The following is a 116,831-nucleotide window of genomic DNA, read 5'->3' on the forward strand; positions in this document are numbered from 1 at the left end:
ATTGCTCAAATTATCTTTGAAGGACCAAAGAATGAAATATAAAATAATGCCTGGATAATAAATAGTAGTACATTTGCAGACAAATCTTGCGTCTGGCAAACAAACCGCAAAGTCACAATACAGTTGATGTTAGTGTTCTGGACCATCTCTCAATTTTATATGGAAAAACATTAATTCATACCAACTTAAATGCACAGTTCCACCTTTTGTACAACAGAGATACAGAGTAAGAACGTTTGAACTTTGTTTGACTGCATTTGCAAATAAATTGTATAGGTTTATAAGGGCTAAGGATATAGCTTCTGTTCTCTCAGACTGATCATATATAGACTGATTCCACTGACCAGCTGCCATATCGGTAGAACTGTTTATAGGTAAACAATTTATTTTTTTATTTTAAGAGGGTACAATTAGGACCCAGTGTGAAAAGATCGAAACTTAGTAGTTGCAGAGTGGTCTTTGGCAAACTGGAAAGCAACATTTAATAGAAGAGGTGTGTGCATAAGTTTACTTTCAAGCACTGAAACTTATTTATATATAATTAGTTTTCTATAATGTGACGTTTTATTTTAGAAAGAAAATTTTAATTTAAAAATACATACTGTTTCCATTGACTCTCTGCACTTTTGTAAAGTCACCTTTTGCTGTAATCACACCCTAAAAGAGGAAGAAACCCATCGTATAAAGCCCTTGTAGGGGTGGCAGATGGCCCTGCAGAGAGGCTTTTGGCATGCTGCATTTGCGAGGGTCTCCCAAGCCTTGTAGTGGCGCGGGGGTTGCTTCAGTTTTTCCAACCTTAGTTTTCCATGTATGCAGAAGGTTTCAAACTACAAATATTTGGATATTATATATTGCATAGTATAATATAAATAACTGCTAGAATGTAACATTGCTGAAATTTTAGCTAAATGTACACTGTAAGAATAAATATTAACACCTTCTTTTTCACTGGAGTTCACAGAAAGGCAACTCTAAGATAAATCCATCACTCTTTTACACTTTAACATGACTTGTAATCGTGTTAATAAACATATATTCTTACTATTAATAGAGCAATACTCCATATAATCCATTTCAGCTCCAGATTTATTAAAAATGCAGATGGAATGTACATACAACAAATATAAAAAGAAGACAATGGTGTCTTTTTACTCTCTTAGCAGACGTTTTCAGAAATTCAAGCAATATCAGCATTAATAAGTCATTCAAGACATATAATTGCCACATGACAGTGCAGGTCACAATGATGTCAGAATCACAGAGTTATAAATAATGTGCACTTGTATTGGTATTGTATTCTATTAAAGCAAACTGCTATCAAACGCTTCCCACTGGACATATGTTGCAGGTCGATAGCAACTCTGGGTGGCAAGACCAGATAGTCACTGCAAGTACTAGCAGACAGCCATTTTACAAAGTAGTGATATGGCAACCTGACAAAAGTTTATGTTAAAGAGCCCTTAAACTACATATTCCAGTCAACCAAATCTGAACTTTTTAAGTCACTGTACATACATATATACAAGAAGACTTTTACAAACAAGGTTATATAAAGTTCTGCTACCTCGCTGCAAATCAAAGTTGGACAATGACAGCTTTACTTTAGCTACACCTGGAGAGTCTGGCACTGTTATGTATTTGGTTCAAATCCAGTGCCAACTACCATGCCAGATCCCTGTGGCCTTGGGTGTTTAATCTCGGTGTGCCTTACTTTACTAGCATGGTTTGTAAGCAATAAAGGGTAGGACCTTGACAAAGGTAGTGTCTGACACCTACCTGGCATGCTATAGAGACACAAGTAACACAACCTAAATAAAAACTAGGACCAGTTGCAACTCTTCTAGATAATACACTACCTACATTATACTAAGGGTTAAATGCATTTCTTCTTTTTAAAAGGTAGGCCATTACTACATTTACCATTTTCAGAACTAATATCTGTTTTCCTGGCTAAGTACAGGCTAATTTGATTTTCTATACCTACTGCTTTGGGAAATCCTGCCAACCCATGCCTTACATGATGTATACTGCATAATTTGCCACTTCTGTGTCAGTGTCAGTCAGTGCACCTTCCACATAACACCAGGTCAATGCCATTGAGGAGATATATAAATATTATTAGAATCATTCCAACAGCAAACCCCATATGAAGCATTATCTGCTCTGGCTTTGTGTAAAAATGCTGGGTGTAAATGTGTAAGCACCTTATTGCAACTTTGATTTTCTCTGTGACCTCCCACAACTTGAGGATTAGTTAGAAAAATCCTTCATTCCTGGGGTCCAAGTCTGCACAGCTCTCTCCCCTCTCCTGCTCCCCCTACCATCAGAATCTGTGATCTGAGCTACCAGCGGCTAGAGCTACAGCATGGAAGCTACTAAGGCCCAGCTAAAATGGCAGCTGCAATCTTAAGCAAACAGATAGAGCTTCTAGGGGTCTTTATTCAGGTATGGTAAAGCTTTCTGCAGATTAAAAATATAGCGTTCTAGCTTGCATTAATGTGGCTAATCTGTTGCCTTTCTGTTACATTTAACTGTAACTTGCAGGGTCAGACTGGGCCGGCGGGGCACGGGAAAAAACCCAGAACCAATCCCTGCTGTATGTGCGCTCAGGGGAGGGGTGCGGGAGGCCACAGCGGGGGTCGGCGGGGCCCCTGCGGTGGCAGCCCCAGTGGACCCTGCAGCCCCCCAGTCTGATCCTGTTAACCTGCTATTAAAAAAGAATTGTCCCAATTGAAACACAGCTGAATTCTGAAGCATGGCAAATAACTTAAGTTATACATAAACTATTTCCCACCAAATCTAAAAAAATCTCATGAAAGTTTTATAGTTTTTAAGTGCCAGAAAACTGAAATCCTGTCTTCAGAGATTCAGTTATTTATGTGTGGACATTTTCGAAAGCTTTTGTAAGCATTCTCTAGACAATTCCCATTATACAGGTAGGGGACCCATTATCCAGAATGCTCGGGACCTGTGCTTTCTGTAATTTGGATCTCCTACCTTAAGTCTACTAAGAAAATAATTTAAACATTATTTAAACCCAATAGTATTGTTTTGGCTCTAATAAAGATTAATTATAGCTTAGTTGGGATTAAGTACAAGGTACTGTTTTATTATTACAGAGAAAAAGGAAACCATTTTTAAAAATGTGAATTATATGATTAAAATGGAGCCTATGTGATATGGGCTTTCCGTAATTAGGAACTTTCTGGATAATGGGTTTCCGGATAAGCGGTCCGATACATGTCACTTTCCACATAGAATATTCATTCAAACAAAACAATAAAGCATTATTCTGAATCATTTTTTTTTAATAATCACTCCCTTAATGTATAGCTTCGTTATTAATACTTAAAACACATTTAGATGTCGGCTACTTTCAAAGTCAGAGACAGTAGAGAGAATAACTTCTGCATAACTGTTGAAAGAGAATTGTGGGCTGTTTTCACAGAAACCAGTAAAAAAGGCATCCCTATCGAGAAAACATTTGTTTTAATAGAAATAAGATATTGGTGGATTTTTGCCCTATCCCGGAGCTCCCCTTTAAATAGTTGTCTTTCTATTCAGTGAACTAAGATATCATTAATCTTTATTGAAAGCAAAACAATCATATTGGGTTTATTTATGGTTTACATTTTTTGTAGCAGCCTTTAAGGAATGGAGATCTAAATCAAGGAAAAATCCCTAATCTGGAAATCCTTAGGTCCAAGCCTTCTGGATAACAGATCCCATACCTGTACAAATTAAAACCTAAAATGAATCCAATAAAATCATTTTTCAGAATATAAAAGAATTTAGTTTTTGTTTATTTTTTTATATTAATTTATAGCTTCAGAGTTAATACTCAAACACATGTAATGCCCTGTTAAAATATACCATGCCATAGATTATTATGAAAACCAAAGCAAAACCTATATTTTCACAATACAAAATTAATGGCAAGAGGATAAAAGCTACACCCAGTAAATAAATATTTTGCTTTTTCTGAGAGTTCCCAATTGCTTGCTGATGATGTTGGTAGTGGAAATCTTAACAGTAAACCTACAGAGTTAGTTCATTTTTAAATTGCTAGTATCATGTAAACAGCTATATGCTATGACAGTTTGCAACTTGTCTGTTCTTTGTGCTATTTGAATTATTTTGTTTTTTGCAGATGCTTTTAAGTAAGCCATTTCCCTAGTGCCCAATTTACCCTAAAAACCAGGGAGAGGTTTGCATGAAAGACTGGAAGGGAATAGGATTGGGTCTGAACAGAAAGTAATAAAAAGCAACAATGAATTAAATTGTAGCCTCACTGAGCAATAGTCGCATAGGCGATGGGTGACATTTTTGTTTGGGGAGGCTAAAGATGGCCCATACATAGACTGACCTAAAGCTAATGTGAGACTTAGGGGCTGATTTACTTACCCACGAACGGGTCGAATGGAGTCCGATTGCGTTTTTTTCGTAATGATCGGTACTTTGCGATTTTTTCGTATGTTTTGCGATTTTTTCGGATTCTTTACGAATTTTTCGTTACCAATACGATTTTTGCGTAAAAACGCGAGTTTTCCTATCCTTTACGAAAGTTGCGTAAAAAGTTGCGCATTTTGCGTAGCGTTAAAACTTACGCGAAAAGTTGCGCATTTTTCGTAGCGTTAAGTTTTAACGCTACGAAAAATGCGCAACTTTTCGCGTAAGTTTTAACGCTACGCAAAATGCGCAACTTTTTACGCAACTTTCGTAATGGATACGAAAAACTCGCGTTTTTACGCAAAAATCGTATTGGTAACGAAAAATTCGTACAGAATCCGAAAAAATCGCAAAACATACGAAAAAGTCGCAAAATGTTCGTTTTCAAGTCGGAACTTTTCCAATTCGGGTCGGATTCGTGGGTTAGTAAATCAGCCCCATAGTGGATTCGCTGCTGACATAAAAATAAACCTCTTGCGGTTCCCACTGACTTCCAGGGATACTGTGCAAAAGTGCTGTTTTCATCCTAAAATGGTTAGAATGTAAAAATATCCATACATGCACTTCTGTGAGGGGTTCTCCATCCATTTTGTGTTTGTGATCAGTTAGCTTATATGTGCTTTAGCTTTATAGCGATAAAGGCATTGGGTACTGACATCCCAGGCACATTATATACAGTCAAATTCAGTCTATATTTACAAAACCTGCAGTGAGATGCCCTCTGATGGCAGATATTAGGGCCCTCGAACTATAACACTGGACTGGCACTGATACACAACATTGTGTTGTTTGTTTCCCAGCTATGCAGTGTCATGAAGGTTCTACTCTAACTAACTAGAATTGGACTAAACAATGACAAAAGTAAGAAAAAAAGTGCAAAGAAATAACAACATATAATATATGAAAGCACAATTGGCTTTTTTTCCGGGGAAAGAGTTACAGTAATTTAGGACTGAGCAAGGGTGATAGGGATATTATAGATGCCAGGCAACAAAAAATTATTTAATTTCAGCTCGTAAGTCAGCCTTATACACAGAACACATACAGTATAGTACCTGTGAGAGTTGATGAATTCTGCAGCAGTTGGTGAGGATCTTAAAGTTTACAGCCTGTAGATCCTTCTTATCAGTCTTTGTTTCTGCAGTGCCTTCAGTTTGTAAATAGTTCCAGAGCAGTGCAGAAATGGAGCTGTTTTGTTTTGTTTTTTTAAGGTGCCAAGAAGGTTTGAGCCTCCCCTAGCCTTATTGAAAATCTGCCTATGGTTGTTTGGTTGCTGGTAAAACAATACCATTCTAAACTAAAAGCTGAAAAAAGGCAGAAATGGAAGGCAAATAATGCTAAATCTGTAAGAAATTAAATATGAAAAGTGGCTAAGAACAGACCTTAAAGGTGAACTATTGCATTAAGGATGTGTGTCCTAGATGTTATTGAATGACCTAAAAGAAGGAAAGGAAAAGTTGCTCCTGTATAGCTTAACATATTGGACTTTTTGGTACCAAATGCACTTAACAATATATGGAGTCTGAAACCTAAATCTCTGAACCAACCCTTTTGCTATTTCAGCATGAAACAGATAGGCAAACCATAATGGTCAGGTTAAAACACTAATGGCTTAGATATAGTGTATTCCCTTTGATTGCTAAATAGAACATAGTGGGTGGAGACCATTTATGAACACTCAGCACATTAACACATTACAGTAACCAATAGCAACCTAAGTGATTTGCATTGTTCAGCCAGCTGCAGGTAGACAATAAAAAAAGGAAATCTTTAATTGGCTGCTATGGGATACTGTCCACATGCAAAAAATTTTACGCCAAACAGGAAAATTGAAGAAATCCATTATGCTGGGGAACTATCCACGCACTAGTAATCTAATTATCTGCCTCCCAAGTATCTTTAATCTACTGGTTGGCTCTGTTTAGCTAACAAAAATAATTTTTTGTAATTAAAACAATAGGCAGAAGCCCTATTCATTTAACGTATGTTAATCAAGGGTTATACTGCCACTTAAATAGTATTTAAATAGGCTAAGGGGGGCATTTACTAACTTTTTGAGGTCAGGGTTTTTGACACAGAAAAAGTCAGAAACCGTGAAGAAGTTGCAACTTTTTTTGAGATTTATTATGTGTTTTTTCAGTGACAATTCCAAATCCAAAAACTCTCCACCTAAATCCTGTCGAGATCATGTAGAGGTCAATGGCAGATATCCCTTCCCTTGCCTGGAAAATTTGTCTTTGCTTTGAACTTTTTCAGATTTTTGATGTTGGTTTTTGAGCAACAATTCTGTGACCGGTGAAAAAAAACGGCTAGCATGTAACAAGTCCAAAAAGTTGTGCTTTTTGCAACTTTTTCCCACACATGCTTTTTTCACAAGTTTATTCACGGTTTTAGTAAATTTGCCCCTTAATGACGAATATGTGATTGTCATGGCTAAGATATATCAATTGTTTTTAGCTGCAGACTTTGAACAATTTTCTATTACAATCAGGCATTTATAATTATTTGATTGTCACAACATGACACATTAAAGGGATATTAAAAGCTAAATATTCTTTGATTCATTCTGCTTATTATTGGGTAATGAATATTGTAAAGCTATCTTTAATGTTATTTCTCTATACACTCTATAAACAAACAGAGTAGATGTTCACCTCTGTGAATGAGGACACACCACAGAAAATGAAAATGCAGAGTCTGCTAGCAGTTAGAAACACTTTTCAAGACACAAGGAAGCCAGGAACAGCAATATCTGTATTATTAAGTTCTTATATTACCTTTAGACAAATACAAAGAGACAATAAATAAAATGGTTTGGTGGACCTTTAAAAGAGAATGACAATACTGTTGAGTAAACATCAAAACATGAAGCAGAATCAAACATACAATAAAGACTATTGGTACATTATAATGGATATTTTTCTAAATCTGATTATTTATATTGTAAGCTCTTTGGAGCAGGAAGCTTCTTTATCCTGCATCTCCTAATGTATGTACTTAATCTTTGTAACTGTATATATTTATTGAACTGTTTGTTCCCTACCTGTACTATTAATGTATTGTAAAAATGTACAACACTGCATATACAGTGGTGCTGTATAAGTAAAGATATACATACATACAAAAACAAATAAGTTAATTTTTGACGACAGTCCAACCTAGGCACCGCCTGACCATTACATTTAATTTCTGCAAGCAAACAGTTACTAGACGTTTAAAAGTTTTTAATTCCCAAGAACAAAAGGAATATATGGAGTAGTTGTTATGGTTTCTTTTTGGGTAACACAGTATTTCATTTTGGGCTTCAGTACACACAGAACGATCACAGAATCAAGTTAAAGCAAGATCTGAAGAAAGGTCATGCAATATAAACAAAGAAAATAATTGGTAACCTCTCTTATGGGTCTATAACTTACAAATTAAGTAGCAAATGACAAGTTTGTAAAGCCATCAAAAGCCTGCTACGCATTTATTGATTTACAGTACTTAAATAAGCTTTTGGTATTTTCCTTATGAAGGCAGAAAAGAAGCCAATGTCCAACAAGTATACGCAGCTGCACAACCAACACATCACACACTCCTGCAATGGTGGTTCAGACCCCCTAGATGAAGAGCATAAGTCATAGACTGTAACATACAGTATTGAAGGAGCCAGAAACACTTTATATAACATGCAAGCAGTGAGCTTACCACATTTATTGTAAAAATAGGTTGTCACATTAAATGGGGTAAGCTTCCAGCCTGCACGGTGTATAGAGTGGGTGCAGCTTATTTAATATTTAATACAGCAGCAAAGATGCTTTAAATGATGCTTTCAAATCTAAAATATATATATCCTTTAAAGGTTATGTGGATTGTCCGCTTGTGTGAGTCCTTGTGATCTCCGAATCCGAAAATCCTTCTTCCTCCAATGCAGTGTTTTCAAAATCACCAATAGTATCTGGTAAGTCAGGATCCGCATCATCATTGCTTTCTGCACTGTAGTCAACTTCCTCGAGGAACCGAGGTTCGTCATCCTCTAAGACATAAGTGGTGGGACTAAAAAGGAGAGAAAAACAAAAACGGAGTTAGTGTGTATCTGCAGTTCTTTAGCTACTCCTAAGAAGAACATCCGTCTGTGCTCTGGTGACATTGCAAGTAGAACAGCATATCTCTTCACTAGAAAAATGGCAGATAATTGAGCTCCTTCAGTCCCATGCCTTCATTTAAGTCACATGACTTCATTTAGCCCTATTCAAAGAGTACCCTAGTCAGAGAGCAGATGTTCTCGAACATTATTAGAGCAGCTTAGAGTAGTATTACGTTCTAACACATGTCTGATACTGTTTCACACCAGGCTATGGCAACGTTTCCAAGCCTTTTGCATGGCAGATTTCCAATAATAGATCCTATGTAGGTCTATTGCATTGCATAAACAAGCTCATATGTAAAATCCTGCTTCATCTAAATAAACCATTTTCATAGAAATATACTTTTTAGTAGTCAGTGCTATTGGGTAATCCTAAATAGAAAATTGCCATTTTAATAATTAAGGGACGATCCCATGGATCATAGGATTCACAGTGCACACAAACAAGCCAAGGCACATATGCATGCTAGGTCACATCAGCCTATGAATGGACAGAGTTCTGCCCTTTGATCCCACACTACTTCCTGTTACAGTTAGAGCTGCATTATTTCCTGTCAGGTGATCTCTGAGGGAACACACAGCCCATCACCAAATGGTGGATCAAGAGAAAGGATGTAATAGGGCAATATTTACTGGTATAAATTCCAGTTTGGTGAGATTCTTTAATAGGTCATGTAACAAAATCTAATATATCTGTTGGTTAAGTATTTGTTCTGGGGGTACAGATTTCCTTTTAAAATTAGAATAAACTCATTTTCATGAATGTCCAACATTTACTAAAAAGTCTGAACTGAAAAAGTGTGTGTGGGAAAAAGTTTTGAAGCAAAGATCCTCCAGGGAAGGGACACCTGCCATTTTACATGATCTTTAGTTGGTGAATTGTCAGATTTGGATTCTTAGCTGTTTTGTCACATAGTAAATTTTGAAAAAAGTTGCACCTTTTTTTCCTGCGACTTTTAGAGCTAAAACATTTGAATCTGAAAAAAAATGCGACCGTTGGTAGATGGTCCTCTAAATGTTCATTTTAAGGTGAATGTACATTTGTACACTGAGTGGTTCCAGTTCCAAGTTACTATTAGAATAAATTTATTAGCACTTTAACACTCATTACAAAATCAATAAAACTTTTTGAGGGGGCGATTTTTTAATAGTGAGGTTGACCGTCTGATTTTGCAAGATATCAGGTTTGGGATCCATTTGGAGAAACTGATGGACAAACTAACATTACTGAACACTACTAAACATAATACCGCTCTTCTCATTAGGGATATTTTCTTGTTATATAGTATTTCACTTAGAGAGACAGGAAAAAAAAAACAAGCAACCTCCACCCAGTTTTATTGCTCTCCTATGGGGCTGGAAAAACATATTTGCAGGGAAACTTTAAGTGCTTCTAAATATTTCATCAGTGAAATGTTATAGACGAGCTTGCTACATCTTCATTGTTATTCCTAATCATATAATACACATTATATTGCTATAAAATCTTGTGCATATCCAAGTTTTATTCAACATTAAAAACATTGGCGTAAATTCAAATAAATAATTGAATGTAACTGTCTAGGCGAAAAGGACTTAAAAGGGATCTATTATTTGCTTTATGCAGCCTGATTACAAAAGTAGGCATTGAAATTTAGTCAGAGGCAGCCTGATGGTGCCCATCCTGGCAAACATCTGACTGAGTGGTATGAAATAGGTCTTCTGAGCAAGAGCAGAGAGCAGCTACCCGACAGTACTTAGAAACAAGCACAGTTGGGTTTGAAAAATGTTTGGGATGAAATGAGTTTGGGCTGAAAAATTGGCTGCCACTTGGGGTCATTGCCTAGCCACACATGCCTTTTTATTTTTGCACTGCAGCCAGGCTCCAGAAACCTAGCCTTATTCATTGATGGTATAGTGTTTCTAGAGCCCAGTGTCAACTAAGGGGGCAGGGTAGTCTAGATCCAATACGTGTTGGGCTAGATTGTGGCTAGAGTGGGGAAAATAGGAGTTATGCATTGCTACATGGGACATTACCCTGGGACCAAGGACAGACATTAATTACACAGCAAACATTTGCAGAAGGTGCTACTAACTACAGTAACACTACTTGCCATGTGAGGGTGAAAACAATGGTTAAACATAATATTCCACATGGTACATTATGTATTAGGTAACTATTAATGCATACTGTTCACTAAAAGGGCTGGTTCGCCTCGTTAACTTTCAGTATGTTATACAATGGCCTATTCCTAAGAACTTTTTTTTTATTCTTGAATAATTTTCCTTCTTTCTTTGCCTCTTTCCAGCTTTCTGTTGGGAGTCACTGACCCGGCAGCCAAATACTTTTGCTCTCTGAGGCTTAAGTTTTATTGTTATTGTTACTATTTCTTATTTCTCTATGCAGATCCTCTTCTATTCATAGTCCTGTCTCTCATACCCTAACAATCAGCCAGCTGCTGAAATAAAATAGAGAGCTGCTTAACACATAATGGAAACCTATAAAAAATATAACATGAAAACAAATTGCAAATTGTCTCAGAATATCAATGTTTACATCATACTAAAAGTTAAAGATAAATTACCACTTTAAAGTCATGGAATATTAGGGCTTGGGTAGCCCAAATAATATAGCCTGGTCAATAATTTGGCACAACCCGCACATTGTGCTGCTCCAAAAATACACCTGGATGGAAGCAAACTGACTACACTAAAAAAAACCAGCCTATCATGTACCATACTATAGAGAGGTCTCTGTCTGAACAGCCAAAATGTTCACATACTCTTTGCACAGCAAGAACCTAGAAAGTTGGACAATACACTACACCCATAACTGTTCTCCTAAATCCAAATAAACTGCTAGGTATTTAATAGCATATTAAAAAGTATTACAGGTATGGGATCTATTATTTGGAAACCCCATTATCTTCTTTTTTTCTTCTTCAGAAAACCTCAAGTCTCAAACATTTCAAAACCTGGATCCCATATCTGTAATTATATTACTATATATGAATGTGTCTGTGCATCTGCCTGGTAACGTATTGTGTTTAACTTCCCTTTAATAAATATATCTGCATTAAAGTTTAAGAGAGTTTTTGCTGAAATTCCCTAAGGATAGATAGACCAGCATAAAATACATTAGTACTCTGGTTGCAACATTAAAAAAGAGATCTCATACTATGATTAATGAACAGTTCTCTAAGACAGTATAAAACTGTACAAGATCCAGTAATTCAATCTTTACAGTATAGTGTATGTTTGAAAATCCTTTTATATTAAGGATTAATGCATTTAGCACATGTTGCTTTTATTGTAAATCATAACTCTCCACTGAATACAAACTGGATGTTCATTAAAAAAAATATATTGTTTCATTTCTGGCAATATATGCAGATAAACATTATCCCGTCAGGAAATTTCTGAAAATATGTAGGTGAGAAAACTAGGCGTATGCTCCACCTCCGCATGGAATAAAAGTTGATGGTAGATACTCACTGCATAAGCTGCCATTTAGCATGTGTGTAACTGTCACATATGGACTTAAAGGTGGAATTGCAAAAAGTAGATTCATCACATTGAGTAAAGTGTCAGTGTTATATAAATATACAGGTATAGGTATTATATAAAATACTTGGGACTTGGGATTTTTCTGGATAAGGTATCTTTCTTTAAAGGAGACATTTTATATAAAGTTCATATTCAGTTATAATATTCATCCTCCCTCAAAATGTGAAATGATGCAGAAAGAAAGATGTTTTGAAAGCATTCTACCTCCTAAAACTGCCATTATATGAGAGCTGCAGAGACAACCACTCAAGTCTAAAGCCAGAGCAAAATGAGACATGGGAGTGTCGCTTCAGTCTCCCACAGGAAGTGGTCACAGCACTGACTGAAAGGCTTTACTCAACAGCAGCAGGGAAAACCCCTCCCTACTTCTGTGTCTCTCTGCTTGTGCTGCTGCAGGGGGGGGGGGGGAAGAGGAGCAAGTAGAGCAGGACATCACTAATCCCTGCCCACTCTATGAATATTCACTTCACTTTAAGTAGGTGAGGTGGTGTCATTGAAGTCTATCTGGTCTGGCAGCTCTGAGCTCTATACTGAAAAGTCTAAACCGGAAGCTGGCATAAGGTCTGGGTAGAGCACAGTTTTCAAGCTGTTATGGACATATTTGAACCCAAAGGTATTAAATTAAAAGCACTTACTTCTATTTTAAAGTTTTTTACACGGTTTAGTGCATTGTAAAAATGTATGGTATATATCCCCTTTAATTTGCATTACAATACCTCGTCTGCTAAAAATCATTGAAACATTTCACACAGCCTAGTTAGGATCAAGTACAAGGTACTGTTTATTACTACAAAAAAAAAATAATTTATATATATATATATATATATATATACTTATTTGCTTAAAATAGACTATTTTAAACGGCCTTCCCGTAAGTTATAGCTTTCTGCATATTGGGTTTCCAAACACCTGTATAATATTTTGCATATATTAACCAGAAGTATATATTTTATACTGTTTATGCATCATAAAGGGATTCATGTACACAGGTCAAAACTAATACCGCCATGGGATCTGTTATCCAGAATGCTTGGGCCTGGAGTTTTCTGGTAAGGATCTCCATACCTTAAGTTTACTAAAAAATCATGTAAACATTCATTAAACCCAATAGGATTGTTTTGCCTCCATTAAAAATTAATTACATTTTAGGGCGAAAATGCCCCAAAAAGACAATTCACAGCGCATTTGCTGATTTACCAAAAGGCGAAAGAGACATTTCTCTAGCGAAAAACCTCAGCACCATAGAATTTTCGCTCATATGAAGAATCAAAAATTTGGTAATTTATCAAAGGACAAAATTATCTCTTCATTCCTCTTTTTGCCAAAGTCTATTTTGTCTGCTTGATGAAGCTAGAGCCTCAGATCTTCTAGTGCTGTATCAGTGATATAAAGTCCTGCATAACAAACGTCACATCCGGCATCAAATTGCATGTTGTTTTTTTTATACACATAATATAAGTTGTAAATGTAAAACATATTTGACTATATCTCCTGTATTGTTAATGTGCATTTCACACATGCTGACTGCTATTTTCCTTTTTTAATTGCTCAAATGATTATAAATAAATAATATTATCTTAACCTGCTAATTGTTTGTTGAACTGTAACAACAATATTTTTTTTCTGTGTCTGACTCTGGTCTTACTGCATCTGAGAGAGAGAGAGTTAGTCTTCCTTTTGGTTCCAAGGACATTTAGAAAAATAATTTGGCATTTTCACCAAGTTCAGGGACACCATTAATAAATACACACACCATGTCCTGTCCTGACACTGATTCTAATTAACACGAGCTCATATGTAAGCGAATATTCTCTGAAAGATAGTGCCGCTACAGAAAATTCGCTAGGAAAAGTAGACTAGTGAAAAATTTCTAGCAAAAATTTGCCCGCGTTCTCTTGTTGTGCCGAAAATTTGCGTTTTTGCGAATAAGCGTATTCGTCACAAATTACCATCTGACATAGTTGCATGAAGTGTGGCAAAGCTTCCCGAGGCAAAAATTTGCACCTTAGTAAATTTGCCCCTACATTAGGATCTAGTACAAGGTACAGTTTTATTATAACAGAGAAAAAAGGAAATGATTTTTAAAATTTTAGAATTATTTGCTTATAATTAAGTCTATGGGAGATGGCCTTCCCGTAATTTGGAAATTTTGGATAATGGGTTTTTACAGATAAAGGATCCCATACCTGTAAAAATAAAACTGAAAATAATTATGCAGGTCATATATATAGAAGTGGTGTTTAGTGACATGATCATCTTGAATTGATTGATTATAAAACTCCTCTTTTAATATTCTTATATACGACAACACTTTGTACAAAATTCCTTAAATACCGAACAAGTATTAAAGATTTATGCAAGATATGTGACATCAACAAGTGGCAATTACAATTTATGACATCCGTGAGCGCCATTTATAAAGATATATTTTATAGCAGTATCGTGTATGATAAAGTGCTTTGACTGTAAACTGTTTATAATCTTGGGTTAACGAAACACCACACAATACTAATTTGCCAATTAACAATACAGTTAGTACACATTCTTTAGCTCTATAAGTTCATTAAGGGGATAGCCGTACATTTTTGCTTAAACAATGCCATGCACTTTTTAGTTAAAGTGTGCATTATTTTAATAGTACTAATGGCATAAATTAAAAGCATAAACATCTGCAAGCGGTTTTTATTAACACGGCGATTTAAAAGACTACGACAGAGTGCTATAAGAATAAATTAGAGTTCTAATTACTCAGGCACTAGTCTCCGTGTTTAAGCTAAGATACCATTAGACCTTCTAAACAAAATTATATGGCTAAGTGACAGAAGAGCAATCAGTGCATTAATTATTTGCATGTTATCCAATACTTACCAGAGTAAAGCTAAATGGGGACTTGGCATAGATACTAACAGCCCAGCTGTTTTATACTTGTGGTGTTTCAAAAGGGACAGAATACACATAAATTCATTCTCTGCTAAGGGTTGCAGAAGGCTGCTAAGGATATCAATTCCCGCAAGCATCCCGTTAAGTCATAATTTCCCAGTGATAGCTGGCTTCTTTTCATAACACAATATTATTCATGTGTGTCAATGAAAGAGAACAGGCAATAAGGGAAGTCTGGATTCTTCCATGGACTTCTTTAGGTATAATAAAACTAAAAGGTTTATGTATAATAAAAGAAAGGATGTTTTTTTTAAGCTGTATAATTTAGTGCTGGCATGCACTACTAAAAGACTGCTTATGAAGCTGTCCAGGATCTTGCTACTTAAATGGATTTGAAGGGTGTTACACTACCCTAATAAATCCAAACTCCCAGCATTCTTTTTAGGTGCAGCTAAACATCTGCTACAGGCTGGACATTCAGTTGGACAACTAAATTGCACCACCCTCTACAGAGTCAGGGGCCTTTAGTATGTCCTCCTCTCGCTGTTAAAGGGTAAATTATCTTGCTGCATTTGCCTGTGAGGAAGCAGAGTAAATTTTGTGTTCTGATGGTATAGTATACTGTCTTATGAACTGAAGGATTTAACTGGAGTTCATTCATAAAGCAAATTATTTATTGAGTGGGGGCAGCATACAAATGTATGCCTACATTCCCTATGTTTTATCAGTAAATAAAGAGAAACATACGCTTACATTTAATTTATATCACATTAGTGGCCCAAGGGACTGCACCATCCTACTGTGCTGATAAACCAGAATAAAACTACATGCTATGCCAACAATGGTGTATTACCCAGTCTTTAGTTTCAAGCAATATAGCTAGGTAGCTCTTATTACACTTTCCAAAAGCTTTCCTATCACTGATGTCAGACTAACAGGCCTATAGTTTTCAGGCTGAGAACGAAATCATATTTTGAATAATGGAACCACAGCAAGTCGCCATCCTCTTGGCACCATGCCAGACCTCAAAGAATCCTGATAAATTAAGTGATGAGGTTTGGCAATCATAGAGCTAAGCTTGTTTACTACACAGGGATGATTACCATATGGTCCTGGACCTTTGTTTAACATTACATGTTAAATTCTCTTTTGAATGTCCTCCCGAGTGACCCATGCATCAGTAGTTATATTATTAGAGTCTATTAAAAAAGAAAGCCTTCATTAGCTGGCTCCTCAGTTGTATGGACAGATGAAAACTAAGAGTTCCGAATTTCTGCTTTTTCCCTGTTCTCATTAACAGTAAAGTAAATCTTGTCTTTTCTTAAAATGCTTAAGGGCAGTGACACACAGGAAGATTAGTCGCTGTGTGACAAATCTTTGTTGTCGCGGGCGACTAATCTTCCCACAATGCCATCCCACCGGCTAGAATGTAAATCACCGGTGGGATGGCATACGCGCGCCGCGATTTGCCAAAGTTGCCTTGAGAGGAAACTTCGGGCAACTTTGGCAAATCGCCACGATTGGCCAAAGTTGCCTTGAGAGCAAACTCTGGGCGAATTCTGTAAATCGCGGTGCAGCGCATGCCATCGGTGGGATGGCATTGTGGGGAGATTAGTCGCCCGCCAAAACGAAGACAACTAAGTTGCGTGGCGACTAATCTACCCATGTGTCACTTCCCTAAAAAAAACTTTTTTATGAAAGAAGATCTGATAAAATGTAATACAAAGGCACATTATCTAATCATTTCACATCTTTTCAAGTAGTCACCTGATTTCAAGTAACAAAATAAGAAGAAGATATCAATAATTCAAGCACAATGTTTAGTACTGCCTCACTCAATTATACTGATCTAAATAGGGAATCAATGCAAACATTGGCTAGATCAGGCTCAACAAATAAAAAGTTTGTAAACTGAAACCAAATGAAACATAATATAATAATGCAACATATTACAGACCATTACATAAACAGCTCAAATTAGGCAAAATGCCATTCATTATTGTTAAAGGTATTAAATTAGACCACAAATTAACATTCAATCTAGAACATGATATTAACGTTTTAATTGCTTGACTATATTTAGAATAGTTTCTGTTAGTACTGTGTGGTTCAGGAAAACCTTAACCCGCAAAATGCTGTCATTGTAGGGGGCCACACCCAACCCGTAGCCATGTCTTTCCACTCTGTATGCTACTTCTGCGCGTGCCTTAGGTTCCAAGACAGGGAAACTTCGAGACCAGTGGAAGAGCAGTGTACTTTACCAGTCTTACCCGCACCCAATCCCAATCCGCAATGGTCGCCCAAATTTCAACCTTAACCCACCAGACCAAATGGTAAACCCACACATTACTAGTTACTTTGAAATCTGCACAGCTTTATTATCACAAACCTAGCTGTTGCTGGAGTGCTATTATTTATTATGCAGGTATTATGAAAATAAAATCAGTTACAAATTATTATATACAAAAACTTACATGAAGACTGCACTGATAAAATATATAGTATGGGGTTATATATATTAAAAGCCAAGAACCTACTGTAGGTTTTTTTTTTATTTTTAAAGCTAAAACTGGGGTAATTTTAGTTTAATTTGATTTCCTGATTAAGAAAAAGAAAATTATTCACTGATTTCTTGATAAATGATAAGTATGGTTACATCGTTTTGTCCATGCTGATGAAAAGCAGTGCTCCCCCACCTTAATACTTAACTGTAAGAATGGGATATGGATATTAAAAGTTTTGCATAATACTGTCTTGTATAAAAGGGAGGTAACAAAAAAGCCATTATTTATAAAGAACCATATCTGCAGTGTGCCAAAAAAGTGCCTGTCACCCAAAGTTAAGAAGCAATATGTGTGGCTTTGGTAGCATTTTGGGTCTGTTTTTCATTAACAAGGATTGCTCATCCTTTTAAACCAGAGGATAAACTGATGACAAATACTGCAAGAGAACATGTTTTAGTCAGCTAAAAAAATGAACACTGGCAAAAGTAATCTTGGTTATAGGAAATGTCAACAGTTATGCACAGACTGCTATATTTTCCTTACCACTGCCAAACCCATGTGAAATAACACACATTAATAATATCAACAACCCTATACCTAAAATATTTTTCTACATACCTAAGAAAAAATGTAAATGAACTAAAATAGAAGTTAAGGGCTATGGCACAAGGGGTGGATGCCAGCACTCTGCTGCCCAGGAAGATATCAGTAGAGCAAATGGCCATGTTTTTCTTTTCTTTCTGCCCATGGGCCTAGATCCGAAGGCTCCAGGAAACAGGAGTGTCTACAGCTATGGGCAGTTCGGTGCCCTTGAATTTACTTATTATGAATTTATTATTTTACACAACGTTTTACACTGTTTTTCTGGCATTGATCATTTTACACAGTATGATAAATAGGCCCCCTAAGTGTAAGTCACAAGCACAGGACCTAGAAAGCAACAATTGCTATCTACCCCCTTATTTATTACGTTTCTGAGTGCAGAAATTCAAGCACATCAAAGAACTGCTGGGATTAGCAGAAAATGTTACATAAACTAATAAACAATGGAGCTTAGTGAGCATGGGTCACAGCCTAAACTGAATTTAGCACCAATATGAAGTAGGAAATATGAAGGTAACTAAGACATTAATTGTTAAATGACCGGTAACACCTAAAAACAATGTTTTTATGCATTTAAATATAAAGCATTGTTATTCTGCACTGGTACAAATTGTGCATTTGCTTTAGAGACTTAACTTCACAATTACAAAATAGAAAACATTTTTAGTTCTTATATAGAGTTAAACATAATTCATGGCTGTTTAAAGAACAACAACAACCTCTCTCATATAAAATAGGACATTTATTGCCGAGGCATGGTTTATTTGTAGGTACTCAATAACAAATACAACGTGTACAATGTGTACATCTTCTAAAGATGCTTTTGACGCAGAATTAAAATAATTTCCAACCAAGAATTAATATTGATTGAAAGCTCAAGGCTTGATGTCTGCACTGCAAGGAGTGAAATCCAAAGACCACAGCAATACTTTTTATATATTGAATGCCTTGTAATCATTTTAAAGTCAGGTTTTAAAATAATTGGCCAACGATTACTTGCTGAATCACTGAGAATGCAATTTTATATGTGTGTTTAAATGGAAATGATCTGATAGTGCTAGATGTGACCTTTTGGCCTTCCTTGTTATACCTCTCCATCAATCCTGTCAGGAACCACCCCCAGCACAAATCTCCAATTATATTCGTTGTGCCACAGAATTAATGGGTGTGTTCTAGTTAAGCAGTATAATTTATTTACAAATTTCCACTAAACAGATAGCTCTTGGCATTTTAAAAGCTTCATTGCATTTGGAACCACTTTGCTGGGAAAGCATTTTGTAGTGTGAGCGGAGTCTGGTTAGCCACTCTATTTCTACACTCCTGGCAATTAAAGGCAAAGCAATAAGGACATTCCTGCAACTGCATTTTTAAGTAATTAAAGAAAATTTCTCTTCTATTTAATACTACTATTTCCAAGAACTTTACAGCCTAGATTTACTGTGCTTCTTCTAACTAGATTATCCATTTTACAGTTACCCTGTAGATTAGAACTAATTTGTCAAGAGCTTTAATTTTAGTTGCTTCTATAATAATTAAAATTAAGTTCCTCGGTATGCTATAAATTTATTACAGGTAAAGGAACTGATCCAGAATGCTTGGGACCTGGTTCTTTTTTCTGAAAAGAGGGCTGTCTGTAATTTGGATCTCCATAACTTATGGCTACTGAAAAATCATTTAAACAATAATTAAACCAAATAGGATTGTTTTGCCTCCAATAATGATCTTGGAGTTGGAGTCAAGTACAAGGTACTTGTACTGTTTTATTATGTTAGAGAAAAGGGAAATTATTTTTTAAACATTTTTGCTTATAAGAAGTCTCTGGGAGATGGCCTTCCCATAATTCAGAACTCTCTGGGTTTTTGGATAACGGATCCTATAAATGTACAAATTATTAAATTTTGTACCATTTGTGGTATGTGTATGCTGGCCTGTGCCATTTCCATGTTAAATAACCAAGAACATATTGCAGGATACAATGAAGACCACATTTAATGCCTCAAGGGCACTTAAGGGATCACAGACAAACACCACTTGCACAAGTGTTGGGGGCTAAGTGGAGCAAAAACACAGGATCATAGTAAGGATATATGCAGAACCATCGGGAAAGGTGCATCAATGGCTCCAATGCAGTCTTCACAAATTGAATTTTTTACCGTCTGCAAGGACCCCCAGCAGACTGTGTCAGACTGGCAATTGCATTGGCCTCATACACAGCCAAAAAATTACACTACACATGAGAAAGTTGTAAAATCTCACATAAAAATAAGGTTACCTTGCTACTTTGCAACTCGACTCAATCAGTTCATTTTCTATGTCAATAAGGCTTGGAGGCAGAGTGAGTTCCATAGGTGAGGTTAGTCGCTTTAAACGAAGTAGTCCTACACAGAACTTGGCACCCATCTCTTCCAATTCCTTAGTTCCAATTTGCAAATCCTATAGGCAGAATAAAGAGATATATACAGACATCTTAATAACTTCTGAAGCATTTGAATAAATAAGACATTTAATGAGGACTGTTTTTGTTTATTTAAAGGGAATGCTACCTTTAAAAACATGATTAAAAATAAATCATCTCCCTATATAAAAATTCCCCCTCCTGCCCTTAGTATATACGTTTCCAAATGCACAGCCACAGGTACTAAAAGCATCTGTCCTCCTCACAGGAGAGGCGGTCGACAATAAGCTTTGCGTTGCTCTCGTTACTGTAAGGTCACTACATCATAGCAAAGAAGGCAGCCTTGGTTTTATGTGTAAGTGCTCATGCTCTACTCTTGCAGATTCATTAATTTCCCCTGCAGTGATCTGATAGGCTGGATATCAGCTATATCTTGCTTCATTGCCTTCTATTTGTATGTTTTCCTGTACCTTGCTGGGTCCTTGCCTGAAAGGACTGCCCTTCTTGCTGCCCACTATTATGGCAGTTTATTCATTTGCTGTCTTCTTGCTTCACTGCTTTGCGTGCTGACAGCTGCCATTTTTGTATCTCCTTTCAGAAAGTCCTTCAAAGCTGTGGTCAAGGGCTCCAACAAGGCTAGGGTCCCTGACTGATACAAAAGTTGCAGCTTCAGCGGGTTGGAGGTGGAGTTACAGCAGGCTGGGGGCGGAGTTACAACAGGGTTAGGTGGTTGTGATGTGGACCATTGGTTGCAGGAAAGATTGTTTGTTTCCCCCAAGATCGTTCATTCAGGGCAGAATCATCAGATAAGGAGGTAGAAACAATAGAAATTCAACCACCACGTGCCGATTCAGCCCTAAATGTAGATTTTGCTCAGGCACCTTCAACGGAGCCCCATCAAAATCTTGTAACCTGCCCGATCGACGAGACGATATCCGCAGCCTTTGCAATATCAGTCGTCTCGTCAAGCCGCCATACACACCACGGGCCGCCAGTTGGACAGCACTGCCATAGGCAGTCACTATTTATTGGGATGGTTGGGAGGGGGGGTTGAGCCTCAGTGTACTTGAAATGCCAGGCCTATTTTGAATCTCAGTTACAAAACATATGTACATATGGAATTATCTATCCTCACTTCAGCCAAAGCATAGTGGTTAGGTTCAGCGCCACCTTTGGTAATTTTAACCCAGTTTCACTATCCTCAGCCTTTTTTATTATACATCACTCCCTCCACCAGCAAAAAGGATACAAACTCACTTGTACTTTACCATACCCAATACGAGGCTTGTGACTCTGACACAGTGTCACATGTGTCAGAGTGTTTACAGTTGAGTATTCTGGTTTACTCTCAAGAAAATTGCAGAAATAACAGTACCCTTTCCATATATATTCAACTACAAAAAGAATTAAAAAAAAATATATATATTTTTTTTTTTTTACAATTTGCTTCTAATTTATCACTGCACACCCTTTGGTTCCATTACGTACCTAGGGTTTGATGGCTCACTCTTTATCGGTTTCATGATAGCATGACTGCCTATACACCAATATTACAGCTAAAAACAAATTTTTTTGTTCAAACATATAACTTTAAATGGTAGGCTGAATTATTTACAATGTGAACAGTGTACTATAGTAATAAAAACTATACCAAAAAATTCACGACAGAAGTATTTTAGAATGAAAATACATTATTTAGTAGACTGCAAGTTCTTTGGGACCGTGACCTCATACGAATGGTATACTGAAATCACCCAAGCACTTAAGCAGTGATTTATTTATTCTTATTACCTCATTTATAATAACTTTGCCCCTGTGTTGTGTTTATGCCTTGTAAAACAATGTGTACATTCTATATAAATAAATACATATATACTTTTTTTTTATTTAAACCAAAACAAAAAATTTGTATGAGAGAATGGCTGCCATTATTTCCTAATAGCTACACAATGATACAGTTAGTCAAGTTACAGTGCCAGTGAGTAATATGCCATATGATCTTCCTTTGAGAAGAAACCTACTCTTCAATTGACTTGTAACACTTGCCTGCCAAAAGCATGTCTCCCAACCCCAATGAGTACACAGTAAACTGTCCCTATAAACACTGCTCAAATAAAATCCTTCAGATTCTGCCACAATAAGATGAAACAGTACTTTGTCTTTTCACTTTAAAATGTATGCAAAGAACATATTTATTTGAAGAAAAGAAATTAAATGTAATTTTTGGAGACCTTGCAAAATACTGCACAAAAGGGTTGCTGTGCATAAATATGTAAGGATATCTCTTTATAGGTTATATTAGAGGGAATAAAACAAAATACCACATAGGTGAACAAAAAAAAATAACGAGGAGTTTAAATCAGGAAAAGTAAAATCATTAGTCTATGACTTCATACTGATCTTTCATCAGAATCTATTTCTGGTTTTGCAATCGTACCAAATTCTTAACAGAAAAAAACACAATTACTGACTGTCCCTATTATTTTTATTTCCTGTTATTTATATAGTGCTGACACATTTCTGCAGCACTTCACAGAGATTATTCATTTTTTACATTAGTCCCTGCCCAAGAGGAGCTTACAGTCTAAGGTTCCTATTACATTGACACACATTTTGGTAAATTTATTCAGAAGCCAGTTAACTTGCTTGTATGTTTTTGGAGTGTGGGAGGAAACCCACACAGATATGGGGAAAACATACAAACTCCTTGCAGATAAACCCTGGTGGTATTGACACTAGTGTGGCAAGGCAGAAATAATAATTCATGTATTGTAGGTGAATAAATAAGAATAATACACTAACCCCCAAATGTAATAAAAGGCACAAAAGTTTGTTCATGAGCAGTAACCGATGACAACCAACAAGATGCTTCAATTTAATCAGGTGGCCAGTAAATGCTACCTGCTGATTGGTGGCTTTAGGTGCTAAGAAGTGTAGTAAACTATGCTCCTGACATTACATGACGCCCTAAGTACGTTTTTTATTTTTCTTCTCAATTCTTTACTGTTGTCTAAATTGCTCTGGCACCTTTAGGCTTACTGTTTAATTAAAATTATTTTGAATCTGAATAATGCATCCGATAAGCAGCACGGTGCAGAAGGCAAAGAAAACAAGCACAGTTAAAATGCCAAAAAAAACAAAGCATAACCTACTTTGTCATACTTATAACATTGGGTATTTTACAACTGTAAAACATGTGTTATGGCAAACTATGGCATGTGCACAAGGCTTGATTAAAACTGACCTAAAGATTTCACATCTTCACACTGTCCATAATAAGAACAGGCAATGATAAAATCATTGTTTTGCTTTGGTTCAGGCTGATGGATCCAGGTGCTTTAACAAAATAATTAAAATTTATGAGACTTCATTTCAGAAATGTATGATGGTTCATCAATCACATGGCTGCATCAAGAATTACCAAGAAATCAATTTGCCAGCAGGATAATAATTTGTCTCTGTCAAATATAAAACCACTTAGTGATCAGAGGGATATACAGTGCCAATATAATACAAAATGTAATAGAATCCAGGGTGTGTCCGAATGGCTTGCTACACTATTAGATGAATACTGTCATTAAGGGGCTTGTAATAGTTCTATAAAAAGCGTTAAGATGATCTGCAGATCAATAAACAAACCCTGGGGAAAACAACTTAGCCTCCCATAAAAAACACCTGCCTGGGTAAAATTATAGGGAATGCTCTTCTAGGATTTCTTAAAGCACAGATTTAACGTAGTTCAGTATATAGAACAAACAATCTGAACTGAGAGTGTTTTCAGATTATGCCTGTGCCACTATAGTACTGTATTATTGATTCTGTGTGATTAGATTATGGTTTCTAGAAGGTCTCTTTGCCATAGCAAGTGGCTGTAAAGTTGGCGTTTTTATACAGTTAACTAGGTATTACGAAAGTGTAAACACTTACATATTACATGCGAATATCAAAAATAGTAGTAAAATAGTATTTATTCTCAACATTCTGACATTCTCCCTTTTAATACTTTTTCAATGTTGCAATAAATTATTTATCATTATTTGTATCAAATACTGGATTAAACTGAACAGGCACCGTATTCGGCAGGATTCAGCCAAATCCAAGTGCCTGGGCAAAGCAAATCCAAACCCTTGGCTGAATCCTTCATGGTGGATTTAGTATTCAGTCCAATAAATTTGGTTAATCCCTAAATAAAAATGAGATTGTTAGTCATGCACATGCCTATGGAGTATTCAATCTTACCAGCTACATCAAGGTAAATCTCTTTGGTAATGCAGTATATGTTAGTTAGGAAGTAGGGATGCACTGAATCCAGGATTAGGGATTCTGCCTTTTTAAGCAGGAATCCAAATCCTTAAAATCACTTGACTTTTCGTCACATAAACACATAAGCTGAAGATTTTTCACTGCGTGCTGCTAACATGGTTCTCTTTAACGCTTCCATTCTGATTCAGTTCAGTATTTGGCAAAATCTTTCACAAAGGATTCGGGGTTCGGCTGAATCCCAAAATAGTGGATTTAGTGCATCCCTACTAGGAAGACAAACATCTTATTGTGGCAACAAGAATCCCACCATATACTTGATTGATTAATTAGGGTATTTTATCTGCTCTATAACATGAGGTTTTATTGTACCAATCAGACTTGACTTAATTAAATTGATAAACAGAGGACAGCTAGATGTCACTAGGTCCCAGCAACAAAATCATTTTGGGTTCTCTTAATCTTTAGGAAAAATACATTTATATAAACAGATGCTAGTGTGCTGCTTCAGTCAGTGCCCCACTGAGCCCACTTTACCTCCAAGGTTGCCCAGCATTGGCAGAATCTGCTTCCTCTATAGTTATGCCTTTGCTGGTAAGGCTACATACGGTAGATATTAATTAAACCCAAGAGAATTGTTTTGCATCCAATACGGATAAATTATATCTTAATTGGGATCAAATATATTATATTCGGATCGGCTTATACTCGAGTATATACGGTACTCTATGGCCATATGGTATTACTAAACGTTTTTGATTTTTGAATTGATAGCAGGCAATAATTGCAGCAAGCATTATTATTATTATTTTCAAATAAAAAATGACTGTTTGGGCCAACTACAGTACAATGAAGCTGTGAATGACTGAGGTTCCTGACACCTCCGAGTCATCCATGCCCTCCAGCATGAGCCAACAGAGGTCTTCATGATTTACAGGTGTAAGCAAAGAATTCACATCTGAATGGATGGGCATTGCTTAGATTTTAAAATAAACCACAATTCTCGGTTTGTTTCACACCAATCATATCTGTAATTAATAACAAAAATGTAATTCTGCATACTAATGTACTGCCCTTATATCTCACTGAGCAAACGTATTAGCCAAAAACCAAAGTGGACCACAATCTGGCACAATATTAAATAAATATTATACACTATATATATATAAATTATTATTCCTTATTTATAATCCCATAATATACTACTGTGCTGTACAGAGTTATACATCATTCAGTCCCTACCCAAAAGGAGGCTTACAATCTAAGGTCCTGACCACATACCACAGTCCATGAAGTGGGCGGTTTCGAAGTAGAGACCCCAGGGACCAATAAAATGACAAATAATACGTATGCTTACACAGTTAAGTCAGTGCCCTTTGCAACTATTCAACACTTAAGTACCCTATCACAGTATACAGCCCAACAGCTCCTGTAACACTGTACTCCCCTGTACCAGTCACACAGCACATTTTTAAAGTCTCCCACAATCGACACTGCATAGCCCCTAGTGCCTCTGCAACTTGCTGCAGTGTCAGTGATTCTAAACTAACAATGCACAAACCTCAGCAGCTCTGCAGTTACACCTTGATAATCCTCTGTTTTCTATCAATCATTCTGCATAACCCCAACCAGTGTCACTACAGCAAGACTTCACCAACCACCAGTTTTGAGTTGGACGGATTCAAAAGTTCCATGGCCACCAATTGATACCATTCCTGATAAACAACGTTTTTTTCATAGGGTACCACCGAAACAGCTTCACTAGCTGCAAAAGGTAGTACCCTCATTATAGCTGCCTTTATGCTTTAATATAACACAAGCATTTCTCAAATATTGTCCTGTATAACCACAAGCCATCTGCTATTCAGTTGTGTAAGTGAGAATAAACACACCCTAAATTACTTATATGAAGATATTTATCTAGGTTATCCACAGTTCCACAGTCATAGGAATTATGAACGGCACAAATCATAAACACACATGAGGACTTTATGGGTATTATTTAAGTGGTTTCCTTAAGGCTGAAAGTAGACCAAATCCAAGAGAAATAAACTAAAGATAAATGTACTTTATCAGAGATTTGGCAGAGGATACTGGGATACTAGATAAGGATGAATTTAATTTCCTGTGGAAGGAAATTTAGTCCACTGCGTAAACAATTTAAATTCTGTCATGAAGGTGAAGCACAAATCGTAAAATTCCTTGCATTTACAGAGCCAAGATACACTCTAGGGGTAAGATATTCCAAATCTTTTTATTATTTACACCAATCGGTTTTTCTTTTTCTGTGACCTTAGGTCAAACTGCAGAGGATATCGAATTATACACAGTGTGTAGTAAATTTACAGCAATACATGAAAGAACACATTTAAAAAATGTCCAAATTGAAATTAAATGTTATATATGGATTTTATTAAAGATGCCTAATATGACTAAAGCCAGGATAAAATATAACATCTATGCTAAGCTTCCTACATCAGCTGGTATATATATCTGTGTGTTGTAATACTGAAGAGTCATAAATGTAGTGTCCAATAAAAATGGAAGTCCTGCTGTTTCCTATTGATAGTACTCACTAGGCACTCCCATGATATTGAGACAATCACCTAACACCAGTGTAATTACAATCTAATAAACAAAGCTGACATGGCTTGCGGGGACTGAACAAGATGAGGCAAATCATACATATGTAAATGTTCTCACACAAATTCATTTTTATTAAAATATATGTTACATATATAGACACAGGAACAAACAATTCCTAATAACACCCACCCCGTTTCCCTTATCTTCAATGTCCTAAAGGGCCTTGTTGTACCCATCATATACAATTATCATCTATAGCTTTGGTTATGTGCTCATTGTGACCCTGTAAATGTCACAATGGCTCACTTATATACTTCAGGCCTTTTTGTAGTCTGAGCACTTTTCTTTTACTTGACTTTATATTTTTGCCCCTGTTCCTTTCCACAAGGGTAGCAGATAAACAAAACCTAGTTGATATTCTTCTTCTATTTCCTTCTGCTTTTAATAAAGATAAGGATGTTTCTCCTACTCCAAAATGTTTTTCTGGTGGATCCACTTCCCTACATATTTTCAATGGAAAACTTTGCATTGCATTGATTAGCCCCAATAATGTTGTAAGTGGTCTGCATCTGGGCATCCAATCAGCACACTACCTTGGCTGTGCTTTCACACCCAGTGGGTGAGGCTCAGTCTCAAGTGCATTCCATGTAAATGGATCCTGGGCTTCATTCCCAGAAATCCTTCTGCCATATATTTTGTTACAAACAGATATTTTCCATCTACTTACCTTATAAAATATATGGTCATAAGATACATATTACACAAAACCTTTATTCTTTATTTTTATTGACAGTTTTGAGTGGGGAGTTAAGTATTAAAAGTCTACATATACATTAGAACTAAACACATAGGGTAATTGTAAACTCGGGGAGACTTGCTTGCATCATATCTCTATTAAATAGAATATGTGTGTATTTTATATATACATTGTGACTTTAAGGATGTTGTATAATTTACATATTAGATACAATCAGGTTACAACAGATGCAAGCTTCAAACACATCCTATTTAGAACACAGTTGCTAAGTCTCCTTTGACCAAGGATAAGTTGGATATTCAATCCCTTTTGTCCTCAATAGTATTTTCCCAAATTCCATTGTCCAACCTGCCTCAGGAATCCATGGCCAACTCCCTAAAATTAACCTAATGGTCATTGACCAATCAGAACATGAACCTATGGTCAATCTCTAGGTTAATAGCATGGGTTAAGGTTTGGTAGTGTGTTCCTGGAGTGAGGACACAGATGCCTGACTCAGTGGAAGGATGAGTATAAGGGAGGCAGTAGGATTAAAAGTATACTTTTGATTAAACTATCTCTTTTATTAAAGAACCAGGAATATTCATGTTACATGTTTATATAAGAATAAATATACATATTTACATGAATATATCCCTGGGCAACAGTAATAAGCATTAAGTAATATTGTAGCTACCTTTCCTATGTATAACAGCAAGCACAGAGAGAAAATAGGAGTAGTACACACAATATTTTTATGGTCCACCCCTTATTTAAAGGGAACAAGCCCCATAAAAATCAGTGTTCATTTTGTTGTCTAAATAGAAATTGCTTCCATACCATTTCCCTCATAGTGCACATAAAATATGGCCCTCTCTATTACTCTCAGGGCTGTAAGATGGGCCAATACAGTGACATATACATTTTTTTGAGCTGGACGCTATTCCCAAGTGTGTGATCTATTTTATGTTGGACCAAATTTTCAGTATGGTGCAAATCTTTTGCAGCCTGGAAAAATTAAATGTTGCTTAATCATTTGCTAATTTGCTCTATAGAAAGACAGTTGCAACAGGACCACAGTCTGTAGTGTAAATAAGTCCTTTGGGTGTTGGCTTATCAAGTAATACAAGTCAGTATCACCATTTGCACTTGTATACCACTTTGCCTTAGAGAATGTCTAGGCATACAGAATATCAGATGGGTGATAGGGGTTAGTCATTTTTCTAACTGAAAACATCAGCATTTTGCTTGGAAAAAAATCTGTTCCCCCACCTTGCAGCCTATGAGATTAGTGCTAATCTACTTGAATATTACCTTGTTATTTCCACTTAATTCACAATGAAAGAAAGGGGTCATCCACAGGTTATAGCTAGGACATTTGACTGCATAATTCAGTACTATTTACCTTATACTTTCCTTGATCACAACCACACAACGTGCTTTCCATTGTGTAACTTCGCTGGACTCCAATTTCTCTCCAGACGACAACTCGGGCAGTCGACTCCTTGGATTTTTCCACCACAAAACTACAGCTGCTCATTGAAAATGCTGGAGCTAGCTGGTTTAAAACCTTGGGAAGTGTCTAAATAGGTCAGAAAAAGAGATATTAAAATAGTATTTTATCCACACCACAAGATGGCAGTATTGTAAAATATTTTTACACAACAGAAAAGCATTTACTAATGTGGAAATTTATTCCTATGCACATCAAAATTTTATCAATTTAGGGAACATGTTCCTAGACTGTTGGATTAAGTGTCAAGCAAAGTGCCAGGGATTCTAAAGTGCAGTAATAATGAGTACTGTGATACTAGTACTCTCCTGAAAGCCCAAGTTGAAACATATATTACGAATAAGTTTGGAATAAACACATATTTGCTTTGCAAATATTCTTGTAACTACAGTAGGATGACTGATATGTCATTGCTTTATATACATATTATAGTAGGGGTTAGTAGCACTGGGCTTTGAATGGCATGGGACAGTCTGGCTAAGACAGAACATTGCTGTAATTCATTATAACTAATATTGACACAAAATGTTGTTTAAAATATATATCTGAGGCAGGGATCCCCAACCTTTTATACCCCTGAGCCACATTCAAATGGAAAAAGTTTTGGAGAGCAACACAAGCATGAAAAAAGTTCCTGGAGGTGCCAATAAGAGCTATAATTGGCTATTTGATAGCCCCTATTTTGACTGGAAGCCTACAGAACGCTCTGTTTGGCAATGGGGTTTTATACACTGAAAGCTTGCCTCCTAACCAGAAATTCAAAAATAAGCACCTGCTTTAAGGCCACTAAGAGCAACATAAAAGGGGCTGGAGAGCAACTGGTTGTGGATCATTGATCTAAGGTTTTCTCCCAGCCAGTACTCCCGTATGGAGAAAATTGCACCAGCCTATGGAAAAACTATAAGCTCTGCACTGAAATTTTCTTATTTTTTAGTCTTTAGCACTTTGGCTTTTGGCAGACTTGCCAGATTTTATAAGATTTTTTTTCTACAAACACTTGGGACGCTGGGAAAAAGGCAGAATGCTGGAGTGTCACAGAGTTTTCTTTATGGGACAGATCACTGGTCCATGGAAAAACCTTAGATATTTATTTCACTGGGGACTTTTTTGCCACCCCCAGTGAAATACCCTTTGATACATGTTGCTAATATTCATATATCATAAAATAAAAATAGGATACTTTTATACAATTCATGTAGCTGCTTCTCACCCTGTATCCACTATCTTCCACCATATCACATGAGGCAGCATTAGCATTAGTGTGCCATACCGTTTCTTTAATGCTGCAACCATACATAAACACATTTTTCTTGCGAGAATGGCCATGGTAATCACAATAAACCTAAAAAAAAAGGTAAAGAAACAGAGACTTAAAAGTAAAGAATAAAATCCTGAGTGTAAACACAAAGAAGACATTAAAGGGGTTATTTTAATTTATGTTTTATCGGGTTCTATTCAAAGATTATGCCTTGTGCACAAAATCCAGCTTGGCACCTCAGCCTTCTACTTCAAGGAGCTCTTCCCATTTCAATGAACATTTAGCATATTGTAAACAATGATACTCTAAGAATGAACAACTGGTCCTCCTTTATACCTAGGATTATTAGTCTATAATGCCAGTCATCATTTATAATGCACTGGTATGGCCTCATCTAGAATATGCAGTGCAGTTTTGATCTCTCATCAACAAAAGGGATATTACTGGAAAAAAGACTAGAGAAGAGGGTTGAAAAAGAGTGGAAAATGTCAGTTATGAAGAAAGGTGGTCAATTTGGGATTGCTTAAACTGGGGATGAGGTTCTTAAGGAAGGGATAAAAATCAATATTTATCATTATACAAAGGGTCCATACATTTAGGGCAATGAAACATAGAAAAATTTGTAGCCAACAGTATCGATTTTTTTAATGCTGGCTACAAATCTCTCCATGTGTCATTGCCCTAAAACCTCTGGTGCCTTTTTCAGAAGCAGGTCATACTGGTTAACAAGGTAAATCTAGTTTTTAATATATGGAAAAGGTATGTATACAGTAAGAGCTGTGAAACAGTGGAATAATCTCCATAAGCAAGTGGCACTGCACATACATTAAAAATTTCAGGAAATTTCTGGATAGATTTTTAGCACTTAACTTCTATTTTGCCCGATTTGTAACTTAAGCTGTAAATTGCCTGGTTTGTGTGAGATATCTAAAACTGTAGCTTTACTCATTTAAGCAGTGTGGGGTTAGTAATAATAATGAATATTAGTAGTAATTACAACTTACCAAAGGTGTGCGTCTTATAGCTGCCAAGTACTGTAACAGTCCCTTGGTATGGTATATTGTAGGATGCAGATCGACATTCGGATTTTGCCACTGTCTGTTTAGATCTTCCCCACTTAATGAACAACGGTGGCTAGGGATATAAGATAATGCAATGCCTTAATTTCCTTTTATTTCATTTCGTTAAGTCTCTCTTTCTATGTTACATGAAAAATATTGGTGTTCTGCCAATAAACATACAAACCATTTCTGACTCTTATCCAACACAATGTAACATAACCACTTGAACACAAAATTTGTAAGCAAAACCAGTAAAAAATTAAATATTAAAAGATAACAAAAAGGATCACCACATTCACCAAGGAACCACGACAAACTTATATGTAGCACACTTCTCAATCCAAATAAAAAAAAAAACTTTTAGCTACAATAACAAGAAATGCAGTTTTGTGCCAAAACCTGTTGTGTGTGCCTGCACCTGGGCAGATGCAATTTTTTTTTTTTTTTTTTTTTTTTTAGAGTGTAGGGCGCATTCCCAGCCTTCATTTATTCGCAGGCCCAGAATCCAACCAGTATGGGAGTGCCCTTATAGTTAAATTACATCAGGTCAAATTTTACTCAACCAGACCACGAAAGACCAAATTATTACCAACATTATTACATGAGCCTTAGAGGCATTAACACTACATAGTAACATAGTTAGTTAGGCTGAAAAAAGACATACAGCCATCAAGTTCAACCTTTATCCCTATATATAACCTGCCTAACTGTTAGTTGATCCAGAGGAAGGCAAAATGGAAAAAAAAAAAAAAAAACTTCTGAAGCCTCTTTAATTTGCTGCAGAGGGGAAAAATTCCTTCCTGACTCCAAGATAGCAAACAAACCAGTCCCTGGATCAACTTGTACTAAGAACTAAAAATCCAGCCAACCCCTTCTTGAAACTATCTGATGTATCTGACAGTACAAGTGATTCAGGGAGAGAATTCAGTCATTGAAATCTACTGTACAGAATTCCTGACTCCCACTGAAAGTCAATATTCCACTTAGATTTCTCCCCAAGAACATCATCTCTTAACTGTATAAACCCCTCCTTCACAGCATCTGACCACTATCTTATATAAATGAATCTTAGGGGCTGATTTACTTACCCACGAACGGGTCGAATGGAGTCCGATTGCGTTTTTTTCGTAATGATCGGTACTTTGCGATTTTTTCGTATGTTTTGCGGATTCTTTACGAATTTTTCGGATCCAATACGATTTTTGCGTAAAAACGCGAGTTTTCCTATCCATTACGAAAGTTGCGTAAAAAGTTGCGCATTTTGCGTAGCGTTAAAACTTACGCGAAAAGTTGCGCATTTTTCGCGTAAGTTTTAACGCTACGCAAAATGCGCAACTTTTTACGCAACTTTCGTAATGGATACGAAAAACTCGCGTTTTTACGCAAAAATCGTATTGGATCCGAAAAATTCGTACAGAATCCGAAAAAATCGCAAAACATACGAAAAAGTCGCAAAATATTCGTTTTCAAGTCGGAACTTTTCCAATTCGGGTCGGATTCGTGGGTTAGTAAATCAGCCCCTTAGTCTAGAGATTTGGAGGTTATCTTAAATGAGGTACAGGTTTATAACAGCTCTTGTTGCTGCCACAAACAAGAGATGAATGACAAGCTAGTTTCAAGGTGGAAATGCAGTAGAGATCTGGGAACACTCCATCACATCTTCTGAGAATGCCCTCCAACCAGGCCTTTTTAGGAGAAGGTTTGCAAAATTGCTGGCTAGATATAAGGCCCAGACATCCATAGAGGACCTGCCTCTATTTTATTATTTCTTGTTACTAATTTAACACCTTATTTTCTGCACAGTGTTGAACCCATTTTATTGAACGCTGGGTGGAGGAAGTCACCCAACCTGCCCACAACTAAAGGCTGGTTCAAGAATCTGGGCAAGCTAAGTAGGTTCAAGAACTATCTGCTAACACTCTAAAACTATAACTAATCATAATAGAAACAATCACACACAAACAATACTTATAAAATCCTCAGTAATTTTAATGCAATTTGCAACTAGACTTCACTTTTATTTTTCATTTTTAAATGATTTATTTCTTGTTCTGAAGCTCTATAGTTTGGAATTTTACTAGCTATCATGTTGCTAGGGTCCAAAAGTGTCCCTATGATTGTAGCTCAACGGAGCTCACAGATGCCACCTTCTGGATTTTCATATTCTCTTCTTTCACTTTGCCGATGGACTAGCTCATACTGTGCATGCGCCAGAAAGCTCAGTGTTGATGAACAAAATCAGAAGACTTCTAGCGCCTGGGAAGTACACTGTGCTACTCTGCATCTATAAAAGGTCAGCTTTGCAGGGAGGAACACTTGCATGTAATAGTCTCTGCGGAAAGGGAGCGGGGGGAGGGGCAATGCAAGGCAGTTTATAGGGGTTTTTGCTACAGCTACTACTGACTGTAAGCAACCTGAAATTACTTGCACTTGCAGCAAAAACAGTAAGCTCAAATATACAAGTAAAATTTAGGTTGCACAGCCAGTTGTACCAATTACTTTGCAAATCAAGACTCAGTAAAAGGCAGAAGCACTGAATTTTGCAGTCTAGTCCTATTCCCATTGGCTTTGCAATCTAACCCTATTCCTGCTGGTTTTGTAACCTAGTCCTATTCCCACTGACTTTGCAATCTAGTCCTATTCCTGCTGGCTTTGCAATCTAGCCCTATTTCCATTGGCTTTGCAATCTATCCCTTTTCTGATTGGTTTTGCAATCTAGCCCTATTCCCTTTGTCTTTGCTACCTAACACAATTTCCATTGGCTTTGCAATTAAGCCCTATTCCTACTGGCTTTGCAACTTAGCCCTATTCCCACTGGCTTTGAAATCTAGTCCTATTTCCAAGAGGGTTTGTACTGGCATGAGCAACTTGCGAAAAATACAAATTTATTTTGTATTTATAAGTAGCATACCTAAAAAAGAAATAAAAGCAATATACTCACTTTCCATTGATCACACCATCCGGATTTAGCATAGGAACTATTTTGAAAATATAAGACTCGCGCAGGCTCTGTGCACTGGTACTACTACCCATTAAGAATTCTAAAGTGCCTTTCATAACCCAACTTGCATTAGTCTCTCCAGGATGAACACGGGATGAAAGGAAAATATAAGGGCGGTTACCTAGCAGAAGCAAAAATGACATTATATATGTAACAAAACAAGGCATAGTAATATTAAAAAGTTATTATTAACAATATTGAAATGTAAATAATATAATTTTTTACTGAAAAAACTTTTAAATACGATTTATAACAATAAGTACTGAATAATTGCTAAATACAGAGGCTTATTAGTATTAGAGACTACACATAAGTTCCTCTTGACTTGTCACCTTTTTAAAAAGGTTGGATCCCTTTTTCTCTTTTTGTTCACCTATAATTAAAAGCACTGCCACTTAAAGCAACTGCATTGCGATCAAATGGGTACCGGATACAAGGAATTTAAAGGCCTTGCCTAATGAGGGAATTAAATACATTTTTAATAGTAGTAAAAATAGCCATTTACAGGTGATATGACATGGAATCGAACCTAGATCTACTTTAAAACTGTATGCAAGTAATAGCTTGCTTTGCTGCACAGAATTGCTTAATTTAAGTAGGACCATAGAGCTAACAATGAACCTTTATAGCTGAACTTTGCTTTTTCAAACAGTAGAGGGCACTTTTGCTTCATCATACTAATACAAGCTGCTGTGTAATGTGAAATAAAACTAATATGCCACTTGCCTTATGAATTGTGGACATTGATGAACACAACATGTAATCCAAATTCCCTTAACTTAAGTGGTAAATCAACCCCTTTAATTCTTTTCACATATAGAGACAATATCTTAATAAAAAGTTGACACACATAACTTAATAGAAGGAAAGCACTGGATATTAACAGATATAAACCTTAGCATAGCATATATATTCTGTCAACTAAACAGTCAAAAAAAAAGAAGTTAATATGGCGAATTAGAAAACAAAAGGAAACCTGATTGAAAAGCAGACAGGCTGCTGTAAAATACTTACGGAACTGATAAACATGCTCATAATAGTTAGACTCTGGCATAGCAGTTATGGTGATTACAGGACATCCATTTCCACCTAGTGTTTCACATAATACTTCTTGGCGGAAATAGACTTGCTGGGGGTTGTGCAAAGACTCCAGTTTTTTAAGGTGCATCTGTAAACAAGCAAATTCCACCATAAAATTAACTACAAAGTAGAGGATTATATTAATGTTCAATTTAAGTCTTGAGCTACAATTGAAACATACTTTGAAGGCTCCATGCAAAATAGCGCATATAAAGGTATGGGACCCCTTATTTTGAAACCCACTATCCAGAAAGCCCTGAATTAAGTGAAGGCCATCTCACAGAGTGCAATTTAAGCAAACAATGCAAATTTTTAAAATGATTTCCTTTTCTTTGAAAAGGATCCCATCTAAGCTGCACGAATCTATATCAGTGGCAAAACAATTATATTGGGTTTATTTTATGGAGATCCAGGTTACAAAATAACGCCTTATCCAGAAAACCTCAGGTTCCAAGCATTTTGAATAATAGATTCTATACCTGTATATACTGGCTTCATAAAAGTTTTTAACTCACTAAAGGCAAGGCAGACTGCAGAAATGTGGATATTTCCTGTAAAAAATCCTGGGCAGTAATCAAATTAACAAATGAATCAGTTTAATTGTTCATCCAGCATGGGACAACCAACTTACCTTTAATGTGGAATAAGTATAGGGGTAATGGTAGGCAAAATAACAGACGTCGTCTCTGTGTGGAAATGTTACTGTAAATGTGATAGTATAATATGATTTTCCCTTTTGACCTCCAGTGGCTATTGAACTTCTGGAAAAGTGATTCCTAGGATACAAAAAGGCATAAATGCATGTACATCTTTTTATGTATACACACACACGCAGCAGAAATGATGATATTTCTCCATATAATTACCTGTAAAATCCCTAAGGCCTTATGCACATTTGTAACTGAAAAACTTAAATGAGTTTAAGTTTGTTTTAAACAAGAAAAATCTGATTTTTGTTATTCACATTTGTGTATAATGCCACTTTAGACAAACTACAGAGTAGAGTTTAAGCTAATTAAGTAATATAGAAATCCTTGAGTTTTTCCACCAAAGCATTATCATTTTAAAATGCTGAACTTGGATAATTTTTTTAAAAAAAGTAAGTGTTTTGAAGTGAGCATGCCATTTATAGGTCACCTGAAGATGATATAACCCCTATCCAGAGGACTGCAAATGCCCACTTACTTGTAATAACAGATATCCATGCCAACACGATACCACCAAGGCCTGGATGCTAATGCTTCCTGCACAGAGTACATTAGAGGCTGCATACCTTAAAAGATATGGAATGTAAATATGCTTGTTTTAGTTATAAGTCCAAAACAAATGCCCTACACAAGGTAATGATTATGTAAAAAATATTTGCATCAAAAAAGTTGGGCACAGGGCATATTTGCCACTGTGTTTCACTACCTCTTCTTTTAACAACACTCTGTAACTGTTTGGGAACTGAGGAGGAAAGTGAAATGTTGTCCCATTCATGCCCATTAAGTGCTGCTGTTTGTGAAGTGAACGGGTTTTTGCTGTTTTGTTTTGAACTATATTCTCCAAGTACCAATATAATTTGGAGTGTATAATTACCATAAGTACTCCATTCTCTATAGCAGCCTTGGAATCTATTGTGCGAAATATGGCCTTTTCTTTGCTGTTCTTGTTATGGAATTTCAACAATGTAACAGGTCCACAGCTTTAGCATATTAAATGCTGCATTTTCACTCAAATAAAATTTAGCTCAGCAAGCAGATGTCCCAACACAGACCTCTTTGTTATATATGTGATGAATGAAACTGGAAACATCACGTTCTACTTGAAGTAGGAAATTAAAGGGACTGTGAAATGATGCCATTTTGCCTCCAAATATACAATGCATAAATCTTTCAGTGTATTTCATATTTATGTGAGGATTCTAAACGGCTTATTTACATCTGAAAGCACAGTGAGCAATTTGCGCTTTTTCCCACAGTTAGTTGCATATAACACCACTTGCAGTAAAGGTACTTATGTCAAAATGCTCCTCTTGCACTTCCATATTGTTGCGCTCAGCAAAGCAGTCCTTCCTGCCTTCAATTCTGAATGTGGCACTGCTGCACCTACTGAAGCATGGGAACCCTGGAGCTACCGCCACCTCCTGCCCCAGCAGTAGCTCCAGGGTTCCCTTGTGCCGAAAGAATCGGGAGGAGACACCATTCGCGCATCAAACACCAACTGCGTAACTGTGCCCAATTTGCGATGAAATGCACGCACAGTCACATCCATTTTGCCAATTCAGATGCAGTTGTGCAGGACACATCGTAACTGTGTCAAACAAAGCACAGTTATATTTGATTCAATTCCTGCATTGTGCCTGAAAAAACGCATGCATTCTGGGAAAAACTGATGCATTGTGAGAAAAAATGGCAATTGCACTGGAAATTGCACTTTGCTCACTGCATCTGGGTAAGTGAATGCACCTTTAGTCTGATATTCACTTATAAGGAAATAATTATAGACAGAGCACAACAGTTTCGGTTATCATAAGGGGGTACTAATTCTTTTTTTCTAGTCTAGTAGCACAAATAATATGTTTTCAAAAAGCATGATATTTTAGAACTTAACAAGAAGAAGGTATTTTTTAATTTAAAAAACACACATGCATTTAGCATTGTCTTGCAAATATTTTAAAGTTTGAAAACACTGGCTTAACAGATTGCTCCCAGAGTAATACACTATTATATAAAATAGTACCCTACTAAACTGCACTCTTCCTTCTGCAGTGCAGAAAGCAATCTGGATAACAGGGCCAACACTTGTATGATGGTTTAAGTGAATACATCTTTAACAATAGCTGAAATAACAAATAAAGCACCAGCTATACATGGACTCATTGCTTCAGCTATACACAGGGAATTATGTATTACTCTAAAATGATGACTGTAGCTTTTCTTTAACATAAACATGGCATAAATAAACTCAGACAAAAGATTCCCTTCATCAAATTGATATTCTCTCATAGAAGTGAAAATATAGTAAACATTTTCTATGCACAACTTTTGTGCATTATTTTAAAGGTTCTGCACTGCTGAAAACTGTTAAAACATTTAATTCAAAGTAAATATTTATTAAAGATTTTGATCAATCTTGTTCAGAACCTACCATAGTTAAATTGGCTATTGGACTTCTCACAATTGATTATGTTGAATCGATAAGCAACGCCTGTCCTCATGCCACTTACTTCAAAGTAAAACCACTGATGGTAATGGTTGCTGTTTATATCCGAATTCAGGATAAGATCATATTCATTTCTGGAAAATAAACCATATGTGCAGTTTGTGTATTTCTAATAGAGTTTTCATAGGTGTGAAGGTTGGAGGGTGTTCTTACTTTCTTATTTGAATGACTTTCCGTAAGTTTCCAGATTCAAATTTGGAGTTAAACTTAAGAACTTCACTCTCATCCTGTGCAGAGCAACTAAGAAGCAAAAAGGGAAACAAGGCAGAATATTTAATGCTATCAATTTAGGACAGAGGAGAATGCAATGGATGCAGACTGCCTGCACACAAATTATACAATCTTAACATAGCTAATTATCATGTCCATACCACCACATCTCAAGCAACTGTCTCTGCTTTGTATACAAGTCTTAACTATTTGTAACTGGTTTAGCAGCAAACTTGGTTTCAAATCCAGCAAACCCCTAGACCCCATCTAGATCTAGGCCCCTTATTAGATTTCTAACTATGAGTGATTCTAGGGATACATAATGATTAAAGACAAATAGCAAATAACCATGTTTTTAACCAAGAGAACTACATAGCACATAAGAACTGAATTCATTTCTACACTGTTAGCTGGCCTCACGATATGTAGGATTCTCAATACAGGAAGAGCTGAAAACATAATACTAATTTAAAAATCCGCAATAATGAATGTAAAGAAATAAAAGTTGCCTTGAATATTATTACTTACAATTAAAACCAGTAATCTTGACACTTACCTTGAATTATCCAGGTCATATACCACCCTGTCTATAATATCATTTGGATGAATCATCCTTTCTATATCCTGGAATATTTTTGACCTATGGATAAAAGAAAACATTTTTCAACATAAGCTTAAAAATAGTCTAATCAACAACAAAGCAAAAATGGCAATATGACCTAACACTGCATATCTCATTATGTTTCAAATGAAGAGCTGTCCATCTACCATCCAATGGTTTTTAGGTCTCAGTTCCACGATGAAAGCAATGCAGTTAGGATTGAAAAGGAATATTCCCCTTCAAATCCTTTTACCTCCCCTCAAAAAACAAAAAATATACACTGTATCGTCACATTTTAGAATTAGTTACAAAAAAACCCTGAATCTTACAAAGCATTATATTATTATGTATTTAGTTCCTAAACAAAAGAAAGAACTTCAAGGAAAGGGAAGGGACCTCTGCCTCTGACTTCTACATGAATCCGGCTTTCTCTGCGACTTTTTAAAAAAAAAAAAAAAATCAAGTTTAAAATTCAATGGTTAGTAAACGAGCCCCTAAATGCTGAGATTAGAATTATTAAATTATTAAAATGTAGTTTCTTTCTCTTTTTAACCATTTATTATTTATAATAAGTGCATTGCTTTTTTTCTTTTCTATTTTATTACACTTGCATGAGTTTCACCATGTATTTACCTGCACTGTGTGCCAGGGTATGTTTTTCTGGCATTATTGAGGAAGTTGCAGATTTTAAAATTCTAAGCACTGGACCTATGTTTTTTAAAGGAAGTCAATTATGTGATGAAGTGTTTTTAATTGTTTGCATACACAAAGTAAGTGGCAGATACTCAGACAAAACTATCCACTAACCTTTGAACACCATATGGTCTTTCCAAAAGGCGCTCTTTAAAAAATGGAGGCACATGGCCAAAATAGTCTGGATATGCCACTTCTGAGTATTCTGGAACTGATTTAGTATTTTTCACAATCTCAATATAAAGGTCAGGGTCATGAAGAGGTAGTAAGTTGTCAAAGTCTGTTATTTCCCTCATGGCTAGTTCATCCAGTGGACTTGATTCATCATCATCAGGTGTAATTCCAGAGCAACACAATGGGCTGAGGTGCATAGAATGTTTCTCAAACAAGTTGTTACTACAGGAACCAGAATTAGATGTTGACTTATTACATGGGTGAGGCAAAAAAATAGGCTTATCTTTAGCTGAAACACATCCATTTCTGCAAGGGTGGTTTCCTGAAGGTTTGCGCAGTGAAAGTTTTTCAAGATCTTTTACAATATCACTACTGAAGTAGTAACAAGATCTGTCAATGTCCCCATGAACCTGTTGACCTAGACCGTCGTTCCCTTTGTTCGTTACATTTTTTGGCATATCCAGAAATGTTGGTCTTTTATTACATTCATCTTCCAAGGAGATATTACAACTTCTTTTCTCCAAATCCTTCATGAAGTTATTTGGCACCTCTGGCTGTTCCTCTCCAGCAGTCGGTACAATAATAGGCCCAAGCTTTGCTCCAGGTTTTGGTTCATTTGAAACCAGATCAAATTCCTTAACAAAGCACATAAGATTGATTTATAGGATGTACAGCTAATGTTCTAATGCTTTCTTAAACATTCTAAAAGTGTAACACATAATTATGTGTATTACTGGTACATTAAATATAAAACATAAAGATGGCTTATTGCAATATTAGGACAAGCTCATAAAAACACTCTCTTCCAATGTCTGATTGTGGTATAGTTTTCCATATTAAGTCAGCTCACATGGATTGCCTTGATACTGTGCAATTTGCATCTTGTTTTCTTTACAAACAACAAATGTCAAACCTAATTCTAATTGTTAGTGTGGAGGGGGGGGGGGGATGGAAGGAATATCATGATCTGTGATTTGTTTAGTTTCAGTCACAGATAGAGTAGGGAAGTTCAAGTAATATTTAAATGTGTAGAATGTTTGTGCATGATGCTCAATTAACATATTTTCATTAAATTAAGCGACAATTTGTGCAACAAAATCGTATTTGTCGCAATGAGTACGAGAGTTTCGGAATTCATTCAAGCTATGGGAGGCTTCCAAAATCATGAACTGAAGGTTCAAAGTCAGAAAGGTTTTTGCGCCATTTACTATCGTTCGGATATGAAAATTTTCGGATCATACCACAATATTTTTGTATGACCACGATACAACATTTTTGTACAATTAACGCACATCAGAAATTATTGTATTTAATCCAAATTTTTACAAATTGTTCTTCTAAAAGTCAGAAATTCAGACTTTGATAAATCTCCCCCGCAGTCTAGTAATAATATTCCAGTAGTCTAGCAATATATTATGATGACAATAGATGTAGACATTCATATTCTAATAATATTTGTAATCGGTTTGCATTTTCTATTTTTTTGCGTTTTTTAATAATTTAGCTTTTTGTTCAACAGCTCTTCATTGTAGAATTAAGCAGCTATCTGTTGCTATGGCTCAGTGTATCCTAGCAACCAGGCAGTGGTTTGAATGAGAAACTGTAGAATAATTAGGGAAGGCCTGAGTAACAGATAATTAATAAAAGGTAAACATAGCAATAAAACTGTTGCTTCATAGAGAAATAGTTTTTGGCTGCTGGGGTCACTGACCCCAATCTGACAGCTGGACCAGGCAGAGTAAAAAGACTAATAGTTTAAAATCTATAAAAAATGAAGATCAACTGAAAAAGGTGTTAAGAATAGAACATTATATACAATACTAAAAGTTAACTTAACGGTGAACAAACCCTTTAAAACACAAAGATAATTTTCAGTCAATTGAAAATATGATCTGGCTACTTTGGACATTAGTTACATTTAGTAAATATTTAAATTAGTATCAAGAGACATTTGTACACCTGACACAGGTGACTATTTCTGAGACTTTGCATTAAGTTTGCAGTACTGCAGGGCTATAGCACTCAAGTAGCAACATGTGTTTCCAGTATAAGCCCAATAAACAATGGGTATTTAGGGAAGGTTTTGCCCTGTCTATATACAGTATATTGATAAAGGTTCCTAAGTGGATAGAAACATTGATTTTCGCAAATTCTTAAATACTAATACTACTATAGATGATTTCAAATAAACAGGCTACTTACAATTTTTTTTGGACTTAAAGGGCCAGATTCACTAAGGTATGAATCCGAATCACAAAATCCAATCATTTCTGATGATCACAAAGGTCAAGAAAATTCTTTCCATTTGAATATGAAAATTTCGTACTTACAATCCGAAATTTTCATATTGAAACGATCGTTTGCAATAGTCACGAAATTTTTGCATCCGAACGATCGTAAATGGCGTGAACACCTTTCTGACTTTGAAACTTCAGTGCATGATTTTCAAAGCCTCCCATTTTGTCACGCAAATTGTCGCAAAGTACGAAAAAGTTGCAAAATTACTGAAAAAATTGCAAAAAACACGCACAATTCTTAAACTTAGAAAAAATAACATTTTTTTGTATTCGGACTCAATCGTACTTCAAAACATCTCATTTTGAAATATGATAAAATAATATATATTAAAAGTATATTTTGTGTATTTAATAATTAAAAGACATGACATTCACCAGTTTGTATGTCACGTCTTTCAATTATTAAGAGGAAAATTACTTAGAGGAAAATGTAAAAGTGAATTGTTTATGGATAAGAATTATGCTGACAACCCTACCTTGGAAACAGTGGGAAACAATTATTTTAGTGTGGACTTAAATCCTTGATTGTTACCTGGAAATCTTCTGTCAACTCTGGGAAAAAGCGCTCGTACATTTTTAAATCCTCCAACGTCCGTCCCAATTCTTGTCCAGGTATAAGCTTAGTAATATCTGTTTCTATATCATCATTCTAAAAGAATAAGAACCATGAATCTCTTTGACAAACAGTTGTACCCATTACACACTGTTAGAAATATTAATAGAAAACACAATATTAATTCAGATTATCATTCCCATTTTCCATTAGAAAATGTGCAACTAATCATTCTGAACCACAGTCCTCAAGTATCCCTTGCAAAAGAAGGTTATATTTACATTTATAACATATTGGTATAGTAACACTTCATAGTGTATGCCATTACTAAGGCAGGGCTAGTCTTCAAGCCTACAGTGGCGGAATTACTTGAGGACTGGTGTCAAACAGTAAGTTAATACAAGTGTGAATTAGTGCATATTCCAGGGTATTTATATGATCACTGACCTTACAGAGCTGGTCACTTTCTTCATTTTCTGCCTCAGCTTCTGTCTCTGCTTCAGTGTCGTCATTGTCATCACTCTCATCTACCACATCATCCACTATGTAAAAGTCTTGGTTAGATAAGCATACGTTCAAACATTTAAAAGGTGCATTTCCCCTAAAATTAACTTTTAGTTTGATGTAGACATTGGTATCGTAAGACATTATCTGAAGGGTCTGTGTACAGTTTTCTCAAGTTACAGAATTTTAAATTAGATGGCTGCATGATTTGCTTATTCTAGCAACCAGGCATTACATTCAGTGATAGAAAGATGAAAGATGTTGAAATGCTTCCTGCCACTGAACAAAAAAAATAAATAAATAAGAATCAGTCAAGTGACTGCTGAGATTATTTCTGTCTACAACAATGTAAAAGTTACTTAATGTTTAGGGCAACTTTACCTTTATATACATCCAGATATGTTCCCAAACTTAAATATATCAGATGTTTATCGTGTTAATCCATATTATAAGTTATAGTATTGCCCCTCCACTTCTATATGTAGAATAGTGTACTTTACACTTTTACTGTTCACTAGTGTATTTTAGCAGGTCCAGTTGATTGACATGCATATTTTTGAGAAAATGCATTACGGTACACTTTTTTTTCCCATTGGTTAGTGTTGTGTTATAAATGAAAGCAGTTTTAGTTTAGATACATGCTGCCAAGGCAGCGAGTTTAAGAGGCTGAATTTACTACATGCATTTACTTTTTAAATAAAAAAAATATTAAAGGACCACTAAACCTTTGAAACAATTACTGGAAACATTTACTGATATATGTCAAATATATGTATATTTGCACAATAAAAAATGCTTTATTAGAAGTACAGTTCTAAACACTGCAGGGTTCTTACATCACATTTTCTGTGAATCAACTGTTAATCTGGATTTAGCGGTCCTTTAGGCAAATAAAAATAAAGTGGTTTTATAAGGGTGGTCAAAGTGTTCAAATCCAGCCAACAAAGTGTTACCTTCTGGGGGCATACTGTAAAGAAGAGCAACAGGTCCACTTGTAGGCATGATGGGGAGTTGAAACTGGAAAGCACTTTTGATTGTAGGCAATGGAAGACGGTTTTTTGGAAAACATTTTCTCATAATTAAGCTTGAAGTGTTGACAAGTGGATCTAATGTTCTAACAGCCTGGCATTCCTAAAGAATAAAAGAAAACAAATTTGCTATGCCAGGTAAGTTCTGTTCTTTCTGTAGAAGATTAAAAACGACAGAAAATTTTACATTTCATTGTCTGAAAAAAATCTTACTTGCCTAAGTGTGCTTTAAATGTACAATGAAGGACTTTCCTGTAACTTCAATGTAATCATTAATCATGGTAGAAGAAATATTTAATTACACCCTGTTTTTTTTTAATAAAATAAGAATCAGACTGTTTTTTAATACAATAAGAAACAAAAGTAATGCACATCAAACAGACAGGTGCATTTACAGGACTAATTTGTACTTAACCAATCATATTTGTCATTGTTGGTATAAGCTACTGCACCTCTGCACACCTGGCCCTATATTACTGAGTTTGAACATGGTGGTGAAAAGACAATTAAATAAATTATAGTTATTTAAAAAACTTGTTTTTTTTTTTTTTAGAATTTAGAGTGCAGGTTTTGTGTGTGACTTGGTACTTCAACAACATCACATATTGGAGGCTTATTTATAGCACACCAAGGTACAATTTATACCAACAGCTATGGGAGGGCAATACCAACCTGGGATGTGTTGTACAGAGTTTTCATGCCGTTAGCATCAATAAAAGCTTTTCTACCTATTTTGATATTTGTAATGCTTTTAAGGCACTGTAATATTCCTTTCCTGATCAGCATGTGTCTGTGCCTGGTGTCATGGCGATGCCAGTCTGTATATATGGATAACAGTGCCTGGACATATCCCCGGTCAACAGCTTTCCTGGCATTTGTTTCTTTATCAATGAAATGAAAAAAATATGGTTTAGTTTGTTCCTAAATTTGATGTTAATACTATAGCTAAAGGGTAATATAGCTAACAAAATCCAAGCAGTGAGAATAAATGTAAATTAAAAATTACTTTGGCATCCAAAGAATATAGACAGGAGGTTTAAGGGAAAATCAAATAGAACATAACTTTTGTCTGAGCCAAATGGACTAATCGCTGGTTATTAGATATTACATTTCTATGTTCCCTTTACATCCTTATGACAATGACAGTCTGAAAATTCCTTACTATAGAGGTAGTGTAAATAGGCGGAGGGGAAAACACAAATTGTTCAATCTGCATTTTCACGCAATTATGCAACTTAAAGGAAATGTAACACTAAATTTTTTAAGCAAAAAAGCTATTCTACCGATGATCAATTGATCAAGCCTTCTTTCTGTATAGGAAGGAGTCAGGCTAGGCTCGATCAATTGATCATCGCATAGTGGATGCAGCTCCTTCCTTTGCCGTATCGCTGTAGTTCAATTGAGAGAAAGCCAAGTTTTAGCAGGTATTTTCTATTAAAGCATTTAAAATACTAAGTGGTTTGCAGGATAGGGCAGTTATTGGGGCAGGGTAGAATAGCTTTTTTACTTAAAAAATTGTAGTGTTACTTTTCCTTTAAGCCAATTTACGATACCTGCTATGAGAAGGAACTTTCAGGTGCAACAAAACGCCCTGTCTCGTTCCAGGTTTGTAGAAATGGCTGCGAGTGCTCCTGGAAAACAAAGTATACCTAGAAATGCAGAATTTTGCTGCTGAAAACAACAAAATGGTTTTGTATGTGCCAGGAATTCATTGCATTCTGCTAAATGATGCATAATATATCAGTGCTATCTAAATATAGCAAAATAAATATACCTAGTTCTTTAAAGGACATGTAAAGCCTACATTTGCCTACAATGTATATCAGTTGGGCATGTCTCCCCCACCCAAATGGCATTATTTGTACTGCATATATCCCCTTCACTTGCCAGCACATCACATTTTCCTAAAGCAAATAGCAGCTTTCACCCGGTGGCCATTTTTCCTCTGATACATAATCAGTTGCATTTAAATCTGCAAACAGCATACACACACACACACAGACCCTTATTCAGCATACATTTCATCAAGAATACAGGCTCACACAGGCAGAACTGTCTCTGATAAAAGTTCTGCTTTGTTTGAGCACTGTAAGGGTAAAGCTGAGCTCAGGAGAAAAACATTGAAGCAGACAGCTAGAGCTGAGTTTCTATGGGAACCAGCAATGCCATCTCTTTACTGGCTGCTAGACTGGAGGGCGTGTTTAGTAATCTGAGCTTAGAACAACTGAGCATGTATGGCAAGCCAGGAATCAAAGCAAATTCCCGAGGGATGGAGGCCAAGTGGGTTACAGGAGGAGAAGGAAATCTAAGTGATTAAGGAGATGTTGCAGCCTTACTGTTAACCTCTGGACAACCAGAGTGGCAGGTATTGAAAGATTTCAAAAGGGGCTGTTCACTGATTGCATTTTTGTGTGTGGGATTTACATGTCCTTTAAGTATAATGCAGAGAGTGCTATTCTGAGACAATTTGCAATTGGTCTTCATTTTTATTATATGCTGTTTTTTTAATTAATTAGTTTTTTTTTGAGATTTCAGTAGCTATCTGGTTGCTAGGGTCTAATTTAACCTAGAAACCAGGCAGTGGTTAGAAACAGAGATAGAAATATGAATAGAGGCGAGAATGGCATGAATAGAAAAATAAGCAATAAAAAGTAACACTGACAATAAAATTGTAGCCTCACAGAGGAATAGTTTTTTGGTTTTTTTGTTTTTTTTTGTTTTTTGGCTGCTGGGGTCAGTGACCTCCATTTGAAAGCTGGAAAGAGTCATAAAGAAAATAATTCAAAAACTATAAAAGATAAAAAGTTGAAAAGCTGCTAAGAATAGGCCATTCTATAACATACTTAACCTAAAGGTGAACAACCCTATTAATATAAGGGAGTCCTGTATTTGAATAAATACAACAAAACATTATGTTACACAAACAATTAAAATATACAAAAAGGTCTTTCAATTATACAAACAGTGTAGTGAATGCTAAAACATACAATTTTGTATGAAACTACTGACATAACCAATAATAATAATAGCAACGGTGTTGCTTGTTTTTATATATTACTAACTGTGCATGGCAAAATAACATTTCACGAAGCAGGTGACAATACACTTACTTGATTTTAACAAAGCAGCAAAAGTATCTAAAGATACCCTAAAAAACAAGAGAAAATAGTATATTAAACAACCTGTTTAGAAATCTGCATAGTTTGATACCTGAGAAATGGGACATAGCCAAAGTAGAATGGATAAGTGTGTGAGAAAGGCCACGTCTAAGTCAGCACTGTCTCACATTTGTGAATGGTCGTTGCTGTGTTTTAACATTTTTGAAGATCTGTTTGTACTAACATACAGTATGACTAAACTGCATTGTTGGACTTCAGATAAAGTTCAGCAGTGGAGTGAAATAGATCTAACATGGCAGCTTACAGAAAGAGTGGCAGTGACTAGTAACAGCTACAAAAAAAAGGTACAATTCTAAATTATGCAAGTAGCAATTAAGTTGCATAAATCGATATTGGCTACAAAACAATCCTACTGGGTTTATTTTTAATTATTAGCAGACTTAAGGTAAGGAGATCCAAATTACAAACAGATCCCTTGTCCGTAATTCCCCAGGTACCAAGCATTTCAGATAATAAATCCCATACTTGTACAGGTATGGGATCCCTTATCCAGAAACCCATTATCCAGAAAGTTCCGAATTAAGGAAAGGCCATCACCCATAGACTCCATTATAAGCAAATAATTCAAATTTTTCAAATGTTTTCCTTTTTCTCTTTAATAACAAAACAGTACCTTGTACTTGATCCCAACTAAGATATGATGAATGCTTATTGGAGGCACAACAATCCTATTGGTTCAATTCAATATTTAAATGATTTTTAGCAGACTTAAGTTATGCAGATCCAAATTACGGAAAGATCCCTTATCCGGGAAAGCCCAGGTCCTGAACATTATGGATAATAGGTCCCATACCTGTATATAAACCAGCTAAACTAGACAATCTGTAAAGTACTTAGCAAAGTATAGGAATATATAGTTTGTGAGAAGAATTTCCTGTATTTAGGCACTTTTCTCATTAAAACCTCTACAAAATGACTGTGTAATAGAACATTAATAATTTACAGCCTTATAATGTTATCTAATATAACACTCTAACAACCAGTAACACGATATGCTGATCCTATTACACTTACATGTTCGCCGGTGGGGTGGCAGGGGTAGGAAACTCGGGGAGATTAGTCGCCCGCGAACAGGGAGTTTTGCTGCGGGCGACTAATCTCCCCGTGTGCCAGAGCCCTTAGAATGTTACAGAATGAGAGATTCTTAGCAATTTGTCTTACATCATACTAAAAGTTAATTAAATTGAACATCCCCTTTACTGGTAGAGTGTTCAATTACATAAAACTGGTATGGTTTTACTCTAAGCATGGATGCTCAAATAAGTGTAGATGTAGCAGTTTTAGAGAGAGAAAGCATTGTGACAACTCTACAGTTCTGATGTACAGTATAAAGAACAAGTTTAAAGGACAATGAAAGGTTTATATAAATTAAAAGTAAGTCTAAAGGCATTCTTTTTAAGTACTTACTGCATATCTAAATTCCCAGATCCCTGCTTGCTTCTCTGAGATATGGTGCTGGCAGCCTACAGCAGTGTGAAGACTACAGTGACATCACTGAAATCTCTCTCCCCTTCCTGTAGGCTGCCAGCGGCAGCCTTCCTATTCTCTGAGCATGTGTGTAACTTGATCCTGTCTCCTGTTCTGAGCTACACATGCCCACCAGCCAATCAGATGCGGATCTGGCAGAGGGGAGGGGGGGGAGGGAATGAAACACATGTGCAGTATGAAGCAAGGAGGGAAAGGAAGGGAGAATACCTTTTTAGAGATGGCTGCCTGTTCTAGAAAATGTGAAGTAAGTGTGACTGAGTAAATATTTGATTAGGTGAGCCAAAAGTGTGGCGTTTTTACTAAATAATAGGAGGACTATTGGGCAGTATGCTTTTTAAATTTTGACTTGCAGTGAACTTTGAGAAGACCATACCAGTGGCTGCCGCCTTTTTTGGAAAACCAGAGAATCTCAACTAGTTCCCCAATTTCAGTATCATTGCATATAAAGAGATGCCAGAACAAAGGAATTTAAATGCATTAAGAATATTTATGCCATTCAGCAATGTCACAAGATAAAAGATGTACTCACTTTATGAGGCCTGTGTTCCTCCTTGTAAATGGTCCAATTAACTTAAAGAGGATTTCCACAGCTCCATTTTTCCCCAGGTATACAGAGTTCACAGCTAAGAAATAATTTTTAAAACAAACACAAATATGTTGCTCATTTTCTTTGGTAAGCATTCTTAATAAGTTTTTCAAGCAAATGGGCACTGTATTGAAGAACAATGTGCATTTTGGCAAAATGTATGTAAAAGGATTAATTATAATATTATTGTATCACAGTTATATGGCATCACGTGACAACACCAGAGTGAGACACAATATGCAGAGTGAAACAAAGTAAAATAAAAAAAAATAGAATGTATCAAAGCACACTTGTTATATGTGACATCATCCAAAAGGAAAGAAAAAATGTACAAAATAATAATTACATTTGTCCTTGCATTATATTAAGCAGTTCTTGTTGCTGAGTGCTTGCAGCCATAGTAACCAAAAGGAAAGGAAGAGAAGATATGCAAAAAATAAAATCCAGTGTGTTTTTACCTTAGGTAGAAGTGTCAAGCCAATGTGAGCATACATTCAATTACAAGACTTTCTTGTGCACACAGCAGATCGCTAACTGGAATACACACACTGGTTACTATGGCTGCAAGCACTGAGCAATAAGGACTGCTTACTATAATAGAAAGGACAAATGTATTTATCAGTCTAATTTTAATTTTTGCATTTCCTCTTTTACTTTCTTTTTGGTTACTATGGCTGCAAGCAATGAGCAACGAGAACTGCTTACTATTATTCTTCCACCCTCTTATGTATATATAATGGTTTTACACTTTGACTTGATTGACAGACTATTGTGTAAGCCAAAACGTTAGTGTGCTCCACAATGAACAACAGTTCTGCTCTACTATAAGTCCTAAGAATGCGGATTCCTTTACATCGTGGGAACTATCTTCATCATTTTTTTTTGGGGGGGGGGGGGGGAGGGGGGCATGTACAATTTAATTGAAACCTAAGGCAGGATGTGTTAGAAGGAACAGACCTCCTAGCTTACTCTAGGAAGGGGAGATAAGGATAATTTGTTAAGCTGAAAATGGTGCCAGAAAAGATTAGTACACTGAGCATCATCTGCCAGCCTGCTGTTGGCAGGGTTTGTATTTAGGTCTGGTGCTGTCTTTCACCTTCCCACTGATGATTACCACATGTACAGGCCAGTCTGGTAGCCATTCTGATAGCCAAGTCATAAATGATCTGTAAAGCTTGTGTGAAAAGTCAGTATAGAAAACCTTCCTTTAGTACTACAACAAAGGCCCACTTGACAAAAGAAGTTGCATGTAAGGCATGCTGTACAAGGAGTTGTAACTTGATAGACTCCTGACAAGTCAGAGTGCTGGTAAAGCGTTATAACCAGAAGTAAGTGTACCTTTTAAAAAATATTCTACAGCTTAATCATTATACTTGGCAGCTGGGCATTTCAAGTCTATGCCATTTGCTGGAATCCAATTGTTAAATCAAGAAAGCCACTAACTGACACAGGCAACTATCAGTTCATCCAATTGCTTTTGTTAGTCTGGGATTTAAATCACGGCTGAGCTTTTTACAGCAGAAAATAAAATGTGGGGTTGAGAAACTAATATAGGCGCAAATGAAAAATGCTCCCCGCAACATAATCACAGTTCCAATCGTACATATTTATTCCATATTGACTTTCTATTACAATTCCCCCAAAAGATGCAATATAGTGACCATGATGCATAACATTTTCCCCTCTCCTGTTTCTCTTGCATATACAGTATATGGGAAGACTACCAGGAATCTAATCTAAGAGACTTCAATAATTTTCACATTATAAAGCCCACTTAAAATTAAAGAAGCAAAAATTCCCATCCAGTTACTTACAATTCATACAACAGACACGTAGCACTTGCAGACAGGGAAGGATTAGCCTTGGATTTTGCAAATTCTGTTTGACCAAATTCAAGGATATGTTTAATGCTCCACTAACACGTGCTTTTATTCCAAACTTCTTATCTGTAAAAATATAAACAAAGCAGTCTTTTTACAACTTCTTATCTGTAAAAATATAAACAAAGCAGTCTTTTTACAACTATTTTCTTAACAATAGCTAAGAAGGACTGTAAGATCAGAACATATACCTCCCAACATTTGAAAAACTTAGAGGGACAAAAAGAAGTGTTTTGACCATGACCCTTTTTTGGCCACACCCTAAATACCACTCCCATTTTAACAAATTTGCCAGGTTATTTAAAGTTTGAACACATTTCTGGGGTTGTGGGGTCATGTTTTATTTTGAAAGCTGAAAAAGTCATAAAAAGATGACAATCAAAAAATTGCTTAGAATTGTCCACTGCAAAAAGTTAATCAGTGTTATAAAACACAATTCTGTATTCCACAGCTTACATGTCTTAAATTTATCAAATCAGACATTACACAAACAATCCATTTTACAGTTAGTTTAAAACAATAAAAACAAATACAGTTTTTGTGTGTCACACAATGTTCCAATACCCTTGGACCCACAAAACAGCTTTATATTTCACTCTTGTAAACCAATTAGTCATTAGATTATAATCTCTTCCCAAAAATAGTTGGGACACTGTACATGCAACGAGAAAAGAATGCTATGATTTGCAAATCATGTTAACCCTATATTTAACTGCTAATAGTAGAAAGACAACATATCAAATCAACATTCAGAGATTTTAAAAAATATATGCTTGTTTTGAATTTGATGACAGCAAGCTGCCCATGTCATGTGCACTAATGAACCCCCATACCACCACAGATGTTGGTTTTTCACTGTGGGCTGATAACGTGGCATCCGCATCCATAATTTCCAAAAATAGAACTCATTCAGTTAAAAGAATAGGTCTGCAATTTTTTGGCAAAGCTTCATTCAAATATTACAATATTAATAACTTTATCAACTATAGTTATATTTCTCTCCTATCTCACCCAGAGCCAAATCTTTGTCATTAGCTGCAACAAAAAAGCACTATTTCTATTAAAAGGAATGCACAAAAACAGCTAGTGCTAAATCTGCTAATTTTTGAAGTATGACACAAAAATGGCAAACTCATATTTTAATTACTTATTTTCAAAAAAAGAGTATACTTTCCAGATGTCATTTGGACACATATGATGCCCTATACTGCCTCTATATTTTATTCTGGTCTGTCCATGGGAGGGGTTTTCACCTGTACTTATGTATGCATACCGTATATACTTGAGTATAAGCAAAGTTTTTCAGCACCCAAATTGTGCTGAAAAATTAACCCTCAGCTTATACGCGAGTCCCTCCAACTAGCACCCTCTGCTACCTGATTCCCTGTGTGCTCTTCTGTGCTCCGCTCCTTCCAGTTTTTTCCAGTTTTCTAAGGTAAAATTAGGTACCTCGGCTTATAGTCGGATCGGCTTATACTCGAGTATATAGGGTAACTTTATTTATAAAGCGCTACAAGGACACACAGCACTGTACAATCTTATAATATACAAAATTACACACAGGGAAGACAAGTGTTATAATAAATACAATAAATATGTATAAATACACAGGGAGTAAGTGCCATGTGGAATGAGACACAGTAGGAAGGAGGTCCCACCCCCGTGGAGCTTACAATTCACTTAGAGGAGACCATGTTTTAATTTAAACACAATAACAATACCAACCTTTTGGTCCAACCTTAGCAAGTAAGCTATGAAGAACCATCATTAGCTCTTCATTTGAAGAGGACTCCTTGCTGGCACTTAGAAGAAGTTGTAACAGTATCCGGGAGCCACCCTTTGATATCAAGGCATTGATTCGACGGCCACCAGCTTTTCAAAAGAAGACATGAAGACATTAGTAAAATGTTTATGTAAGTGGCTCTATATCCCCTAATATTCTGAGTGCGGAGTCATTAGAGGTATGTTTATGCATACAAAATTGCAAACGGTGGTAGTGGTAAAACAAAAAAATACTTACAGCTAGGAATCAGAAACAGGCTGATGTGTTTAAAATGGAGGGGAAGCATGTGTTAAGCATGAGCTAGATGATTGGCTTCAACTTTCAAGATTATCTATACTTATATATTTGCACTAAAAAAAAAACAACACCTGGCAGAACTACTATTGGTTGCATCAGTGTGGCTTCAACCACCTTAATAAATAAACACAAATGAGTTTATGTTGAGTAAACAGGTAACAAATCTGCTTCTGGATATAGATGAGACAGAATTACCTACTGTATGATTTATAAACTGATTCAGTTATGTTTGCTTGGTAATTGCAAAGAATGCATGTACTACAGGTGGTTTATGTACAATCTATTATTTATCTGAAGGAAGAAATCATTCAATCAAAAGTAGAAGATAATCAGCATTCACTGAATTTTCATGTTCTTAATCTTTCAGAACAGATTGTTTTAATATTGTTATCTTGTATAAATAATTCATACGTGACTGCTAGGACACCACCCAATCCCATAACTTACTCATGGACTACAGACGCAAAGAGCTAAAACACCGTAACTGTAACAAGGTAGCCCTATATAAAAATACTGAGCCAGTTAAAGGTGACTTTTCCGGCAACTCAGGTCCTTCCTCAGGCAAGATAGTCCAGGCTGAATATGTATGTCGAAAATGTCATAAACTGAATAATGGCTTTTTTGTATGGACTTTAGTATATGAAAGTATATTATATTCAACTGAACAGTCTCTGGTGACCCATTTATTAATCATTAATGATTCATAGGGTCCTTATTTTTGATATGCCTAAGTTGTCAGTATGACTTTAACCTAGCCTGTAAATCCTGGTAAAAATAATTCTAATTTATTTACAAGGCCCTGCCATATTGCACAAAATTGCAAGACTAAAAGGATTAACTAATGCAGCCCAAGAGGAATTATTAAGCAACATAAGAAAAATCTGTATTTAGATTAGATATGCAATAATCTTAATATAATAATGTTAAATATGAAAAACTCTCTGAAACATTTTCATGACTTTCATATTTTTGCACAAATTTCTTACCAGTTGATGCCAGTTCATTCAGAATATTTAAAATATTCAGTATAGTTTGTAGATCCCTGGTGTTCTATAAAAGAAAAAAATATATATTATATAAATATTATTTTAAAAAATGGTGATGCACACCAGGAAATTTTTATCAAAGTTGGATCAACGTTTCGGTCCTTACCCAGGATCTTTAGCAAAATATATAAATATTAAATATATAGTATGTGAGTATATAAGCTATTTGCCTACATATTTCCAGAATGATTACATTTTCCTTCTAAAGCTGGTATCTTAAACAGCTGTGAATATGAAGTAAGTTGTATTTTGCTAACTTTTGAAGAGGAAAAGTGTATGGCTTTTATAAAACTACAGCCTATCTGCTTGAGACTGCTTACTTCCAGCTCTGAAAAATAAAAAGTCCCATATAACTTTGCTGCAAAAAGCCTTAATAACATGTGTTAATTCCAAATACAGAAACAAAAGACTTTAAACCACAAGCAGCATTATCTACACAAGTCTTTGCAGTTACAACTCTTCGGCCGATGACTAACAAGGAGCTTGGTCACCCCATGATTAATCTCCTCTAGTGGTGGAGACTAATCTAGTCAAATGCTTTCCTAATGGTGAGAATGTAAATTGCCAGTATGAAAACATATATGTCACTTTGAGGTTTCCTCGTGAGGCGACTAATCTCCAAGTGTGTCATCGGCCTTATCCTTAGGTCCCCTAAGGGACGTGGCAGATGGGGAGATTAGTCGCCGTGCGACATATCTCCCTTGTCACGGGTGACTAATCTCCCCAAAATGCCATCCCACCGGCTAGAATGTATATTGCCGGTGGGATGGCATACACGGTGCAAAGATCTCCAAAGTTTCCTCCTCCTTTTAATTTTAAGGGGCTAACATAATAATGTTATTTTCTCACCTCAAGCGTACAAAGTATCACTTCCATACCAGTTGAACCTTTGGCTGCGATTTCTTTTCGGGTTTTTTCTAAAGAAAAGAAAGAATTGTCATTTAGAAAATCTAATTGCATGTATACACAGACACACTATATATATATATATATATCGGTATACACTATATATATATATATATATATATATATATATATATATAATCGGTAACTGGGAAGTGATGTTCAACTTCTGCGGTTGCCATGGACGCCAGTCTTAACAACGAGTGGTGGAAAGACACCACTGTTGTTTAATGAGGGGCACTTCTTACTTCACACGTAATTAAATACTGCGCTTTAATAGACCATAAGTTATTTGACTACTATTAAGTAAATTATGGAGTGTAAAATGTCTACACAGTTAAAATGAGTTTTTATTGTTCACATACGAATGTTGTCTTTGTGTATTGTCACGTCACTTGTGTTCCCGCCATATCTTGTATTTAGGTTTGTCTCACAATGCTGTTTGTAACTTTGAGAAAGGCTGGTATTCCAGCCGAAACGTCAGTCTTTGTTATTTGCCTTAATATATTCTTTCAGTGATTATAAGTCCTGTGTGAAGCGGTTCAACTCTCTGCGAATATATATATATATATATATATATATATATATATATATATATATATATATATATATTGATTAACAACTTAAACAAAATTACACTAGGCTTCCAACAAAGCAAGCAAAGAGCAACATTTGGCTGTGTGCAAATAGCAACAGGCCTCTGCACTCCATTTCACAGTGCAGAGACCTGCAGCTCCCCCTCTCTAATACAGTGCTGACTACATTAGTCAGCATTGTATTGGTGAGAGCCAGGTAAGGGGAAGCACATAGGAATTCCCATACCTCCCTGTACCTTGTGTGTCATTCATCCATTCAAGGTAGGGAAAAACAGCCCGCATCGGGTCTCTGTCCTTACCACCTTCCTTGAGGCAATGGATTCATGCAGTTTAGTTACCATCAATTACAAGCTATTTTTTATTATTACAGAGAAAAAGGAAATTATTTTTTAAAATAAAGATTATTTGCATAAACTAGACTGTGTCTTTCTAGAAAAGGGATCCTATACCTTTATTAATAAGAAGTTAGGAAGTAATTTACAGGACTGAAGCTTTTAATATCCAACCTGTCTTTGCTTGTGGCCTGCACAAAGGGAAGCAGTTCACTGTTTAAACTGAAGTTAGACTAGTCTGATTGGGGGATTCTTCACTTTACACGTTAAAGAACATAAAGAAACTGTAAAAAACTTTGAAAAAAAACTTAAACTACAGAAAGACGTAAAAAAGGGGACGTGAAATTGTAGTTGAATTCAACTGTATTTGAATTTTGGTGTTAACAATAAACAGATCAATAATTTCATGCATTTAAAATGCCATTATTGTGTGAATATGTTACCATATAAATCTGTGAATATTTAAAGTATTTCTTATTCATAATGCATGTTGTTTGATAGAGGGTGGTTTCCTTTATACTGTGAGTGACAGGCACAATTCTGACCATTTTCCCACCTGATTGTCAAGATGGAATTCCCCAGCGCTTTAAGTGTAAATCAATTTTCCTCAAACAGTAACTAGGTCATATTAAAATTCGACAGGAATGGAATTGTTCATAGTTACATAGTTAAGTTACATTGTTAAATTGGGTGAAAAAAATACCAAAGTCCGTAAAGTTTAACCCTTCCAAGTGAACCCCAGAACACACATAAACCTATCCTGACTTATGCATATACTCATATACATAAACTATATATACCAACATCAGTACTAACTGTAGATTTTAGTATCACAATAGCCTTGGATGCTTGTTCAAGAACCTATCCAGGCCCCTCTTAAAGGCATTAACAGAATCTGCCATTACAACATCACTAGGAAAGGCATTGCCCAACCTCTTTGCCCTCAACATAAAAAAACCCACCTACGCTGCTTCAAATGAAAGTTCTTCTAATCTAAATGGGTGGCCTCTGGTGCGCTGATCATTTTTATGGGAAAAAACATTCCCTATCTGCCTATAATTCCCTCTAATGTACTTGTACAGAGTAATCATGTCCCCTCGCAAGCACCTTTTTTCCAGAGAAAACAACCCCAACCTTAACAGTCTAACCTCATAGTTTAAATCTTCCATCCCCTTTACCAGTTTAGTTTCACATCTCTGCACTCTCTCCAGCTCATTAATACCCTTCTTAAGGATTGGAGCCCAAAGTTTCAATGCAAACTCAAGGTGAGGCCTTACCAGAGACTAATAAAGAGGCAAAATTACGTTTTCAATCCTTGAATTAATACCCTTTTTATGCAAGGCAAAACTTTATTAGTTGCCTTGTAATGACACTGCCTGGAATAAGACAACTTGTTATCTACAAAATCCCCACATCTTTCTCAATTAAGGATTCCCCCCAACACACTACCATTTAGTGTATAACTCACATTTATGTTATTATTACACAACTTTGCACTTTTCAACATTGAACCTCATTTTCTATTTTACTGCCCAGTTTACCAATTGTGCCAAATCGCTCTGCAAAGTGGCAGCATCTTGCATGGAACTAGTTTTGCACAATTTAGTATCGTCAGCAAAAACAGAAAAAGTACTTTCAGTGCCCACCTCCAGGTCATTAATAAACAAGTTAAAAAACAAAGGACCAAGGACTGACCCCTGTAGTACTTCACTAACAACACTGCTTCATTTAGAAAATATTCCATTTACAACCACACTCTGTAACCTATCCTTTAGCCACTCTATCCAAGAACAAATATCATGTTCCAGGTCAATATCCCTTAATTTTTACATTAACTTTCTGTGCTATACTGTATCAAATGCTTTAGCAAAGTCCAAGTACATGACATCCACTGCCATCGAAGTTCCTGCTCACCTTCTCATAAAAGTAATATAAAGCAAAAGAAAAAATTTACCAAGAAAAAATTAAATATTGGTCCCCTTAGCCATAAGCTTGTCACAACTGGCACACAATTGTAGGCCAATTTATTTTTCATTTACCATAAACCCTGTTTGGAGCATCTGTAGAACTATTCTGAGCAACATTATCATGTGACCTGATCTGGATTTGGGTTTATCAGATCTAAAGATCTGTCACGCTGATAAACACTATCCATGTTTAAAGCTGGATTCTTGCGATTTAAAAGCCAAAATCACTTTAAAAATAAAAAAGTGACAAACAAGCAAGCGCTCAAACAGTATCTGCATTAAAATAAATGCTTTTTTAAGTGTTTATATCTGTGGCGTTCTGTTTCACATATAACTGACTATTATCAAACAGAAATCGTAGTGCAGGCTCCAGGATAAATGCTCCCCTTCTTACTTACCTCTAAGATACATAGGAAAATGGATATCAGGCTTAAAAGAAGTCATTACTATCAGCCAGGAAAGGTGCTGGACTGCATACAGCTTTCTGCACACCAGATATGACATCCTGATATGTTCTGACAAATGCCAGCATTCAAGCCACACCTACCTATAATGGCACATAGCTAAAAATAATTTCACTTGAGATAGACAGCTAACAGTTCATGTGATCTTTACAGTAAGTTGTAATGTATATCAGAATATGTGTTCCCTATAAACTTTTTTATCTTTTGTTTACTCTTCTTTTAAGTCTTTGTGGAACAATTTTATCCTGAGAAATTCCTGCACTAGGAGGCAATTCCATATAAATAAACTTACTATTTTGAGAACTAAAATGGGGGTATGTATATATATATATACATACAAAGGATGGCACACCGCTACATAAGATACCCGGGTGCTCGGTAAAGGGTTCCAATAGTATAAAAAAGACCAGCAACTCCGGGATTTCTTGTGAAAAATCAAAACATATATTCAAAGTAGCATAAACAGCCAACGTAACGCTTCGGTCCCCGAGAAAGGTCCCGATGGGGACCGAAATGTTACGTTGGCTGTTTATGCTACTTTGAATATATGAAGTAGCATAAATAAATATGAGGCTTTATTCAGTCTGACGTTTCAGTTCCTGAATGGAACTTTCATCAGCTTATAAACATTTGAACTGCACTGTGGTGTTGTTGTCCCTGATGAAAGTTCCATTCAGGAACTGAAACGTCGGACTGAATAAACCCTCATATTTATTTATGTAAAATTGCGAGACTCCTGTGTGAAAATTCCTGAGTGTGCTGTCACTCTACCTCTGTATACCTACACTCTCTGCACTGGCACCCAGGTATTATCTACTCTCATGGTGTGCAGCTTATTGGCAATATATATATATATATATATACATATATATACACACTAGTTAATCCACAATGCCACCACCATTTCAGTACAGGGAGAGAAATATTATTTTCTTTTCTAATGGAACATGCAACAGATGGAAGAGTGGAAGAGAAGGATACTCATTTGTGAAATACGATTAGACTTTAAAGGAGAGATCTACCCAAACCCTGAATTTTTTCATAATAGGAGAAAATGCATTTCTATGTAGCTTTCCAGTATAAATTAAACATTTATAAATGTATTTGCAACTAAAAGCAGTTTCAGAGTCTGAAAATGTCCTGCTTTTATTTCCCTGTCTACTCATAGAGAGTCAGCTCTCACTCAGCAAGACTCCAATTGAATCTTGGCTGGAGGAGAATTGATTTATGAAAAAATGTTTCTGTAGTCTGGCAAACTAAGAACGAAATAGCAAACAAAAGACAGAAACTGCTTTCAAATGAGATTTAATTACAAAAAAACTTTAAAATCATTGAAAATGTTTAAATGATATATGATATATAAGGGGTTGTGCATTTAAATTATGAATATTTTTATGATGCAAGGCAATAAAAAAATCTTTTTTGGGTGGACACCACTTTTAAGAAAAAAAGGAATACTTAAAGGAAACGTGTTATCATGTGGAGTTCACAGCTGAAATGCTGTTGTACCAAGTAATGCCCAAAAGCAAATATATGTTTTACTTATATTCCGGCACATACCCAATTACTTCCTAAATGAAATAAACACCAAACTTTCCATCAAGGTAAACAAAATAGTCAATTATCGCAGTATTGCAAAGACCATAAAAAATACAAATTTATAATATTTTTTTACCTTGAGTTTGTGCCAAGTGAAGAATCTTTGCAGTAACATATCTTGTGTTATCGGAGTCAAATAATAGAGGTTCTGCATTGACCTTTTCCAGCTGGGATAAAAGACTCTGAATCCGGGAATTGTTTGACAGGCTGAAAACAGAACACAATCAAAAACTGCAAATGTTAAAAATTTCAGCATCTTTGCCCCAGTGTCTTTGTCTTGTGTAGATTTGTAATATAAAAAGGCTTTATGTTAATATTACCAGATGTTTAACTATCATGCTTATTGCTTAATCCAGCAATTTTTTTTAGATTACATAGTAAAATTTTTAAACAAAAAGCAGAGCATAGTTTGATTTTGCCATCTTCGATTTCATGACAACTAACCCAGAATAAGTTTACTGAGAATGCATTGTACAGGTATGGGGTCCGTTATCCGGAAATCCGTTATCCAGAAAGCTCTGATTTACGGAAAGCCTGTCTCCCATACACTCCATTTTAATCAAATAATTCAGATTTTTAAAATGTATTTCCGTTTTCTCTGTAATAATAAATCCTTATTGGATGCTAATCAGTCCTAGTGGGTTTAATTAATGTTTTAATGTGTTTTTAGTAGACTTGGTATGGAGTTCCAAATTACGGAAAGACCCCTTATCCGGAATACCCTTGGTCCCGAGCATTCTGGATAATGGGTCCTATACCTGTATTGTGTATTCAGCAGATTTTAGGCATACCTGAATGTATTTGCATGAATATACACATACACAGGGCTGCCATCAAAAATCATGGAGCCCCGCCAAACAAAATTACCAGGCCCGCGACCGGGGCTTTGTGGTGTAAAACCAAAACACATAATTGTGGCCAGAGGCCCTAATGGTTTTAGGTTCTCCATTAAAAAAAGAAACATTTCCGATATACATTCATTAATAAATGCATACTGTTTTTATAAATAACACAATTCCTTTACTGCAATTTTCCCCCATCTTAACAATGCAAAAAGTTCCAGGATCCAGCCAAAGGAACTACCTAAGGCGTTGATGATTTGGAGAATGATAACAGTGTAAACTAGATAAAAGTATGAAGCCTAGAGCCTAATTTATTTATTAGGTCTTACTCTTTTAAATATGAAAAAAAGGTTTCCCCATTAGCATTTATTATTATTTGTTTATATATTGCACTGTTACACAGTAACACAATGTACACAGCACAGAAATTATTTTTTACTATTATCAGTTCCAGCCCCAACAGAGCTTACTATCTGTGCACACAAAATGGTTAATTTTCAAATAGCCTGTATTTTTATGGAGGGTGTGTGTACACTAAAGCACCTGGAAGAAATCACGAACCACGGGTAAAACATACAAACTCCCTGCAAATAGTGCCATTTGAATGAACAAGAGTAAATTATTAATACAGATATAGACCCCGTTATCCAGAATGCTTGGGACCAAGGATATTCTGGATAAGGGGTCTTTCCGTAATTCGGATCTCCATACCTTAAGTCTGCTAAAAAATCAATAAAACATTAATTTAACCCCAATAGGATTGGTTTGAATCCAATAAGGATTAACTATATCTTAGTTGGGACCAATTACAAGGTACTGTTTTATTACTACAGAGAAAAAGGAAATCAGTTTTAAAATTCTGACTTATTTGATTAAAATGGAGGCTGTGGGAGACGGGCTTTCCGTAATTCGGAGCTTTCTGGATAACGGGTTTCAGGATAAGGGGTCCAATTCCTGTACACTGTAATGTTTACATTTTAGTCATTGGCCAAGGTAAAAACTTAAAAATAACGCACACAAAGAGATCTTCTGATACTTTCATTTAAATATATGTCAGAAAATAGAACACATTGACCACCTTTGTTTTAATTAACGTTTATTATGTTGCAGATGAAATCATTTTAGTTTACCTTTTTTATAGATTCTTATTTATGTGTATTTCTATTGTGCCTCTCTCCAAATTGCTTTTAAAAATTGTATCTGGTCACTAATACTGGCATTTATAATTCGACTAAGTGTAAGGTATAGATTTACATTGCATATTAATAGCATTCATATTTATTGCTGGCAACCAGGTGGGAAGAAGTATGCTAAAAATAAGTGCCCGGAACCAAAAAAATGACGATCATTAACTTGTATTTTTATTTTAATACATGGGAATATTTTTCTTTTATTTATTTGTGTGTACTTTATTCATTCCTTTACAAGAACATCATGGAACATTCACTTGTGCAAAACATGTCCTTAGTGACAGAAAAAAATCAGTAAAGGCCCTGAGAATGGAACACAGCACACAAATGTAATACAAATTATTCTAAGTCTAACTAAAAAAATAAGAGTATTCTTCTCAGGAACATATTAACTTTGCAGTATTGGCAAAGAAAGTTCATTCTTTAGTTAACAGTAGCAAGACATGAACCTTGCACATGAGAATAATGCCAGGACCGAGGTAGATGCCAAACATTTATTAAAACAGAATATTTTTCTTGTCATGAGTAAAGTACTGCTGTTCAGACATTTTCTTCATATTTATTTTTGTACTAAGGCAGCCATTGTTACAAAAATGTATGTACATTGGAGGATTTGTTTTTGACAGTAATCTAGGTAAAACATCAAAAAGTACAGATCACTACAGATCCCTGGAACAAAAATTGATTGGGCAGACACTACAAAGAGTGGTATATAAGAGAGTCCCCCTGGTGACCAATCCCACCTATCTGGCCGCTGTGACTGTTACCTTTGTGTAAGCTTTAAATGGTATCAGTACTTAGATTAACTGGCCCCCTGCATGATTCACACCTCAGATTCAGACTTTAAACCCCTGTATTTTTAAAAATGCAATCCCCTGTGTTGTTCACACCTTTTAATCCCTGCATTGTTCATCCCCTGCATTGTTCACACCTCAGGCTCAGACTGTAAGCAGTGCCAGCATTGTGTCACTGAGTATGGCACACACAGGCAGCACAGGGCAGGCAAAATATGGCAAACACAGGCAGGAAAGGGCAGGCAGAGTATGGCACACACAGGCAGCATAGAGCAGGCAGTGTGGCAGACACAGGCAGTACACATAGGCTGTACTCTGCCTGCCCTATGCTGCCTGTGTGTGCCATACTTTGCCTGCCCTATGCTGCCTGTGTGTGCCATACCCTGCCTGCCCTAAGCTGCCTATGTGCCTTTCTCTGCCTGCTCTATTCTGCCCGTGGGAGGTGAACCTGGCAGGGGTTAGTTTTGGAAGTTTTTTAGCATTTGAAAACAGTCATTATATGGTCCCTAAGGTGTGTAATTTGTGCTGGGATTGCTGTGCTATCCAGAGGAGATGAGGAGGCATATGGATTTAAGGGTGTGTCTTAGTAGGACACAATATAAGTCTTTCACATATGAATGAAGGGGGATATCCCTACACCAACCATTTGTGTTTTTTCTGCTGCCACCATTTATGTGAGTATGTTATTAAAAGCTCCTGTCCTTACTTCAGCTCTTACTCATATATTCAATTCCTCTCTGGCTTCTGGTACTTTTCCCTCTCTATTCAAACAAGCATGTGTAAAACCCATTCTAAAAAAAGGCTACACTGGACCTGTCCTGTCTATCTAACTATCGTCCGGTCTCTCTCCTGCCCGTAGCCTCTAAAGTCCTGGAACGTCTTGTCTTTTCTTGTGTCACTAACTTCCTCTGCTCCCATAATCTGCTGGACCCTATGCAGTCTGGCTTTCGGCCTGCGCACTCCATTGAGACGGCCTTATGTAGAGTGGAAAATGATCTCCAGACTGCCAAGGCCAAAGGAAACTACTCATTTCTCATTCTCCTTGACCTTTCTTCTGCTTTTGATACGGTTGACCATTCTGTCCTTATGCAAATTCTCTATTCTCTGGGTATCCGGGATCAGGCTGCATCCTGGTTCTCTTTCTATCTCTCTAACCGCTCCTTCTCTGTTGCTCTTGCTAACAAATCCTCTACCCCGGTTCAGCTTGGTGTGGGGGTGCCTCAGGGCTCTGTGCTTGGTCCTTTGCTGTTCTCCCTGTACACTCTCTCTAGGAGACCTTATTTCTTCTTTTGGTCTTAAATATCACTTATATGCAGATGACATCCAGATATATTTAAACCAATCCACACTCACCAGCACACCCTGGCCTTTCCACTCTGTTCTGCTTGGTGAGACGTCAGCACTCTCCACCACGATCCAAATAGCACAAAAATACCGGCACAACAGGACTTGTTTAAGCGGGATAAACCCTGCTGATTTTTAATAGTTGCAAACCATGTACCATTTCGGGGGCACGTGGGTGTGATTTAAAAAAGGGGAGTGGTGAAAAATGGCTTCCATTATCTGCCCTAGACCATGTAGGCCAGAAAAATTCCGGCCCTTGGAACCACAGGAGAGGACTGATCTAGGTTGACCATACACTGATTCAGTAAAATGACCATAAAACTGCTCTTGGCCCGACTGGTCAACCTAGTGATGGGTTAAATGGGCTGATCTGAAAGTTTTTACCTCTAGTGATCCAATGATCAAGGCACACTGGAGGCTTACGTGGACAATTCAGGAGAGGACAGCATGTGTCGGTGTGGTCCTTGCCCTTGCCCTTTCCATCAACTCTATAGATACCTGGCTGATCATGATCAGTCAAAGAGGCTGTAGATCTCCATTACAAACTGATCTGAAAATTTGCATCCAATGGGTGGTTCATATTTTTTGGCCCTAAAAAAGTAATCATTGTTGGTTAATGATTAAAGAATGTGGCCTTTAACAAAGCAGGAAAAAGTGTTGCCAAGTTGGTCATTTTTTATTACTAGTGGTAAGGTACTATTAAATTTGAGTTTTATTAACACATTTACTGTAGCTATTAAAAATGCTAATTCTGAATACAGGGATTCAGACACTATATATAGTTATTGTGAGTAGTTAAGATTAGAAGACGTTACTTAATAAGGACTTTAAAAGACAGTTACCATTTTAGTGAGTAATGTGAGAGTGTGCTGCAAGCAATGTGAAATACACTATGTCTTTCTTATGATACTTGCATTGTCAAACACATTTTAAACAATTTATGCAATTGCAGCTGACACTGCTAGCAAGATCTTTTGTTAGGAAACTAAAGACTGACACTTGAACTATAAACACTGACAGAAATGTACTCCAAACTCTACAAACCTCAGATCCATTACAAACTGCAGAATAGCTCTTAGCTAATGTTTCTAGTATGTAACAAGCTTAATATAACACACTCACTGTCACAGGTGTAATCAAAATATATTGCAGCTTTCATGTTCCACTTGCCAATTACACAAAACCTGAAAAGTGGCAAAAAAATATTCAGCATACAGGTATGGAATACAGATAAGGCTGCCAAAAGGGACTTACAGAAACAACAATCTCTTGGGAAAAGGCATGACTACCAGAATAGGTGAGTGTATGGCTGGTTTTAAGGTCTGACGGACAAAAAATGGTCCACTGGCCAGAGGGCTCAAACCATCAAGAAAACCATTCTTTCTCACTACAATTAAAAGTAGAGGGTGCTCCTCTGAATCAGATACCACCATTGCCACTGACACCAGAACCAGAACTCCAGGCAGTAAGGACAAAGCGAGCTAGCTCCACCTCCTAACTCAGTGAGCATTAAGGGGCATGCACTTTTGTCCCCCTTAGTGCTTTAGCACTTGTGCACCTGGGTTAAAGGAACACTAACACCAATAAATGAAAGTGTATAAAAGTAACTAAAATATAATGTGCTGCTGCCCTGCACTGGTAAAAGTTGTGTGTTTACTTCAGAAAGTCGACTATAATTTATATAAATAAGCTGCTATGTAGCCATGGAGGCAGCCATTCAGAGGAGAAAAGGCACAGGCACATAGCAGATAACAGATAAAACACTATTGTATTCTACAGAACTTATCTGTTATCTGCTATGTAACCTGTGCCTTTTCTCCTTTTTTCCAGCTTGAATGGCTGCCCCCGTGGCTACACAGCAACTTATTATATCAATTATAGTAGTGTTACTGTAGCAAACACACCAGTTTTACCAGTGCAGGGCAACAGTGCATTATATTTTTATTACTTTAAAGCTCTTTCATTTTTTGGTGTTACTGTTCCTTTAAGTTAATATCCCCTATAGTGATTAAATGGAGCTTGAGTATCTTGTACATATTGATTTTTGTGAAGACAAAATGTATTGACAAAAATGACAACAAAATACACATTAAAGAAAGAAGTTCCAAAGAAAAAAAAGAAAAAGAAAACCCTCCCACCAAAAAAGTGCAGAGCTACCAGGCCTATAGTGTCATTGTACATGTCTGACCCATTGACTGGCTGGATTAAAAATAACAATTTACCTTTACTGCAGTGGTTCACCATGAATTAATCAAAATGTCTCATGTTGGCTGCAAATAAGTTTTTAACTGCTATAAATCTTTAAAATAGGAATATTATATGGCAATAGCAGGTGCAAAGCCTCTTCTCTATAAATCAAAGACCTCTAATTGTACTCAAGCAGAGAAATATGCTAACAGTCACACTAACCCTAAAAAACTCCTCAACTCTGTTTACAGTGGAATAACATCTGCTGTTTCTTTATAATGAATTGTTCAAGCAAGGGTTCCATTTAAATATGTCCATGGTAGCTATCAACTCAAAGACAAACAGTGGATATTAGTTTTCCACATTAAGTGCAATGTGAATAATGGATCTGATCTCCTCTGCAATTTCTTCATTCCACAATGAATCTTTTTTTTTTTTTTTAGCACACTGTTAATATGTTTATAATCCTGTAAAGTACTACAGCCATGTAAGTATAACATTGTTCTGTCATATTTGGAAACCTGACCCATAAGTTACAAGTCTCCGATCTAACACAATGAAACAAATTGCTGAGAGCTAAAACGTGAAAAATTCAGAGAAGGCAAGTATTTATCTTGCATATATCTTGTGTACAATTCATCACTATGCTCTAATTTGATACTATGAATTATACACTCCACTCCCATAGGGCACATTTGCAAGTGAAAGTTGAGTAAGCAAAGTGCAATTTCGAGTGCAATCACCATGTGTTTTTCCCACAATGCACAATTATTTCCAACAATTCCAGAGTCATTGCATTCACAGTCAGGGCGATTCTCTCACAATTGCGTCCAGTTCACCAAAATTAACCAAATTTTGAATGCGCTTCAATGCAAATCAGTTGTAATTGTGTTCAATATTTGTGAAGTCTGACTAGCATCATTTCTGGTGTTCACTGGGTTCGGTGTGTAGGTAATGCATGCTTCCTATTCTTTAGCCACAACTCAACTGAGGCAATTGATGCAGGGTGCTGAGGATTCTTTGAATCATTAGGGGTAGCTGTGTTCGATTCAGAACAGAAGGTAGGTAGAAGAGTCAAGAGCAACTAAAGAGAAGTGTGAGGAGCACATTTTGCAATTAAATTGTTTTTACGAATAACTCACTGCAACTGCACTTGCAAATTGCCCTTGTAAGTGCTTCCAATTATAAATCAGGTGCCCATGGAGACATAGTTTAGAACTCAATGGAGTAAGATATGTTCTAAGAGTGCTCCGGACCCAGGCTTGGTAAAATACAGGATAATTGCTGTAAACTATTCTACCTCTGCCCAAAACCAGTCAAGAACAGCAAGACACATAACAAAGGAATAAATCAGGTGCCCATTTTTTAAGGACTCCCACTGGCTGTGGGTGTAAAAAAATGGCCATGCATTACTGAAATACTGTAGGTGTAACAATTCAGCAGAACCCATTAGAACCCTAAAAGTGACTGCTAGCTGTAGCCCTTTTTGGGAAATGCAGAACACCAACAGAGAAACTCCACTTCTGGAATGGGGCATGGAAGGGCTAACAGATTTACAGACAAGGATGAGGCAAAGTCGGGGATTAAGAGATAGAGGCTAAAGTCGAGGCAAGGAGCTAACAAGCAAAAATACATGCAAGGGCCAACAAAAAATGGAAAATATAGTAATATAGCAAAAACAAGTTTGAACAGTATCTGAACTAACAGAAGCCAGCTTGGGCAAAGTATAAGAGAAGAGAAAAAGATTAAAAAGGAAAATTAGCTCAAAAAAAAAAAAAAGCATGTGCTGAAAGTAAGATCATAGAGCACACATGTCACATCATAACATTGGTGGAAAACAGAGCAGTAGCATGCAATTGCGCAAGATGGCTAAGAGCACAGGCCCAAATCAAAACACTGTTAGACTCTACCTCCAGCTGTGAACGATCAGGCTGCTGAAAGCTGTAGGCCCAGGCACAGTAAGAATGGAGACTGTACCACGTCCAAGCACAATCAGACCTGTAATAACTGGAGGCTGAATGCCCTTGTACAGCAAACAGGTTTGCATGAACTGGAGGCCAATGCACAGTGAGACTGGTAAAGAGCTGTCAAAAACTGACATAAGGCATATTAAAACTGGCAAAAGCTGGAGGCTCATTTACTGTAAGGCTATACATTAGGACTGTATATGGGCCTTTGGTTGCCTCAGTGAGATAGAAACAATAGAAATAAGCAGAGAAGGGCCAAGAGATGCTTTCTGCACCAGTGATTTGAAGTTATGGTGCTTTGTCTTGCCCCCTCCTGTAACACATTCATTTAGCAGTGAAAAACTTTTTGTACAGATATAGGACCCATTATCCAGAATGCTTTGGACCAAGGGTATTCCAGATAAGGGGTCTTTTCGAAATTTGGATCTCCATACCTTAAGTCTACTAAAAAATCAATAAAACATTAAATAAAGCCAACAGGATTGTTTTGTATCCAATAAGGATTATTTATATCTTAGTTGGGATCAATTACAAGGTACTGTTTTATTACTACAGAGAAAAAGGAAAATTCAGAATTATTTGATTAAAATGGAGTCTATGGGAGATGGGGGGCCCGATTCACTAAAGTCCGAAATAAGGAGTGCTATTTATAGCATGCGTTAAAAATCTTATCACTTCTTATTTTTCGCTCGACAAGGACACTTGTCATAATTAAGAAGCGATGTTCTTGGTGTTATTTATCTTGCGACGACATATTTTCAAGCAATATATTACGCAGCGCACAACATATTACGCAGCACGTTGCTTGAAAATATGTCGTCGCAAGATAAATAACGCCAAGAACATCGCTTCTTAATTATGACAAGTGTCCTTTTAGTGAATCGAGCGAAAAATAAGAAGTGATAAGATTTTTAACGCATGCTATAAATAGCACTCCTTATTTCGGTCTTTAGTGAATCGGGCCCGGGCTTTCCGTAATTCAGAGCTTTCTGGATAACGGGTTTCCGGATAAGGGATCCCATACCTGTATAATGAAAGGTAAAGAATAATGTACATTGAAAAAGTGCTCAAAAGAGCACTCTGCAGTTTCACAATAAGTTATACATTTAATACGTTCCCTTTAACACAATATTATTTTGTATTCTCAACCATGAGCACTATTTCAGGAAATGTGTGGAAATGCTGTTTCCACACTTAGTGTACACTGAATACTTCTAAATGTAAATCTTTGCAATAATTAGGAAGTATGATTACACAAATGCTGCCAAGTAAACTTCAAATAGGTCACTGAAATACTGTTAGGAGTTTTAATACATTGGTTATTTATAGAAACACCATTTTTGAAGATGCAATACATCCCATGGGTCTATGTTGTTTTTGGGTATGTTGGCAGTTGGTTTTAGACTCACATAGCTTACTAAATAAGGTTATTTTCCAGATACAGTCCAATTTAGAAAAAAAATCATACGTATTACTCCATTACGCTACATTTAAAAAAAACAATAAAATGAGCATGAAAAAAATAATCATTTAGAACTCACCATTTGTCTGCTGTTGCTTTTGCTTTACTCATCTTGAAGAAGTCATTAATTTTATCATTTCACTTCCTGAAAACAATTACAAGATTGTTCAAACAAAGTTAGATAACAATGGAACTAACATATAGTCATAGTTTTCTTGGGAATAATTAAAGGTTTTGTAGGCAATAATGAATACTATATGGTGGTGGTTTCACTCTGGGCTAAACATTATCAGTATCTTTAAAAACAGCCTATTTATTGAAGCTATCTACATATCTGCTATTAACCCTGATTGTGTTTTACATAAGGTGTGGGCGTGTCCTAACGGATGCATCCAAAAGCAAAGTAGGAAGGGGTAGCCAATCGTAGCCCTGCAGTCACACAAGCAAAGACAGGCCTCAGTTCCCCATCAGGTCAGCCTAGCTACAATAAGTGCTGAGTGCCGCCCTGCACAGCCTGAGAAAGGAGGCAGCTGACTAGCTGATAGGCTTTTGAAAAATGTTTCAATAGGCCAGCCCGAAACAACTTTACTCAGCACATTCCTTCAATTTTTAGTATTATGAACCGGCACATTTCTGCTCTTGGTTGTATAAACAAATCCTTTGTGGTTATGGGTGATGTCAAATTAACTAGATCCCTACCCATTCAGTGAAGAAGTAGTACTTGACCCAATGCAACTTATCGTTTGACATGATTTAGATAATTTGAACTGATGTGTCAAAGCTGCAGTATAACATCCTATTCAACATAAGTTCAATGAATAGGGCTAATAGGGTAATCACTAAAAATCTATGTTTCTTGTTATTTCTTGATCTAAACAGAGCAGTCAGGAAAACTGAAGCTACTGCTTGTTTGGCCTTGAAAGGTAGATAATTAGAGTAACAGTACTCAAACCCTTGTCAAGGCCCAAGGGCCTCAGAAGTCTGGACCAATGAGGAAGCTGAGTTCAAAGAGTCATATCCAATGGGGTTAAAAAAAACTCAAGATCATATTCAGGCAAAGGTCAGGGCAGGCATCCATCAATCAGAGCCAGAATAAAAGCAGAAAGTCAGGAAACTGGAAGATCAAGTCAGAACAACAATTCAGGCACACTCAGGAACTTCACCAAGAAATACCTATATTTGGGTATTGTATCTGGGTCTCTGGCATCTATTTATTTAGAATTTTTACACTGAAGCACAATGTTCAGCACATGCCCTATTCATGTTAAATCATAGGTATAGTGCCCTTTTAAGTACTATAAGGCATGGTATGTTGGAAACACTACACAAGCACTTATATTTGCCTATTTGTGTCTGTTAGTTACCCCTCCCATATAGCTTGTAAGCTCTACGGGGCAGGGACCTCCTTCATCTTGTGTTTCTGACTCTTATTGCAACTGCACTTTGTATTTATTGTATTTATTGTTGTACTTTGTATTTATCCATTATCTTTAACCCCCCTGTCTGTATTAATGAATTCTACTGTACAGCGCTGCGTACATAAGTAGCGCTTTATAAATAAAGATATACATATATACATACATACAAGCGCCATGCAGAGTAGTGATGTATAGGTTGGAAAAAAAGACATTTTAAACCCTAACCCGATGCACCGTCATTATTCATATAACCACACTAGACACAACCCACCTGGCAGGGTGGGCCATGGGCAGAGTTTGGTCTGTCCACAACCTGCTAAAGTTCCTAACCCACCCGATCCACGGCCTTCGGCCCAGCCCACACATCACTAATGTGTTTGTTCAAAGAAACAAAATGAGGCAATATTAAACAACCTGCCATAAAGAAGCCAGAAATTTAATTTGTAGTTCTGCAGCAACAACTGTTTGGAAAGTGCTGATAAACATCTAACTTCTAATGCTGGCCATACACAAGGACATTTAAGCTGCCGATTCTGCCCCTTCAGACCAAGCATCATGTCATCAAAATCACTTCTCAGCTTCAAAAGTTACCCTAAAATAGAAAGTGTCCTCTGTCTGACAAATATCCTATCCAAAGCAGGAACAACAATATTTTTTATACATTGTAAGATCTCTGCACTTAACCAAGAGCAGCAAACATACACATACTGAAACAAATATTAATAAAAGTATAATCAGTGGGACAGACAGAGAAAGTGAAACCTTACCATTTCAAAACCTACCGCTATGTACTTACAAATAATGTATTGAAACACTGTCTTCTTATAAGGCAAATTTCCCCTAATGAAATAACCCAATATTTTCTGCACAAAACCCATTCTATGTGCAGTTAAAAGATGCTTTATATGTTGTGTGTGTGTTTTGTCTAAAAAAAAAAAAAAAAAAGAAAACTTAGCCAATTCCATATTGTATTACTGCAGAACAGAATCGCAAAGGGAATAAATATCGTTTGTGGCTATGTATTTGTAATTAATGGCCCTTGTACGTGAACAGTCTCGTGCAAGTATTTAAAACTATTGTGTAATTTGCTACAAATGGGGACGTAGCCAACTCACATCTACACTGAGCATTAAGCAACAACACTGACAAGCACCACAAGCCACACACAATGCAAACATGATCACTATCAGGGTTCCCCTGCACCTGTTTGCTGCACCCCAAAGCCCCCCATACAGTACGAAGTGGGTTACCTTCCCTCAGTCAGCCAGCCACTTAGAAGACACTTGCTCCATGACGACTCATTGTAACACTGAAAACATCCATGCATTAGTATAGGGATAGCAGGGACAGCAAATACATCTGTGTTCAGCCACCACCCTCCCTACCGAATTCTGCAGCTCACTGACAGAACAAGACCCCGTAATCCAAGTAAATACATACTGTCCAACAAATGCTTTTCCTACCATAGCCAGCAAGCCCGCATCACCACTTACCCCTCCTGCAAAGCTGTCAACTGCAGGCTCCCAGCCTCCTGTCTCACAGAAAATCCTAACACTGCAAGTCTCATCGCGCGAGAATGGCGTCACAACAACTCAGCGCAGTGACACAGTAGCCGCCTTGTGGGAGCGACGCGTCGGCGCATCTTAGCGTTACACAGTCGGAAGCTGCTACCTGTCTGCGGTAGTTCAGCTTCCAGTCTTTTTTACCTTTCTCTCTGTTAGAAAAAAAATAAAGATATTTCTTTCGTGTTGGTTGACCGCCATGGCCTCATCAACTCGCAATTTTCCTCAGAAGTCATTTATAGTTGCTGCTCAGAATCCCAACTCTGTGCTGGTGAACTTTATGAAAGAGAGCGTTTTGACCGAAAAGCAAAGTGGTTCCACCAGGAATCTTTTTTGTTTTGTTGCTGTTGTTTGTGTAACCCCTTCTTGGCTGTAACCAAGCCAACAGCACCGCTAGTGACACTGTAACTGTGTGCAGTGCAGAGTAACAAATGGGCGCCAGAAGGTTCTTGCAGTTGTAAAATAGAATTGGTTTATTGTCAGACAATCAATATGCAGGGTTATTACAATATACTCACACAGAGGAGATATCAGGTAATTGTACAGAAGGTAGAAAAATATGGTGTCCACCCGTATAGCCCACCTCAGCCGAGGGTGGGGAGGGTAAGGACCACCAACCAGCACGGCCTCCCTGCGGAGAGTAGCCTGGCAAAGTATCCGTATCCTCAGGGTGTCCCTTAGCAGCCAAGGATCCCTCACAGCCGACTATGGATCAGGGAGAGAAACTGACCTGATACCTGCGTCTTAATTGTTTCCTGCTCTTTTTCATAAGGATATACTCTTAGTAGTATGTGCCACTGGGTAATCCTAGATAGAAAATTGCCATTTTTAATTGCTAGGGGCCACCCCAGGCGATAATAAGATTTACAGTGCACACAAACAAACCAAGGTCACGCATACATGTTAGGTCACATCAGCATTTTATGGAGGGTTTGTTTTTCTAATGCAGGAGAATCATTGCTTTAGCTGCTACTAATAGCAGAAGTAGGCACTCCCCTTTAGTAGAGTACAACACTGCAGAATAGGTTTACATTTAATAGTAGGATCATTGGTTCGAACTAGTAAAATAGTGGGATTGTTAAAGGCAGGGCCGGAACTAGGGGTAGGCAGAAGAGGCAGCTGCCTAGGGTGCAACGATTAAGGGGCGCCAGGCAGGAGCCTCTCCTGCCTACCCCTAGTGCTACTTTGTCATTGCCTCCGCCGCTTGTCATTAGCAGTGGAGGCAATGACCGATCTAATCGCTCCGCCCCCCCTGCACCTTCTCCTGTGCTTTGGCGCGCATGCGCCGTTCGGGTTGGGGGGGGCGGGGAGGTGGGCCGAGTTGGCTGACCGGGTTGCCTAGGGCGCCCGGTTGGCTTGGCCCGCCCCTGGTTAAAGGGCTTAGTGCTCTCTGGCCCCCTGTTATAGTATGTCTCACATATCTGTTTTGCCTGGTCCCAGAAGGGGGTTACTGGGCACAGCAAACAAATATATTCTTAGTTTTCCACCTCTGTTTCACATCTCCAGCAGCTGTTGTTGCTTTGTAGAATAAGCAGTTCTTTTCACAAATATACCTTTTTAGTAAGCCAGAACTTGGGTATGAATTTCAAAGGTGACAAGACCTAACAGATGGTATGTATGCCACAAGAAGTAAACAACACTATTTAGTTACAGGGTGATGTGTGGCTTTACAACACAGACAACTTAATTACTTTTCTGCAGATAAGAACTACAGAACTGCACTGACTAGGAAGACTGTAGCAGCCCACAAAAACAGTATGCTCTGTATTGACAAAGCCCTTTTCAGTCATGCCTAAGCCCTTGTTTCTTTCCATCTTACTCTGTATTTATCAAAATCAAAACCATTTACCTCTGGACCAAAATATGTTGCTATACATTGTGTTGGTGAGAAGAAAGATACAGCAACTAAATAAGTTGGCTAGTTTGGGGTTACCTAGGACTCATCTCTCTTGGCTCCACATAAGTCCTGTGACCAGCCTTCTGCATTTCTGTAACATTGATTCCCCAATAGGGCCAGTTTCATCAAAGGGCCCCCTACATGGGCTGGAGGGACTAAGGCAGCGGTTTTTGTCACCCTGTGCATGCCACCTTGACATTTGGAAAGGGTCATTGAGAAAATGGCTTCTTAAGCAAGACTAAAACTGCCAGTTGAGCCAGTAACCGATGTATAGATCTTGGGAAGTCAAAACATAAATGGAAAATAAATATACTTATAGCTCCTAATATATTAGGCAAATCCATAGGAAAAATTAAGTGTATGTGCACTGTTTATACTATAGCACAGTACATAAATATAAATGTATACTTACTATTAGCTTACTCACCTCCAACTACTATATTGTTTTAGCTTAGAAGTGAAAATACTGATTTTGAACATTCTTTTTTGGTTTATTCAATTACATTGCTGTTGAGATAGCTGCTTGTTTTGTTTCTAGATTATCAGGCACAAAAGGCTAGAGACAAGAGTATTTGTGTGTGTGCAAGGTCATGAGGAATTGTTTCCAAAGCCAAAGTCACCAAAATAACTAAGCCCACAGAGCTCCCCTTCTTAATTAACCCTCTAGTGACATTATTGCACCTTCAAAAATGGTATTAGGACATTTGATCTGTAAAGTGATGCATAAATAGGCACTGTAATGCTTTTTAATTACACTAGTACTAGCAACAATGCAATTCACAGAAAATGTAGTCATTCATTATGTTTGTTTACAGCAACCTTATCTGCAATCCATCTCTAAGGCAGTGATCTTGTGGTTTTCCATCTGTTGCAGAACTACAACATTTAGGGGCCCATTCATTAAAGTATGAATTTCGGATTGTTAAAAGTATGATTGGAAAAAATTCGGAGTAACCACGATAATTTCTGATATTCGAATATGTCACAAAAATTCATTTCATGACTTTGAAACTTCAATGCATGATTTTGGAAGCCTTCCGTAGCACTCAATGGCACTCTGCAGCTCCAACCTGGCCAAAAGATAGTCACGATAACAAACTTTGTAATTAATAACGAAATTTTCGTTTAATAAGCCCAGGTGACTAATGGTACTCTGGAAACTTCTATTCATGTATTTGAGCAATGTACACAATAAACTTTGTTGTTCGCTGACGTCAAGTCAAATGAATGTAATGGTTCAGACACAGGTTGGCCATAGCAGGCAAAATGCACTGAGATTTCAAGTGTCCCTAATATTTAGTTTAGAATAAAAAAACTTTTTGTTCATGGTTACTTCTAAACAAGTTGTAGGTAGTTAACATATGATGAATATGCTACAGGAATAAACTAGAAATTTCATCTCCATCCCAGGAGGCGAGTCACTGAGATCACAAACAGGTGCAAATAAAAGCAGCTTTATTGCTTAATACATTCATAGATACAATCAGATAAAGACTGGCAACATTATACCTGCACCATTTGCTATTCACAAAGACATTTACATATGGCCAGTCTGCCTACCTGTAATTTCATACATGGGCTAAGTTATGGCTTGTATGCAAATAGAATTGTTTGCATGTATCCAAGCAAGCAGCTTAAAAACAAAGGTTATCACTAAAACAAATGTGTTTAACCCTCCATACAAACAACGGAAGAGAGGATTTAGGAAGCTGTTAAACTAGTTTAACAAGAATTTAGAAGTAAATGGGAAACTGTGTAACAGAATGCAGTGACACCTACAGGTACTATTAGTCTAACAGGATATGGGGAATTTTTGAAACCAAAGAGTTTACTAAGCTACAGTGACAACAACTTAGAATTATATCACCTAGATAAGTGTTGATTGTAAGTGTGATTCTAGTAGACCACAGAAAGTTAAAACTATGAGCATTTTCACAGGAAATCATCATAAGGTGAAAAAGCAACAAAACAAATGACATAATATGAGAAATGAATCACCACTAAGTGCAGCTATACACAGGCCCAGATTTGTTGGAAGGTAACAAGAAGTCTAGGGTGGCATGCTGCCTGGCCTGCAACTGCACTTGGGTTAAAATAGTCTATTCAGAATAGGATGAGAGCATGCATGAGCAGCCTAGCTGTTACAGTTGAAAGGCAATATTGCATAAGAAAAAGTGACAGGTTTTGACAGTGGTGTTAATATGGTCAGAGAATGCAAGAGATCACCCGCCAAACAACATGCCGAGTTGATAGTGTTAATGAGTGTGCCATTGATAGAGATAGTAAAGGACCAGGTTGAGCCTGAAGTTCCCCATACACGTTTGCACGTCGCGGATCTTCACCCGATATTCCCACCTACGGGTGGGTGATATTGGGGAGCGTGTAGGTAAAAAAAAATTAATTTGATTGTTTGGCCCTGGGGCCCAACGAGCCAATGTGGTCCCCGATCCGACTGAATTTTCTAACCTGGCCGATCAATATCTGGCCAATTTTAGGCCACATATTGGTCGGGCAGGCCCCTCGTTTCTGCCCCTACATGGGCTGATAAGCTGCCATATCGGTCCAAGGGACCAATATTGGCAGCTACTAGCGGCCCGTGTATGGGGACCTTGATTCACGACACCAATTTGCATCAGGATGTAGTGGTCGACTGTATTAAATGCAGCTGATAGATCGAGGAGGATTAGTATTGAGAAGTGACCTTTGACTGGCAACCTGAAGATAATTTGTAACTCACAAATGCACAATGCAGTCGCAGTAGAGTGTTTTCTGCCCAAACAGTTTGGTCTGTACTAAAGTATCTGCAGGCCATAGAATAGGCATCAAAACTCATTACATGCCCACCAGACTAGCATTTGCAAAAATACAATCCTCTTAAACCTATGAGGATCCGACCTGTTTAGGTTGTACATTGGACCAAGAGCCAATAATCAATTTTTCATGCTCTAAAATGAGCCCGCCAAACGGGAAATAAAAACACAGAAGTAAAACACTGATACCAAGCAGTATAACTTTATATGTCAACTGCCAGAGGAAGAACTTTTCTTTGAATATAAACAACTGGAAAACCATCTCTTTATTTCAGGACTCCAACCCTGAACATCAATAGATACTATAAACTATTCTTTAATAAGCACCACAGATAATTTAAGAAAGTAGGGGGAAATAAAGTGATACACCTATTGTTTTAAAAGGAAACCAACCCCTTACTAACTGCACCAACAAAACCGACAAATAAACCCTGCAGGGTTTACATGCAATCCTCTTATGGGGGATTTTTGAAACCCTAGCACCTAGATTTTTATATATATATATTTTTTTTATTGTTTCTTTAAAGGGCAAGTGTATCTTAACCCGGAGTGCCCTCCATTATTATAAATTCCCTTACTAACTGTACCCCAGTACTCAAGCCATAGGCAGTCCTTCCATAACCAGGACCTATATAAAGGCAAAAACAAAGTATATCTCCCATAAATCCACTTTTGTAAAGCACTCTGCCCTGAATGTAGCCTATCTCCCCGTGTGCCAGAGCCCTAAAGCTGTTTAAGCAAATATGACACATAACCATAAAACAGATTTTTTTGTAATTTACCTCAACATTGGAAAAGACTTGTGGGAAGCAGCTGGCTCAAGGACAAATAAGAGATATCTGCCATAGCACCACAGTTCCCTACCTGATAAGACATCAAGGACTCCAAATAAATGAGGTAATGTGCTAAGGGGATAAAAGATCTTAAGGACCAAAAACCCCCAGTCCCTAGGATGCTTTTCAACAAGCCCAATGCTTTCCCAAGGCTAAAAAGATAAATTTGCTTCCAGTGAAAGCAAAACAAAAAATGGAGCACAAGGACAAAAAGACACCAGATTGAGGGTAGGTTTGGGCTTTGGAGAGGGTCCTTCCAATGGGAGCAGTGGGAAGGGGCTACCCCAGTAAGTGTTGACATGGGGTTGGCCAGGGAAAAAAACAATTAGGCTTCTGCGACATAGGGTGGATTCTCAGCCTGTAATAAAACACAGGCTGAGAACCCACCCTACACTCCAAAAATCATACTGATGTGCCTGCACCCTGAGCTATTGCATCAGCCAGGGTGCAGGCACACTAAGCAGAGAATAACCCCCCCCCCCCATGAAGCAGGAGCCTTACTTTTAGTTAAATGGGGTGGAGGGTCTGCTGGTGGTAGTTGTTTGGAAACAGAAAAAGGTCTCTTTTGGTTCCCTGGCACAAGTGAAAAGGCAGTAATGGAAATCTGACTGGTACTGCTGGCAACTGGTATTATGTTTCCATGATTCTCTGGGTTCACTGATACTCAGTAATTTCCCATACAGAGTTAATGAAAAATTAATATGACTCTTAAAAGTGCTCAATTGTCTTCTCTTAATTATCCCTTCTTTTGTTCCTAAATTTGTGCAAAATGTAGTCCTAGTTTGCTCACAAATACTGGGACACTGTGATCTTTGTTACACCATAGGGAAGAGCAGGACAAAAGGCAATTCAGTCTTTCAAATGTGACCATTCTCACATAGGCGCATGTAAGTGCCAAATACAGGTGGAATGCAACATGCTGTGTTCCATCTGCATAGCACAGTGCTTACATGAGCCTGTGTGAGAATGGGAACATTTTAAAGACTGAATTGCTTCATTCTGCACTTCCCTGCGGTGGAACGCAGGGCAAAACACCCATGAGTACAGGATCTAAAACACTGAGACCCTCGCAGTAAGAAAAAGATAATAAAGAACTTGCACAAAAATATTCTTTTCTGCTCTATGCAGGGACAAAAAAAATGTATTGTACTTTTGGTAAGATATTCAGAGCAGAAACACTGGCACCCATAGGGTGATCCGATTACTGGAACATTTAGGGACTTCTAAAAATTCCAGATAGCAGGTTTGAACAGGTTATAGTTTATTTTAAATATAATTAGACCTGCCCTGCAATGTGTATTTATTAGCCGTGTCCCTGAATTTTCAAGTGATCTGGTTACCCTACACCACAATCAAAATAAAGTTTTTGTTTTTTTTCTTTTCTTCCCTGGTACAAGTAGGAGCTGTGAGTAAAAAAAAAAGTAGATGACTTCCTACGGACTACTGGGAGCAGAGACCACAGTGGCAGATATCAAGCTATTGCACTTATCCACCAAATAAAATAAATAAAATTGAATTTTTATAATGTATTTTCCAGTAAGCACAGAACAAGTAATGCATTAATTTGTTGTGGCCAAAAATTGGGAGTCGAAGCTCTGTTTTTTGTTTCTATGACAGTATGACTTACGAAGAGACAAATTAATGACTACCACTCGTTACTAGAGACGCTTATGAGTGCGCTGCACTAAAACACCTAGCGCTACGTGCGGCTACGTGTTGCGTCACTGCGTAAATATACGTGCAGTTGTAACGCCACGGTCTCGCGAGATGAAACTTGTGACGTCGGGTTAGCTGTCAGGCAAGAGCAAGGGAGCTGGACCTTCATGGCTTTGCGGGATGTATGAGTAGCGATCCTGGACTGTGGGTTGTGTAAAGAAACTTGCGACTGTCGTCCGTAAAGCGAGACTGTTTGGTGGTATGTAGCTACTGTGTGTTGGAAATGTGGCCAATATATCTGATAGGACTTGTCTATAAGTTGACAAAGAGAAAAGCCTTTGGGTGCTAGTGTAATGTTATAATACTGTGATTAGGAATTGAGTGTGGAGGGTGGGACATTTATTGGTGGGGAGTGCAGGGGACAGAAAGACGGAAGAGTTACAAACAGGGCAGTTAGGAATGAGGGTAGTAGAGTAGAGGTAAAACATTGGAACTGAAGGGCTGAAGGAACAAATGGCTAGTTGCAGGGGCTACGTTAATAATTAGAAAATGAGTACAACTGAAGAGGGGAGTTGTGTTGCTAATTGAGAGAATAGAAGGTTAGAAAGAGGAGTGAGAGAAGCTGTGGGGCTTGAGAAGTTAATGGAAATGGATGGTTAGGAGTAAAGGGGAAGTGTGATGGGTAGGAGCTGTGTGAGAGAAGTCTGAGACAGGAATAAAGGTAATGCAAGGAAGGATTTATTTATTTGTTGGAGTAACTGAAAAATACATTTCTTCTGGTTTTATTTTTAATTGAGTTTCTATAAATGAACTGGCAACTGCCTCATTTTCTGCAAGGTGCAAAATATAGTCCTTTTTTTAAAGGCTAATAAACCTTTTAGGCAACCTTGGTTTCATTTTGTTTGCATTATAAATTCCAGGGCTTGTTCACTCTTTTTCTTGGACCGCAGCTTTTGTGCTAATTATGTAAAGGACACAGAAACCTAAATTCTCAAGAGGTACCAATATGTTAGGTCCCTCCTGTATTTAGTTAAGGGAAAGTTTACTGTGCTGTGCATGCCCAAGTCTAACCAATAGACAACTGGGAAAGCAAGGTAAGATGGCATTCACTGAAGTAAAAGCAAAGCTTCCCTCTGCCCAACGCAGTTGTCCCAGTTTTTTAACCTGCTCGCTTCCCGTTAGGTGATGTCTTTGATGGGCAGGGCTAAGCAAACTCATGGACAGGGCAGGTATTACACAGAGGCTCAGGCTAGAACATCATCACCCTTAGGAAATGTGTAGGCCTACTATCTACTCCTGGGTGTAATTTGCCATGCACCACTATTGCACAACTGTTTTGTTTATTTATTTTATACCTAGGTTTTTTACCATGGTTATGAAAGCATCTATGGAAGATGATGACTCAGCATGGGAACTTTCCATGCAGGACAAGATGGGAAAGAACAGTGCCAACTGGATAGACATAACACAGGAATTCAGGGATGCTTGCAGTGGTAATTATATTTACATGGTCAGCAGACTTTAAAGTCGATCACCCCTTTATATTTTATTCTATCATCTATAACAGCCAATGAAAAGAAATTTAGAGCTGCGTTACTAGATCTTTAAACATTAAATTATGTGGGTGGTCATTTATATGCACTGTATGCAGCTGCATTCTATTTAGTAAAAAAAAGCCTTATTAGATAATATTACTTTGCTATTACTAGTGAAAATATTGGGTAAAAATACTTTAGAGGGTGTTTGTGTGGGTGTAAAAATATAAAAAAGATTATCTTTCCATAAATTTTATGTGTCTTTCAGAACTGAAGCTGGGAGAGCTGCTTCATGACAAACTGTGAGTATGCAATACAAATATAAAATTGGCATGAATGTTATGTGAGTTCATGAAACTCCCCCATACCCATGTACAAGGGAAAAAAAATAATTGGTAATCATAAAGGATGTTCGACTAATCTCTGCGTGCTGGGATGCTTTTAACAGGCTGACGATACCCCACAAAGATATAATCCTTCTGATAGGTGTGATATGTGCCCAGGTCAAGATCATGCACAGTTGATTAGCTCAGTCCTTGTGTATCAATTTAATATCCATTGATATGAGTTGTTGCAATACAGTGTACCATATCTTTGGAGGAGAAGGCAGGACCAGAACACCTAATTTTAAACTTAATCCATCCAGCTGCAGTGCCTTGGGGTCCATCAGGGAACCTGCTTCCTGATTTTCCTCTAGTAGAGCTGCCACATTCAGGAATTGAAGATCTTTATTTTCCTTTGATTTGATCTTTTATATATAAAGTTGATAAATTGTACTAACTATGTATAAAAGTTGCTAGTGTAATATAAACCCCAAGGTTGAACACACTTTAAAACAGCAATATTTGATTTTTCAATTTTACAGGTCTCTAAGCATCTCTTCTAAAATGCTTCCTCAGCTCTTCTGCACATACAGGCCATATTTCCCCATTCCTTTTCATTTTCCTTTTCCTTTTCCAGCCATATGTGGCTGTGACAACATGTTGGTCATCTGAGGGTCTGGAAGGGGATGCCTAGGCTTTATGTGACTGGGAGGAGACAGGAGCCCAGAGGAGTATCATGAGATTTATTTATCAGACTCACCAATCCACATTCATTTGTGCACAAATGTAATTTTAGCACACAGAGCCAAAAATAAATTGAAGAGGTTGCTTTATGGGAATTTCTTGACATTTATATTAATCTATTAATTTACCCCTTAGGTTTGGTTTGTTTGAAGCCATGTCTGCAATTGAAATGATGGACCCAAAAATGGATGCTGGAATGATTGGAAATCAGGTCAACCGTAAAGTCCTTAATTTTGAACAAGCAATAAAGGTGGGTTTTACACTTATTAATGGGACAGGTCTATATAAAGGTATCTATTGAGGGGTAGGTCCCTTTGGGAAGGCCTGAATTATTTTTTATAAATACATTTTTAAATAAATATCTTGAAATTACTGCAGTTCTTCTAAAATGTAACATGCTTCATAATCTGCATAATACCACTTCTTAGCTAGGATTTGGAAGCTCAAGGCCCATATCACAGTGCAATACACACAAATATGTTGCTGTGACTTTTCTTCATAACAGTAGGATTTAAAATACTGTACAGTTAAAATTTTGCTTTCTGGGCATTGTCCAGAATTGCATGATATAATGTATCTATAAACATATTTTCTAAACTAATGCTATAGTAACCGTTCATTTGCTTATATTTTTTCCCTTTCAGGATGGTACAATTAAAATTAAGGATTTGAGTTTGCCAGATCTAATAGGAATAATGGACACATGTTTCTGTTGCTTGGTGGGTATGCTTTTTTTTTTTTTTCTCTCTACACTTTGGGTGGTTTATATGTTTTTATGTGACATACTGCAAATATATACACATACATCATGGAAAATGTAATATTTAATAGCATGTTTTTTCCTTTCTAGATAACCTGGTTAGAAGGTCACTCCTTGGCACAAACCGTTTTCACCTGCCTTTATGTTCATAATCCAGACTTAATAGAAGACCCAGCCATGAAGGCTTTTGCTTTGGGCATCCTCAAAATCTGTGATATTGTTAGAGAAAAAGTTAACAAAGCGGCTGTTTTTGAAGAGGTAACAGTAACAACCCTTGTAGATTCTCTATGTAGGTTGCCACCTTTCTATTTAAAACCAATCCCTTATCTATATTTATTCTCACATTTTTTTTTCTGTTTCACTTTAAAGGAGGATTTCCAATCAATGACATATGGATTTAAGATGGCAAACAGTGTGACAGATCTTCGAGTAACAGGTAAAATGGTCATTCTTGTATGTGGCTAATATTTGTTTTATGGGCAGAAAATCAAATAAAAATCAGAGGATCGCTGTACCTCAATTTATCAAAACATTGTCTTTAATACAGGGAAGTTACAGTATAATTTTATAGTATCTATAAGCTATGACAAACCCTAGGCAGTTGTCCCTGCCACAGAGGGTTCCATATTAAATGGCAACATTACCATATGGTTACAAAATTACTTGAAATATCAGGGACACTTCTAATAAATGCAAGTTGCTGCGCTGCTCTGGTTCCATTTAAATGCAGTGTAATCAGTTTAACTTGTCTGTCTTTAAGTATCTCAGTTTTTTTAACTTTATTTAATAACGTTACACTACGATTAATGTCAGATTGGACTGGATTGATCAGTCATGGTCTTTCTGGTTTTTCTTTACGTTATTGTAACTGAATAGAAAAGTTAGTGACCAGATCTTTAACTGAGACAATGGCAAGCTAAGCCAGTAACACCTTAATAGAATTCAGAGGCATAATTTAAGACAAAATAATATGCTCATATATTCAAATCTCAATTAGGCATATGAAAAGTGTCAGTAAAAAAAATAAGGTATTGCTGAACCCTGTCATTGGTTTTCCAGGCATGTTAAAAGATGTAGAAGATGACCTGCAACGCAGAGTGAAGGTATTTGTATGGACTCTACCGATGCACATTTTAATAATTGTTTTATAGCAAATGAAAGCTCAGCATGAACTCAAAACATTTTTTTGCATAAGGTTAGATGCAGAAAATTAAGGTTCGCGTGTAATTGATTAAAGGAGAAAGAAAATGTAAAAACTAAGTAAGCTTTATCAGAAAGGTCTATGTAAATACAGCCTTAAGCACTCACAGAAATGCTGCCTGACTTCTCTGTGAAAAGATGTCTTGTGTCTGTAATTCATGTGCCAGAGACACGCAGCTTTCTGCTGTCTCCTCTCTCCTGCTCCCCCCTTCCTCAAGAATGCTAAGAACTCACTCCCCCCTTAGGAATGTGGATCTGAGCCAATCAGCAGGAAGCTGACTCATAGTCTAACTAACTGAGCATGTTCATTTGGTCTGGGTGTCTGTGCAGGAGCGAGGCATTATGGGAACTTTCTTTACACAGCTCAGCGTTTTTTCTTCTTGTTTGGCATCTGATCATCTGAACAGGTGAAATATGGGGAGACTTAAGGGCGCTATTGAGACAACTGAAGGTATGCCTGCAGCTTGAGATTAACCTTTATTAGCCTTTCCTTCTCCTTTAAGGATCAGGAGCCCAACACGTGTCACCTTGACTTTATGAGCAACATAAATAGGATGCTTAGCAAAATGTGTCTCACACCAGTGTTATGTTTTTAGCTTGTACAGTGGTATAATGAGCTTCTTTTTTTTCCAATGAAACTGTAATTTCAATTTATAGGCTGTCTTATAAATGACAGGTATTTTGTTATCATCTCTTAAAGACCCTGCAGCTTTATATTTTAAAAATGGGCTTTCCTTTACCCTCCTTGTTACATTTGTACTTTAGTTTATTGGAGGATCTCATTGTCCTTAGTCTATCCTAAATAACAGATTCTTTTAAAAAAAAAAAAAAATGTTGGGGTATCTGGTATTGCAGGGCTGAAAGTGATTGGTGGGTAAGGCACTGTATTAAAATAATAAAGCTGCAGGGTCTTTTTTTTTAAGGCAGTGTAATTTTAAAATGCAGCTGCATCTTACAGTAATGTTTATCAATAATTATATTATTTACTCTAGAGCACAAGGAGTCGCCAAGGAGAGGCAAGAGACCCTGAAGTAGAGCTCGAAGTAAGGTGTTTTTTTCTGTTTATGATAAAAATTTAATAGTATATGGCAAAATATATTATATATGTATGTGTGTGTGTCCGAAGGATTCATGGATCTCATTTTATCCATTTTGACCTTTTGTAATTACAATTGGGTATATTATGTGAACTGCAGCCTTCTTCTTCTTCCAGGGCTTCAGTGCAGGCTATTAGCAACTTTCTGTTTGTTATCTGTCTGGGCCCACAGTCATTCTGTGTCTTCAAGAGCATCTAAAGGCCTAACTGTAGTGTAGCTAATTTTGTTTATACATAAATCATATGCCTTCTGTACCTCTTTCCCAAAGACAGAACCCCCCACACAAAGGTTCAGTGCACTTTTTTTGACACCCCCAGCTTACTATATGATATCTGCCAGTATGCTCTATATGATGGTTGGCTAGTGGCATTTTGATTTCTGCCATGTGTTACAGTGAACAAGAGGCTGCATTTTTCTATGTGAATAGAGAGCAATAATTGCCATTTAACTCCTGGCAGAAGCTTTGTGAAGGAGTCGGCCAACAACTCTGTAAACTGCTCGAAGACAGGTGTTAGAATTGATACATTTATTTTGACTTATACTGCTGAGAAATGTAGCAGCTAGCAGAGCAAATTGTAACAGTTCTGCACCTGGATTACTGAGTTGCTAGTATAAAACCCCAGAGAGAGGAGATTAAAGCTAAAATTTACATTTTAGAAAAAAAAGGGAAAAAAAATAAAACAGTTGAATATTTTGAGAAAACAACTGAAAGTGTTTGGAAGGTGTGCAACATCTTTAATGTGGTAATCTTTTAACAAATTTAAGATGTTAATTAACTTTACATTTTTTTATCTTCTTCAGCACCAACAGTGTTTGGCAGTATTTAGCAGAGTAAAGTTTACACGCATTCTCCTGACTGTATTAATTGCTTTCACAAAGAAGGAGGTAAGGAATACTTTATACAAAAAAGGTAAAATTTTACCTTCTGGCATTTTGTAGATGGTATTCTGAAAAGCGCAATTTTATAACAATGGGATGGGCTGCAAGATAGTAAATCTTTTCTATCTGGCATAATCTTTTTATTAATTTTGCTATACCTTTACTTGTGTTGCCTAGACAAGTGCAGTGGTTGAAGCATCAAAGCTTATTGGCCAAGCAGTTGACCTTTTGTCTGCAATTCACAACTCCCTCTTACATGGTATTCAAGCCCAAAATGATACCACAAAGGGCGGTAAGAATTCCTGCTTTCTCTCTTTTACTAAGTCTATTGCTAAATTTGAGTAATCTTGCAGATACAGCAGCATGCAAGAGTTTCTTAATGTTTTTATGTCATAAAAAATAACACAACATAAAATTTTAGAAAAGTTTTTGATAAAATATATTTAAATTTATTTTAAATGAACATTAAAGGGGTGGTTCACCTTTAAGTTTACTTTTTAATCTGTTATAGCAGTGCTGTCCAACTTCTGCGGTGCCGAGGGCCAGAATTTCTCTAGCAGACATGGTGGAGGGCCGCTAATGGAAGCCAGTTTTAACCACTCCCCTTTTGTAAACCGCACCCACTTCAGACCACACCTATTTTATCACAATGGTGGTAGTGCAGCAAAAACCCAATTGCTTGGTCCTTATCAACCGGCATATGTGAAAGAATTATACCCTTAAATCCATATGCCTCCTCCTCCCCTGTGGATAGCACAGCAACCCCCAGCACATAATAACACACCTTAGGGACCATTTAATGGCTATTTCCAACTGCTAACAAACCCCTGCAAGGTTCACCTCCCACAAGCAGCAAAAGTCAGGCAGAGTATGGCACACACAGGCAGCACTCTGCCTGTCCTATGCTGCTTGTGTGTGCCATACTCTGCCTGCCCTACCCTGCCTGTGTGTGCCATACTCTGCGTGCCCTACCCTGCCTGTGTGTGCCATACTCTGCCTGTCCTATGCTGCCTGTGTGTGCCATACTCTGCCTGCCCTACCCTGCCTGTGTGTGCCATACTCTGCCTACCCTATGCTGCCTGTGTGTGCCATACTCTACATACTCTACTACATTGTCTGAGGGGTGAACAATGTGGGTGATTACAGCCCGAGCCTGAGGTGTGAACACTGCAGGGGATGAACAATGCAGGGATTAAAAGGTGTAAACCGTACAGGGGATTACATTTTTAAACAATACAGGGGAATTGCAGCCTAAATCTGAGGTGAGAACCATGCAGGGGGCCAGTTAATCTCAGTACTGATACAATTTAAAGCTTACTCAAAGGTAAACCATCAAAGCAGCCAGGCAGGTGGGGGGCCACACAGAGGGGGGTCGCAGGCCGCCAATTGGACAGCACTGTGTTATAGAATTACCTTTTTCCTAGCAACTTTACACTTGGTCTTTGTTATTTATTTTGTTATAGTCTCTTTATTTGCCTTCATCTTCTACATCTTTCCAGCCACAGCCAAAAAACTACTGCTCTGTGAGCTTACAATTTTATTATTGTTACTTTTTATTCCTTATCAATTCACTCCCTCTACTATTTGTATTCCCGTCTCTCATTTAAACAACTGCCTAGATGCTAAGGAAACTCCATTCTGGAGAGCTGCTAAGCAAAAAGCTTAATAAATGAAAAACTCTAAAAAAATTTAAACCAGCTGGAAATTCTCTATAAATATCTATAATACTAAAAGTTAATTTAAATGTGAACAACCCTTTTTAAAAAATCTATGCTATATTTATTTTCTTTTAGACCACCCAATTATGATGGGATTTGAGCCACTTGTTAACCAGCGGTTGCTTCCACCAACTTTTCCTCGATATGCAAAAATAATTAAGAAGGAGGAAATGGTCATCTACTTTTCTAAACTTATAGATCGGATAAAAACAGTGTGTGAAGTTGTCAATTTAACAAACCTACACAGTATATTGGTAAGTATACTATCTGCATATTGCCTACATACCCTGTAAAATAAGCACTATTCTCTGTCCAGTGACAGCAGTCTACAGATCTTCATGAATGTTATGGACAGTACATTTTTTGCTCCTTATTACAGACAGACTTACTGAACAAAAACAGATGTGCTTATAGGCCAATTAGGCTGGTGGTAGTGATTTTATGACTTCTTAGAAATTCCTGGAACTCTGCCTGTAGTGGGATCTCTGATTTTGATCTCTTAGATTTTATAACTATATAAGCTGGACTGCTATCACAGTGTTTCAGTATACTGTACCAGCAACCTTGTTAGGGGTCCTGGCTAAATACTGGACTGCAAATACACTGGTGCTTCCAATATTTATAATGTGGTTAAGCTAAGTTATAAATAAAAGGGCTACTGTAACATTAAAATTGTCCCTGTTTTATAACATTGAACTAGGATCCAAATATGCTGTAAGCTACTTTAAAAATGTTAAACCACATTACTGTTCAGTGTTGAAATAAACAGGGTCAATTTTGACTTTACATTTGCAATTTTTTCACTTGATGTATGATTTTTAAAGTAGCTAACAGCATATTTGTATACCACACAAGTCCCACAAAATTAATTTATGTACAGAGTTACAAAGCGTTTATGAATTTTAAATTGCCTCTTATGTGGTGCCTAAAACATTCTCAAAATCCAGACACACTAGGCATTACAGGATTAGCTACAAAGCTGCTGCCTTTTTCATTGCATGTTATAACTACAATGGCAGGGGCAAGTCTGCACTATGCCATAGTCCTCATGATGTGCTATATGAAGAGGTGGGTAGTGGCTCCAGGAATGTCCCAGGGTTAAGGCAACCACTCTGTACGTTAGCCTAGTGTAGCTAGCATTTTGCGCAGTTTGAGAGCAGGCTATTAACAGCAGCACAAGTGGGGGGGAGTTTGAGATTCTTTGGTAGATGCTTTTTTCAAAATGTGCAAATAGCTGTTTTTACCTGTTGCAGGTTAAATTGCATTATTTATTTTACATTATTATTATATTTATACAAATTAATAAATTAGCCATGTTTGCAATAACAAACATTCACCTAAACCTCTGCTATCCTTCTGCTGCCTTGCTAGACTTCCTATTGTTAGTCTATAAATAATTTATGCAGTCACTTTTCTAAACTAGTCAGTATAGTGCAGAAATGTCCTAGTATCGTTATTATTTATATGTGACTACAATAGATTATACTGAAGTTGTTCAAGAAGCAGATGCCTCTCTATATAGATATATTAATTTTAGTGTTGTGTTTGTATTAACCCAATACTTCTTTTTTATTTCACTGGTTTTATACTTTGACAGATAATACCCCCTTTGTCTCTGTTATCTGATAGGATTTCTTCTGTGAATTCAGTGAACAATCTCCTTGTGTACTCTCAAGATCCCTCTTACAGGTGAATTTTTTTAAAGACCTATGTATAGATTGCATATCTGTACATATACGACTATATAGAAAATCGGTGGCAATTTATAGTTTAGTGCAGCCCTGTATGATAAATTATAAAAAAAAAACAAATTTTCATACAATTTAAAATGAGATTCATTTAAACAATGCATCTCTTAGAAATAGCAGGCCACTCATTCTAGAAGAGCTCTACTTCATATGATTTATAAGACAATATAATATTAGTTGATGGCATCAACAAAAACATTTTCAAAATCTGGGGTCATTTAGGTATTGCAACTGTGGGCAAAATTTGAATCAATCACTCTTGCCTTGAATGCTGTTTACATTCATAAATATTCATTCCTACATAGCATACATAATGTATAGAGTATGCATTATTTTGTCTTTCTTATTTCGGTGGAGATTTGTTAGAATAGAACAGTTTGGCACGGCACTAACTAACAAACAACCCCACCCCCAGGCCCTGCTGCTGCTAGTTACTTGCTTGTTTACCACCACCCTGCCTGTCATTCGCTAGCTCACCTGCCTCTGCCAGTTTCTTCCTACCTTATCCTTTTGTGTCCTAGACACCCACCTCTGTTGCCTACCCCTAGCCACAGGATAAGTATTTCTATTCCCATGTAGTAATGATTGCCTGAATGATGCTTTTGATGCTATAGCAGTTGAAGTTCACTTTGTGTTAACCTTTTCTATGATGTAGAGCAGTGATCCCCAACCAAGGGTTCGTGAGCAACATGTTGCTCACCACCACCTTTCATGTTGTTCCCAGTGGCTCCAAACAGGGGTCCAGGCTAGCAGTCCACATGGGGCTACCAAATAGCCAATCACAGCCCTTATTTGGCACCCCCAAATAATTTTTTTTCATTTTTGTGTGGCTCACCAACACTCTTTACATCTGAGTGTGGCTCACAAGTAAAAAAGTTGGGGATCCCTGAAGTAAAGAGTAAAATTCCAATTTGCACTTGGTCTTCATTTTTTTTTTTTTTACTTTCCAGTTTGAAATTTCAGCAGTTATCTGCTTTATGATTTAAATTACCTTAGCAATAAGGGTTTGGTTTCAATAAGGCTTATGAATGAATAGGCGAGAACCTGAATAAAAAGAAAAGTAACAACAATAATAATAATTGTAGCCTCACCGAGCAATAGTTTTTGGCTGCTTGGACCAGTGACCCCACAGCCTGTTGTGCTAATTTTTCACTGAAGCGAAACAAAATAGATTTGCTCATCGCTACTCTAGCTGCCTTTTTCAATATGATCAAAAATAAGTGGAGATACCAGTCTTGGAGCAGCCTAAATTTCTCTGTTTAGCTCAAGAATTAATAAAAACATAGCTTTTTATGGATTAAAACAATAGGCAAAAAGAATGTTCAGATACAGATAACAAGTTTAACAGCGAAACATGCAAACATTCATTGGTTCTAATTATTTGCAGAAATTCAAAAAACAAACCATACTATACCAAATGACAAACAGGTGCATCCCAGAGACCTCCTCTGATGAAGCACCCAATGCTGCAAAATGCGCAAGGAGGGCGGAGTATGGGGACCATGTGGCACTGGCATGCACCTGTTTGGCATTTGGTATATTATGGTTTGTTTGTTTTTTTTTTTTCATTTTTGCAAATAATTAGAACAAATAAATGTTTGCATGTTTCACTGTTAAACCTGTTGTTTATCTCTCTATTTATATGCAGGACCTTAACAGTGAGGTATTGATATTAGATGGTCTCTCTTATTTATTGTTGTGGTTTAAAATGAATGTTCAGCACAAGCCCTACTCATTGTACTCATCTTGAACTGCAGGCTAAACTATTTTGTTTGTTGGATGTGAGCTTCTGTTTTATTGCAATTGCAAAATAATATTTATGCTTTTGGGGGGAGCTTTTATTATAAAACAAACAACTGCAGCTCATACAGCAATTTTCTGTGTTTTTAAGACTACGTTTCTGGTGGACAACAAGAAGGTTTTTGGAACTCATCTGATGCAGGACATGATAAAAGATGCATTGCGGTCTTTTGTTAGTCCTCCTGCCCTTTCTCCAAAGTAAGAGATTTGAATAGTCAATGAAAATAATTCTTGATATTATTTCCCATTTTAGCTGCTTACACTGAGTGAGTGTTTGTTTTCTTTCAGATGTTGTCTGTATAATAACCACCAAGCAAAAGACTACATTGATTCCTTTGTGACTCACTGTGTTAGGGTAAGAATTGATGGGCCGACAAGCATGTGTTTTTTGTTTGTGTAAGAGTTGCTGTCTAAAAGTTACCACTTGTCTTTTCAAGCCATTTTGCAACCTGATCCAGATCCATGGACACAACAGGGCACGGCAGAGAGACAAACTTGGACACATTCTAGAAGATTTTGCCACTTTACAAGATGAGGTATGCATATGTGTGCCAAATACTTTATTGGGGCAAATGTATTAAAGGGCAAAAGTTGAAACTTGGCATATTATCACCAAACATAAAAATTCTGCAATTTAAGACAGGTTGGCAAATTAACTTCAAATTGGAGAACAATCTGTTTGCTTTGATGAAAATTCACATCTTTTCGCCTGACAAATCTAATTTTACTATTCCATCTAATTTTGGTATTTTAAGCTAGAATTTTAATTTGCTTTAGTTTCTCTTATAGATTTAAATGTTTTTTTTATAGTACGCTGGTGTATTAGTTGTCTCTCTACAGACCTGGGACCTGTTATCCAGAATGCTCAGAACATGAGGTTTTCCAGATAAGGGATCTTTTCATAATTTGAACCTCCATACCTTAAGTTTGCTAAAAAATCATTTAAACATTAAAATCCAATAGGATTGTTGTACCCCCAATAAGGATTTATTATATCTTAGTTAGTATCAAATACAAGGTACTGCCTTTTTACTACAGAGAAAAAGGAAATCAATTTTAAAAATTTGAATTATTTGATTACTATGGCAGATGGCTGTCTTGTAATTCAGAGCTTTCTGGATAATGGGTTTCCGTATAATGTATCCCATAAGTGTACTTTATAATGACATTTTGCTTCTGGCCCTTTCTGCCAGGCAGAAAAGGTAGATGCAGCCCTTCACAGCATGCTACTCAAGCAAGAACCACAGAGACAGCATTTGGCTTGCCTGGGGACCTGGGTTCTTTACCATAACCTGCGAATAATGATTCAGTATCTACTGAGTGGCTTTGAGTTGGAGCTCTATAGCATGCATGAATATTACTACATTTATTGGTAAGTGCAAACTTGTTGTAAAAGCTATAGTTTGTTATGTATTAGGAACCACTGTAATGGTCAACATTTAAGATTTCTTTAAAAATGCCTTTATTTGTATATTTACTGTACATTACCCGAAAGAAGCACATTTAAGCTAAAAACCTTTTATCAAGCTAAAGACTTATTACGGATCTAAAGCCTTTAATAATGAAGTATATTTTATTCATTAACTATTATGGTGCATCATGCTCTTCCATTCCATAAAATACACAGTGTAAAATAATTATGATATATGTATTAATCATCGATATATCTCCTGTTCTGCCTTAGTGCTCTGGCACACGGGGAGATTAGTCGCCCACTACAAATCTCCCATGTCTCGGGCGACTAATCTCCCCGAAATGCCATCCCACCGGCGATGAAATCACTGAAATCGCGCCGCCCCGTATGCCATCCCACCGGCGATTTACATTTTCGCTGGTGGGATGGCATTTCGGGGAGATTAGTCGCCCGCGAACAGGGAGATTTGTCGCGGGCGACTAATTTCCCCGTGTGCCAGAGTCCTTAGATCAGGGGTGGGCAAACTACGGCCTGCGGGCCACATCCGGCCCCTTGGCCTTTTTAATCCGGCCCGCCGACGACGCCAAGTCTCATCACGCGAGACTTGGTGTCATTGGCGTGCCGGAATTAAAGAGACGAAGGGGGCGTAACACTGCCCTGGCCCTGCCCGCCCTGGCCCGGTTAGAAAAAAAGCAGCCATAGCAATCACCTGCCAGAGATATTAGCTGCTGGGGGCTGGGAATTAACTCTTAAATCTATTTTTTTTTTTTTTAATGCATATTTTTAAAGCACCAACATTTTCTGCAGTGATGTACAGTAGAAGGGTGCATACATCAAATTTACAAAAAAGATGCAAATACTAATCGATGCAGAAAGTAGGAATCCTGTCTTGATAGACAACATAAATGCTTTATCAAAGTTTCTATTTAATGATATCTGTCTTAAAGGAAAAGTAACACTAATTTTTTAGTAAAATTTAGTAAAAGTAAAAAAAGCTATTCTACCCTGCACCAATAACTGCCCTATCCTGCAAACCACTTAAATACCTGCTAAAACTTGGCTTCCTGTCAATAGAAGTACGGCAATACGGCGAAGGAAGGAGCAGCAATCACTATGTGACGATCGATTGATCGAGCCTAGCCTTCTTTCTGTATAGGAAGGAGTCAGGCTAGGCTCGATCAATCGATTGTCGCATAGTGGATGCAGCTCCTTCCTTTGCCGTATCGCTGTAGTGCAATTGACAGGAAGCCAAGTTTTAACAGGTATTTTCTATTAAAGCATTTAAAATACTAAGTGGTTTGCAGTATAGGGCAGTTATTGGTGCAGGGTAGAATAGCTTTTTTACTTAAAAATATTTAGTGTTACATTTCCTTTAAAGGACATGTAAACCCCTCACACAAAAATTTAATCAGTGAACAGCCTCCTTGAAATCTTTCAATACCTGCCACTCTGGTTGTCCATAGGTTAATAGTAAGTGATTTCCTTCTCCTCCTGTAACCCACTTGTCCCCCCCCCCCCCTCGGGAATTTGCTTTGACTTCTGGCTTGTCAGACATGCTCAGTTGTTCTAAGCTCAGATTACTAAACACGCCCTCCAGTCTAGCCAGTGAAGAGATGGCATTGCTGGTTCCCATAGAAACTCAGCTCTAGCTGTCTGCTTCACTTTTTTTCTCCTAACCTCCTCTCCTAAGCGGAAGGGATATATGCAATACAAATGATACCATTTGGGTGGGGGAGACGTGCCCAACTGATATACTTTGTAGGCAGATGTAGGCTTTACATGTCCTTTAATCTCTTAGTTGTATATCTTCTTCAACTCAAACTTCCTAATTGCACTTTTGAAGGATATACTCAGTCTCTTCTCTTTAAAAATGTTTATTTTGGTTTAACATTTATGGGGTTTATTTATCATGCTGTGTAAAAAGTGGAGTGAAGCATTGTAAGCTCTTTTGGGCAGGGCTCTTTTCACGTCTTGTATCGGTTATTGGTTGCTTTATATGATACTCTGTATGTCCAATGTATGAAACCCACTTATTGTACAGCGCTGCGGAATATGTTGGCGCTTTATAAATAAATAATAATAATAAGTATTTGCCCAGGGCAACCAATAAGCAATTAGATTTCAACAATTAGAAAACCAAAGCAAAGCACCTGGATTGGCTGCTATGAGCAACATCACCAGTACTGTTTTACTCCACTTTTTACACAGCATGATAAATATACCCCTTTGTGTGTATAGCAGTACAAACCACTGCATCCCAATTTGACATTTCATCATTTATTAATATAGTGCTCATAACAATAATAGATGTCAAACAGGGGTCAGTAATTTAAAAACAAGGATAGGATATAGGATTGGAGTGCCCTGCTTTACAATCTGAACAGTTTTATTCTCTCCTCACTACTTGCAAAATATACTTTGTATTTTATGTTTCATCAATCAAGTATTGAATTTCTCCAGGCTGAAACATCAGCTTACACATTAGTGTTTTATAAAAAAATGTTTAACTCATCGATAAACCTTAACCACCACTGGAAATTTTCCCTGGACAGGGGGCCTGAAAAGGCGTGCATATAAAGGGGCAGCATTTATCACCATAGTCCCTGTAGCCTTCTAAAAGAGCAGGTTTCCTAGTACAAAGTAGTAATACAAAACATTTATTTTCCAGTACAATGCCCATGGATAGGCTAGTGTTTATCCCTAATGAGTCATACAACCACCAGAGTGTAATTTTATGTAGTTTTAGTCATAACAGGACAAACTTTTTTTTAAAAAGGCTTATAGTCTTATAGTCCAATAGTCTTTCAAGAGTAATTAGCTGATGTCAATGTAATTAACCAATCAACAACTAGGATGGTTAATTGAGTATTAGGCACATAAAAAAGGCCAATTTAATACTCAATTAACCATCCTAGTTGTTGATTGGTTAATTACATTTACATCAGCTAATTACTCTTGAAAGACTATTGGCTCTTTATGTCTTAAATACTTTGTGCAAGTCTATTCTCATTCAGCCTATGACTAAGTACCGTGAGGTACGAAACGCGTTAGGCTCTTTGTATCATGTGTTAGCTTAATAAAAGTTTTGTGATTTTACTTCTACTCCTCGTGAACAAGCGCTTTTTCTTCACTTTACAATACCGGAGTGCCTGCCTTTTTCTACGTTTGCAATTTTAAATTGAACTGATAAGGTTTGCTTATCCTTTAACACAATAAGAGTGCCTGCCTTTTTCTACGTTTGTGATTTATCCATGATGGCTCCCTCTAGCTGAAGGTCTGGGGCATGAGCACCCAGGCCCAACTATACCACGGGTGAGACTTCTGTGATACTTATGAGCATGTGTCCCCCTTTAAGTGATGTTGATTTATCAATTTAAAATTGCTCAGGGTGCTTTTCTAAGCATGTTTGCACTTTATATTGTTTATTGAAGTTTTAATTAAGTGTCAATATAATGAATTTTGTAAGAGCAGCTCCAGTGGTTGGCCAGTTCTTCTTACAGTACAGTAAGAGAGATAAACTTTCAGAAGGAAAACCAACAAGTGTTCTGATGTTGCTCAGAAAAGAGATGACGAGCCTCAGACGCCCTTTATGAATGTATATTTGAGTATGGTTGACTGTGCAGTTACAGAAACTGACCAGGAGGTGGTGCTGTTCTGCAAAATTCATTATATTGACTATTAATAAAATCTCAAATAGCTCCGAAACTGGAAAAAATAATGTAAATTGCAGAAATGTTTAGAAAAGCACCCTAAACAATTTTGCATTTTTTTTTTAAGGTTTTCTTATGCTTTAATATGAATAACATGGTTCTGGTTGACATACAGAAATAACCTGTTCCTTAAGGCAAGCTTTGTATCATGCCTAAATCTTGTTTGTGTCAGAATGGGGGACCAGATGCCCATACCCATGCCCATGCACTGGCTACACAATTAGATGATGAGGAGAGAGGGGTAAAGTGAGATGTCCAGTAACATCTGCGTAGTGCTGAACGGAAAGCTAAAGTTATTGTCTGCCCTGCCCCTATGCCTAAAGGTGGCCATACACGCACCGATATTATCGTACGAAACCTCGTTTCGTACGATAATCGGTGCGTGTATGGCATGTCAGCGAGCCGACCGATATCGCAGGAAGCTGCTGAAATCGGTCGGCTCGCCGATCGGCCAAGTTAGAAAATTTTGATCGGGCGCCATAGAAGGCGCCTGACCAAAATTCTCCCTTCAGAGCTGAATCGGCAGAAGGAGGTAGAAATCCTATTGTTTCTACCTCCTTACCTGCCGATTCAGCCCTGAATGGTGTGTGGCGGATCTGACGATGTTTCGTGCGACCGACGGTCGTACGAAACATCGTGAGATCGCCACGTGTATGGCCAGCTTAAGGCATAGAGGCAGGGCAGGCAATATTTGATTGACAACTGGGATTTTTAAATACCTTTTATAATGTGTTAATATAAAAATGAATTTGGGTTTCATGTTTAATTTGAAAAGGACTTTTATTATTCAGCTTTCTATCTCTGGGTGACAGGTCCTCTTTAAAGCAAGAGCAGACCATTGTGTCTGATCCAGGACATATGCATATACAGTGGCTTGCAAAAATATTCGGCCCCCTTGAACTTTTCCACATTTTGTCACATTACAGCCACAAACATTAATCAATTTTATTGGAATTCCACATGAAAGACCAATACAAAGTGGTGTACACGTGAGAAGTGAAACGAAAATCATACATGATTCCAAACATTTTTTACAAATAAATAACTGCAAAGTGGGGTGTGCGTAATTATTCAGCCCCCTGAGTCAATACTTTGTAGAACCACCTTTTGCTGCAATTACAGCTGCCAGGCTTTTAGGGTATGTCTCTACCAGCTTTGCACATCTAGAGACTGAAATCCTTTCCCATTCTTCTTTGCAAAACAGCTCCAGCTCAGTCAGATTAGATGGACAGCGTTTGTGAACAGCAGTTTTCAGATCTTGCCACAGATTCTCCATTGGATTTAGATCTGGACTTTGACTGGGCCATTCTAACACATGGATATGTTTTGTTTAAACCATTCCATTGTTGCCCTGGCTTTATGTTTAGGGTCGTTGTCCTGCTGGAAGGTGAACCTCCGCCTCAGTCTCAAGTCTTTTGCAGACTCCAAGAGGTTTTCTTCCAAGATTGCCCTGTATTTGGCTCCATCCATCTTCCCATCAACTCTGACCAGCTTCCCTGTCCCTGCTGAAGAGAAGCACCCCCAGAGCATGATGCTGCCACCACCATATTTGACAGTGGGGATGGTGTGTTCAGAGTGATGTGAAGTGTTAGTTTTCCGCCACACATAGCGTTTTGCATTTTGGCCTAAAAGTTCCATTTTGGTCTCATCTGACCAGAGAACCTTCTTCCACATGTTTGCTTCTTCCACATGGTTTTCTGTTAACAATGGCTTTCTTCTTGCCACTCTTCCATAAAGGCCAACTTTGTGCAGTTCACGACTAATAGTTGTCCTATGGACAGATTCCCCCACCTGAGCTATAGATCTTTGCAGCTCATCCAGAGTCACCATGGGCCTCTTGGCTGCGTTTCTGATCAGCGCTCTCCTTGTTCGGCCTGTGAGTTTAGGTGGACGGCCTTGTCTTGGTAGGTTTACAGTTGTGCCATACTCCTTCCATTTCTGAATGATCGCTGTGAACAGTGCTCCGTGGGATGTTCAAGGCTTTGGAAATCTTTTTGTAGCCTAAGCCTGCTTTAAATTTCTCAATAACTTTATCCCTGACCTGTCTGGTGTGTTCTTTGGACTTCATGGTGTTGTTGCTCCCAATATTCTCTTAGACAACCTCTGAGGCCGTCACAGAGCAGCTGTATTGGTACTGACATTAGATTACACACAGGTGCACTCTATTTAGTCATTAGGCAATGTCTATGGGCAACTAACTGCACTCAGACCAAAGGGGGCTGAATAATTACGCACACCCCACTTTGCAGTTATTTATTTGTAAAAAATGTTTGGAATCATGTATGATTTTCATTCCACTTCCCACGTGTACACCACTTTGTATTGGTCTTTCACGTGGAATTCCAATAAAATTTATTCATGTTTGTGGCTGTAATGTTACAAAATGTGTAAAAGTTCAAGGGGGCCGAATACTTTTGCAAGCCACTGTATCTGCAGTTTATTGGTATTTGTTCTGGAGAGGCCTTTATCAGTAGACTATTTTTTTATCATTTATCAGAATATTTCATTAGGCTTATAACTAAGGCAAGATGGCTCTGTTTTAATTGGAGTGGCATTGTGCAAAGTGCAGATAAGTTGAGAAGCACCATGCCCACCTTGCACCCCTCTTTGCAAGGTGGGCATGGTGCTTCTCAACTTATTTGCACTTTATATGATTGCAAGTGTTCCTTGAACTTGCTTCTTGAGCTATGGGCACAAAGTGTGATCTAACTGCAGTACAGGTATGGGATCCCTTATCCAGAGACCCCTTATCCAGAAAGTTCCGAATTACGGAAAGGCCATCTCCCATAGACTCCATTATAAGCAAATAATTCACATTTTTAAAAATAATTTCCTTTTTCCCTGTAATAATAAAACAGTACCTTGTACTTGATCCCAACTAAGATATAATTAATCCTTATTGGAGGCAAAACAATCCTATTGGGTGTATTCAATATTTAAATGATTTTTAGCAGACTTAAGTTATGGAGATCCAAATTACAGAAAGGTCCCTTATCTGGAAAACCCCAGGTCCTGAGCATTCTGGATAACAGGTCCCATACCTGTACTAGGCACCCAACATAAATATAATTAACATAGTCGCATTGGGTGCATTGTTTTTTAGGTGGTTGTTTCATGAAATTATGAGCCCAATAAAAAAAAAAGCTGATCAGCGCTGCAGTAGTGATCTTGCTAAAGGCCCCCATACACGGGCCGATAGTAGCTGCCGATATCGGTCCCTTGGACCCGCATCGGCTCATTGATGCGGTCCCCGGACCAACTTTACCTATGCCTGTCATTATAATTCAATCGTTTGTCCCCAGGGTCCACCCGTAGGTGGGGGATATCGGGAGAAGATCCACTCGCTTGGCGACATTGCCAAGCGAGCGGATCTGCCAGTGTATGGGGACCTTGAGGCTTAGCTGTGTCTGGGCTGGACTGGCAATCTGTTGATTCTGGCAAATGCCAGACGGACTGCTATAAGGTGCCATATACAGTCACCATTTATTGGACTGGTGGGGGGGCGGTAAATATTAGGGCATACTCATATGTGGAAAAGTAACTGCAGCAGGTTTGAGTTATCCATACAGTTTTAACTGAACCTTATGCACATCTTCATCTGGATTAGTTGTTAGAGTTTAACACGTTTCTCTTAAATAAAATGAAACATACAAGGCTTTTGTGTAAATGTTATATATACAAACATAGATCTAGCCAGAAAATGATCAGTGTTTAGTGTGGAGAGTTTGAAAGCAATTGATGATGGTTCTAGTTGTGTTGCTGACCTAATTAGGAACAATTTTATTGTATGTTATGTTTCTCATTCTCTTGTATCTTTTATCTTTTGTATCTTGCTGTGTACCCCCAGCTTTAATTTATTGAATATATGGTTCCTCCAGGACAGGTCTATTCTGCTATAGTGTAAATTACTACATGCAAGGAATGAGAAAGCAAGTAGGGGTCTCAGTGTAAGCGGGCCATTATGTGTACTCTGCATTGTTTTTCTAGCAGGGCATCCAAATACTATTTCACTCGTCTGCTATTGCTTAAGTGAGCAGGGTTTAGCTTTGTAGTGTGTATTCAGCTTATGGGATTTCCATTTGTGTTCCTGGGAAAGTGAATGGCAAGGTTGTGTTGCAAAGCAGCCTATTACTCTGAAATAACACCAGTATGTTTATTTTCTAGAATGTCTGTGTTGGGTGGAGAATTATTTTGACTTGTTCTACATGTTCTAAAGCTGATTTATTACACTTCAGCGAATGCATGTATTGCTAATAAACTTTGGGTTATTCTAAAGCAGAGTCCATCTGAATTTTTAGTAAGGGTTGTGTTTGCTCATTAAAAAGCAATCATTCTATGAGCCTAACTTGTGAGTTCAAGTTGGAATCTGTGGCCATAGATGCAGATGACAAGCTTGTTACCACATTTCCAGGATGTGCATTTCCAGGATGTTTACCTTTATACCAATAGCTCCACATCACAGAATAGGGTTTGCAGTAAATGAAGAACATGTGGAATTCACCATTTGCATTTGGTATGTCTAAGATCCTTTTGGTCATCATATATGTACTGAGAAATGCCAGGATCCTCATTTTTATATATCATCAGTGTACCTGTCCCTACAAGCCGAAAGGAAGGCAAGCATAGGTCAGAAATACATACCCCCCAACTGTCCCGCTTTAAGCGGGACAGTCCCGCTTTCTATAGCGCATCCCGGATAGTTCCCTGAATGTCCCGCATTTTCGTAATAGATTACGGAAATGCGGGACATTCATAGAAGGATCCGCGACAGCGGGATGAGAAGGTTTAAGATGAGCGCTCCAACTCCTTGCGCTGCTTCTCTCCTGTGGCTCCTTCTCCGGCGGTCCCTGGCCCTTTTATAAGGTTGCGCCCGTGCGTAATGACGTCACACGTACACACGGGGCGCAACCTTGTAAAAGGGCCTGGGACCGCCGGAGACGGAGCCACATAAGGAGAGAAGCAGCGCAAGGAGTCGGAGCGCGTATGGGGGGCTCTTGTGGGGGGGGCAAAACTGGTAGATAGTTATAACTCACTTATATTTATTATAACATTTGTCCTCCCTGTGTGTAATTCTGTATATTGTAAGATTGTACAGCACTGCGTACCCTTGTGGCGCTTTATAAATAAAGTTATACATACATACATACATACATACATACATACATACATACATAACTGACTGCCTTCTCTCTATATTTGTGTTTTATATGTAGGAGTTGCTATTTTGTTTTCCTTAGGTAGTACAGTATGAGGGTATAGCACATTTGCATCTGATCCCGCTGCGCGCGCCAAATCTTTTTCTCCCTCCTTTTTGTTTTTCAAATGTTGGGAGGTATGGAGATATACTTGTTAATGCCGAATCTACAACACCAGTCATTTCATGTCAGCACTGTAGGTTGTGTTTCATGGCACATAAATGATTACATTTTTTTTCCCCTCCTAAATATAACTCCCTTGTGCTGTGCCACAGACTGGTTTTCCTGGTCTAACAAGCTGATTGCAGCATGAGTCGGACAGATCAGATAGTTTTATCTGTAAAACTGATTTAACATTCAGTGCAGTTTGGGTGCATGTTTATAAGTGTTACACCACATCCCTGAAAGGAGACATATCCTATAAAAATTATGAATGTGCCAGTGAATTATACTCCTCTAGATATAGAACGATTGTGCTTAAAAATGTTGTGTTTCTGACTTATTTATTGAGAAATTCCACAAACACCCCACTAGTCCCGCCCATCTGTTCTACTTCCTGCTGGCTGAATTCTCTGGATGAGCTGGGGAGCCGGCGGCCCTCCGTACACTGCACTGTAGGATAGGAACCAATCAGCAGCTAGGCTGACCTGATGGGGAACTGAAGCCTGTCTGTGCTTGTGTGACTGCAGGGCTGTGATTGGCTCTCCCCCTCCTACTGTGCTTCTGGCAGGGACCGTTAGGACACGCCCACTCTTCATTTCACACTGGACGGAGAAGTGATATGATCTATAGGGAGCACCAATAAAGGGGCCATTGTTACAGATAGGATTAATGTTTAGCCCAAAGGGAAACCAGCACCGTATATTATTCATAATTGCCTACAAAATTAGGGTTTTTCCCATTTATCCAATATGTCTCCTTTAATAAGAACTGCATTCTCTCAGTATTGGCTCACTGTTTCTGCAACTGGGTTTATATAAATTCCATGAGTGCGGTCGCTGGGGATATAAGAGCAACTGACAACGTGGAATTTGTATATATAATATTCTGGACATTTTTTTTTAATCCTCATAGTATGAGAATTGAGATCTGCTTTAAAGGAGCAGTATACACAGTTTTTTTAGTATGTGCTCCATGAATAGGCTGTTGCTGAACATAATTTTTCCCTTTTCTCTTAAGAAATATCTGTTTTTTGTTTTCCCACGCTTAACAAGTAATGAAAGTGAAACCAGCTTCATTTTCCAACTTTCTGTTCTGCAGTCACTCTTTGTAATAGAGAAGTGATAAAGCAAATTACCAGTCTGTAGATTATCTCTGCGTATAATTAGCTGCTCCTTATTACACAGCATGCAGTTTAGGGACTGGGGGGTTGTTTATTCAGAGCTCATCTTCCTTTAAGCAAATGATTCTGGAGAAAAAGAGTTAGTTCCAGTGGCGTAAATATGTATACAGCAAACCCCATGGTCTCAGGGGGCTGGGCCGTGGGGTCTGCAGTACCATAATCTCCCCTCCCCTCTCCTACCTTTAAATGTAGTGGTATGGTCAGGCCCGGGAGGTGCGGCACGAGAGGGCCGGGGGTAGTTGAGCCAAGTTACGCCGATGGTTACTTCAGTGAAAAATAAAAACTGTTTAGTGTTCACGATATTAGAATATAAGGATTTTTTAAAATGAAAAGAATAGGCAGAATATGCATGGTATATGCTTATATGTTAATTTTATCAATATATTGGTTCAAATATTTTTAATACTCTTTCTGTATAGAGTAAGGATTCCCAAAAAAATGATTTCCATGAACACCAAACTGGATACAAACCCTAATTTGCAAATGCAATTTCTTACCACAGGACACAGCTGATCATTTTAAAAAAATTACAAGACTTCAGCTGCTAAGTATTGAGTAAAATCACATGAACTCTAACTCACAAGAGCTCTAAGGCTGATGCCACACGTGGCGTTTTTACGCTGCGTATTTTCTAATTCTCTTGGTGGCTGAAAAACGCACGATATCATCATCCATAGAAATAACTTCAAAAGACTCGAAGCAAACCACACAATGCGTAAATACGCTAGAAAACGCCTTAGCAGCGTTTGCCGAAATACGCCAGTATTTGCACAGCAATCTATTCCTATGTATACACAAAGGCAGCTGCCAGACCTAGGGGAAATACACAGCATTTTTTACTATTTCGCACTATTAGCACCGTGGAAATGGGATTTGCTACGTCACCAGTACTAGGCTGAAAAACGCCATAGTCAGGGGCTGTGTGGCTTGTGCGGCGTTTTTAGGCTGAGAAAATACACAGCGTAAAAACGCCACGTGTGGCATCAGCCTAATTCTTAGGATGAAATGTTTGATCTCCTTCATGCAGGTACCTCTCTGAGTTCCTCTATGCCTGGCTGATGTCCACACTGAGTCGAGCAGACAGCTCACAAATGGCAGAAGAGCGTATAATGGAGGAGCAACAGAAGGGACGCAGTAGCAAAAAAACAAAGAAAAAAAAGAAAGGTAAAACACTGCTAAATCCTGCAAGTGAGCCACTAACTTTTCTGCCAATTTCATCTTTTTATGTATTTGCAGATGTCGAACTGTGAATTGGCATGTTTCAGTTATGTACGCACCTTGTTCTCAGGGTTTTTTTTGTTTTGGGATTTTTTCAGTGATATAGTCCTATTACTGTTATAACTTGAAAAATGTCTTTTAAGCTAGGTATCACAGAGATAAAGAGGTATATATTGCCAAGGAGGGAATCACAAAAACCATACAAATCCTATAAATGGTGCCTACTCAGGCCAAAAGTCAGTAGGGCTGTTTCTTCTAATATGAGCATATGCTTGGGATGGGGTTCATACATGCAGTATGATAGTCTTGCCTCTGAACTCTGCCCTGCTGCATGCACTACTATCCTGTTAGTAATCATTCTTTTTTATGAATGTCTCATAGTTCGACCTCTGGGCAGAGAGATCACCCTAAGTCAAGCATATCAGAATATGTGTGCTGGCATGTACAAGGTAAGGAACTATTGTGTAGAGCAGCTTTTCAAATATGGATTTGTAAATTAAAGATTCTGGTTTTGTAGGTAAAGATTTTGCTTTCTGTAATGTGCCTTTTTCAGGATGTCTAGTGACCGCTTAAATTAAAAAAAGGCATTAACAAAGGAATGCCAAAAAACATAAGTGTACACTATTATAGTTTAAATAAACAAGGCTACTGGGTAGCCACGGGGGCAGCCTTTTCAAACTGAAATAGGTTTAAAGAATACACCATTGTATTCTACAAAGCTTATCTGTTATCTCAGGGGGCTCAAACTCAATTTACCTGGGGGCCGCAGGAGGCAAAGTCAGGATGAGGCTGGGCCGCATAAGGGATTTCACAAAAAATTGGCTTTCAAGGGATAATGCAAGGCACGGCGGGCGGGAGCTGCTGATTGCGGAAATGACGTTATGCCATCATAACAGTTATTATGGGAAGACGTTCTGTGTGCACAATTAGCTCCTTAGCAGCTAATTGTGCACACAGAACGTCTTCCCATAATAACTGTTATGATGGCATAACGTCATTTCCGCAATCATAGTAACATAGTAACATAGTAGGTTGGGTTGAAAAAAGACATACGTCCATCAAGTTCAACCATAATGCCTATACCTAACCTGCCTAACTACAAGTTGATCCAGAGGAAGGCAAAAAACCCCATCTGAAACCTCTCTAATTTGCCTCAGAGGGGAAAAAATTCCTTCCTGACTCCAAGATGGCAATCGGACCAGTCCCTGGATCAACTTGTACTAAGAGCTATCTCCCATAACCGTGTATTCCCTCACTTGCTAAAAAGCCATCCAGCCCCTTCTTAAAGCTATATAATGTATCAGCCAGTACGACTGATTCGGGGAGGGAATTCCACAACTTCACAGCTCTCACTGTAAAAAATCCTTTCCGAATATTTAAATGGAACCTCCCTTCTTCTAAACGGAGTGCGTGCCCTCGTGTCCGTTGGAAGGACCTACTGGTAAATAAAACATTAGAGAGGTTATTATATGATCCCCTTATATATTTATACATAGTTATCATGTCACCTCTTAAGCGCCTCTTCTCCAGTGTAAACAGACCCAACTTGGCCAGTCTTTCTTCATAACTGAGGCTTTCCATACCCTTTACCAACTTAGTTGCCCTTCTCTGGACCCTCTCTAACTCAGTAATGTCCCGTTTGAGCACTGGAGACCAAAACTGAACAGCATATTCTAGATGGGGCCTTACCAGCGCTCTGTAAAGGGGAAGAATAACCCCCTCCTCCCGTGAATCTATACCCCTTTTAATACAGCTCAAAACCTTGTTTGCCCTTGCAGCTGCTGCCTGGCATTGCTTGCTACAGCCAAGTTTATTATCTACAAGGACTCCAAGATCCTTCTCCATTATGGATTTGCCTAGTGCAGTCCCATTAAGGTTATACGGGGCTTGCATATTTTTACATCCCAGGTGCATGACCTTACATTTATCCACATTAAATCTCATCTGCCACTTAGCTGCCCAGATTGCCAGTTGGTCAAGATCCTGCTGCAGGGATGTCACATCCTGGATAGAATTGACTGGTCTGCAGAGTTTTGTGTCATCTGCAAACACTGATACATTACTCATAATACCCTCCCCTAAGTCATTTATGAACAAATTAAACAAAAGTGGACCCAGTACAGAACCCTGAGGGACCCCACTGAGAACCTTACTCCAAGTAGAGAATGTGCCATTAACAACCACCCTCTGTACCCGATCCTGTAGCCAGTTTTCTATCCATGTGCAAACGACTTCACTAAGACCAATAGACCTTAGCTTAGAAAGCAGTCGTTTGTGGGGAACGGTATCAAATGCTTTGGCAAAATCCAAATAGATTATATCTACTGCATCCCCACTGTCCAGCTTCTTACTTACCTCATCATAAAAAGCAATTAAATTGGTCTGACATGACCTGTCCTTCCTAAAGCCATGCTGATTACTGCTCATAATGCCATTCTCCACTACATAATTTTGAATGTGATCCCTTAACAAGCCTTCAAATAACTTGCCCACCACGGATGTCAAACTTACAGGCCTATAATTGCCAGGCTGAGATCTTACTCCCTTTTTAAATATGGGAATGACATTCGCCTTCTTCCAATCCCTAGGTACCATACCTGATGAGAGCGAGTCTGAGAATATCAGAAACAAGGGCCACTGCAATTCTGCCCCTAGCTCTCTCAGTACCCGAGGGTGTATTCCATCTGGCCCCGGTGCCTTGTTTACATTTATCGTGTGTAACCCTTTAAGCACCATATCCTGTGCCAACCACTGTGTAGTTGGAGCTGAGGCAACAGTGCAGCTATTGGGTGAGACTTGGCCCACTGGCTCCTCTACTGTATACACAGAAGAAAAGAACTGGTTAAGCACATCTGCCTTTTCTGTATCCGCTGTAACCATATTGTTACTATAACTCAATGGGGCCACACCCTCAACCTGCATCTTTTTACTATTAATATACTTAAAAAACTTTTTGGGGTTAGTCTTGGCCTCGGCCGCGATGCGCTCCTCATTTTCTATCTTTGCGTTCCGGATTGCTGTTTTACAACACTTGTTATAGTGTTTATATTCATTAAACGCAGCTACTGTCCCCTCTGACTTATATTTCTTAAAAGCTTTCCTTTTTTTCCCTATTAACTTCTTTACCTCAGAGTTAAGCCACATAGGGTGATTCTTAACACTTCTACTTTTTCTTATTAATGGAATGAATTGAGAACAGTAATGATTTAATATCATTTTAAATGACAACCATTTCTGCTCTGTATTTTTATCAGAAAACATAATGCCCCAATCTATGCCCTGAAGCGCTGCCCTTAAGGAGCTAAAATTTGCCTTCCTAAAATTCAGTGTCTTGGTTGCCCCCGTGTAAATTTGTTTCCTGCACCAAACATCAAATGAAATAACATTATGGTCACTATTACCCAGGGGTTCAACCACTTGCACATTTGCTATACGTTCTGGGTCATTAGAGATCACTAGATCTAGTATAGCATTGTTCCTGGTTGGCTCCTCAACAACTTGTGACATAAAGTTGTCGTGCAGCAAGTTTATAAACTTGTTCCCATTTACTGTCCTGGCAGTACTATGGCCCCAGTCAATATCAGGGTAATTAAAATCCCCCATTATTATCACTTGCCCCAAACTAGCAGCCTTTTCTATTTGCAACAGGAGCTGGGCCTCCTCCTCTTCGCTTACATTAGGGGGTCTATAGCATACCCCTACAATTAGTTTGGTAGATTCCTTACTATCTGTGAGAAGCTCAACCCATAAGGATTCAGCTCCCTCTGTTAACCCCATAACTTCCTCCTTAATATTTGCTTTTAAGTCGTGCTTAATGAACAGACACACTCCTCCTCCTTTCCTATTGCCCCTGTCCCTCCGAAACAATGTATACCCCCCAATATTAACAGCCCAGTCATGAGACTCATTCAACCAAGTTTCAGCAACACCAATCACATCATATTTCCGCTCCAACGCCAGCACCTCCAGCTCTCCCATTTTACCAGTCAGGCTCCTTGCATTGGTAAACATACATTTAATACTGGTTCCGGCGTGAGAATGACGTGTAAACAACTTATGGGCCTCCCTGCCATTATCAGTATCCCGAAGCAAGTCTCCTCCCCCAATTTCCCTTACTATGCCCACTATCAGCAGCTCCCGCCCACCGTGCCTTGCATTATCCCTTGAATCGCAATAAAAATCGCGATCCATTCATTGCTTTTGAGAAGGCGTTGGTGCGGGCCACAAAATATTGTACCGCGGGCCGCGAGTTTGAGACCCCTGTGTTATCTTCTATGTAAATTGTGCTAATGCAACAGGGGGTTGATTCTTGGCCTGAAAAAAAAAAAGACCAAGAATCAGCCCCTACACTGGCATCAACCATCTTCTTTGCCGGAACCATTGAATTGGCCTGGGTGCAGGCACATGCAGTGTATATTGTCGAAGAAATGCAAAACTTTGCATTTCAGAGCCAATATCTGCCATGTGTGCCGATTTAATGGCTCCGGGTGCAGGGAAAGAAGAAGGCTGATGCCAGTGTAGGGGCTGATGCTTTGTGTCCATTTTTCTACAGACTGATAATCGGCTCTGTGTAGCATTAGCCATTCTCCTTTTTTCAGCTTTGATAGCTGACCCCAAGGCTACACAAATTATTATTGTAATTTTCTAATGCAAACACACCAGTTTTACCAGTGCTGAAAACAGTACATTTTATTTTAGTTTACTTTTTCACTACTTTATTACTTAACTTGGGCTTCTGCACTCCTTTTAAAGGAGAAGGAAAGGCAAAGTCACTTGGGGGTGCCAAAATGTTAGGCACCTCCAAGTAACTTAAATCTCTTACCTTCTACCTCTGGGTACCTGCAGCGCTTCCTCCTTCCGTCTTCTGTCGCGCACGCGCAGTAGAGAGAGAAGTCAGCTTTCCACTCTACTGCGCATGCGCCTGTCCTAAGTCCATCCAAAAGCGAAGGAGGAAGAGCTGCGCTACAGGTTCCCCGGGCTGGTGCTGTTTTCTCCTAACAGGGGCACCAGCCTGGGGTACAAGGTAAGCGATTTAAGTCACTTGGGGGTGCCTAACATTTTGGCACCCCCAAGTGACTTAGCCTTTCCTTGTCCATTAACTAGGTTTTGTAAATATGGCAGTGTGTAGTGGCACTAATCCTGTGACTCACTGCTGCATCAATAAAGCTATCCGTCTTATTAAATATGAGATGAGGCAATGTTTCTAAAGTATGTCTCTAAAGTATAATACTGTTAAATTCCTCCCTCCCTTTCTACAGTAGTATGTGGGTCCTGGCCAACTGAACCTTTAGGGGTCTATTTATCATGCATTTCTTGCACAATATGATAAACAGGCCTATGACTATATCGTCTACACCCACTTTAAATTATTTGCCCATTCGGTTTTTATTACCGGTCACATTACCCATGTTTCTCTATGAAGGGGCCACCATGCTTAGGCTGTAGTAGTCCGTTGTTTTTAGAAGTGCTAACCGGTTGAAAAGGTTTAGGGAATGTAAGTAACAATTACTTGCAAAAGCAGACTTGTTTGTGAAGTACGATCAACATGACCTACAGGAAACTTGTAACGTACATAAATACATTAGAGTAGTTTTTTTGTGTGTGTGCGTGTCAGTATCGCTTTAATAGCAGAATTGTGTGCCACCTGTGGCTTGAATTCACATGCTGATAATAGCTTTTGAAGGCTAATCACAACGAAGGCAGCCTCTATAAAAGCACCCTGTGTCACAAAGGAATATTTAGCATTTCAGCACTAGGAAATGGTTTTGAAAAACACATTTGTTGGGTTCTTCTTGTTTCAGACTATGATTGCTTTCGACATGGATGGCAAAGTAAGAAAGCCGAAATTTGAACTTGATAGTGAACAGGTTCGATATGAGCACAGGTTTGCACCATTCAACAGCGTGATCACACCACCACCAGTGCATTACTTGCAGTTCAAGGTTTGTTTCTATTCTTTAGCAAAAGTATGATCCTTTCATAATGTCAGCCCTGTCTGCACTACATGGAATAAAGTAGGACTGACTATTGGTCACATATGAGACTTTCAGCGTTGTTTTGTGCTCCCATAGAGATGAACAGGTAGACGTCTGGTGTACAACTGATTCAGCACCATAAATGAGGCATTTTGGGGGAACAAGAGCAATATGCCAGGATGTCCGTATATCAAAATCCTACCAGTATTCTTTTAAGGGCTCTATTCTGTTAAGTAATTAGACTTGATAGTGCTCTCAGTAAATGAATATTTGTGTCAAGTAACTGGCAGTAAATTCTTATAATTATTCATCTTTCCACTATAAAATAACAGGAAATGTCAGATCTGAACAAGTACAGTCCTCCGCCTCAGTCTTCAGACCTGTACTTGGCTGCTAGCAAACATTTCCAACAAGCAAGGATGATTCTAGAAAGCATTTCCAGCCAGGATCAGGAGGTGAGAGAGGTTTTTCTTTCTCAAGTATTTACCACCTTGTCATTCAGTAATCGGAAGTGTTGGGGGGATAGATTCTTTACTGAAATGTGGAAGTTATAGTCCTATTATAAAAAAAAAAAAATTCTAGCTGTTTATGGCAGAATATTCTGTTGAAGCTGAGATAGAATCGAAACACCCATGCTGTAGGGATAAAGAGCCTGTAACAGAATTCCTTTGCAGAATGAATCTTATATAACACCATCATAAGAGATGTTTAGCCATTTTCTTGTGTATTTGAAAACATACATATAGACAGATGTATTGTGTTCTATTTCCAGAGTTGTATGATGGCTGAAACAGTTGACTGCTACAGCAGCAAATCTAAGAGTGGGTCACAATAGTTGTCTTTACAGCATTAAAGTTATATAATGAGGATATTATAAGTCACTGCAGTTCAATGACCATATAAAGGCAGAGTGCTTTTTAGACAGGCCATGAAACTTCAAGGTGAGATTATGTATTACAATACACAGTGGGGGTCATTTATCAACACTGGGCAAATTTGCCCATGGGCAGTAACCTATGGCAACCAATCAAATTGTTGCATTCATTGTTCTGCATGCAGCTGGATGAAAAAAGGTCATCACTGATTGGTTGCTATGGGTTACTGCTCATGGGCAAATTTGCCCAGTGTTAATAAATGAGCCCCAGTGAGTCACAAACACAAATTGCATCACTAAACACTTATGATAACTGAAGACAAACCACCATTTATATAGTGAATAATGTACCCCTCATAAAGAAATTATAAGGAGGGTGAAGGCCAAGTGTTTTTATACAGGTCATGGAAGTCCTCAGTGACTTCTAATATCCTTGTATTTTACAACAGGGTGTACATCATTTATTATAATACACAAGTCCTGTGAAATGACATCATTAAGCACCAATTATAACTGATGACATTACTAAGCATCGTTTGCAAAGATATCATTTACAGAATATTCATGGCTCTTTTACATACATAGTAAATAAAATAATAACTGTTGTAAAATATAAAGATATCAGAAGTCACTTAGGAGTTCCATGACCATATACACGCACAAGGCTGAAGGCAGAGTGCTTTTATATGGTCATGGAGCTCCAAGGAGACTTGTAATATCCTTATTTTACAACAGGGGGTACTATATATATTATAATACACAAATTTCAGTGAACGTGGGACTTTTACATCACTAGGCACTAACTATTGATAACATCACTAAGCACCGTTTAATAAGGATATAATTTAAAGGATATTCATGGCTTTTTTGTATTATAAGGATATAACATTTATCATTTTGGAACAAATAGAGTTTGTTGATAAATGCTATACAATATGATTAATTGTGAATAACAATGTATTTGGTGTCAATTTAGGTTAATGAGATACTGAAGGTTGCTAAGAACAATATTGTTGTCATGAAATTGCTTGCTGGTGGTCACAAAAAAGACTCTAAGGTATGTTTGTGCAATTACTTTCCTGTAATTCTTTTTATATTAGCACTACTTGCTAGATTAATGTTATGATCTGTGCCTTCAAAATTGTCCACAGCAGCTCCTCAGGCTGTGCAGCTTACCTTCAGCTGGTCAACTACATATCACTTTTGTGGCAAAGGTGTGCAAAGGCTGCAGATATAAGTGCCCCCGCCACCCCCACCAAACTGCATTTGGCTTCAAAACTTAGAGCTGATCACTCCTGAGCACTTCAGTTACCATGTAGCGCCAACGGATTGTATGAAATAACGGGGAAGTAATGTTAAATGGTTCCCCGAATCCTCCTTTTTTTTTCCTCTCTCCCCCCCCCCCTCCCATATTTTGTCTTTTTATCATTGCAACAATTTGTTAATAAGGAAAATTACTTTGAAAACAAAAATATTGTGGTGGAGACGCACAGTTTTGTATATGAAGCATAAATAGAACTTTTCAGTTGTATTTGGTGGATCTTGGAAGAAAACAATTTTACTCTTCTGATTCCATGAAAACCTTGTGACCTACATAACAAGGAGCAGCTATTTGATCTTAAGGCAATTGCACCACAACATTACTCTGACAGATGCTGAAGGTACCAGTCTGAGCAAGCCTCCGCTGACTAAAGTAACATAGATTTTAGAAACTGAATCTTTATAGATTATACAGACACACCCATATAGGAGCATAGTTAATGATAACAATTGGAATTACTGGTGGTGTCTGATCATCTATTTTCTTTATCCTTCAGATTCCGCCCGACTTTGACTTTTCTGCACACAAGTATTTCCCTGCTGTCAAACTGGTATAAAGTCTTTTCATTCAACCCCCTACATGCAGTGTTCCGTATGCACCAACAATAGAGCAACGTATCCAAATTCAGCCGGTTCGTCAGTTTTGTACAGCCCATTGTGTAGAAAATTGTTTGAATATTTGTGTGTTAAGATTTTTTTTGGGAAAAAAGTATTAAACATTTGACAAAAACAAAGCTGGTTTTTGTTATATTATTGGTACATTTTTAGCATTGCTGTCTTACTTTGGGAACAAAGGCATGAGTGCAAAAATAAGGCTGGCTGTCATCAGGATAACATGTCGAATCAGAGATACAGGTACACTGAACTGCCACTGCTTGTAGTAAAGACTTAAGTTAATCATCTGGAAGGCTCAGAATAATAGGCAATCTTTCCAGGTTGGCTAGTAAACGGTTATGGTGGCTATATACTGGACAGTCCTTTATAGAATCTGAGCAATAGGCCTGCAAAGTAAATGGATTAATACCATATGTATGGCAACTTGCTATCCATTCAATCAGGACATTTGGTTGGCAAATGGATCTTGCTTAGGAGTGAATGATCCTGCTCATACCCAGCACTATAGTGCATAATGAAAGCAAATAGTTCTAAGCAACTTTTCAATCTACATTTCCATTCATTTTAGTTATTTGTGAATGTGAGTAAAAGTAGATTGTCAGTTCCTTGCTATTTCTTTCGCTGCCAGACTGAAACCATGTAGAAGTAATTAATACCCTTCCAGCCAAGACTCAAATTCCCATGATGCACTGCATGTTTGGTGATTTGCAGACCTCTAAAGTAGTAGTCCCCAAACAGCAGCTCTAGCCTTCTTGTGGGGCCCAGTCTTTAGCCTGGTAACATATGTTAGAGACTGTTGGAATGTGCAAGGCACTGTGGGAATTCAAGTCTTGCCTGGGAAAATGTTGATTTCAAGGACCAGCAAAAATACAAGGACACTTTTTTTTTTTTTGATTGTGTATTTAAATATTCTAAGACAATACAAATAAACAACTCATAATTTAAAAATAATCCAAATGTACAATTTCATCAGTGTGGATACACAGTACCATCCCCAGTTACAACATTTCCAGATATGAAAAATACAGAGATCCGTTGCTATTGCTGTGAAAATTGCCATACAAATCAATTATGCTCCATACTAAACACACATTTACAGTCTCTTCTTTTCCCCACTAATAAATTAAAACTGCTCATCAGTCTCTGCTTTAGAGTCAGGTATATCAAAGATCAAACTGGGGATCATCATGCAGCAATACTAGCCATTCCGTCTGCTGATAAATCAATTCAAATGACCAATTCCATCCAAGCTGACATTGGTTATCTCGGAGCACCAATATAACAATGGGTCTGAGTTACTGAATCTCCTATAGAAGCCATAGGGTAGGGCTAGCAGATCATCTACAAATTAAGGAACACTTCTAAAAAAATGCATGTTGTGGGGTTGATTGCAATGCAGCCCTTCTAACTGGATTTTTTTTAGATGTGTCTTTGAATTTTCAAGTGATCTGATAGCCCTATCTTAGGGCAACATTTCTTGTTGTGACCAATATGGCTTTTGGTCGAAATCAGAATCTGATTTAGAATTCATGTTAATTGGATTCATTATTTGACATTATAAATCCCCAAATCGTTATGGATCAATCAGGAATGCTAGTGAATCTGGCCTGTAGTGTTTAGATAGCAGCTACATTCAAAGTTTCACAGTCTGTAAAGCCACTTCAACCAGTAAGGCACTGAAAGGGGTGTAACCCTGCTTAGTCAATGGTTCCATTAACTGGCTTTCCTTTCTCAAGCTAAAAGTAAAAGTCAGAACTAAAGTAGTACAACAGAATACAGTAAAAATATTACAAAAACATACATTTAATTTAAATCATTAATTCAAAGGAAAAAAAATCAGTCTAAATTAATTATCAAATTTGCTGTTTTCTCCTATACATACTATAATTCTAGGTATGACAAACACATAAAACAGAAACTGTAAAAATTATCATAGTAAAATTAGCCTATCGTTCTTTTCACATGGGCTATTCCAAAGCTCTTTTCTCTACAAGCAAAGGGACATGCACAGCCA

The 116,831-nt window shown here is 37.6% G+C and overlaps 2 protein-coding genes across 3 annotated transcripts; one reads left to right on the forward strand and one right to left on the reverse strand.

Annotated features, from left to right (window-relative positions):
* Window positions 1-7,891: 7,891 nt before the first annotated feature.
* agtpbp1 (ATP/GTP binding protein 1) lies at window positions 7,892-74,119 on the reverse strand. Of its 2 annotated transcripts, none has more exons than NM_001113836.1 (26): window positions 74,086-74,119; window positions 71,254-71,319; window positions 61,465-61,595; window positions 56,377-56,444; window positions 55,468-55,531; window positions 54,127-54,273; window positions 52,336-52,467; window positions 50,465-50,558; window positions 48,379-48,416; window positions 45,941-46,149; window positions 45,194-45,371; window positions 44,184-44,278; window positions 43,716-43,832; window positions 40,827-41,521; window positions 39,975-40,058; window positions 39,362-39,448; window positions 39,134-39,282; window positions 37,187-37,274; window positions 36,633-36,777; window positions 35,936-36,089; window positions 34,862-35,042; window positions 31,864-31,993; window positions 30,812-30,943; window positions 29,494-29,670; window positions 20,384-20,544; window positions 7,892-8,487 (listed from the first exon to the last, which is right to left on the reverse strand). In NM_001113836.1, exons 2-26 carry the CDS (start codon window positions 71,283-71,285, stop codon window positions 8,295-8,297), a joined length of 3,681 nt encoding a protein of 1,226 aa, NP_001107308.1. In that variant the 5' UTR covers window positions 71,286-71,319; window positions 74,086-74,119; the 3' UTR covers window positions 7,892-8,294. The 2 variants fall into 2 exon arrangements, with proteins under 2 accessions (NP_001107308.1, XP_012808696.1); XM_012953242.3 differs by lacking the exon at window positions 74,086-74,119 and adding an exon at window positions 73,843-73,954 and having other exon boundaries at window positions 8,295-8,487.
* Window positions 74,120-81,467: 7,348 nt separating this feature from the next.
* Window positions 81,468-114,936, forward strand: naa35 (N(alpha)-acetyltransferase 35, NatC auxiliary subunit). Its single transcript, NM_001199496.1, is given in 23 exon segments — window positions 81,468-81,609; window positions 82,710-82,843; window positions 83,154-83,187; window positions 84,088-84,202; window positions 84,597-84,671; window positions 84,803-84,970; window positions 85,082-85,148; window positions 85,772-85,815; window positions 86,905-86,955; window positions 87,811-87,894; window positions 88,066-88,180; window positions 89,682-89,860; window positions 91,236-91,295; window positions 93,246-93,352; window positions 93,443-93,509; window positions 93,592-93,690; window positions 94,348-94,526; window positions 105,843-105,979; window positions 106,415-106,482; window positions 111,835-111,975; window positions 112,341-112,463; window positions 113,859-113,939; window positions 114,700-114,936. Coding segments are annotated over 22 exon segments (2,178 nt in total). The 5' UTR covers window positions 81,468-81,609; window positions 82,710-82,719; the 3' UTR covers window positions 114,760-114,936.
* Window positions 114,937-116,831: the final 1,895 nt, after the last annotated feature.

Source organism: Xenopus tropicalis, chromosome 1 (genome assembly GCF_000004195.4).
Source record: "Xenopus tropicalis strain Nigerian chromosome 1, UCB_Xtro_10.0, whole genome shotgun sequence".
Taxonomy (NCBI): Eukaryota; Metazoa; Chordata; class Amphibia; order Anura; family Pipidae; genus Xenopus; species Xenopus tropicalis.

Bases quoted from the DNA above. Each gene is read 5' to 3' on its own strand.
- agtpbp1 (NM_001113836.1), bottom strand. From the start codon at position 71,285: ATGAGTAAAGCAAAAGCAACAGCAGACAAATG. The intron at 45,372-45,940 runs GTTGGTATTGCC...TTTATTCTTTAG, and splicing joins CTCTGTACAACACATCCCAG to GAATGCCAGGCTGTTAGAAC. The intron at 39,283-39,361 runs GTAAGAACACCC...TTTATTTTCCAG, and splicing joins AAAGTCATTCAAATAAGAAA to AAATGAATATGATCTTATCC.